Source organism: Pinus tabuliformis, chromosome J, assembly GCF_031772625.1.
Source record: "Pinus tabuliformis cultivar Carrire ecotype Pingquan chromosome J, CPIR1, whole genome shotgun sequence".
In the NCBI taxonomy this organism is placed as follows: domain Eukaryota; kingdom Viridiplantae; phylum Streptophyta; class Pinopsida; order Pinales; family Pinaceae; genus Pinus; species Pinus tabuliformis.
The window spans coordinates 364932519-365076697 of record NC_142295.1 but is presented as its reverse complement, the minus strand read 5'-3'; the positions used below and the strand labels follow the sequence as shown (position 1 = coordinate 365076697).

Here is a 144179-nt window from a genome sequence, read left to right as displayed (position 1 = left end):
ATTGTTTCTTACATATTTTGATGATATAATGTTATGCATGTGCATGAATATTGAATTTTGGAAAACAATTTATAAATTAGTGAAAATTGATTATAGTCCACCACTAGTGATTCACCCCCCTCCCCCCAGTATTGAATATATTTCCAACATTTTTGCCCAACAGACCATTGTTTGATGCTTGCTCCTAGAAGGATTCAGACCCAAATTTTCCAAACTTGGTCCTGTCAGTAAAAATGGTCCTGTGAGCTGATTCCTCCACCTTTTCCACTCTAAAGCCTCGATATGGATGAAAAACAATATAATGATCCAATATGGGTCACACCTCCCCATTTTCGGAGGCCTTTGGTCCCCAAAATATTTTACTAAATCAGGTGAGGAAACTTTTCCTCCATCTTCTCTTGCGTGTACCATTTAGCCTTGTTTGGAAGCTACCTTTTCAACCCAATCTAACAAATGGCATGCTACCCATGTATTGTAGTTTTGGAACTCTTCTACAAAATTGTATCACATGTCAATTGTTCTTGAGCATCTAGTGCCAAATCCTCCACAAAAGGTTATACTTGTTCCTCGTCCTAGTCTAGCATGGAAGGATCATAGAGTTTTAGATTCTCTACATTCACAACTGAGTAAATACACATGTATGGGGGTAGTTTGAGTATATATAAATTATCTCCCACCTTTTCCAATATCTCAAAGCAACCATACCGCAAAGCCTTAATTTTCTTACCAGTTCCTTGTACCCTCTCCTTGTTCAATTGTAACCATACTATGTCTCCCACCTTCGATTAATTTTCTATTTCATGTTGATCATGCCTGGACTTATAATTTTCCTGTAACTTCTACCTATATCTCAATTTTCATGATCTTTTCTACAAATATTTCTACCCTTAAGGAATCCCTTGTAATATCCTCCCTCACTTGTCCTTTCTTCCCATATGCAATATCCAAAGGTGAAGGTGGAAAATATCCAAAACAAAATTTAAATGGGGAATCACCAGTAGAAGTGTGGGATTCTATATTACAAGAGTTTTGTATATATACAATATTCTCATCCCAAGAATTGGAATGCTTCTAATTGTAAGCCCTAAAAAGATACATCAAAGTCTAGTTGACTACTTCTCTCCACCCATCTTTCTATGGATGGAATGTTGTATACCTTTTTCCAATGATGGTACTTTTATAGTGCATTAGAACACACATATAGCTAAACCTTTCAACTACCATGAATAGGTACTCATGTGCCTTCTTGATTGTTGGTAAGCCTCCCACAAAGTCCATGGAAATGCTTTCGTAAGGATGAGTAGGTATAGGTAAGGGATGATATAGACCCTGTTTTATGTTAATAGGCTTGCTGGTACAATAAAGCTTACATCCTCTTATGAACCTAGCTACATGTTCTTACATATCAGGCCAATACACATACCTTTGTAAGTTGGCTATTGTCTTCCCTACATCAAAGTGCCATATAACCTTGGAGGTGTGCACCTCTTTAATCAACTACAATTGCTCACCTTTAGGAATACATAAATCATCCAACCTAAAGAGTAACATATCCTGGAGATGGCACTCAACTATGTTGTCACCATCATGAACATGAATATGTATCTACAACTATTAAACAACTCCTTGAAGTCCTCATCCTATGAATATTCCTCTTTGTATGCATCATGGGTGAATGGATCCATATGGATTAGATTTCCCAAAGTTATGATATTTGATGTCGGTGGCTTTGAAAGTATGGTGGCTAACTTGTTTTTGATGCCTTTATTTTAATTCATCACTAAATGAAATTATTGTAGAAACCCCATCCACTTGTAATGTTGGGTCAGTTGTAGCTTACTTTGGGCATGCAGGTACTGTAATGGCGAGTTATTTGTGTGGAAGACAATCTCCTTTCCCACTAGATAATGTTTCCACTTCTACATATCTTGCACTAGGGAATATAACTTCTTATCATACGTAGGGTAGTTAAGAACTTCCCCATGAACTACTTTAGAATGGTAGTATATAGGCCTTCCTCCTATGAAAATTTCTAACATGAAATTATACTGCAACAACTGATTTATTTATCCTACTTATTTTCCATGATAAGTTGTTTACAAAAACCTCCAGTAAACATCAAAGTAAATTCTACTGCAGTTGTCACATAATAGCATAGAGAAAAGAATAGTGAAATACAAGCACAAGAATCAATCACATCAACACAGTTGTTTTTGGACAATAGTCCCTGAAAAACCCAATGCGGGAAAACCGGTGCAGTAGATGAGGGTTTATTTATTATTCTTCAAAACAAACTCTTTACAAGGAATGATTTTTTAGAACACAGAGAAACCTTTATGAAAACACTTGAGGTAATTTTCCTCCAATCATTGGAGAAATTATGACACTCAAGAGACCCTCCAGCCTCCATTACATCACCTTTGTGTCATCTACGTGAGCAATGCATCATTTTTTGTGTTTCCTCTCTGAGTTATCCCTCTGCACTGTCCCTCAAATGCACTACGTACCCTCCTCCTCAGTCTCCGACTAATGTTGATACCCTCCTCTTCGTTCACCCTACAACTCTCCCTCTGAAATCAAACTCTTACTTCTAGAGAATCAACTTCCCTCAGGTTACTAAGTATTTGCCCGATGTATCTCCAAATGACTCTCAAGTCTTCATTTATACTTTTCCTATTGAGATATCAATGGTCGTGATCTAATCTCTAATCAACAACTAAGATTAAATTAGACTTGATCCTCGTCTCTTAGAATCTTCTCACCCATATTTACATTAATTCACTTTAATTATTTTAATTTCCTAAGTTTCAACTTAGGCACCATTAAAAATAATCAATTATTTGAATAACATGCACTCTAGGTGGAATTTCTTCAAATGATTTCTAGGTCTTGGTGATCTCTTGTGTTCTAGCCCCTCCACAAAAATTCGGATCTAGAGCACATCCGATGTTTCCAAAAAATCAACACTCCCTCTTAGCAAGGAATGTGCTCTAGCAACACTTCCTAGTAGAAGTATCACACTGATCCATGACATCCTTCCTCTGCACTATTGATGCTTGGTCTGCTTCCCTTCATCCACTGCGCTACTGCAATCTGTACTGCTACCCATGACACTACCACTGTCACTGCTGCATTTGTATTGTAGCTCCTTCTTAAGTATTGCACTATCTGTTTCTGCCACTGAAACAGATTCTCAATCATCCTCATCTTCTCCCCGAAATAAACAAACTTTGTTCTTCCTAGAGCCTTGGTGAGAATGTCTTCCACCTATTCTCCTATTGGAGTGTACTGTAACTATATTGCACCCCACTGGACATAGTCTCTGATAAAGTGACCGCTGATGAAAAAATGGATTCTCAGAGAGCTTGATGCAACTCTAATTATCATACAAAATGTTGGTTGCTTCCATCTTTCTCCTAAATAGATTCACAAGCAACTTTCTAAGACATATGGCTTCACACGATGTTGTGCCAACTTCCATATATTCAGCTAAATCTGAGTTCAGAGCTATGGAATTCTATTTCCTACTACACCAGAAGGTCATTCCTGATCCAATCCAATGTTGAAACAGTACCCAGTGGTACTTTTCCGATCTACTGAACTTCCAACCCAATCTGCGTTAGTGAACCCACTCAGTCTGATATCATTGCCTCAGGTGTACATTAATCCATACTTGAATGTTGCTCGTATATATATGAGAACATGCTTGGCTACTGCCGAGTGTGCCCTCTTCGGTTCCACCATGATTTGACTAAGGGTGTTGACCAGATACATCAGGGACCCTATGAGATACCTGTAAAAGGTGGGATCTACTTCTTTATCTTTAGATGCATCAATATTCTTCTAGGGGTAATCATTGGAGTAACCATGGGTCTACAGTCCGGCATTATATACCTCTTTAAGATTTCTGTAGCGTATCTCCCTTGTCCAAGGAAAATTTCACCCTTGTGCATCCAAACTTCCAACCCCAGAAAATAATGCATCTGTCCCAAATCCTTCATGTCAAATTTTGTAGCTAGGTTTTCCTTTCAATATTTGATGAGCCTAGATGAACCTGTCAGAAAACACTCATCCACATATAACACCAGAATTAGAGGCTCATTCTCTACAATCAGATAGTAGAGGTTGGAATCTGTGTCACTCTTGATGAATCCCATCTTCTACAAGTGACCATAAATTTAACGGTACCATGCTCTAGGCACTTGCTTAAGCCCATACAAGGCTTTCTTCAACCTACATACATGAGTTTTCTTATCATGTGTCTCAAAGTCCTCTAGTTGTTCAATGCATACTTCTTCTTCTATCACCCCATTCAAGAACGCAGTCTTGACGTCCATCTAGTGAATCTCCCACCCCATCTGTGCTGCAAGGGATATCACGGATCTAATAGAAGTATATATGGCTATTGGGGTGAAGGTTTCTTCGTATTCTATCCCTTCCTTCTGAGCATACCCTTTAGCCACGAACCTGACTTTTTATTTTTCCACACTACCATATGTAGCATACTTGACCTTGTAGATCCATCTCGAACCAACAATTGATCTATTGTGAGGTCTAGGTACCACTTCCCATACATCATTGGTCATTATGGAGCTATATTCCTCCACCATTGCACCTAGCAATACTTGATGTTTAACAACCTCCTGAAAACTAGAGGGTTCTTCAACCTAAGCCACCAAAACTTGGTATCTATCTGGTTGTCTACGCTCCCTTTTCTCATTCCTAGGAGCTCCAATGAAATCCTTTGTGTCCCATAGTATCTTTCAAAGTTCCTGACTCGTTCTTACACTAGTATTGGTTGGATCTATTTGCTCCTCCTCTTGAGATTCCACCTGTAGTGATGCTTCTGGATTCTTATGCCTTGGAGAAATATTGGTGTTGGTTTCTGCTAGTCAAAGTGGTCGGACTAATGGATCATCCTTTGACTGCTCTTTGGAAAGAATTTCTCAGGATTTCCTAAAATCTCTATCCTCCATGAGCTTTACATATTATCGTACCAAAATCTTTCTAGTTCCCGGAAGGTAGATTCTATATGCCTTATCATTCTCGCTATATCCCACAAGGTGTCCTTCTTCTGTAGTTTGATCCAACTTCTTCTTATTTTCTTCAGGTATATGGTAGTATTCCAAGCTCCCAAATATCCTGAAATGAAACACTTCAAGCTTCTTTCCAGTGAAGACACTCTCCGAAGTAATCTTACCTAATACCTTGTGAGGATTCCTATCGTAAACATATACTATTGTGTTGCATGCTTCTGCGAATAGAAATTTGGGCATATCCTGATCATACAACATTTCCCTCGTTGCTTCAACAATAGTTCTGTTCTTCCTCTCTGCTACTCCATTCTGCTCCGGATTATATGGAGCTATCCATTATCTTTTGATACCTTTACTTCCCCAGAAATCAGTGAAGTCTTTATCAATATATTATCCACCATTGTCTAAGCACAACACTTTTATCCTCTTCCCTATCATATTCTCAACCAGAGCTTTAAACTTTTTGAATCGATCAAAAAGTTCATCCTTGGTTTTTGGAAAGTAGATCCAAGTCTTCCTGGAATGGTCATCAATGAAGGTGACAAAGTATTCGACACCACTAAGAGATTTTATGGACATGGGTCTGTGGATATATAAGTTTATTAATCCCAGAACACTCTCTGCCCTATTGTTACTTCTTGAATAAGCCGCTTTGGCATACTTGCCCAGTACACAACCTCTGCATACATCGTGTCATTTGGTACTTAATTCTAGAACTCTTGTGATGGTTTCTCTGAGAATTCTTAGGGCTCCATGGTGTAAGTGACCCATCCTTCTGTGCCATAGTTCATTCAAATCATTTTCACCACTATTGCCTATCAGTTCCATTGGAGACTCTAGTTGTAACTTATACAATCTATTGTTTCTGACTCCAATTTGGGCCTTCTTCTTCGAACTCAGATGTTTGACATATACTTTCTTCCCAATGAATTATACATAATAGCCCTTGTTCTATAACTAAGATACAGAGAGTAAATTCATTCCCAATCCAGGCACATGCAACACATTGGTAGCTCGAAGCTGATCCCCTGCTTCTATTTGAAAAACTATAGTACCTCTTCCTACGGGGGTACATTTTTCCTTATTTTCCATGGTGATTTGGAAGTTCATCTGTTCTTCTCGATCACTAGAGAAACATTCTCATATTCCCATCATGTGCGCAGAAGTGTAGGAATTTACAGGGTAAGTTCCTTAGATAGAACACCAAGGGATACCACTCACAAATAGATCACAAATCAGGACACCAATATTCTTGACATGGCTAGAACCCTCAAAGTGGGAAATAGTCCATGGCCTGAGCCAATGTGACCACTTTAGGGAATTTACTAATGTAAAAGAAATAAAATTTACATAAGCTTCTCTCATGAACAGTCAATTTACAAATGACCCTCCATGCTCTTTAAATAGATATCATGGACCAATCGGGTGTTAAGCCATAGATCAAGTGTCAGTAACACTGAGAAGAGAATGAACCATCAGATCACTTCATGTATAGAATATATCGTGATCGTCAGATTGTAAGTTACAAAAGTACAAAGTAAAGAAACACACTTTACCTAACTCTACACTAGAGTAAGTTATACTTAACTATTTCCTATGTGTCGAAATATCCTAACATCCCCCCTTAAAGAACAACTTGGGATAGGATTGAAGAATGTACAAATATGACACAATAAAAGAAGGAAGGAGGCATTAGAGCCTATCCCCCCTTAGTGACAACTTCCTGAACTCCAACCATAAATCAAAGTTTAGTAAACTTCACCTCTATGAGAGCCTTTGTAAAGATGTCTGCAACATGATCATTGGTTGAACAATATTGCACTTCAAGAACAAGGTCATGAATGAGATTTATGATGAAGTGCATGTGTAGTTCAATGTGTTTGTTGCGCTGATGTTGGACTGGATATTTGCATAGTTGAATGGCACTTTTATTATCACACCAAAGTGTAGCCAAATGTTGCTGCTAAAAGCCAAACTCTGATAGGATCTGTCAAAGCCACAGGGCTTATTTACTAGTTGTTTGATCAATTTAGTGTGTCCTAAATTGCTACATTAATTATCAATCCGGGATTCGTAAGCTGATGAAGTGTGGCGCACTATATGTGCAAGATAACCTATTTCTTACTTTTGTCGTTTTTATTTTTATTTTGTTTTGGGGGTTTTTATCTTTGTTTGTCTCCTAATGTGAATGGGAATTCTATCTTTGAGTCTTAAGAAAACTCTAGAAGGAAAGTATGGATATAGATTTTAAGGCAATTCTGTCCTCTATAGTGATTTCCAGATCTTAACGCTCCAGAGGGTCTTAGAACATACTAATGATGAAATTAATACCTGAACAAAAATGAAAATGTGTTGCTACTTAAGTCAAACAAGAAATGAACTATTGATCATGAAACCATTATCCCTGCTGCTGTCTAAATAGAAAAATGAATTAAGCTACTGCACTCAAACAAATCAAAAATTGCAATCTAATAAAAGTAAAATCAAATCACATCATTCATAGTCTAATTCCTCACTAGGTAGTCTAAGCTATGGCTTTCAGAGATAATCATCAATAACATGAGCAATGTGATATCTAATTGCAGAAAAAGTAAAACTAAAATCAAATCACATCAATTCATAGTCTGATTCCTCGCCAGGTAGTCTAAGCTATGGCTTTCGGAGATAATCATCAATAACTTGAGCAATCTGATATCTAATTGCAGAAAAGTAAAACTAAAACCAAATCACATCAATCATACTCTGATTCCTCGCCAGGTAGTCTAAGCTATGGCTTTCAGAGATAATCATCAATGACTTGAGCAACCTGATATCTAATTGCAGAAAAGTAAAACTAAAATCAAATCACATCAATCATAGTCTGATTCCTCACCAGGTAGTCTAAGCTATGGCTTTCGAAGATAATCATCAATGACATGAGCAATCTGATATCTAAACTAACTACTAAAGCAAGTAAATAAAACTAAAATCAAAGCATCACTAGAATTTAAAGAAACTAAAGAAAGTAAAGTCAACAGAGAAGCTAATTCCATGTCACTAGCTATTGCAAAAAAAACTGTATGAAAACGCCCGGGCCTACTCTAACCTGAAACACACACACACTGATCAGTGTTATCAACAATATGTAGAACTGAAAAACCATACATAGAAATGAGATGTTAATACCATAACAATTGAAATATACACAGGTGCATAACTATGGAATATGTGCAATGGAAGTAAGAAAATGATGCATAAAACTTTACAGCAAATAGGAAAATGAAACCTCAGTGTGCAAGGGCCCTCTGCACAGCCTCGGTCAACAGGCTATCAGTCAAGAATTATGCTCACGCAATCATGTAGAAATAGAGTCTTCTTTTATAATTCAAAACAACGTTATCACAGTGGGACTAGTGTCACGGCACAGCAAACTTTTAATAGCAAAATTACATTAATCAAAGACTAAAAACTATGTGTATAGAAACACGTTATTTATAACAAAAGCTTTATAACTGTTTTTTTGTGAAACTACGTTGATAGAGGACACGTAAAAGACAATTTCCATGGATTTAGCATCATGGTTGTCGAGATTATGCAATCTATTGAAAACAATTGTTGGATTCACATCGTGGGGCAGCCTACAGGTGTCAACATGCCTCCAGGGATCTAGAAACAGCCACAAATCCTTCACATGGTTGAAAAAAGAGTCCAGCTGCCATCGGACTCCTTTGTTAGACCATTCTTTGACCACCGTTGACCACAGCTTTCTTTGATGAATCTGGCTGGACCAATAGGACCTTATCCATGTCCAGGTCATTTCTAACTTGCCCACATGTCTGGTTTTGCGGGATGACACCTGCAACCTGGAGTTTAACAAAAATGGCTGCGGAAAGTTGAACCAACTGCAAAAAGTGGCTGCATTCCGCAACTCATAAGCAAAATCTAATTCAAACAGCAAACACAAAGACATAGTTAAAAAAACCACTTTAAATGCTCTTTTATGATTAATATGCAATGATGTTGATAGCTTATGAGGTCCAGGTGGGTGGAAAAAGTTTAGGAAAATGTATAGGAGATATGTAGTTTCAAGGCTCAACACTAGCTTCTACGATTCCATGATACACTGCTTCTGCTGAAGAAAGAGAATGAAACTTTGTTTCTTGCAAGCCCATGTAATAGGTCCAGAACCAAGAGTAAAGACATAACCTGCAGTAGACTCCTGATCGTCAGGGTCACCAGCCCAATTTGAATTAGTGAAACAAACCAATAGAGGAGATGCTTCTGCACTGTAATGAATCCCAAACTGAATTGTACCTCAAAAATAACTAAGTATTCTCTCAGATGCTTTCTAATGAATTTCATGTGGGTTTTGCATAAACCAAACAATAAGCCCAAAAAAAAAGGAAAGGTCAAGACGAGTATGGGTCAAATACAAAAAATTTCCTACAAGTTGATGGTATAAGGTAGCATCAACTTTAGAGGAAGTACAAGTGACTAAAATTTTGGCTCCATATTGAAAGGGAGAAGGGGTTGGCTTACAATCTTCCATGTGAAAGTGGCATAGAAGATCATAGGCATACTTGGACTAGGAAAGGGAAATACCTTCTTTGGATTGCAAGACTTGAAGACCGAGGAAATAATGCAAGTGTCCTAAGTCCGTCATTTCAAACTTCTTTTTAAGGTTGGACTTCACATGGTTTATAAGGTTGGGATCACTACCAGTAAGAATAATATCATCAACATAAAGAACAAGAATGATAAGAGACTTACCCACTTTTTTGGTGTAGACAGTATTGTCAAAATGACACCAAGAAAACCCAGTATCAAAAAGAAAGCTATCCATTTTGGCATACCAAACCCTGGGTGCTTGCTTGAGACCATAAAGGGATTTCTTAAGCCGACATACAAGGCTGGAGTCTGTTTGTATAAAGCCAGGAGGTTGTTCCATATATATTTCTTCATGCAAGTCCCCATGCAAGAAGGCGGATTTAACATCCATCTGATGGATTTCCCATTTGAAAGAGGTAGCAAGGGAAAGAACAAGGCGGATAGAGTTCATTTTGGCAACAGTGAAGAAGGTTTCAGTATAGTCAATGCCTTCAACTTGTGAAAAACCCTTAGCAACATGATGAGCTTTATGTTTATCAACTTTTCCATCTGGTCCAAACTTGGTTCTATAAACCTATTTGCATCTAACAATTTTTCGTCCCTTTGGAAGAGGAACAAAGTGCATGTATGATTTTCCAATAGTGAACTATATTCTTCATTCATAGTTGCATCCCAATCTGGATGGCCTGAAGTTTCTATAAAGGTGTCAGGATCATAATTCACTGAATCTTGAGCCAGTAAAGAAGAGGCTTTATCAAACTGAGAATGTGTGCAACATTGATCTGTAGGATCACCTGCAAGAGCGATTGCTACATCCCGAGTAGCGTGTACCCATTTTGGAAGCTGAGGAGATGAAGGAGGATCTCGATAAGGTGGGGGAGGATTGTCATCCTCGTTTTCATCATCTAAAGAAGATATATTTATAAAAGTATAAGGGATAGAGAGAGGTGGCACATCTGTCAAACTAGGCTCATAGGCCGATATATTTTCAAAAAACTTGACATCTCTTCTAATGATAAATTTTTTGGATTTAGGTGGAAGAAGTCTATAGCCTTTGACATCTTCAGAATATCCAACAAAAATACATTTTTCACTCTTAGGTTCTAAGGCTTTATGTTTCTCATCTGGAATATGGGCCCATGCTTCAATTCCAAAAACACGAAAGTGACTTACATCTGGTTTAATTGCACTCCATGCTTCTTCTGGAGTGATATTCTTTAAAAGCTTAGTAGGAGTGCGATTTACTATGTAATTTGCCCAGTTAATTCCTTCTGCCCAAAAACCAAGACTAAGTCCTTTAGATTGAAGCATACAATTATCCATTTTCTTTAAGGCGTGATTATTCCTTTCAGCTACCCCATTCTGCTACAGACTATATGGAACAGTATGTTGCAATTGAATTCCATGCTCAGTGAAAAAGTTGATGACTTTGTTGTTAACATATTCTCCGTCATTATCAGATCTTAGCTTAACAATTTGATGTCCATATTGTTTCTCAACAAAGACATTAAAGGCCAAAAACATGTTAAATAATTTTCTCTTGAGTTTTAAGAAGTATGCCCAAGTGCGTCTGGAGAAATCACCAATGAAAGTTAAGAAATACTTGTATCCAGAGAATGAAACAACTAGAAGTGGAGCACATAAATCACTATGCACAAGCTATAAAGGGGCTAAGGCATGCCAAGAGGGCATGTTTTTCAAAACTATCCTGATGATGTTTTCTGAGTACACATCCGGAACAAACACCATCTCTGCAAGATACCATAGAAAGACCTGTCACTATACTTTCTTTACATAGATTTTGAAGGGAGCGATAGTTTAAGTGACGAAATCGCTCATGCCAAAGTTTGCTCACTTCATCATTATGAGCAAAAAATACCGAGGGAAGAGTTGATGACCTAAATTTGTTAAAATTATACAACCTTGTAGAATCATCAACAATGCCATTAGCTAAAATATGTCTAGGATCTCTTAGGTCCTTAATTACAACATCATGAGGTGAAAATTCAATGATTTTACCTTCTCCTGAATGAGTTATTTGATATACAGATATAAGGTTGCAGGATAAGGTAGAACACATAATACATCATTAAATTGACCATTGTCTAGATAAATAGTTCCAGTCACTATAACACTATGAGATCTATCATCACCAACATATATAATTCTGGTGTTACAATCATTTGAAGAAAAAAACACGGCTTTTTTTTGGCCATGTGATAAGAAGATCTAGAATCAATGAGCCACTCATGAGAATGAGAAGAAGTAGATACAATTAGTGTATAACCAGACTAAGATGCTTGAAAACCACATGCATAAAGTGTTATTCCTGAAGATGAAGTTGAAGTTGAAGAGTGCTCCAAATGTATGTTATGATTCTTCATTGTTGTTTCCAAGGCTTCCATCTTCTTAAAGCATTTGGATTCTAAGTGGCCATCTCTATTACAAAAGTTGTAATGTCTATCAGTCTTCTTCCCTTTGTTTTTATTTGCCTTATCATTTTGTTGAATTGATTTTTCATTTTGAGACTGAAATTGCTTAGTACCCTTGTTTGGTTTAAGACCATTCTTTTTAGGATACTACTTCTTAGAATTCTTTGAATTTAGTTATTGCTGGTATGCTAAGGCTTTCTTAGAAGAGTTTCCAATATTAAGAAGACCAACATGTAAGAGTTTTTTCTATTCTCTTATTAAAGAATCACAAAAGACATCATAAGAGGGGGGCTTGTAGGCTTTTCCTCAAGAAATAAAGGCTTCTCTAGTAGAATGGAAGGTGGAAACAAACATAGAGTAGGTTGGTCCTAACTTCGTAAGAATGGAATAGATAAGGCTACCATCTTCTTTCTTAACCTTAACACCTTCCAAGAGAAGTCTAAGGATCTTGAAATTTGACAGAAAATCTTCAATGGAAGAAAAATTATTGGGGTCCAATGTAAGCAACAAATTTTCGAGTTAATGGGCTCTAATTTCATTTTTAATTCCGAAAACTTTATTGAGTTGTTTCATTGCTTCATCAAGGGTATCAAGTTATGCCATATGGAATCTAAGGTCTAAAGAAATAGACATCCCTATCAACTCACGTGATTGATCTTTCTTATTTTCCCATTTGGCTTGCTTATCTTCATATTTAGGTTTAGACTCTTGGCCTGAGGATATTCTATAAAAACCTTTACTTCTAAGTAAACCAACAATGTAGGACAACCATTGGAAGTAGTTGGTGTTGTCAAGAATAACTTGGAATGAAATTTCCATTTTAACAGAATGGAAGCTATAGATGTTGAAACTAAGTGTTCCAAAGGAAATATCTCAAAAAATTAAGACAATTAAAAAAAATGGTTCTGAAAACGGCTTCCAGATGAAGAAGTTATGACTTTTTGAAGAAAAGTTGTTGGAGATGTCGACGAAGTACGTGAATGTTCGGAAGTGAATGATAATGTTATATTTTAATAAAATCCCCCCATTTTGAAACTTAATCTAATTAGCTCACTTTTTAAAAAAGATTACTCTATGTGACCCACTTTTATAAATAAGTGAAATTCACTTTTACATTGGTATTGTATAAGCTACCCACTAAATTGTAACTTAAATAAAAGATCAAGTGACTTTAGAATTATAAGTGACTCACTTTTTATAATGCGTGAGAACACTTTTACATAAAGTAACTTTAAAGCATAAGTTACATGTGCTTTTTGAAAAAGTAACGCAACAAAAAGAAAGACTTGAACCCAAGACCTCTATTCTCATAAAGTAACTTTGGACCAAGTGAGCTAGTTTAAAAGGTTAGTAACTTTTGGAAAATAGGAGGGGTTTTTTTTTTGTTGGAAAATAGGAGGGTTTTTTTTTTTTTTTTGTTAACTCACTGAATCTTTGGGGTGCATGCTTACTTCAAAAACCCATTTTTTCCTACAAAACCAAAAAAAAAAAAAAAACCACACATCCCAAAAGGAACATGCAAAAAAAAACAAGTCTTACAGCTTAAAGTTAGATTTCGTCGGAAACTAAATATTTTCCTCAAAGTTTCTGATTTTTTGAGACCACACTAAAATGCGGCAGAAAAGAACACACACATGAGAAAAATCCTTCATTTATGTTTCTGATTTTCCCAGATCGCATAGAGTTACGGGGCAAAGAGCATGCGCGGAAATCAAAGGTATAGATCCGATAATAAAAACAGAGAGATAAATAAACCGAAATAAATAGAGAGATAGATAACTAAAACTGCAAATAAAGACTATATACCTCCAAATCTTAAAAATGACGTAGCTAGGGCTACCGGAAACCTTTTCGCGTGAAACGAAAGGGGTTCTCACTGTACCAAATGCTCCTAACACAATAAAGTAGTCCACTCAGCTCGAAAGCGGTCCAAAACAATAGATCTAGGAAACAAAATTCAGATGCAATTGTACTGGCTTCGAAATTGGATCACCAACGGATGCGGCCCTCAAATAGCTCTGATACCATGTAGGAATTTATAGGGTAAGTTCCTTATATATAACACCAAGGGATACCGCTCACAAATAGATCACAGATCAGTACACTAGTATCCTTGACGTGGTTAAAACCCTCAAAGAGGGAAACAGTCCATGACCTAAGCCAACGCGACCACTTCAAGCAATTTATTAATGTAATAGAAAGAAGAACGGTCGCCTTACAAATGAACCTCCATGCTCTTTAAATAGAGATCATGGACCAATTGGGTGTTAAGCCACAGATCAAGTGTCGATAATACCAAGGAGAGAATGAACTGCTAGATCACTTCATGTCTAGAACATATCGTGACCGTCAGATTGTAAGTTACAAAAGTACAAAGTAAAGAAATACACTTTACCTAACTCTACACTAGACCAAGTTATACTTAAATATTTCCTATGTGTCGGAATATCCTAACAAGAAGCCCCGCTATCAATATACCAAACCTCAATGGAAGTAGAAATTGACAAGCAAGCGACTTTTCTTCTAGTCTGGAAGCCAACACAAAATTTTCATGATCCATTATATACTTCATGCTTTCCTTTTTCCCAGGATAATTGTGTGAAACCCTTTGAGTTTCTTCTCCAACAGCATCATGTCCACGACACATTACAGACTCTTTAATCTTGTTGCTTGATCTCAGTTGTGATACCATGTGAAAATTTCTAACATGAAATTCTACTGCAACAACTGATTTATTTCTCCTACTTATTTTCCACAATAATTTATTTACAAATCCCTTCAGTAAACATCAAAGTAAATTCTACTGCAGTTTTCACATAACAGTATAGAGAAAAGAACAGTGAAACACAAGCTCAAGAATCAATCACATCAACACAATTGTTTTTAGACAATATTCCCCAAAAAAACCCAATGCAGGAAAACCAATGCAACAGATGAGGGTTTATTTATTATTCTTCAGCAACAATCTCTTTACAAGGAATGGTTTTTCAGAACATAGAGAAACCTTTGTGAAAAAACCTGAGATCATTTTCCTCCAGTCACTGGAGAAATTATGACACTCAAGAGACCCTCTAGCCTCCACTGCATCAGCTGTGCGTCATCGTCTGCATGAGGATTGCATCCTTTGTTGTGTTGCCTCTTTGAGCTATCCCTATGTGATGACCCTATGATGCACTATGTCCCCTCCTCCTTAGTCTCCGACTGATTTTTATACCCTCCTCTTCCTTCACCCTACAACTCTCCCTTTGAAATTGAACTCTTACTTCCGGAGAATTGACTTTCGTTGGGTTACTGAGTATTTTCCTGAGGTATCTGCAAATGAATCTCAAGTCTTCATTTATACTTTTCCTATTGAGATATCAACGGTCGTGATCTAATCTATAATCAACGACTAAGATTAAATTATACTTGACCTTCATCTCTTAGAAGCTTCTCACCCATATTTACATTAATTCACTTTAATTATTTTAATTTCCTAAGTTTTAACTTAGGCACCATTAAAAATAATTAATTATTTGAATAACATGCACTCTGGGTGGAATTTCTCCAAACAATTTCTGGGTCTTGGAGATCTCATGTGTTCTATGCCCTCCACAAAAATTCGGATCTAGATCACATCCTATGCTACCCAAAAATAAACACCTCCCTACATCAACATTACTCCCATAACATACCTACTCGTATATGTATCCAGTTCAAAGGGTTGTTGCAAGTTTGGTAATGCCAAAACTAATTCTTGATTGATATTCTTCTTTAACTCCTCAAAGGCCCTTTGCTAACCCTTTCCCCACTTGAAACCCTTTCCACTTATTGTTATGGTGTGAATTGTTGTTGCTACCACTAAAAATGATGATATGAATTTTCTTAGGTACTATATTGCCCTAGCGAAACTCCTAACCTTGGAAATATTTGTAGGCATTAGACATTCCATGATGGCCTCCATCTTGGCAAGATCTATTTTACGCTCTCCTCCACCTATCATATACCCTTGGTACACCAAACAATGTTGTGAAAAATCACACTTCTTGAGATTTGCTAGTAGTTGGTGCTTCTTTAATGTCTCCAGTACCTATGTCAAATATGATATGTGCCCCAATAAGGTAGCGTTGTATACCAGTATGTCATCAAAATAAATAATAACAAATAAATCTATAAAAAGGGAATGATGTATCATTCATTAACCACATAAAGTTGGTGCATTTTATAGGCCAAATGACATGACTAACCACTAAACCTTTCCAAGTTTTGAAGGTAGTCTTCCAGGAATATTCTTCTCTAACTCGAACTAGTGATATTCAATTTTTAAGTCCATTATAGTGAAGCATATCACTTATTTCAACTGATCTAGTAGATCATATATTCTAGGCAGAGGGTATATGTTCTTGAGCCTGCTTTTTTTTAGTTTCCCATAATTAATACAAATATGCCAAGTCCCATCCTTCTTTTGCACAATGATGATGGGTGACCCACATGGTGATGTACTCAGTTGATTGACGCCCTCTTTAAATATTTATTTTAGTTATTTCTTCACCTCACTGGATTCTATAATAGACTACCTATGTAACCCAATTTTTGGCAATGAGGAGTCTGACAATAGTTGGATCTCATGCTCCACTTTTGTCTTGGGTGGTCGCCCTTTAGGCTCCCAAAACACATCCATGTATGCTTGTAGCAACTCTTCTATTTCATGTTTCTATTTCTTAATACACCCCTCCAGGGATGCCTTTTCTCTCACTGACTCTTCTATAGAATAATTCTCTTTTAAAAGCAGTAGAAAAAAAATTGCTAGAGCTGATCAGTTTCTTAGATTATTTGGAATTTACTAATGAAATTTTCGATTTTCATTTGTCCAAATTGATGGTGAAAAAATTACTATCCTTGATGAGCCAATACTGGTTGGCTCTCCACATGAATATTTCATCCCTCATGTACATGTAGGGACTTCCAAACACCACTCCATATACATTAAGGGGAACTACAACTAATTTTTCTTCATCACTAAAATAAGTGCTCATAGTAAATCTAATTTTTCACTACTTTTTACTTTTATCCCTACATCCTCTTGATAAATCTAGGGCATCAAGTATTAAGTGATTTCTCTTCAATTAGTAAATGTTTGTTAGTGATTTTTACTACTTTAGATTAGGGTCCTCTTTTACTTAGGTTATTAGTGTTCTTCATCAAACAACTACCAAGGCATGAACATAAATAGAAAAGAGACACAGAATGTAGGCTATCACCCATGGCCAAAACCTCTCACTCTCTGAGAGGAAAACCCACACAAATACTTCTTATAGATATTCCAATTGAAGAATACTAAGACCAAGAACCTTGACCTATTTTCCACTCCAAGACCAAGACACTAGTTCTCTTGACTGTCAACCTTCTTCTCTTTTCCTCTTCTCGACTCTTTTTCCACTTCGATATTCTTAGCATCGAGACAATATTACCACTAAAACCTTGTCACTATAATGACATTGATATTTTCTTACTGAGTCATCACCAAGATCTCATTTCGTTGATGGCACTGAGTCCTTCTCACTGTGATAACATCAGTTCCTTCATACTGTGGTGGCACTGAAACCTGTTTATAGTGGTAGCATCAAAACGAACTGTGGTCACATTGAGATCATCTCCTATCTGAGCACACTGAGATGGTCACCAAAACTATGATAGCAACAAACTATGGTCAAACTAAGATGGCTCCAAGATTGTGGTTTTCTGAACTGTAATGACATCGGGACAAAGAGACTTCTTCTTTGTGATAATAACAAACCTTAATCACTATAATTTCATAGAAATGTTTGTTGGAATTATGATACAGGTGTTGTCCTTGATGGCAACTCACATAAATAATAGTTCACAGTGCAACAGGTTAACAACAAAGGATTATAGATCAGACTCTAGAGATTGAAGAAAGAGAGGTATACACTGGTTCATTTTGTCCAAGTAGTGTATACATGTGGGTTAACAGAACAAAAGGAGTGTATACTTATGCACGCACTTTCACAGAAGGAAAAGCACGTATGGGATGGAAAACCAAGGTTTTGGTCCAAGCTATTGGTCTGAGGTATTTGGTCCGAGGTTTTGGTCCAAGGTATTGGTCCGAGGTATTTGGTACAAGGTTTTGGTCCAAGGTATTGGTCTGAGGTATTGGTCCGAGATATTGGTCCTAAGTGGTTTTGGTCCAAGGTAATTGGTCCAAGGTATTGGTCCTAAGTGGTTTTGGTCTGAGGTATTGAGAAAGGCCTAAAACTATATAAGGAGGAGAAGATCATTAGGCCAAATTGTGCAAGTATTGAATATCTTATGAAGAGTTAGATCAAATATGCAGATTATGGGTTTATGATGCTTTTCTTGATCTTAACTAAGGATGCACCTAAGTGGTTGATGATGGATGATGGATCGTGATCATAAGACCTGAAATGAATTATCATTATGTGGTTTGATCATGGATAGTCTTGTAGAAATTCCCACTGTAGATCAATAGATTATGCAATATATTAAAGCAAAATACAAGATCTAATTCTACAACAAACTTGTGGAAGCTTAATCGAATATGAGCAAGATCAAATACAACACATATAACTGAGAATGAGAAATCAATCACACATGAACACAGAAGAATACTGTGGGGAAAGCCTCAGTTAAAACCCCAATCTCTGTATTATCATACAAGTGGAAATATGTTCAGATTACAAAAAGAATCAGCTCACAAGCTATCCTACTCTCTCTACAATCAAACAATGCTACTCATAGACAGTGAAAGGCTTCTCCAAACCTTCTCCTCTGCTCTCCAAGCCTCCTATTTCCTTGCGCATTTTTCCTTGGGGTCCAGTTCTGCCACCTATGTGAATTGGCCACTTCACACTCTCACTGAGCTCTGATCTAATTGTGCAATCCTGAAGGAGATAATTCCTTCTACATGGATGAGTTTCCTATATAGGAAAAATCCTCCAACTAATAGTACATTGTCCCTTCCTCTGATCTCAACTGGGTCTTTGACTGAACTAACATGCATGAGTTATTTATGAGAGAATATTCAGTTATTTGAAGTGCAGCAGTTACATGCATGCATGCATTAACTAATTAAACTCACAATTAATTCCACAAACTATTGGAACTAATCTAACTGGACTTAACTTAGTTAACTGAGCTAACTAATTACAAATCAATATTACAACTCATCCTTATCTCTTTAACTGATGGATAAATTCCTCAATCAATGGAGAAACTATTGCATGTCCCCACATAAACTTCATGTTTGATTTTCTACAACTAATTAACTCAAGATTAATTAATTAATTATTTTACAAACAGCTGCTAAGATCAAATTCGAATTTTACTTCTCAATTTTAGTTCAGGGACTAACTAAAATTGGAATCTAATCTGAAATACTATTTATAGCAATGCTATTTTTAGCACTTCATTTTTCATTCCTTGTTGGTATGTCCAACACTAGTACCCAAACTGCTATTTATAGCAATGTTATTTTTAGCATTTCTTGTTGCTATTTTCAACACTCCCTCTCAACAAGAAAGGAATTCAACTCGAACCCAATCCTGAACCTTTGGAATGTTCTGCATGCAACACTTCTCCCAAGTGTTGTTGCTCCAGCAACTCTAGAAACAAAAAATCTCCCAACTGACCTCCCTGTTGGGCTAGAAACATCCTCTGATGCTGAAGCTTCCTCTGCCACTGACAAGTGCTCCCTTTGTGACCTCTGAGCTGCTGCAACACTCCATGCATCTCGCACCATTGCAAACCTCTTTGTGCCATCCTGCACTAGTGCAACACTCCTATGCCTCTCACATTGCTGCAGCTGCGAGCTCTGTGCTGTCTTGGGACTCCTGCACTATAGCTCTCTCTGCTGCTCCATTCGCATCTACCTCTACCCACTCAGCCAGTCCTGCTAATCCTCATCGGGGCTCCCGTAGCAAGGTCTAATTAAAGAGGTTGGGTACCTCAATGATCCTGCCCCTATTCCAGCCTTCTTGGGACTGTCACTCCACATTGCTCAACCTCTGAGCTGGAGGTATGGATACATGTGATCCCTCTACCCAATTGGCTTGAAATTTCCCCCTACTTGAGGTCTCTGCATGATTGGATGCCTCCACTTAGTCTCCTCTCTGCTTCTCTAGTTGTAGCTACTCCACAACCTCCTGAAGCTGCTTCACCAATTGTGACTCCTCCACAATTGTCTGAGACTTCTTCTGGCGCTACATGTTGAGAGGTAATGTACTCTCCCTCTCAACCACCAAGTCTCCAAAAGTTTCCTTGCTCCTCAAGGTTGTGCATGCATCTTGAACCTCAAGAGCATATAAGTTCTTGACTCATGAACCGATCTGCTTCACTTGTCTCATGGTGATGTGTCTAAGGAAAACCTTTCCCTTATTGAAGACTACATCATAGCCTTTTTCTTCCAGCATTGTGATCAACACCCAATTTTTCCTCAGTCTTGGTACATACTTGACATCGGTCAAGGTAATGCGAGCTCCATGCTCCCTCTAAAAAACAACTGTGCCTACACCTGAGACACTATACTTTTCATCATTACCCATCGCTATGAGTATCTGGAGATCTTTCTCCTCCAAGGTACTGAACAAACTCTTGTCGCCAGTCATGTGGAATGAAGCTCCACTGTCAAGAAACCAACCACATCCCACCATGGATGAAACCATGCATGTGAAGAGAGTGAAATCCAACTCGAACTGTAAGGCCAATGCCTCACCTTCAGATCCTTCCTTGGATCCCATCTTGGATTTCTTCAGTGGACAATTTGTAGCAAAATGGCCCACCTCATGACAATGAAAGCATCACACTTTCGATTTGTCAAACTTCTTCCCACCATAGGAAGAACTCGATTTGGGATGAGAATCCTTCTCCTTCCCTTTCTTCACCTTACTCGCTAAGGCGCAATTTTCTTCATCCTCCTTGGATGAAAAACCATCTCTGGTACTTCTCCTTATCTCCTCCTGCATCAGATCCAATGTTGTGGGGAAAAATGCCTATTTAGGACGATCCTATCCACCTAAGGTGTGACAGCGCCTTAGCAACAAACGAATACAACTATCATGATTTCTTCCTTTATGAAATATGAAAAAGAGGAGATCGGTAGACTTACCGTTATCTTGCGGTTGTCCCTCGAACTAGATCCTCTTCTCTTTGTGTATCCACAGCTACTTGCCTCTTCGCTTGATCAAGAGAAAAGCTACTTGAATCCCACGAGATCACAAGAGAACAGCTACCTGTGACAAGAGAACAGCTACTTGCAACAAGAGAAGGACACAATACAAAGGCAAATATACATATTCATAAATGATTCAGGATTAGAAGTAAATCAAATATACCAATGCAATCATACAAAATACACCAGCATATAGGAAAGAATCAAGATAGCTTTATTGAAAGTAACAGGGTTCAGGAAGAGATACAACCCATAGGGATCCAACCCAGCATCTCCTTCCCAGCAGAATGGAATTCCTTCTTCAGCTCCTTTCAAAGCATAACACACCCAATATTTCTAGCCACAAACCAACAGCAATTCTTTGCAAATACTAAATTCCAGCCTCCCCTGACCTCATGGAGAGAGATCTATATATAGGGATATTGGAGAGAGGATGAGTCAGCTTGAGACTGGTCTGAGACTGACTAGTGTCCTCTCCCACTTCAGTTCTTGAGTCCACTTGGAGGTTCTTGCTTCCACTTGGAGATTTGGAACCTCTTACTCATCACCAGTCGAATTCCCTGATCCAAGTGTCATTTTGGAAGCTTCCTGTGCATTGACACCTTGAGGAATGACTCTGCCACTTGTCCAAACTCACTCAGCGCAGGTAGCCTTCTTTGCAGTTGACATTCAACGCAGGTAGACAGTGGAGCAGTTGACATTCAGCGCAGATGCTCAGTGGAGCAGTTGACATGATCCAGAATTGCCTTGTTTTGAGTGTTTTCAGGTGGAGAACTTTTGTGAATTGCTGTGGTTACTTGGCCTTGTTCCTCTAGGGATAGGAACAACATGTTTTAGGGACTTTGGATCCCTTGATTATTGACATTTCATGCTCAGTGATGCCAGGCACAAAAATGTCTATAACAGTTGCCCCCTAAAGTATGAGGCCGTTTATCGGGAGAAATGCTTTATCCAGGAGGGTCCGAAGTTCATTCATCTGCTGGGAGGAGACCTGTAATAAAATACAATACAATACATTATGATTCATAATGCTTTCATGATCTAGCTGAGGCGGGCATTCCCATGCTCAGCTTTATAAATTCATTTTTGTACATAAAGCAGACGATCGTCTGATGGTAGACCGATAATTTTGGTTAAAATTATCATCCTTTGAATAGGATGATCATCTGCTGTAATGATGTACATGTCAAATGTCTTTATTTTTCCTGAATATATATCGCAGCACGGATGGATGAAACTAGATCCGGGGTCTTCAAACTCGTTCGATCTTCACTCTAAGTACAAGTCGATCCATGTGAGAATTACGCTGAAGTCGAACATGGAAAGACATCGCTTGATTACCGGTCAATGATGTAAACCGTTAACAAGCGCGAGAGGAATCACCGATAATGATAATGACCCTCAAGGTACTGCAGTACAATTCACGTGGTGTGAATAAAGGACTTGGCGTCGAACACCACGCAAAATCTTCTGGTCGAAGGTCATTGATGTATACCTGTCGCCGGAAGTGAGAAACTTGCCATTGAGGCATGCAAGCTTCAAAGTACTGAAGGGGTTGTTCCTAGATCAACTCCTTGGATAATGAGCTAATGTCGACAAGGAGCGATCCGTCAAAGGAGGGCCTTAATGAATCCCACATCAGTGACACGGAACGGAGCTAATGATTTTAATGGAGGTGAAAACAATCTGTGACATATGATTCAGGGTGGCGGTCATGAATGGATGAAGGATAATGTATGGCAGTGGATGGGACCCGGTTGAATCTTTCTGAATGACTTCTCTTGAACATATGGCGACACTGATGCGATGGATTGGTAGCATTACCCCAAATATTGATGGTATGGCAAGACCATGGTGATGTGACCGGTGAATGAAACAACCCAACCCGAATGTGATACGGAGGAAAAGTGTCATGTTCAAGAGCGACCTGCTACCATCAAAGTTTTCTTGATTTTTCCCAATTTTTCCCCAGTCATTGCTGACCAGTACCTCTTTATTTTTGTCAAGCTTGAGGAGGATAACATATGCTTGTTCTATAACCTGCCCTTCGGGCAAGCCCATCGCTATGTTTTAACGAGCCTAGCGATAGGGAAACTCGTTCTCGTCTAAAGACAAGTTTGTCGCTATTTATCATTTTAACGAGTCTAACGACAAGGATAACTCGGTCCTTTTCATTTTTAGAGATTCTGAAAAGATACATAAAGTTAACTCCAAAATTCCTTTTTCGTCATCTAATCCCTTAAGTCTGAAAAGGTATAAAACAATACAGAAGGGATGAGTTTTCGATAACTTTAACGAGCCGAATAAAACAAGCGCTCGACCTTTTTGTGCAATAATCCCTCAGGTCCAAAAAGATTAAAATCTAGAGGAGGGATAGCTCTTCCTGTCCTTTTGACGAGCTGGAAGGCAAAAACTCGGCAGTCTTTTCATATTTTACGAGTCAGTTGAAAAGAGCTTAAAGAAGAATCGTCTTTTGAGGAACGAGTGATAAACAGGGATAGCAACTGATTCCAGGTACAGGTTGGAATTTTCCAATCACGGCAGTGTCACAAGGATGGCTAGGTGAAATCACTCTTCGCAGCTGTTCCTCAAAATGGGTAAACAATCATATGGAGGTGAACAATCGGCCAAATGAAAGTGGAGGTGGCAGGTGCAAACACGACCAAGGCTTTTATGGCTGATAAATTTACGATCACAGCAGTTATTTACCGGGATAGGTTCATTTTTTAGTTAAAAATGAGTTGAAACTCTGGAGGAAACATTGCTCACTGCTTATATTTATTTTTTAACGAGCATGAAGACCGCGTTAAAACTGCTCGGATCTTGCGTTTATTTTTTAACGAGCATGAACTCGATGCTAAAACTGATCGATTACCCAATCATAAGATAAGAGTATCTCATGAAAGATCCCATTTTTTATCGAGCTTGCGCCTTACCAAAGCTATGCTCCCTCTCCTTTCTTTATGCAAGTTCGGAAACGGCTAATCCTACGAGTTTAAAGGGTTAGACCTACAGGTTTAAAGGGAGGACCTAAAAATTTAAAAAATAAATAGTCGCCCCTTGCTTGCACTCCAAAAGGTTTGCATGCCCCCAGGTATAAAACAGAGTTTCAAGGTTACCTCTACTTACCCTCTGCCAAAACATTTTTTTTAATCGAGAGAGGCTTACCTCTTTCAGGTTACCCAAAGATTGTCCTGTTATTCTTTCAACAAACACTTCCTCAGAAATGTCTACCGAAATAGACAAGGGTGAATGACCTTTGTCAAACACGTAACTTTGACAAAAGAATCTTATTCTAGAACAACCCCTCTTCCATCCACGGACGGGGTACGGACTAGTCATATTCTCCCGCGGAAACCTATCCTATACCCAAAGTTTTCCTGCCGAAGCAGGCCAAGATGCATGCCCCCTGGGTTCCAGTCATATCTTCCCGGATTACTAGCGCTCATCAGGAGGACGGACCGTGGGTTGAGACACTTCTTGCATGAATAGACCATTTAGGGATGGTACATGACTATTTGCGACGTGTGATCCGGGAAACGAAAGTTGGTCCACGAGCTTGACCATTCTTCCTTCATGCGGAAAACACATTACTCTAAAGAGTGAGGAGACTACAGCTCCCATGCAATATATATAGTCTCGTCCAAGGAGTAGGTTATAATCCAAGGGTCCTTGAACGACCATCACGTTCATTTGAACGGTCTTCCCTTTCAATGCTATAGGCACATTAGGGAGGATCCCTAAAGGTCGACTGGTTCCTTTATCAAAACCTGATAGACTTCTCATCTCAGGTAAAAGCGCTGGCGAACCAAGCGCTTTCCAAGCAATAGAGGAAAGGATACTCACAGATGCCCCCTCATCAATGATAGTGCCAGCCATTACCATTCTGTATATTTGATAAATAATTCTGAATGGTATACTGGCTGGCAACCGGGGTCTGCCTAATTGGTTCCAATCAAAGGACACAACCAGGTTGCTTGGTGGTGGGACCGAATATACGCCCGGATAGCACTCTGATGAACTCCCTTCCTGCGACAAAGGAATGGTGGCATTGCCCCCTTGATCATCAGAGTCAGTGCTGATGAAGAGAACCTGGACGGTGTCGTCTTTATTCTCCTCTGTGATGGTGTCATTCGAAGATGGAGCCTCTGAAGGCAAAACCGGGTCAACTTCCGTATCAACCTTTTGACTTTCGTCAGGCATGGATCCAGACGGTTCTTCTTCAATGACAGGTGCTTCGGCTGACCATCTAAGTGGCTCAGCCAAATTCTCAACTAGTGAGGGACTTGGCAGGAGTCTTTGATATCTAGGAGGAAGATTCGCTCGTAAAATCGGGCGATCTTCCAGGACTCTTTTTGCCTCGTCTAAGAAGGGACAACGGTGGATGGCATGATCGCCTTCACACAGTCTGCAAGGAAATTTAGCTCTCCCATTCTGTCCTGGAGCTTCACTCCCACTAGTTGACGGCGAGCAATCGACATGGCTATCAGAGGTCGATGCTCCCGAATTGTGCAAACGGGGGGACCAGTCTCTTAGTATCCATGGGATACAGGGACAATCTCTATGGAAATGGTCTCCCTTGCATATGACGCATGGCGATTTAGGCCTTACGAGTGCGGTGTGTGTATTTTTGTTAGATAAGACTTGTTTGCCCCCAGTCGCCTTAGGCTCCTTCTTCTTCTTTTCTTTCTTCTTCTTCTCCTTCTTCTCCTTAGGAACTCGATTCTTTGATCGACCAGTTCCGTCAAGCGAAGAGGAAGGAGGGGAGGAAGATGAAGTGGAAGGCTGGGAGGCAACTCTTGTCTGATCTAACTGTTGACTCGACTGTTCAGGAGTGGTGGTATTCTGAACGACATTGGTCGAAAAGAGCCAAACTGGTAGGCCAATTGTCAGTCCTAGAAGCGACAATGTGGCCATGTGGGGCGCACCAACATCTCCCCAAGAGGAGAAGGGACTAGGATTTCCACCCAAGGGAACTCCTTGGTTGGTGTGCTCCATCTTTTCAACCTAAAGATCAACGCAGGATTAAAGGGTGATTGTTCCGTTTAAAATAAATTGTTAACGATGCTTTTTAGACACAACTTGCTTTTTCAGTTTTAAAGAGTCGAGAAAAAGCTAAAGATGACTCTAGTCTCCTTCGATGTTTTAACGAGCCCGAAGTGACAAATGCTCGGATGGAATTTTTCTGTTATAGAGTCTGAAAAAGGCCAAAAGAAACTGCTCTGGAGATCTAGGCAGAGGGTGTGCCAAACTTTTCGCAAAACCACAGAATACTTTTTACGGTACGGGTGGTCGATCTTTGTGAATGCTATGTTCACTGCATTGCGATCAGTAGGGTGGCCGACACGGCTTCCTATGGATAAAAGATATATGCCTACAGGGTTCTCCCAATATATACGCGACGGTACGTGGGAGCACAAATCCGTACTAGCGCTACCGTCTCTCAGGAGGAATCACCCACCTTCTTAGAGATCGACAGTCACTAGGCTTAACGACGCCGGAACACGTCTCTAGCCTAGACCTCTATGTTGTGCGTTATGTTACAAAGCGTTGTTAGGTTCATTCAGTTTATTTTAGGTTGATCTTTTTAAAGTTTGCCTTTCAAGGTTCACCACGAGATGTATGATACAAATTCCTAAATGCAGTCTAAGATGATAAGCAAGCTTTACAATCTTTCAACTTTGAAAATCCTAGCTACTAAGGGAAAAGAGAGCGACTATCTTTTCTCAAAGAGCAATCAGCACACTCTAATGCACTTTCCCTAAATCCAACATGCAAACTTATCAAATGCAAAATGCACAATGCAGGTGTTTGTTTTCACTTTCTTAGTATAAATGCCTACAAAGAAAGCTTTTTGCACAACTTTGAATTTGCTTTTACAATGATCAAAATAAACAAGTTCACTTTCTTCGAAATCAAAAAGGGTAGAAGAGATTACAATCACTTTGTGATTTTCGAAATAAAGACTCGTTTTGATACTTTGAAAAGAACAAATTCAAACCAATAAGCAAAAGTAAAACTATAATCAATCTGAACAAACAGCCAATGAGCTCTCTTCTAAGATCACTCTCAATCAGATCTGAATCAAAGGCCACAGAAAGACTACTTTACTCATGCAAAGGAAGACTGTAAATGACGCCACAAACACATAAAAACATTCACAATCTTTTTGTACAAAAATTGGGGCGGAATTCAGGCAAAGAAAAGGGTTATCAGACCAGCACCTATACTTGGTTAAAGGCTGCAAAAACAGAGATCAAAACAGGGCAAAAAAGGACAAAGAACCCCAGCTGCACAAGGCCACACTGGTTCAGCGCAGGTCCAACACTGTCAGTTTGACATTCAGCGCAGGTAGCCCCTTCGGGACCTGCGTTGAAATGCAGACTGCCTTCACAGTGCCTGCGCTGAAGAGAGAAACTCTCGTTTCCCTTGGTTTCTGGGTCACAAAATGCTCAAAAATCAACTATTTCAGGCCAAATCAGAAACACAAGCAAGGTATAAACAGAGGGATGCTTTGATAGGGTACTAAAGACTATCACAAGGATCAATCAAATCATTTTTGGATCTAGTTTAAATCATAGACAAGTCCAACATATTGGATCAAAGCAACAACTTTTACTTTGCATCCGGGAAAGATGCAGTTTAAGAGTTGCTGTCAAGTCTATGAAATAAACAAATGACGGAAACACAAATGAAATGAATAAACAAGTTCTTCCCCAGCGGAGTCGCCAATTTTTTGTGGGGAAAAATGCCTATTTAGGACGATCCTATCCACCTAAGGTGTGACAGCGCCTTAGCAACAAACGAATACAACTATCATGATTTCTTCCTTTATGAAATATGAAAGAGAGGAGATCGGTAGACTTACCGTTATCTTGCGGTTGTCCCTCGAACTAGATCCTCTTCTCTTTGTGTATCCACAGCTACTTGCCTCTTCGCTTGATCAAGAGAACAGCTACTTGAATCCCACGAGATCACAAGAGAACAGCTACCTGTGACAAGAGAACAACTACTTGCAACAAGAGAAGGACACAATACAAAGGCAAATATACATATTCATAAATGATTCAGGATTAGAAGTAAATCAAATATACCAATGCAATCATACAAAATACACCAGCATATAGGAAAGAATCAAGATAGCTTTATTGAAAGTAACAGGGTTCAGGAAGAGATACAACCCATAGGGCTCCAACCCAGCATCTCCTTCCCAGCAGAATTTAATTACTTCTTCAGCTCCTTTCAAAGCATAACACACCCAATATTTCTAGCCACAAACCAACAACAATTCTTTGCAAATACTAAATTCCAGCCTCCCCTGACCTCATGGAGAGAGATCTATATATAGGGATATTGGAGAGAGGATGAGTCAGCTTGAGACTGGTCTGAGACTGACTAGTGTCCTCTCCCACTTCAGTTCTTGAGTCCACTTGGAGGTTCTTGCTTCCACTTGGAGATTTGGAACCTCTTACTCATCACCAGTCGAATTCCCTGACCCAAGTGTCATTTTGGAAGCTTCTTGGGCATTGACACCTTGAGGAATGACTCTGCCACTTGTCCAAACTCGCTCAGCGCAGGTAGCCTTCTTTGCAGTTGACATTCAACGCAGGTAGACAGTGGAGCAGTTGACATTCAGCGCAGATGCTCAGTGGAGCAGTTGACATGATCCAAAATTGCCTTGTTTTGAGTGTTTTCAGGTGGAGAACTTTTGTGAATTGCTGTGGTTACTTGGCCTTGTTCCTCTAGGGGTAGGAAAAACATGTTTTAGGGACTTTGGATCCCTTGATTATTGACTGTTACACTAAAAAATGTCACCTTGACTACTTACAGTTAGTATGGCTCAAATCAACAGTCATGCTACCCCTTTTTGGAAAGTCTCATGCCTCTGTTATCCATCTCAAACTCAAAGAAGAGAGAAAGTCTTGTAAAAACTATGTTTATCTCTGGGGTCGCAGGTTCTCTCTAGCCTTACCTGCGGGGACGCTGACCATGTTCACAAAAGCTGCGTCCATGGACGCTCTGTATGTTAAGGGACAGGTGCGTCCTTCTGTAAAAGGCAAAATGCGCGAGTTTCATCTTAAAAAAGTTACTTGTGGTTACTTCTAGAACATTCTAGAGGTCGGTTTGATGAAATGGATGCGCCTCCAGTTGGTTCATGTATCTCTATTAAGAGGGAACTTATCCCATCAATAAGGGAGCTATCCCACCCATAGAGGGGGATGATCCCATTGATAGTGGACCTGAATAACCTCTTTACAGCACTATAAATAAAGACATTGAGCCAGAGGGAGGAGAGGTTGAAGCTATACATTTTCTTTGGGTAAATGCTGCAGGATTTAGGTCTTCCATTAGAGCCTTTGTGAGGAGAGATTGTCTTTACTTGATTCTACTTGGAAGAGGGTGAGCTTTGTCAAAGTAGAGGAAAACCCTTGATGGACCCTGGGAGGAACTTGCACAACACCAAGGCCAGGTTGTAAGAGTTTCTTTGTTTCGTTATTAATACAAACTGGTTTATTTTTCTCAATAGCTTGTGTTAATGAGTTATTTCATGTGTTCCTTGGTCTGCATGTTGAATATATGTTTTATTATATGAAATGCAAGTGCTTGGTAATTGTTTGATTGTTTGTGGTTGCAGGAATTGACTTGAAGGAGGAGCTCATCCGGATCGTCAAGACGGACTTCAACAACAGCGTTTTGGAATAAGGTAAGCCTAAACACTTGTAGTTTTCATGTTGTAAAAGGTGTATTTAGAGAAAGATCACTCCATTTTGTCTTGTTTGTCATTAGAATGTCTTAGACTTCTAGGAAGGTCAGTCGTGTCCGCACCCTTGACCAATTCCGTGTGACAAATTGGCGACTCCACTGGGGAATCCATTAATGAGAGAGTCTTTTCCTTTATATGAACTTTGCTTTGAGAAAATCATTTTTATTTTCTGGTTTTTGACTGTGAGAATTAGTATTTGGGTGGCTTAGCTTTAGATTTAGTTAGATTTGGTTTTTCTTCATTTTTCCAGAAGGACGCACCCTCTGAGTACTGCACAGTGCGTCTTTGGACGCGCTGTTTCCGTCTGCACAGAGCGGGCCCGCACCTGTTGTAACGGGTTGCCTGCGTCTTCCTGTAAACTTTAAGAAAATTCCATTTTTGCTTTAAATTGCTTTTAGATTTTGTTTTTCCTTAGTGTTTTCTGCCCAGATCCTTTAGTACCCTGTCAAGAATTTTCACCTGAACTTGTTTTGTGAGCTTTGAGTGTTTTAGTGGTTTTCAACGAAGTTTAGACCTAGGGTTTGATTTTTGAATAGGTTTTGTAGTGACTTTGATAGTAGAAAGTTGTCCAGCCTTAGATCTCTCTGGTTAGTCAACCTTCTTAGAAGTCGGGCCTGTCGTAAAGTCTCCTTGTGTGAGCAACTTGCCATTTAAGTTGTTTTGGGTCAAATTTCGAATTGCTTGTTTATAAAGTATTGATTTCCATTTTACAAAAAGAACAAAAAGATTAGAGTTTTGTTTTGGCTAGTTTTTGGTTCTGCAATAAGCTAGTCCTTGATTTGATTGTGATCAAGTAAAACACCTTAGAATAATCATTGTTAGTTTTGGCCTCGTTAAATTGCTTAGAATAAATTTGCCTTTAGTTTGCTTATGAGTGCATTTTCATAGATTTTAATAGTTGTTAAGATTGATTTTTGGTTATATTAGATTTATTTGCTTTATTAAAAGAAAAATACAAAAACATCTTCTTTAAAAAGTCTTGTTTCAAGTAGCTTTTTGTTTTTGAAAGAAGAAAAGAGTTTTTTCGTGCATGTAAAGAGAGGTTATGTTTTTATGCTTGGAAAAGAAAAACGAATTGTTTCTTTGATTGTCTTCAATTAAGAAGTTGCTTTTATAAAGATTGCATTCTCTCAACTTTTTAGTTAAGCAATTCATCGAAAAAGTAAAGTAGTGGGTAAATCATCCTAGGTGCATTTTGTAGTGGTTTCGAGTCGAGTCAACACACCACTGGTTTCACTTCCATCACCTTTTGACTTAAGAAACAACCTTAAAAGTAACGCTTAAATTAAAATCAATCTAGTAATTTTTATTTTTTAGGGCTCTGAAGCACCAACATAGCTTAGGCTAGGGTCTTGGAGTAGGTGAGTACTTAACTCTCCAAGACTACAAAACCAAACAGATAGTCTATCTTGAGTAGAACAAATCCAATTGTTTCAGTTACATTCTGGGAAAGCTCCTCTTAAAGGAGAAGCACGAGCTCGTGTCCGAACCAGTGAGGGGATCATTCCTCCCTCGTTGGGAACGACGCCAGACAGTACGTATTACAAACGGTAAACCTCGGATTAACCATTGTCGAGGAGCCAGGGGTCACTTATCGGTAAACCTTGGATTGTTGTCAAGGAGCCGGTAAGGGGATTGAGCTTGTTACTCTGCCCTTGCGTGCTGTCGGAGTTTAGACTGTTCCCCCAGGTGTAATTGTTGTGATTGGTAACCTTAGTGGCCATAATATCTAGGATTCTACCCAAGGTGACGGTGGAGGGAAGGTCCCACTGTACCTGGAGCAGACGTCGGTTATACTCACTTGGATTTTCTGGGGGGTTCGCTTCACTTCGAGACGGTTAAAGTGGAGGAACTTGGTCCAGTCTATTCATTAAGCAGGTTGCCGGGGTAACTGTTCCACCCGCCATTTCTGTACTGAATCCTGCGAGGTTGGGCCTAATCACCAACTAGCGCTTTTGGTCCGGAAGATACTGTTTGTGTGTGGTTTGACGCTCTAGATTCTTTAGGCGTGTGCTTCAAATTTGTTTGGTTCTTTAGAAGACTTTAGGTGGTTTGATTTGAAATTTTTTACTTTGTTTTCGTGTGTTGTAGTTAAAAATCATTAATTGTGGCGGAATTACCGAGACAGTCCCGTCGAATTGCGGGCCAGTCTCCTGAAGTTGTTTCTGTGGCCGAATTGTTGAGAAGATCCCGTGAACTTAGGGGTTCACCTCCTCGAGACGACCCCAGTAATTTAGAAGGTTTAAAGGTCCTTGTAACTCCTCCTAGTGGCAGTAGAGTAGGATCACCTGAAGAAGGAGAATCTTCCTTGGTAGTCCATCCAGATTACCAAAGTTTAGAAACAGGTTACAATCCCGAAGCTGTTACAGTTTCCGAGCTTGCTGGTAGTTTTTCATCTGCCAGTGAAACAGGCGAAGAACCTGAAATTTCCGAACCTGTTACTCCAACTCCTAGTGTTCCTGATTCACCAAGAATAGAAAGAATTATCACCGAAAATCTTCCTGTTGGATTAATTGCTATAGAAGAACTTGTTCCAGAGGAAGAAATAGGCGTTTCTGATTCTGAAGATCTAATTACCCTTGATCTAAGGGAGCGTGAATCCATCTTTTACAGTCCTCCTAGAAGTGAATCTTGGTACCTTGCATTAACCAATTTTTTAGACAACTCAGTAGGTTTTTCTACACCTCGTACTCCTTTTCCACCTAGAGGAATTCATTCTCCTGTAAATATGTCTGGTCAGTCATCTGTGTTTTCGCAAAGTCCTGAATCATTTTTACATGGCGGTCCTTCTGTTCCTACTGGGTATCAATCACTTTCTGGTACCTTTGCGGGAGCATCTCCTCAACCCATTGATCATGGGTTATTAGTTGGAAACAGTGGTAATGTACCATTGAGTATAGGTGATGTTTATATGATGTCAGGTTCAACTCCCATTAACCAACCTCAAGGTGGCCAATTACCGCCTGGGGGGCAACCTCAAGGTACTTCATTCGTGTCTGGGGGCAACCTCAAGGGTATCAACCCCAAGGGTATCAACCCCAGCCTCAATATGTACCCCAAAGTCAACCTCAGTATCAATATCAACCTCAAGGATGGCAACCTCAAGGATGGCAACCCCAAGGGTATCAACCCCAAGGGTATCAACCTCAAGGATACCAACCTCAAGGTCAAGGTCAACCCCAGTATTCGTATTTACCTCAAGGTTATCAACCTACGGGTCAATACCCTGGTCAAGGTTATCAACCACCTCAAGGGCAATCATATGGGACTGCACCTTACAGTTATCAACCCTATCCTCAATACGGCTATGGATCTCAGTATCCTCAACCTGTTACGAGTCAATACCCTGGAATGTTAACATGGGATCCGTCACAGGGTCAACAGATGTCGCAACCAAGTATACAGTCGGTACCTCAAGCAGGACAACCTGCAGTTCCTGGTCCACCCCAGCAACCGCAACCTGTCCAGTCAAGTGTTCAGACCCCTGTAACTTCTGTAGTTACTCAGCCGCCAATTGCACCTGGTACTCCACCTCACACGGCTGCAGCAACTACCGCTTCATCTACCATGCTTACTTCTGGAGTATCGGCAGCTCCGGTTTCTACTGTCCCTGTAACCACTCCTCAGACATCTGTACCGTTGTCTGGACCTACGGTTCAAACCACAGTCCAGATGCCTGCAGGCCAACCTGGTACAAGTACGGTTGTTACTACTCAACCTCAATTTGTTCAACCTCCGTACCAGGGACAGTATCAACCTGGGCAAGCTGCCCAACAACCGGTTTACCAGTATCAACCGTATCCTGGGTACACTTATCAACAACCTCAGCAACCCCAGTACGGTCCGGTTAATCCTGGTTTTCCAGGAGGATATAATATCCCAAATGCGACTCCTGTTCCTAGTTATCCTGGATATCCTCCTCCTGGGGCTGGTATTGTGACTCAGAGTTTTAGAGATCCTAACCGGCAGTTACCGTTTATTGCGACTTTAGATTTACCCGACTTGACGCGCCTAACGAACGATCCAATTCAATATCTTCAGTTCTGGCCGCCAATGCCAAATAAGTTGCCCAGCGATATACCCAAGTTCGAAGGTAAGTCTGGAGAGGATCCGTCTAATCACGTGATGACTTACCACCTCTGGTGTGCATCAAATTCCATCTCAGATGATTCCATCCGCTTACGTCTTTTCCAGCGTACACTCATTGGTCTCGCAGCCAAGTGGTACATTGAGTTACCACGGGCCTCTTTTTACAACTTTAGCCAGTTAGCTACCTCGTTCTTAACTCATTTTCAGTTACCAGTCAGATACGATAATGGTACAGAATTATTAACTTCGCTAAAACAATCGACATCCACGTACATTTCTGATCACATCCATGAGTGGAGACGTCGAAGAAGATTAGTGAAAGTTTTTATCCCGGACCAAATCTTAGCTGAATGGTTTGTCAAATCATTATTACCAAGAATTACTGAAGATGTAGCTAAGGCCGGAGTAGTTACTGAGGAGCAAGTCATTGCTCAGGCACAATACCTTGACTTAGTTTACACTCAGTCGGGTACGTTACACGAGAAAATTCCGGATCTTCCAAAGTCAAACCAAATCGCTGCTGCTCCTTCGGGATCTCATGCCGCTGATGGTATGATTGGTATCGTGACTACGAAGAGTAAGAAGAAGTCTTCCAAGGCTTCAATACTCCAATTATCACTTTGCCTGATTCTCCGACAGGAGAGTCTTCTCCTGAACTTACCGCCGACATTCACGCTGTAGAGTCATCTACGGCCAAACCAAAAAACGGTGGAAAGAAGAAAGGAAAGAAGAAGGCTAAAGCAGACAAGGCTCCAAAGGAGAAAACGGAAAAGTCGGAAACCAATGACGAAAAGCGCAAACCTCGATATCCTTGTCTCATTTGTGAAGAAGATCATTTTACGAGAGACTGCCCTCATCGGGCCGAGGTAGTGAAAATAGTCAAAGGTTCTCCCACTCCTGCTGTGTTAAAAAATCCATTTCCAGAGCAGGAGAATAAGATGATAGGTTCTTCTTCGAATGCCAGTGAAGAACCCATTTTGATGATGTCTCATGTCAGGATTGCGACTCGATCGCAAGATTATGGTAGTAAGGCTCCTGTTGATGGTAAGGAAGCAGAATCTTCTCACTCTAACCCATCAACCTCAGCTCCTGGTTCCGATCCACTACAGATCGAAAAACCTAACCCAGACTTAGTGATTAAGCCGCCCGCCAAGGGTGTACTTCGAAGGTCTGCTTTCAATCCACATGCGAGAGCAGCCCAGAATTACAACATTGTTGAAGACTTAGCTGTTTCACCTTCAGCAATGTCGGCACTCGAAGTGCTGCAATCATGTCCAGCGCAACGAAAATTGCTTTTGTCGGCTATTGGAGCTGTCGATGTTCAGGACCCGAACCTAATGATCTTTGATCTAGAAAATAGTACACCACGTCTCCCCCATCAAATGGCTTTCCAAATTCCAGTGATAGTCAAAAACAGGCCTATTCATCGGACTGTGATTGATGAGGGAGCTTCTACGTGTATTATGTCGATTCAATGTTGGAGATCGCTTGGTTCTCCTTCGTTGAACCAATCCCCCACCATCCTTAAGGCCTTTGATGGCCGTGGGTTCCGTCCGTTTGGTATTCTACAAGAATTGCCTATAGGGGTCGAAGGTAAAACCGTTAGTCTGGATGTGGAAGTGGTTGATGCCCCTCTAGACTACAACCTTCTTTTGGGTCGAAGTTGGTCATATGCTATGACAGCGGTCGTTTCATCGGTCTTCAGAGTCATTAAGTTTCCACATAACGGTAAGATCGTGACTATTGATCAGCTGACATACTTTTCATCCGACCCAACCTCTTCAGAAACTATCCAGCATGTTGGTAAAACGACAATCCCTTATAGGGACATTGGTGTAGGTTTAGTTAAGGATTCCGGTTTACTGGGAACTTTTCCTCTCCCTCCACTCAATGCAGACCCTTCGTTTGCAACAATTCATATGATCACGTCAGAAAACATTATTTATGATGATCCTTGGTATGTTCCCTCTGACTCTGAGCTAGACTCACTCGGTGATGTTATGCCGTTGAGTCCGTATGAGATTGCTTATGAAGCTCTTATGTCTTTTACCGACTTTCATTCAACCGAAACCGACCAAATGAATGTGGTCAGTGAAGAGTCACTTTTCACCTCACCCTTAGAACGGATAACGTTTCCCGAAGAAGTGTCATCTGACGAACAACTTCGCGAAATCCTAAGTGTAGATGATCTACCATGGGAAGATCTCCATCACAGATCTTCGTTTTTACCTAAGGATGATGCATTTGAAAATGATTTTTCATCTATCTTTACCGCTGAATATGTCAAAGACGCTCAGGATCCAACGAAACATTCTGATTCAGAGCTGAATTTAGGGAATATTTCTCGTACTATTCCCATTGATATTTCAGTGAAGCCCGGAATCGAGGAGAACATTCATATAGGTGCCGCATGTACTGAAGAAGAAATCCAAACTTACAAGGCCCTATTCCAAGAATTCCGCGACGTGTTTGCCTGGTCTTACGAGGAAATGCCAGGAATCGATCCTGCCATTGTTGTTCATGAAATCAAAACCTACCCGGATGCTAAACCCATTCGGCAACGGTTGCGTCAGATTCACCCTCGAAAAGCGGCTGCGATTAAAGCAGAAGTCGAAAAGCTGTTGAAAGCAGGTTTCATTTATCCGATCCCGTTAACGGATTGGGTATCGAATATTGTTCCCGTCAATAAAAAACAAGGAACAATAAGAATCTGTATCGACTATAGGGATATCAATCGAGCTTGTCCAAAAGACAACTATCCTACGCCTTATATCGATCAAATTATTGATGATTGTGCCGGAAGTGAGATGTTTTCCTTCATGGATGGTTTCTCAGGCTATAATCAAATCAATATTCTACCTGCCGACCAACCAAAAACGGCATTCATTTGTCCATGGGGGACATTTGCTTATTGCAAATTACCTTTTGGGCTTAAGAATGCCGGCGCTACTTTTCAACGGGCGATGTCTTATGCATTTCATGACATCAAGCACATTGTGCAACCCTATCTCGATGATTTGCCTGCTCATTCTTTACATCGAGCTGATCACCTTGTCCACCTACGAGCAATCTTTATGAGGTGTAGGCATTATCGAATTCGGTTGAATCCCCACAAGTGTGTTTTCTGTATAGAAACAGGTCGATTGCTGGGATTTGTTGTTTCAAAAGCCGGCATTCGCGTCGATCCCTCGAAAGTCGAGGCTATCATCAAATTGCCTCCTCCTTCGAGTTTGCGCCAACTCCAAAGTTTGCAAGGGAAAGCGAACTTTTTACGCCGATTCATCCCAAACTACGCCGAGGTCACTAAAGGTTTTACACGGTTGTTGAAACAGAACGCACAATTCTTTTGGGACGAGATTGCCCAACAATCTTTTGATGCACTTAAAACACGCGTTGACCCATGCACCGTTATTGCATCCTCCCAACTACAACCAGGACTACTTCTTATACCTCGCAGCTTCGCATTCCACCATTGGAATGGTGTTAGTTCAAGAAGATGAATTCAAAGCAGAGCATGTGATATATTATCTTAGTAGAACCTTAAATCCCACTGAGTTAAAATATTCGCATGTGGAGAAATTGGCCCTGGCAGCCGTTCAAGCTGTCCAGCGTTTTCGTCACTACATTCTTCTCCGCAAAACTACAGTTATTTCGGATTGCAACCCTATGATTTATATTTTGACAAAACAACTGCTAGGGGGCAAGTACTCTAAATGGATTGTTATCCTGCAAGAGTTCGACTTGGAGTTCGAGAAGTCCAAGTCTAAGAAATCTTTAGTTTTTGCGGAATTGATGTGTGATTTCCCGAGTGCTGACACAGAGACTGTGGCAGAGGAGTCCATTGCGGACGAATCTTTGTTTCTTATTAGCACTTTAGATCCGTGGTATGGGGATATAATCATCTATCTCCAAACCCAAACCTTTCGGCCTGAAGCTTCCAAGGAAGACCGTCGAAAAATTCGGTTTCGATCCCAGCAATACAGAATTATTGGAGATACACTTTATCGCCGGGGGGCAGACTTAGTTTTTCGACGTTGTTTAACTCACGAAGAGGCTGAGAGAGTTTTGAATGATTGTCACTCTGGAGCATGTGGCGGTCATATGTCTGGGTATGCCACAGCTCAGAAGGTGTTGCGCGCTGGCTATTTCTGGCCGTCTATGTTTAAAGATTGTATCCTTGCCGTCAGAAAATGCCACAACTGTCAAGTGTTTGATCGAAAGATGCGCGCTCCACCTGCTCCTCTCCACCCTATAATTGCCGCTGGTCCATTCGCCAAATGGGGCATTGACTTTATTACTTGTAACCCTCACTCGGCCGGGGGGCATGCGTATATCATCCTCGCGGTTGATTATTTTACTAAATGGGCCGAGGCGATGCCTACATTCGACGCAAGCGGCAAGACAGCTGCAGTTTTCGTATTCAATCATATCATAACTAGGTTTGGTGTCCCACAAGCAATCATTACTGACCATGGGAGCCATTTTCGAAACGTCATGATGACTGAGCTTACAAGCCAGCTTGGTTTGCGCCACGATAGCTCTACTCCTTATTATCCGCAAGCCAACGGTTTGGTTGAGTCAATCAACAAAGTTCTAGTCATCATGATTCGACGGATCATTGGTATCCATCGAACGAATTGGCATAACATGTTATTTTCGGCGCTATGGGCATATCGAACTTCAGTGAAAAATTCAACAGGTTTCACCCCTTTCCAGCTAGTTTATGGCTTAGAAGCTGTGTTACCTATTGAATGCGAAATCCCATCACTTCAAATGGCTGTCGAATTACTTCCAGCTACTTCCGAAGAGGAGAAACGGTTATTATACTTGGCTAAATTAGATGAGACTCGACGTGACGCTACTTTAGCTATCGAGACTCACGCGAAACGAATGAAAGCTCAGTACGATAAAAATGTAACCCCTCGAAGTTTTTCGGAAGGAGACCTAGTACTATTATATGATCAAGCTAACGATAAGCTAGGTGCCGGAAAATTCGTTCCCATGTGGCATGGGCCCTACATTGTAAAGCGAAAGCTAGCAAAAGGGGCTTATGAGTTAGTTGATTTTGATGGGGACTCTTTGGGTAAACCCAGAAATGGACTTTACCTAAAGAGGTATTATGCTTAAAATGATGGGTATGGAGAAATTTTTAGATAGGTTAGATTTCCTTTCTAGCTAGCAAGTGTGTTAGTTTAGTCAGTGTGCTTAGCTTAGCGAGTGTGGTTTTTCGTCATTATTCTGGCTTATCTTGGTTTTACTCTTGATATTGTAGATGTCGACGCCTCTCCAAACATACATTGGATTTGCTGATGGTGCTTGTCGTAGTACACGGAATATCTCTTCCGCAGCTTGGGTTATCTATTCGCCCTCTGACGAGTTAGTTTCTATGCATGGGGTAAGCCTCGGTCAAACAACGAATAACATTGCAGAATACAGTGCAGTGGTTGAATTATTATCCGAATCTATTTCATTTGGAATTCGACGTTTGATAGTGAGGTTAGATTCTGAACTTGTTGTATTACAGCTTAATAGAGTTTATGCCATTAGAAATCCTGTGTTATTAAGGTTGTTTTTGAGAGTGCGTCTCTTGGAACGTGAATTTGATTACATTGAATATCAACATATTCCAAGGTCTTTGAATACATTAGCAGATGCAATTGCTTCTCGAGTGTTGGACAGACATTTATAATAATCATGCAAGTAAATTTAAAAACATTTCATCATACATGTTAAACAAGATAAGCCGGTAATAGTGATATATATAGATAGAAGTGTGTCAAAAAATATATACATCGTCTTCGATCATAGGTTGAAAACACCTTATGATCGGCAAAATGATAGTACAAAAAGTCAAAAATGTCACATGTGACTACAAAAGTGACTAGTCAATCACTGGTGGTGCTCTCTGTACGACACCACTGCGCGGGCTACCTTACGCAAAAATCTCCTAAACGGTCCAGGGACCGCGACTACGAAGCGCTGAAGCCTGATAGGAATGTCGTCCATAGTAGTCTCAGGTATATCTGCCGTGAGACGCTCTAGATCATGCTCCAACTCAGCTAGTACGTCTGCAGCCGCGTCCTGTGGGGCCGGTACCGGTGCAGCTGGATGTAGTCTATCATAAGGCCGGAGGTTGGCTGGACGCTGTGGACCAACATCTGCATTTTGAAAAAGTTTTACTATTAGTTTTGAGACGATATATATAAAAAATACAAAAAATACATAATTAGAAAACTTGTGAAAATAAAAGTACCTCTGTCGTCCCATTGTTCTCCCTGTGGAAGAACCATGTCCGGATCACCTCTGAAATCCATTCCGGCATACGGAAAGTCCTGTATCACAAAAAGCTGGCCCTCTAACCAGTCAAAGTAACTATCTGAGAATCGAACCACTGTCGCACCCTCGTCAGGATGCCGGGCCATCACCGCAACCCATCGTATCAGCTTTGGCTCCCGAGGACCCAAGATATCAACAGTGAGTTGCTGAGGGATCAGCATTGGAACTCTCTCCAAGGCAAAGCTCACGACTATAGGCCCATATCCAAAAGTCTTTAGTCGTCCGTTCTTTGCCTTGGTCAGTTGGCTCTTCATATGAGCCGACACAGCTTCACACCAGTTGAAAATGGTGCCTTGGTAACAGTCAATTGCCATCCGCATTTGGGATCCGGAAGCAATGTGTAAAGCGGCCGCGCCGCAAATTCTGGTAACCGTGAATGCAATGACTTTGAGTTCAGGCAGAGTGATGTGTTTTATCTCTATGCCTTTTGAATGGTGAGCCCCACGTGTGCACCAATCCTCGCGGAGACTATCAAGGGATTGGCCACCCGGCCTAGTCCCCGCAAGATTGAGTTGCTCACCTCTGTTTGGCAAGCCAGTGAGAAAGTATACATCCGAGGGCTCTATCTCGAGCTGGTGCCCTCCTATGTAAAAGCATTGTTCTTGAACGTTCCATCGCTCAACCAGCCATTCCAAGAATCTTACCTGGCCCCTCATGCCCGGTATGGTCCAATATTTGTATAATCCGCATGCTCTTAGGGCATCCAGAGAAGGTTGGTGATTTATTGCAGCTTCATCTTCCTCTACATGCTCTCTCTCTCTCCAGTCTAACATGATTAATGCCCTGCATATCAAAAAAGCAATTAGAAATTGATTTGAGGATTTTTGGTGGTTTTTTGAGAGAGTTGGGGTTTTGAAATGCGCACTTCTCGGAAGACGCACCCCGGCTTTGTAGCACAGGGCGCCCGGACGCAGCTGGCCTGAAGGCGGGCTGCGTCCCCCGACCGTTTTCCCGTATGAGAAAAAGTCGGGGGACGCAGGTCACCCGAAGGGCACCTGCGTCCGCCGAGAGGCGCATTCCAAAACCAAAACCCCCCCAAAAAATGAAACTAAGACCTAAAAATTAATTCTAAACGGATAGAAATGCAGAGTAGGATGTGTAAAATACCTGGATGAAGCGGCGTTCGATTCCGACGGTCAGATTTTCCGCAGCGACCACGGGAAGTTTCTTGTCAAAAGCTCCTTTTTCAACCTCAAAGTGAAACGGTAAAAATGACATGGTAAAAGGTCTTTTTATAGGTTTTTTGGATGAATTAGTTCATTTTTTACCATGAAAAGATGTTTTTCGATGTATTTTTGCCTATTTTAAACAGGTATGAGTAATGTGTTGCTTTTGTGCAGGACAAAGGGATTTCGAGGGAAATTGTAATTTTTCACAAACAAAAATATCAGAGTCATCTTTTAAGCCCTTTTCTGACTCCTAAAACATGAAAAGATCGCCGAGTGTTTCTTTTTCACTCGTTAAAACGGAATTAAAAGACGGTCCCCTTTTAGCTCTTTTCTGACCGTAAAATCAGGAAAAGATTGCCGGGTTTTTGTCGTTTCAAACTCGATAAGGAAATAAAACGACGTGTCCTTGATCGCTTTTTACTTTTCAGGTCGACGACACTATTATGAAAGTACTCCTTGGTCGCAAGATCAAGCGGTTCCCCCAGGTATTATTTTATACTTTTTCGGGCTTGAGGGACACAAATTTACGAAAAAGTTCAACGTGGAGTTTCCTTAAGTTTTTTCAGACTCTCTAAAATTGAAAAACGCCGAGTTTTCCTATACTGGGCTCGTTAAACTTTTACAGTAAAGGACCTGTTCAATTACAAACAGGAACGAACCACTCCTTCCTAGGGTTCGAATTTAAACTAGGTTGGACTCGTCCGAAGGATGAGCTTATAATCAAGCATATGTTATCCTCCTCAAGCTTGTTAAAAATAAAGAGGTACTTGCCAGAAATGGTGGGGGAAAAGAGAGAAGAATGAACCTATTTGTCACCTTTTTTCAAAAGAAACTTTATTACCACTCTTGAACACGACACTTTTCATTCACCTGGGTTGGGAAATCTTTTACCTCACAGTTGACCAAATCACTTTGAAAGTCTTTAACCGGGTTCCAGGAATTAACTTTGAGTTATTCGTCACCAAGCCATCTGTCGTGTCGTTATGTGTTCAAGAGGTCTGCAAGCAAAACTTTCATCTGCAAAATACTTGTCATCCATTTGACCATCCCTGAGTCAGTCCTTACAGCAACATTTCTTCAACTTGAACAATGATTTCGTGTTGCAGGCTTGCCTGCAACGGGTCGCTTTCTATCGACATCGACACATTATCTAGAAAGATGACTTAGGAATCGACAGTACCTTGAAGTCTGCATGCATCAATGGCAGGTTTCTCGCCTTTGACGTCAGTTTACATCATTGACTTTCGATCAAAGGATTCCGTGAAGTGTTCGACATCAAAACATCTATTCACATTTCACGGGTTGTGCTTGGTACTTTGAGAACCATTGACATTACTGGTGGTCTCTCTCACGCTTGTTAACAGTTCACATCATCGACTGGTAATCAAGTGGTTTCTAACATGTTCGACATCAAATCATTTAATCACATGCTAGAATCGTACCAATTCGGGAAGTAGAAGTGAAGACCCTGGATCTAGTTTCTACCATCCAGGCTGCGAGGAGTTTTGTATTCATTATCTATGTAGACTAATCATAAACAGATGGCTGCGTCCATACTGTGTCTACAAAAGTCTATAAAAATGATGTACTGCAAGATCATTCCTGTATCAGAATAGTTAGTCCATTAGTTAAAGTTTTGAATCTGAGTATGGGAATGCCTACCTCAGTGATGATATAATCTTATCCATGTATTTTGTGTTGAAAATTGCAGGTTCCAACCAGGTCATCCACAAGACAATCCTTGAAATGATAAAGCGCTTCACCCTTCCTAGAATTACAAAACCCTAATCTATTCCAGGCTTCGCACTTTAGGGGGCAATCTGTTACACTAAAAAATGTCACCTTGACTACTTACAGTTAGTATGGCTCAAATCAACAGTCATGCTACCCTTTTAGGCAAGTCTCATGCCTCTGTTATCCATCTCAAACTCAAAGAAGAGAGAAAGTCTTGTAAAAACTATGTTTATCTCTGGGGTCGCAGGTTCTCTCTAGCCTTACCTGCGGGGACGCTGACCATGTTCACAAAAGATGCGTCCATGGACGCTCTGTATGTTAAGGGACAGGTGCGTCCTTCTGTAAAAGGCAAAATGCGCGAGTTTCATCTTAAAAAAGTTACTTGTGGTTACTTCTAGAACATTCTAGAGGTCGGTTTGATGAAATGGATGCGCCTCCAGTTGGTTCATGTATCTCTATTAAGAGGGAACTTATCCCATCAATAAGGGAGCTATCCCACCCATAGAGGGGGATGATCCCATTGATAGTGGACCTGAATAACCTCTTTACAGCACTATAAATAAAGACATTGAGCCAGAGGGAGGAGAGGTTGAAGCTATACATTTTCTTTGGGTAAATGCTGCAGGATTTAGGTCTTCCATTAGAGCCTTTGTGAGGAGAGATTGTCTTTACTTGATTCTACTTGGAAGAGGGTGAGCTTTGTCAAAGTAGAGGAAAACCCTTGATGGACCCTGGGAGGAACTTGCACAACACCAAGGCCAGGTTGTAAGAGTTTCTTTGTTTCGTTATTAATACAAACTGGTTTATTTTTCTCAATAGCTTGTGTTAATGAGTTATTTCATGTGTTCCTTGGTCTGCATGTTGAATATATGTTTTATTATATGAAATGCAAGTGCTTGGTAATTGTTTGATTGTTTGTGGTTGCAGGAATTGACTTGAAGGAGGAGCTCATCCGGATTGGCAAAGACAAACTACAACAACAGCGTTTTGGAATAAGGTAAGCCTAAACACTTGTAGTCTTCATGTTGTAAAAGGTGTATTTAGAGAAAGATCACTCCATTTTGTCTTGTTTGTCATTAGAATGTCTTAGACTTCTAGGAAGGTCAGTCATGTCCGCACCCTTGACCAATTCCGTGTGACATTGACATTTCATGCTCAGTGATGCCAGGCACAAAAATGTCTATAACATCCAACCAAAGTCGTTCCCAATCTGGCAGTTTCTCTCTTCCATTTACCGAGTCTTGGTAGCTATGCCAGCTCTTAAGAAGACCGAGGAGTGCAACACTCACCATGTCATCATCGGTTGTTGTGATCCCTACACTTCCAAGGTCATCCCTACAGGTGGTGAGCTTGTTCAGATATGTAGAGATTGTCTTGCCCTTTTCACACTTGATTTTCTGAAGCTTGTCTTTCAGCGCCAGCTTCCTCTAATCACTATTGTTCTGATATAGGTCTTTCATTATTTTCCACATTGAAAACGGTGTCTCCTTCCCATGGAGGCTTAAGACGATGTGTTCTCGAACTCCCTTCAGGAGGATTCTCCTTACTCTAGCCACACATTTCTTCCATTCCGCCAATTCCATAGCAGCAGATGTTGCCGGCTTGGGGACTCCTTGATCAATGAAGTCCTTTAGATTGTTATCCTCTAATATTGTAGGAATTTACAGGGTAAGTTCCTCAGAAAGAATACCAAAAGGACACCGCTCACAACCAGATCTCAAATCAATACACCAGTATTTTTGACGTGGTTAAAACCCTCAAAGTGCAAGGAGGGAAACAGTCCACGGCCTGTCCCAACGTGGGTACTACAGGCAATTTATTAATCAAAGAATGAAAATTTACATAAGCTTCTCTCATGCACGAATTACCCGAACAATGACCCTCCATGCGCTTTAAATAGAACTCATGGACCAATCGGGTGTCAAGCCACGGATCAAGTGTCGGTAATACCGAGGTGAGAGTGAACCGTCGGATCACTACATATCGTGACCGTCGGATTGTAAGTTACAAAATGTACAACGGTAAAGAAACACACTTTACCTAACTCTAACCTAACTCTATACTAGACCAAGTTGAACTTAACTATATCCTATGTGTCGGAATATCCTAACATCCCCCCTTAAGAACAACTTGGGATAGGATTGAAGGATTTACAAATATGACACAATAGGAGAAGGAAGGAGGCACTAGAGCCTATCCCCCCTTAGTGACAACTTCCTGAACTCCAAGCATATATCGAAGTTTAGTGAACTTCGCCTCTGTGAGAGCCTTTGTGAAGATGTCTGCAACCTGATCATCTGTTGGACAATATTGCACTTCAAGAACATGGTCATGAATGAGCTTTCTGATGAAGTGCATGTGTAGTTCAATGTGTTTGCTGCGCTGATGCTGGACTGGATCTTTGCATAGCTGAATGGCACTTTGATTATCACACCAAAGTGTGGTTGGATGCTGCTGCTCAAAGCCAAACTCTGATAGGATCTGACGAAGCCACAAGGCTTCCTTACTAGCTTCCACGGCACCACGATACTCTGCTTCTGCTGACGAAAGAGAAATGGCAGCCTGTTTCTTACAAGCCCATGTAATAGGTCCTGAACCAAGAGTGAAGACATAACCGGCAGTAGACTTCCGATCATCAGGGTCACCAGCCCAATCAGAATCAGTGAAACCAACTAACAGAGGAGCTGCTTTGGCACTGTAATGAATCCCAAACTGTACTGTACCTCGAACATAACGAAGTATTCTTTTAGCTGCTTTCCAATGACTTTCACGGGGGTTTTGCATAAAACGAGCAACAAGGCCAACAGCAAAGGAAAGATCAGGACGAGTATGGGTTAAATACAAGAGTTTTCCGACAAGTTGACGGTATAAGGTAGCATCAACTTCAGGAGAAGTACAAGAGACTGAAAGTTTGACTCCAGACTGAAAGGGAGAAGGGGCTGGCTTACAGTCTTCCATGTGAAAATGACGAAGAATATCACAAGCATACTTGGACTGGGAAAGGAAAATACCCTCTTGGGATTGCAAGACTTGAAGACCGAGAAAATAGTGTAAGTGTCCTAAGTCTGTCATTTCAAATTTCTTTTTAAGGCTGGACTTCACATGGTTTATAAGGTTGGGATCACTACCAGTAAGAATAAGATCATCAACATAAAGAACAAGGATGATAAGAGAGTTGCCCACTTTCTTGGTGTAGACAGTATTGTCAGAATGACACCTAGAAAAGCCAGATTCTAAAAGAAAGCTATCCATTTTGGCATACCAAGCCCGAGGAGCTTGCTTGAGGCCATAAAGGGATTTCTTAAGTCGACAAACAAGGCTGGAGTCTGTTTGTATGAAGCCAATGGGTTGTTCCATATAGATTTCTTCCTGCAAGTCCCCATGCAAGAAGGCAGATTTAACATCCATCTGATGGACTTCCCATTTTAAAGAGGCAGCAAGGGAAAGAACAAGGCGGATAGAGTTCATTTTGGCAACAGGGGAGAAGGTTTCAGTGTAGTCAATGCCTTCAACCTGTGAAAAGCCCTTAGCAACGAGACGAGCTTTATGTTTATCAACTTTCCCATCTGGTCCATACTTGGTTCTGTAAACCCATTTACATCTAACAAGTTTGCGTCCCTTTGGTAGAGGAACAAGATCCCATGTATCATTTGTCATCAATGAATGATATTCTTCATTCATAGCTGCTTCCCAATGTGGATGGCCTGAAGCTTCTGCAAAAGTGTCAGGATCATGATTTACTGGAGCTTGAGCCAGTAAAGAAGAGGCTCTTTCAAACTGAGAACGTGTACGTCGCTGATCTGTAGGATCACCGGCAAGATCACCTGCTGCATCCCGAGTAGCACGGACCCATCTTGGAAGTTGAGGATCCTGAGAAGGTGGGGGAGGATTATCATCCTCGCTTTCATCATCTGAAGAAGAAATGTTTTCAAAAGTAGAAGAGATAGGAAGAGGTGGCACATCCGCCGGACTAGGCTCGCAGGCCGATTTATTTTCATCAAATTTTACATCTCTTCTAATGATAACATTTTTGGACTTAAATGGAATAAGTCTATAACCTTTTACATCTTCAGAATATCCAACAAAAGTACATTTCTCACTCTTAGGTTCTAAAGCTTTATGCTTTTCATCTGGAATATGGGCCCATGCTTCACTTCCAAACACACGAAAGTGACTTACATCTGGTTTAATGGAACTCCAAGCTTCTTCTGGAGTGATATTCTCTAGAACCTTAGTAGGAGTGCGATTGATTATATAATTTGCACAATTAATTGCTTCGGCCCAAAAACTAAGACTGAGTCCTTTAGATTGCAGCATACAATTAGCCATTTCCTTTAAGGTGCGATTTTTCCTTTCAGCTACACCATTTTGTTGTGGAGTGTATGGAACAGTATGTTGCATTTGAATTCCATTTTCGGTGCAAAAGTTGATGAATGTGTTTTTAACATATTCTCCACCATTATCAGTTCTTAGCTTAAGAATTTGATGTCCAGATTGTTTTTCAACAAAGGCTTTGAAGGCCAAAAAAGTGTTAAATACTTCGCTCTTGAGTTTTAAGAAGTATACCCAAGTGCGTCTGGAGAAATCATCAATGAAAGTTAAGAAGTACTTGCAGCCAGAGAATGAAGCAACAGGAAGAGGACCACATAAATCACTGTGCACAAGCTGTAAAGGGGCTGAGGCGTGCCAAGAGGCACGTTTGTCAAAACTGTCCCGATGATGTTTTCCGAGTACACATCCGGAACAAACACCATCTCTGCAAGATACCATAGGAAGACCTGTCACCATATTTTCTTTACATAGATGCTGAAGGGAGCGATAGTTTAAGTGACCAAATCGCTCATGCCAAAGTTTGCTCACTTCATCATTATGAGCAACAAATACTGAGGGAAGATTTGATGACCCAAAGTTGTGAAACTTATACAACCTTTTGGAATCATCAGCAAGACCAGTAGCTAGAATCTGTTTAGGATCTTTTAGATCCTTGATTACAACATCATGAGGTGAAAATTCAACAATTTTACCTTCACCTGAATGAGTTATCTGATAGACAGATAGAAGGTTGCAGGATAAGGTTGGAACACATAATACATCATTAAACTGACCATTGTCTAGATGAACAGTTCCAGTCCCTACAACATTAAGAGATCTATCATCACCAATATATATATTTTTGGTGTTACAATCATTTAAAGAAGAAAACATGGCTTGGTTTTTGGCCATGTGACAAGAGGCTCCAGAATCAATGAGCCACTCATGAGAATGAGAAGAAGAAGAAGAAGACATTTAATGCATAACCAGACTGAGATGATTGACAATGACATGCAGAAAGTGCCATTCCGGAAGTTGAAGTTGAAGTAGGCTCCACATGGATGTTATGTTTCTTCATTGCGGCTTCCAAGGCTTCCATCTTCTTAAAGCATTTAGATTCTAAGTGGCCATCTCGATTACAAAAGTTACAATGTCTATCAGTCTTCTTCCATTTGTTTTTATTGGTCTTATCATTTTGCTGAAATGATCTTTCATTTTGAGGCTGAGATGGTTTAGGACCATTCTTTTGAGGATATGACTTCTTAGGATTCTTTGAATTTGGTTGCTGCTGGGCGGCTAACGCTTTCGTGGAAGAGTTTCCAAGATTAAGAAGACCAAGGTGTAAGAGTTTTTCTTGTTCTCTTATTAAGGAATCACAAAAGGAGTCAAAGGAAGGGGCCTTGTAGTCTTGTCCTTGACAAATGAAAGCTTCCCTTGTAGAATGGAAAGTGGAAACAAATACAGAGTAGGCTGGTCCCAACTTAGTAAGGATGGAATAAATAAGGTTACCATCTTCTTTCTTAACTTTAACACCTTCCAAGAGATATCTAAGGGTCTTGAATTTGGACAAGAAATCTTCAATGCAAGAAAAATTATTAGGATCCAAAGTAAGCAGCTCATTTTCAAGTTGATGGGCTCTAATTTCATTTTTAATCCCAAAAACTTTAGCAAGTTTTTCTAATGCTTCATGAGGAGTCTCAAGTTCTGCAATGTGGAATCTAAGATCAGGAGAAACAGACATCCCTATCAAACCACGTGCTTGATCTTGTCTATTTTCCCATTTTTCCGCCTTGTCTTCATCTTTTGGTTTCTTCTCTTGGTCTGTGGCTATTCTGAAGAGACCTTTACTTCTAAGTAAATCTCCCATGTAGGCTACCCATTGGAAGTAGTTAGTGCTGTCAAGAATGACTTGGCATGGACTTTCCATTTTTTTTTAAACTGAAGCTGAAGATGCTGAAAGTAAGTGTTCCAATGGATAGATCTCGAAAAAATAGGCGGTTTTAAAAAAAACGGCTCTGAAAAAGGCTTCCGGATGAAGAAGTTATGGCTTTTTGAAAAAAAAATTGTTGACGTTGCCGGCAAAGTGCGCGAATGTGCGGGAATGAAAAAATCCGCCCCCACAAAATGGAGACTTGAACCCAAGACCTCTACTCTCTTAAAATAGCTTTGAACCAATTGATCTATACAAAAAATTGAGAGAGAGAGAGAGGGGGGGGGGGGGGCCTTGGTTTGCGTGCTTGCCTTGAGAAAGCTCTTTTTCCCTACAAAACACAAAACACAAAACCCAACACGAATATGCAAAGAAAAACGAACCTTACGGCTCGAAGTTAGCTTTAGCCAAAAAACTAGAAATTTTTAAAAAAAATCTCAAAGTTAGCTTTAGCCGAAAAACTAAATATTTTTCTCAATGTTTCTGATTTTCCGAGATCACACTAAGGTGCAGGGAAAAGAGCATACGCATGAGAAAAATCCTTCCTTTCTGTTTCTGATTTGCCCAGATCGCACAGAGTCGCAGGGCAAAGAGCATACGCAGAAATGAAAGGTATAGATCCGGTTAAAAAAAAGGCTAAATAAACTGAGACCGAAATAAGCAGAGAGAAAATAACAGTAAACTGCAAAAAAACACTGTATACCTCCCGATCTGAAAAATGACGCAGCTAGGGCTACCGGAAACCTTTTCGCGTGAAACGAAAGGGGTTCCTCACTGGAACAGATGCTCCGAACGCAACAGAGCAGTCCTCTCGGCCCGAAAGCAGTCAGAAACAGCAGATCTAGGAAACGACAGCCGCATGCAGTTCTACCGGCTTCAGATTTGGATCACCAACGGACGCGGCCCTCAAATAGCTCTGATACCATGTAGGAATTTACAGGGTAAGTTCCTCAGAAAGAATACCAAAAGGACACCGCTCACAACCAGATCTCAAATCAATACACCAGTATTTTTGACGTGGTTAAAACCCTCAAAGTGCAAGGAGGGAAACAGTCCACGGCCTGTCCCAACGTGGGTACTACAGGCAATTTATTAATCAAAGAATGAAAATTTACATAAGCTTCTCTCATGCACGGATTACCCGAACAATGACCCTCCATGCGCTTTAAATAGAACTCATGGACCAATCGGGTGTCAAGCCACGGATCAAGTGTCGGTAATACCGAGGTGAGAGTGAACCGTCGGATCACTACATATCGTGACCGTCGGATTGTAAGTTACAAAATGTACAACGGTAAAGAAACACACTTTACCTAACTCTAACCTAACTCTATACTAGACCAAGTTGAACTTAACTATATCCTATGTGTCGGAATATCCTAACAAATATTGCTTCCATGCAATCCTTCTAGGCTATATAATTCGAGCTTCCATCAAGGGCATACTCGAGTCTTAAACTGTTGAATGCCATTGGTGAAATTGAGATGTGATAAGAACTCGATTTTTATATTCAGGAACCTCAAACTTCGAACTTCTCCCTTCTTGTATACTGTTCTTCACTTTGATCACCTTTGCTCTGATACAATGTAGAAATTCCCACTGTATATAAACAGATTATGTAATATACTAAAGCAAAATACAAGATCTACTTCTATAACAAACTTACGAAAGCTTAATCGAATATGAGCAAGATCAAATAGAACACATATAACTAAGAATGAGAAATCAATCACACATGAACACAAAATAATACTCTGGGGAAAGCCTCAGCTAAAACCCCAATCTCTGTATTATCATACAAGTGGAAATATGTTCAGATTACAAAAAGAATTAGCTCACAAGCTATCCTGATCTCTCTACGATCAAACAACGTTGCTCATAGACAGTCAAAGGCTTCTCCAAAACTTCTTCTCTACCCTCCAAGCCTCCTATTTCCCTGTGCAATTTTCCTTGGGGTCCAGTGCTGCCACCCGTGTGAATTGGCCTCTTCACACTCTCACTAACCTCTGATCTAACTGCGCAATCCTGAAGGAGATAATTCCTTCTACATGGATGAGTTTCCTATATAGGAAAAATCCTTCAACCGATCGTACATTGTCCCTTCCTCTAATCTCAACTGGGTCTCTGACTAAACTGACATGCATGAGTTATTTATGAGAGAATATTCAGTTATCTGAAGTGCAGCAGTTATAGCATGCATGCATTGACTAACTGAACTCACAATTAATTCCACAAACTGTGGGAACTAATCTAACTGGACTTAACTCAGTTAACTGAGCTAACTAATTACAATTCATCCTTATCTCTTTAACTGATGGATAAATTCCTCAATCAATGGAGAAATTGTTGCATGTCGCCACATAGACTTCATGTTTGATTTTCTACAACTAATTAACTCAAGATGAATTAATTAATTATTTTACAAAGAGCTGCTAAGATGAAATTCAAATTTTACTTCTCAATTTTAATTCAGGGACTAACTAAAATTAGAATCTAACCTGAAATACTATTTATAGCAATTCTATTTTTATCACTTCCATTTTTTCATTCCTTGTTGCTATGTCCAACACTGGTACCCGAACTTCTATTTATAGCACTTCTATTTTTAGCATTTCTTGTTGCTATTTTCAACAAGTCTAGATCTGAATACTGATGCATGTTTTATTCTGTAAATGTTATGATCTGGGTATGACTGAAGTCTGGAATAGCTATGAAGTTTTTAAGTTAGTATTTGCAGATCTGTACATTGGTTCGCTTTGATAAAAGCACGTATACACATTGGTTCGGCATGTCGAAGTAGTGTATGCATTATGAAATATGATGGTTGAAGTTGCAGTTTGTTCTGGTTGTTAATGCAGATTTATGGGTTCTGCTTTGTGCTCTAGTGACAGTGTTCTAAATGTCCAGATTGATTGATTGTGATTTGCTTTAGTGATGATGGGTTTTCAGTGATTGATTGATTCAGTTGTGGTTGATTCAGAGATTAATGATTGAGTTTCAGTGATTGGTTGATGCAGATATATTTGATGGTTGTATTGCAGTGGTGATTGATTTTGAGCTTCAATGTTACTAATGGGTCTAGTATGAAAATTTGATGAAATGAGGCCTTCAAATTGTGGTTTTGTGTTCCAGGAGTATCCAATCTGAAAATTTATGAAACGTGCTCCCTGGAGGAAGAGAGAAGGTCGTAGCCTTCTGTAGGTCGATGCCTACATACAAATTAACATATCATCCAGTATAAGAGCCAGGGGGTTGGAGATCCCTTCCAGAGCAGTTGGAAAATGAGTGAAGGTTGGAGCCTTCTGTAGGCTGACACCTACGTACTAGTAAATGGATCGGCTAGTACAAGAGTCAGGGGGTTGGAGCTCCCTTCTAATAGCATTTGGAAAACGAGTGAAGGTTGGAGCCTTCTGCAGGTCGGTGCCTATGTACCAGTAAACATATCAACTAGTACAAGAGCTAGGGGGTTGTAGCTCCCTTCTAGTAAAAGCTGGAGAATGAGAGAAGGTTGTAGCCTTCTACTGGTGGATGCTTGTGTACTAGTATGAGTCTGCATCAATACAAGAAAGTAAACATGTTTTTCTTATATTAAAAGAAGTCAGCAGTAGATGGTTTTTGTCCTACATTGGGTTTTCACCTTAAATCTTGGTGTTCATGTGTACTGCTTATTTGTGATGGTTTATTATGTTATTACTGCACATGGTTACTATTTATATGGTTAATGAAGTATTGATGCACTGATTAAAGATCAACATATAAGGAATTAACTGACTCATAAGTTTGTTGGATATACATTGGTTGCTTTAAAGACAGTTGTGTGTACACGCGAGTTACCTTCGTTGAAGTAGCGTATATAAATAAGAGTATGAAAAGAAAAAGTTATTGATTTGAATAATACTGATTCACCCCCCCAGTATTATTTTCAACAATTTGTATCAGAGGAGGTCCTTTGGTAGAAGCTTGATCGCTTGAAGGAGATTCGTAGAAACAACGGGAAAGAAGCTGAAGAAGAAAGCACCTTAGAAGAAGAAGACATCTCAAAGGAACAGGGACAACAGGAGAGAATTGGCCGTTAGGCAGAAGCAAGTATTCAGATTCAGAATCACCTCAAATTGAAGATGAACAAGCAAAAGAAGTATCAGGTAAAAAAATTTGGTCTTTTGGTGATACTTTTCTCTGTTCATGCAATGTTGAAGATATTGAAAGTGATAGTGAAAGAAATATAGAGGCAAAATTTAAAAGACTCACAAATAAAATTAGAGACCAACAAGATCTATTTAACAAAAGGGAGTGTGCCTTCAAAGAAGAAGTTACCAAATTAAAAGCTCAATTGGAGGAAGGAAACAAGGTAAGGAAGCAATATAAGGAAAAGGGAGATCAATGTCAAAAGTTGCAAGACGAAGTGACATCATTAAGAAATGAAGCAAATGAAAAGAGCACAACAATCAAGAGACTTAAAGATGGATCCAGTTACCATGAAAGTCTTGAAGCTAAGATCCTCTCTCTAAAAGAAGATCTTGAAAAATCAAATAAGCAGAATGAAGAACTACCTCAAGCAGATGAAGAACAATAAAATGAGATTCTCAAATTAAGGCAACAAGTGGAAGAAGGAAGAAAGGTTGAAGAAATCATGAAGAAGCAATATCTTGAAAAGGAAGAACAATATCAAGTTGAGGTAAATATCTTAAAAGGTAAATTAGAAGAAAAGGATAAGATGTTACGATTTCAAGATAGTACTAAGATTTTGAATAATATTCTTAGTAGTCAAAGGTCTCATACCATCAAAACTAGTCTTGGTTTTCATGAATCTGTTGAAGGTGAATCTAGCTCTGAAGATGAGGCAAGGAACTCTAATGCAAAATCTGAAATGCTCAACAAGATGAGAAGTCAACCCCATCAACAACTAAGGAAAGAAAGTCTTCAAAGAAAATCTTTTACTCTTAACTATGGAAGTGAGAGTTGGATATTTCCTCTGATGAATAATGTTGAATGTTTTGTATGTCATAATTTTGGACATGTTGCAGCGAGATGCAGAAGTAGAATGGTTCATGACCATCACACAAAAAAATCATCAGCTTCTAGGTACTTTAAGAGATATTGGTTTTATTGCAATATGTTTGGTTACAAACCCATTGACTTCTATAGAAGGAATATGAAACATCTAAGATGCTATGCATGTAAAAAATTTGGACATATAGCAAAGGAATGCAGGAGAAATTTTCGGGCACCATACCAAAAGGAGAAAACATCATCACACTCGAAGATATGGAAGAAGAAGGAAGTACAGTCAGAAAGATGTGGCATAACATAGAGTACAAACATAACAGACTTAGGGGGAGCTGAAAGTGTGAAACTTCAGTGTTCTAAATCTCATACGCAATTTTCATGAAGACAAGTCACGTATATACGCGAGTTTGAAGCTACACTATCATGTATATGTTGGTTTGAGGAAAAAGTAGTGGGACAAACTCAGAAAAGGGGTCTGATATGGTTCATCAATTATCAAATATCTGCTCTATTTTGATTGATGATGATTATAGGCTGCTGATAATATGTAAAAGTTCTCTTGGCCGCCCTCATAAGTTGTTGATGACTTTATGTATATCTTTAATTGATGATGATGCCTTTATGATTCTTACTAACACATGCAATGATCAGATCTGACATTGAATAGTTGGCATAGATTCAGGGGGAGCATAAGCTTTTCATAATGCATTGTTGACATTATGTTAGAAGTGTTGAAAATAGCAACAAGAAATGATAAAAAATAGAACAAGAATATTCCAATTTCAATTTGTCCTTGAATTAAAATCGAATTTAGTCTCACTAGCTACTTGAAAATAATTAATTAAGTTATTTTGGCTTAATTAGTTGGAGAAATTCAAGTTAGAAGTCTTTCTGAAGTCATACAAGAGTTATCCCTTAAATTAAGGAGATAAGTCTTTAATTAAGGAGATAAGGTTGAGTTATATTTGAGTTGTAATTAGTTAACTCAGTTTACTGAGTTAAGTCCAGTTAAATTAGTTCCAAACTGTTTTAGGAACTAATAGAGAGTTAACAGTCAGTTGATGCATGTGTGCACTCAACTAGTGTACTCACTACAACAAAACAGGCCATTTATGCCAGATTTAGCCCCAGATTTTAGTGTAATTTTCTCTCCATTGGGATGAGCAACCTAGCGCTAAATCTGGCTCTATTGTACAATTTTTAAAGCATCCTTTTTTGCGCCAAATTTTACATCTTTTTTTTAAGCCAAATTTTGCATCATATTTTGCACCAAGATTTGCATTTGGCTTTACAATAGGTTTTGCTTCTAGTTTTGTGCCATTTTTTGCATCATTTTCTGCTTCGTGTTTTGTGCCATTCTTTTCTTCTATTTTTGTGTCGATATTTGCATCGAGTTTTACACCATCTTTTGCATCTGATTTAGTGCTTTTCTTTGCATCGAGTTTGTGCCAGTTTTTGCATCTAGTCTTATGCCATTTTTTGCTTCTAATTTTGTACTTATTTTTACATCTATTTTTGTACCAATTTTTCTGCCTTTTTTTACACCATTTTTGCATCTAATTTTGCACCATATGTTGAATCTGATTTAGTGCCAAATTTTTCATCCATTTTTGAACCATTTTTTTCATCCACTTTTTCGTTTCATTTGTCTCCTTTTTTTGCATCCTATTTTGCACCTAATTTTTCATCATTTGTTGCATCCAATTTAGCATCATTTTTAACAACATTTCTTGCATCCAATTTTGCATCCTTATGAGTATCTAAATTTTCACCCTATGTTGGACCATGTGTTGTGTCCACCTTTGAATCCCATTTTTTCGTCTACTTTTGCATTTGTTTTTGCACCAAGTTTTGAATCATTTGTTGCACCTCATTTTGCATCCAATGTTGCATCCAAATTTGAGCCATTTTTATGCCCATTTTCACACCATTTTTTCTACTTTTGTGTCCAAATTTTCACCATTTTTTATGTCCAATTTTGAAACCTTTTCTGTGTCTAATTTTGCATCATTTTTGGCATCCAAATTTGCATCATTTTTTCTGTCACATTTTGTGTCCACATTTGCATCTCATTTTGCACCTAAATTTTGGTTTGAATTTTCATCTAGTTATGCATAATTTTTGGCATCCTTAGTTTCACACTTTTTTATTCCCATTTTGCTTCTTGTTTTGTGTTTTTCTTACATCCTTTTTGCACCCAATTTTTCATCCTAATTTTACACCATTCTTTTCATCCTCATTTTGGTGTCCATTTTTGCATCCTTGTTTGCACCCAATTTGGTGTATTTTTGTATGTCCTATTTAGTTCCCTTCTTTGTGTCTAGTTTTGCACCCCTTTTTAATTCTACTTTAAAACCCTTTTTGTCTCATTGTTTGCATCTTGTTTTGATGGCTAGTTTAACATCCAATTTTACTCCCAATTTTTGCATCGATGGTTACATCCACTTTTGGCTTCTTGTTTAAAGTTTTACTTTTACTTCCATTTTACTAAATTTATTACATAGTGAAATATATTATAGTTTCTAAATATCATTTTGTTGTAGGATTTAATGCACAGTTAAATGAACATAAAACCCTCTCAGTCTATCCCAGAAACCTAAGATAGACTGATTAAGATAATGGTTGTTCTAAGGCTCAGGATTCTTAGTAGATCAAGATGTAGAGTATAAATTAGAAAAAGAATAATGAATTCATATGAGTCCTCACATGCAGGTCTTGTTGGAGTTTTTAGTGTAGCTGGGAAGCGCTCCTAGATAGCTCCAAATCTTGGTCCTACACACAAGAGAGAGAACAAAGAAAACTTCACAACATAATATCTTGATAATTGAAACTATAATAAACATATAAATATTACTGAATAAATAAATATAAACCAAAATCCCATACATTCATTAGTTAAATAGGATAAGTAAAGAATGAATAGTAGCATATGGAAGGAAGAACAAATAATCTATATTAATAAAGGAGTTGGAGGAAAGTTACAGCTATCAGATGCAGTTGCATGGACACCTCCCCCAACTCCTAGCTACAAAACTCTCCCTCTCAAGATAGATCTTAGCAGCATGACAATACACGAATTCCCATCATTTCCTCAATGGCAAAGCCTCCAATATATAGGAAAGTGAAGGCTATGAAGATTTCCCAAATTCCTCATTAGTTCAATTTTGGCAAAAGCTTTTGGGTGAACAATGTTTCCTCATATAAAGATGGCATTTTCCACTTTTTAGATGCTTTTGTGCTTAGGAAAAAGCTTCCCCATGTTTTATGGCTCTTTCCCACTTTTGTATGCTTTTAATTTTTTAGGAAAAATCTAAAGATAAGGATAAAGAGATCACATTCCACCATATGAGTAAAGTGAACAAGAATGTCAAATAATAGTTAACTTGAGTTTTTTATTTTCATTTTAAAATGTTAACATTGAATTTCCATGTCATAATGTGTAAGCCAATCAAATTCTTTTAAAATTTAAAAGACATACATGTATGACTACGGAGTGGATTTTTTTTAATAATATAACTTACCTAATTTAATTGTAAATGGTGCCCAAGTGACCCAAAACTATATTAAATATTAAAAATAAAATTAATATCATAATCTATAAAAGTTAAAATATCGAGAATATTTTTAATGAAGGGTAAATCATGACGTGTTAAATAAATAAATTTAAATATAAAATCCTAAATCCTAAATTTAATTTAAATTTTAAATTTACTTTCTTGATTTTAATTTTAAATTTACTTTCTTAATTTATTTTATTAAATCTTGTATTGACAAATTAATTTAAATATAAAATATAAATATATGGTTATTTTGATAAAAATGCATTTATTTGGGTAACTTAAATTTAAACTTAACTTAAATTTATATTTTAAATTTTCCTTTTAAATTTAATTTTTCTTAAATCTTGTGTTAATAAATTAATTTCAATATAAAATACATGTAGACGGTTATTTTTTTATAAAAGTGACATTTTTTTGGGTAATTTAAATTTAAATTTAAATTTCCTTTAAATTTTGAATTTGTTTTTTTAATTCAAATTTTCCTTTTTAATTTTAATTTACTTTTTTAATTTAAATTTTATTAAATCTTGTGCTAATATATTAGTTTAAATATAAAATACATATACAATTATTTTGATAAATGTGACATTTATTTGGGTAATTTTGGTAAAAGAATAATAAAAATGATATATTAAAAAATTGTCTACATGGCATTATTTTATTAGTTTCTTATTTTTTTCTTACGTGGTTATTTTTTGAGTTGAAAATTCCTCTAATGTGAGAATTTTGGCAACAAAAGTTAGATGAAAGGGACAACTTGTTATAGGCTAGGAAACCATGGTTCTCATGGTACATAACTTGTATTATAGGCTTATATAGTTTAGGAGAAAGGGGTATTTCAACCAACATCATAGTATTCTCCTCCGAGATGATCAGGAGGTATTTTCATGTATAACACATTTAAGAATATATCACAATTAAAATTCATAACTTAGTATTTGTAAACAAATTTAAGAGTAATTGACAAAATTCATAAAAAATATAGCAATATCCTCATATAAAACAATTCTCCATCAAAAAATCATTGACAATTTTCAATATACATATATTACTACTAAACCAACATTTATCGCAGATATCATTATTCCAAGGTAAATTCACAACATTACATCCAAAAATAGCCTTTTCATCATACATAATCATTCCCCATAAAAAAACATTGACAGGTTTCAACACATATATAAAGTAACAAAATAATACTAATAATCTCCTCATCATCTTTAATCAAATCAACTAAGATTCAAATGTGTGATTATCATATCAAAATATTTCATGAACACCATTATTTTAAGGTAAATTCACAACACCCATCAAAAGATAGTAATATCATCATACATAATAATTCTCCATCAAAATAATGTTGATAATTTTCAATATATACATAAAATAACAAGATAAAAATGATAATATCATCATCATATTTAATCCAATCAACTAAAATTCAATGTAAAATTACCTAATGAAAACGTTCCATAGATATCATTATGCTAATATAAATTCACAACATCCATAAAAAAAAATAGAAATCTCATCATACACACCAATTCTTCATAAAACAAATTGTAAACAATTTTCAACATATTCATAAGGTAAAAAGATAGTATCGATAGTATCATCATCATTATTCAAATAAATTAAAATTCAAATGTATGATTACCATATTAAGAAATCCAACTAAATATAAAAAACCACACATGACTAGCTAGCACCACAAAAATCATAGTCAAGCTCATCCTCATGATCATTTCCACGATCATCATCCTGACCATCCTGATAATATCATCCACATAATCATCACCAATGCCATCACCATCCTCATCATCATCATCATCTCTGATATATAATGTAATCTAAACATAGTCTATAGCATCATCTTCATGGTCATTACCTATAACTTTATGGAAAAAAAATCAATATTACATGTTAGTACTAATTCTATAGCAAAATGCATATTTTTATTACAATGCTAATAATAAAATGAGTTAGGACATAACAACATTTAATAGTAATAAAAATAAAATGAAAATATGGCTTAAGATATGTTGGAGATCCAACTAGATTACACTTGTAATTCACATTAAGTAGTAGAAGCATTTTTTAATCCATATGAAGTAGGTACACATTTGTTCTTCATATTATATTGTGAATGTTTCTTATGATTTCCATGTAGAATTGGTAAATTAATATTTACTAGAATCTTTATTTGAAATTACAATTGTAATTTAGATTAGAAATAGAAGAAATTTTAACCAAAAAAGAATGTCACATGAAAAAGTAAATTGTTTTTAATGAAAAATAAGTTGCATACAATATGAATGTCACATGAAATATTGAGTTGTTTTTAATGAATTTACTTTTCTCTATAATAAGATGGATCCTAATGTTTGTTCAAGAACAAATGCTCACAAATAATTACTTCATTTTATCCATTATCTATTGGGTCCCTATAATACTAGTGATTACCCCATTACTATTGTAGTTATACCCCTTATTAATATTGTTGTGCCCCTATTGCCCCCATATTGTTATTACTATGCCCCATAGAATCCCTCTATTGTTATTTTTGTGGCTTTATATTATTATTGTTAGGTCCGCTGGATTAAATTGTGACTTCTTAGACTCCTATATATAGAAAGGAGGCTTTGTCATTTGAATCATCCAAGAATTGTTCATTTATGTAATGTAAAGGAGGTTGCCCCCTCGAAGAGGCTGAATTCTAAGGCGTTGATCTATCTTTTCATTTTTTTCTTGGGCTGGTTTCATAACATTTGGTATCAGAGCTTTGGATTCTAGGGTTTCGCTGCTCCAAACAGGTAATCTTGGAATTTTCGCTATAACGTTTTTCTGTGATGTTTCAAAAGTCGCAAAAAAAATCCATTTGAGAAGAAATCGCGATGAACCTTGGGTCTGAATTTCATAGCTTTTTGCGTGATATTTGCAGAGATATGATCTAAGGAAGTTGGTCTTTTTGCAGACTCCTGAATTACATTCAAAACAGGTGACTTGGGGAAAATCGTCATAACTTTCTCTCTGGGGATCGGATTGAAATTTCGTAAGAAGATACAGAAAGAGGACTATTTCAAATCCATGGGTTGAAATAGTGACTCATGGCACATCATACAAGTTTGCTCTACTGAAATAGTCTATAATCAAGTCACTGTGGGAGATTTCGCATAACTCTTCCTTGGAGAAACCAATTTGGGTCAGACTTGTGGCATTGGAAAGAGGACACAAAATGATTCTATAGGTTGAAATTTCAGAACTGGATGATTTGAAATTACACAGATACATCAGATTCAATATCAGGCTTCTACAAAGTGAAAAAAGGTGTGTACTTTTTTTTTTTTTTTTTGCGTAAGCTTGGTTTGAAGGAATTCAAAGGGCATAGTAAAGCATTATTATCGGTAACTGATGCCCCGAGGAAAGAAAATGCAAACACCTAGTAAGGAACCTGAAAGCTCTAGCATGACTCATGAAGAAGAGGAAGAAATGCTACATGATATATCAAAATTACAAGAACAAGTGCAACAAATGTCACACTCACAAAAGCTAACAAAAGCTAAGATAAATGGCATGGAATCTAAGATAAATGGCGTGGAATCTAAGATAAAGGGCATGGAAGCTAAGATGGATGATTGGAAGACAGATTTGAAGACATACATGGAAGAATTGAAGATAGATTTGAACACAAACTTGAAGACAGGCATGACAGATATGAAGACAGATTTGACAAATTTTCTACAAGAAATACTTACTAATGGTGAAAAGGTAGTAAAGGAAACTCATGATGTGAACAAAAGAAATGTTAATCATGATATCATAGACTCTAATGTTGGATCGAAGACCCACCATATTCCAAAAATCGATATGAGGAAGTTTGATGGCAAGGATCCCGCAACATGGATATTACAGATGGAGCAATTTTTCGATCTCAATAATGTGCAAAACACACAAAAGGTACGTATGGAAACTTTATATTTGGAACCAAATCAGTTTGTATGGTATCAATGGCTTTGCTCTCGTAAACAATTTATCACTTGGGCAATTTTTACGGAAGAATTGATAGCACATTATGAGGATACAAAAAGCAACACTTTTTTTAGCCAATTGATAAGTCTCAAACAAAAGGGTTCAATAATGGAGCACATTGAGGAGTTCCAAAAATTGAACATAAGGGTAAAAGATATTCCAGAGGAGCATAGGATTGATGTGTTCATAGGGTCTTTAAAGGATAATATCCAACATGATGTTCGCCTTTGGGAACCTGATTCATTAGAGAAGGCATTCAGGTTAGCAAGAAAAATGGAAAGCAAAATTATGGCAACCAGGAAGCATACCACTCACAACTATAAAGACGGAAGTGTTGTTGCCCCTAGTCTTCCACAACCTATAAGGTTGACACCACAACAATTGGAAGAAAAAAGAGCAAAAGGGCTTTGTTACAGTTGTGATAGCAAATACACTAAAGGTCATAAGTGTGCTGAGAAGAAATTATTCTACATAGATTGTGAAGAGGAAGAAGAAAAGGAGCAAGAAAGGTCAAAAGAAGAGGATATACTCCAGGAACAAAGCCTAGATGAAGAACAAATAAATCCGACCATATCTTGTAATGCATTGGCGGGAATTACCACTCCTCAAACCATCAAGATAGAAGGACAAATCAAGAAGAAAAAGGTAATAGTGTTGATTGATTCAGGAAGCACCCACAATTTTATTCATTGTAGGGTAGCAAAAGAATTGAATTGCTTCCTATATCCAGCACCAGAGTGTCAAGTGATGATTGCAAATGGAGGAACAATAAATTGCTCTGGAAAGTGCCATAATATCAAGCTATCCATGGGAGAATATGTATTGACTAGCCCAATGCTTTCCATTCCAATGGGAGGTGCTGATGTTGTACTAGGAGTCCAATGGCTACAATCCTTGGGTACAATAGCTTTTAATTTTCAAGAACTTTTCATCAAATTTTCTGTGGAAGGAAAGGAAGTTGAATTAAGGGGTATTGCAGGGAAACCAGGAAAGATAATCAGCTCTAATGGTATGACAAAGCTTCTAAAAAAGGAGCAAAGAGGTGTAATTGCACAATTATGTTCGCTAGATGTTTCCACATTGGAATCATCTATTTCTCCAGATCTCCAAAAAGTCCTGGACAATCATTCCAAGGTATTTGAGACTCCCAAAGGTCTCCCACCTATGCGTGATCATGATCATGCTATTCATCTGATTCCAGGAAGTGTTCCTCCAAACATCAGGCCGTACAGATATCCCTATGTCCAAAAGAGTGAAATTGAACGTATGGTTGCAGAAATGCTAGAGGCTGGTATAATTCAACCGAGTCAAAGTTCTTTCTCTGCTCCAGTAGTATTGGTGCACAAGAAGGATGGATCATGGCGCATGTGTCCGGATTATAGGGAGCTCAACAAGCTCACTATTAAAGATAAGTTCCCCATTCCTGTCATTGATGAATTACTGGATGAATTGCATGGATCAATTTACTTCACCAAGTTGGATCTTCGTTCAGGATTGAAGACATTCCGAAAACAACATTTAGAACTCATGAGGGTCATTATGAATTTTTGGTCATGCCTTTTGGCCTTACCAATGCACCTTCAACATTTCAAGGTTTGATGAATTCAATTTTCAAACCATTCCTTAGAAAATTTGTGTTAGTATTTTTTGATGATATACTAATCTACAGCAAGTCTTGGAAGGATCATGTTGAACATGTTGACAGGGTGCTACAACTATTGGAGGAGAAACAATTATATGCAAAAAGATCCAAATGTTTCTTTGGAGTCCAGGAGGTGGAATATTTGGGTCATATTGTATCTCATGAAGGAGTTAAGGTAGACCCTAGCAAAATTAAAGCCATTAAGGAATGGAAAATCCCCACATCCATAAAGCATCTGCGAGGATTTCTTGGGTTGACAGGGTATTATCGCAAGTTTGTTAAGAATTATGGGAGAATAGCAGCACCTCTAACAACATTATTGAAGAAAGATGCATTTTCATGGACTCCGGAAGCAACAAAGGCCTTTGAACATCTTAAAGAGGCAATGTGCCAAGCACCGGTCTTAGCTACACCGGACTTCACAAAAACCTTTATTGTGGAATGTGATGCTTCAGGAAATGGAATTGGTGTTGTTCTAATGCAAGATGAAAGACCCATTGCTTTTGAAAGTCGTCCAATCAAGGGAAAGTTTTTAAGCAAAGCTATTTATGAGAAGGAAATGTTGGCAATACTCCATGCACTTAAGAAATGGCGACCCTACCTAATGGGAAGACACTTCAAGGTAAAAACGGATCATGATAGCCTTAAATACTTTTTAGAACAAAGATTATCCTCTGAAGAGCAACAAAAGTGGGTCACAAAGATGTTGGGTTATGACTTTGAAATCATCTACAAAAAAGGGAAGCAAAATGTGGTGGCAGATGCACTCTCAAGAAAGGATGAGGATGTGGAAGCATTGTTGTGCGCCATTTCTATTATCCAACCAGATTGGATAAACGAAGCAAGGGAGGAATGGAAGAATGACGAAGAAGTGTGGGCACTTATTCGAAAGCTACAACAAGATTCCAGTACGTCTGATACATTTAGCTGGAAAAATGATTCGTTATGGTACAAAGATCGCTTATACCTCTGTAAGAATTCCCAGCTAAAACAAAAGATTCTTATGGAATTGCACACTTCTCCCTTAGGAGGGCACTCAGGATTTTTAAAAACTTACCACAGGGTTAAGAAGGAATTTTTTTGGGATGGCCTTAAATCAGATATTCAAAAGTTTGTGGCGGAATGTTTGGTTTGCCAACAAAATAAAGTTGAAACAATTAAGACACCGGGTCTATTACAACCTTTATCCATTCCAAGCCAACGTTGGGAGGAGGTTTCAATGGATTTTATCACAGGTTTACCCAAGTCTGAGGGAAAGAGTGTCATCATGGTGGTAGTTGACAGACTTACCAAGTATGCACACTTTTGTGCATTATCACATCCATTTAAAGCCAGTACAGTTTCTACTGCATTTATGGAAACAATTCAAAAGCTACATGGAAACCCAAAGATTATTGTAAGTGACAGAGATCCCATTTTCACTGGAAATTTTTGGACATAATTATTTTCTTGTCTTGGTACTCAGTTAGCTCATAGCTCATCTTATCATCCTCAATCTGATGGGCAAACTGAGATAGTAAACAAATGTTTGGAAGGATATCTTCGTTGCTTTGTATCTGATAAACAGACACAATGGGTCAAATGGTTGCCTCTGGCTGAATGGTGGTATAACACTTCCTTCCATACAGCAACAAAAATGACCCCATTTATGGCACTTTATGGGTATCAACCACCATCCATCACATCATATTTAAGAGAAAATTCTAAGGTTCAGGCAGTGGAACATCACATCGAACATCAACAACAAGTCCTCCAACTCTTAAAGGATAACCTCGTGTTGGCACAGAATAGAATGAAACAACAGGCAGATCAACATCGCAGTGAAAGAAGTTTTGATGTAGGTGATTGGGTATTCCTACGGCTACAACCATATAAGCAAATGTCCCTCAAGCAAGCTAAGAAGGATAATAAATTATCACCAAAGTATTATGGTCCGTACAAGGTGTTGCAAAAGATTGGTACTATGGCATACAAATTGGAGCTTCCTGCAGCTTCTCGATTGCACCCAGTTTTCCATGTTTCATGTTTAAAGAAGGTTATAGGCGACAAGCTCCCAGTTCAAACAATATTGCCAGAACTTGACGAGGAAGGAAAAATTATATTGGAACCGGAAGCAGTCATAGAAACAAGAACTCGACAGCTACGAAATCGATCAATTTCAGAGTATCTTATCAAGTGGAAGAACTTATCTGCTGAAGATTCCACATGGGAGGATGAAAATTTCATGCGGAAGTATCCAAAACTACTCAAGCGTTGAGGACAAGACATTTTGAAGGCGAGGGGCATGTTGGGTCCCTATAATACTAGTGATTACCCCATTACTATTGTAGTTATACCCCTTATTAATATTGTTGTGCCCCTATTACCCCCATATTGTTATTACTGTGCCCCATAGAATCCCTCTATTGTTATTTTTGTGGCTTTATATTATTATTGTTAGGTCGGCTGGATTATATTGTGACTCCTTAGACTCCTATATATAGAAAGGACGTTTTGTCATTTGAATCATCCAAGAATTGTTCATTTATGTAATGTAAAGGAAGTTGCCCCCTCGAAGAGGCTGAATTCTAAGGCGTTGATCTATCTTTTCTATCTTTTCCTGAGCTGGTTTCATAACATTTTCACACTTAATCCATTATACCTAGTGACGACAATGATTCCATTCAAATTGCTTTGAAATCCCTAAATATAATGTAAAAGAGAAAACTCCACGACCACGACCATGACCGCAGCCCCCTCCCTTGCCTCGTCCACCATCAGAGACAATCAACTTGGAGTTATGACCACGATAGCAACCCCTCCCTTTCCTTCTGTCCACCATTAGAGGCATTGAACTTGGAATTAAGAGTACTTATGTTTTCTTTGCTCTAACTAATCTCCAAGGAATCAAAACTTGATCAATATATCAAGGACTCCATCAAAAAATAGATATATCATAAGAGAAGCTCAATAGGCTTTGTGAAAAGAGTGTTAAATAACACTTACCTCTGTTTTATGAAATAACTTGAGTGATTGGAATGAATGGTGGGAAACACTTACCAAGGAAAGGAATATTTTTGCTCCATCCTTATTTCTATTATTATTTTTGCTTCTTAGAATGGAGGGAAGTGTTTAAAAAAATCTAAAAAATATTTTAAATTTGAAATATATATATGTGTGTGTGTGTGTGTATATGTATATATATGCGCTTAATTTTAGCTTTTTTTAAATATATATTCAGTTTAGTATTTTTTTATTTTCTAAAAAAATATATTTAGTTTCTGGTTTTTTTTTTTTAATAACAAAAAATATATTTTCTTTTTATAAAAATGGATTTTAAACATCCATTCATGCAAAATTTGTGATTCTATAATATAAGTTTAAATTATATATAAAAAAGTAACTTAATGCCATGCGTTGTGTCGCTGAGATGGGTATTATACATCTCTTCCTTGCTAAGTTATAGAATGTGCTTGGGTTTTCTTAATGCAATAAAATTAATTCTTCTCTTCATTATATCTTGAGATGTTCAACTTGCACCTAATAAAACAATAAAGTTAAAATAGGTTTGCCTTTGTCCTTTGTAGATTTCTTTCCCCATTAATCCTTGTCTTAATAGATTAATTGTCTTATGGTGGCCTTGAGTGGTCACTCCCATTAGTTGCATGCTTTTTAGTTTTATGTTGGTGACATTTCTTAGGATTGATAACATGTTATTTAATTTATGAGAATGTGTTATTTTCCATATTATTTTTAAATATTAATATTAAATATGTTGGTTTTGAACATGGTTTAGCAAAAAGTTCCCAAAAGGTTTATAGATTGTAATTTATAATGTAATGCTTCATTGCTTGATGAAATTGATTTGGATATTTTTTTTAAAGATTCATTGATTGATGAAATTTTTATGGATATTTTTTTTAGTATATTAACTTGTATGTGATAAAGTCAAAAGTCACCTCTTTTTGAGATTTTCATTGGTTAATTTCCCTTAAGGCTATCAAGTTCACCATTCAGTGCCAAGTTAAGGAAATATAGGAGTCATGAAGTGGCATTGTCCAATAACTTAAATCTTGGAACATGTTTTTTTTAGTCACACTATACTTCCTTTCTATGTAAGTTCTCCATGAAAATAGTCTCATGGAACATGAAGGACCTCAATAGTAAAGGAAAACAAATACTTTTAAAAGAAAAATGGTCCGCAAAGCACCCATCAATAATGTTGATATAAGAAATAAAAATATTAAGTGAGGTTCTACCTCATATAATTAGAAAATGGGGGAGGAATTTTCAAGTAGTAGTGATTGATGATTAAATATACTTGGGTGGAATGGCTATTATTTGGAATGATCAGGACATCAAGGTTACCAATATGTTTACCTCTTTTTGCATTATGACGATATAATTTTAGTTGATTGACATTGAGGACTACTACCATGTATCCAATGTCTGTGACTCCAATATCGCAAATGGAAAACCTCTATTTCTCAATTCTATTTCCAACACAAGTAATTTATGCTCCCCATCTTCGTGGATTATTGGGAGTGACTTCAATATTATCAAGTGTCTCGAGGAATAGAAAAAATGAATCACAATGTTTACCAAGAGATTTTGTAAGATATACCATCAAGGCCCTAAAGTAGTATCCATTAAAGTTCTCAAGCAATGAGTCTCCAACCCACACATGTGGATCAATGACATGTAATACATGTGTGTGTGGTGACTAACTTAATACACTATTCTAATAACTCCACAAACTTAAGTATTTCACTCCATCACATGATTTACCGTAGTGTGAAATAAGTAAACCAAGAGTAGACATGAAACCCTTAGGCAAGAAAAGTTCCCTAGATCCTCAATTAAGTTCTTAAATGATGAAGTGAAAATGAAAGGGGAAAAGAGGACTTCATGATTTAACCATCACAAACATGTGATCAAGTGTGACTAAGAGTGTATATATTCATATGTTTTCCAAAGAGGGTGTGAACACATGAGTTACCATTCATTGGGCCTTATTTTTCTTTCTTTTGATTTTTCTTATATATAAGACTTAGGGAATAAGGTTTTCATAAGTTTTGAACAACTCATAGATATAATATTTACATAAATTTTCACTTTAACCTTAGAGTTTAGACTTAGATAAATCATTATATTGTATCTTTAATGATTTTGGCTTCACTTTTTGATTTTCTTTTATCACAAATTACAAAAGGGGAAATATTTTGCCACAAATCTATGAATGCTTAATCATAAAGGCGTAATGCGATGAAAACAAATTAATGATGTTATTCCCTATGAAAATGATGGGTATTCTTGAGAAACGCTTATGCTTGTGGATGTCTCCTCCCTAGTTGAGAGGGATTGAGCATTGACACCATATTATCCATTTGTCATGTACTACAACCTAGACTAATAGTCGTAAGCCTACTAAAGACACCAACATGGAGAATGGTGGATTAGATAAACATATGGGACCAATATTCTTTGAGAATTTGTGCTTTGACTAGGACTAACCGCCATAAGTCAAGTACATTAATCCAAGATAAGAATATTCATGAGGATCGACATTTCCTGGTGTCAAATATTATGACAGTGGATTAGGAAATGATCATGCGAGGACATGCTTGATGAACATCCTAGTGCGGTAAGTGCCTAAAGAGGCAGTGGTGTCCAAATTTATGCCTCCCAACATTGTGCTATGATCTAATGGAGAGATATAACTTGTTAGTCAAGGCCTTTCTATTTTGACAATGGTTGTGATGATGTAAATCATCGTTGATTCTTATCAATCCAGATCCCTTCTTATATGAATATTTCAACTTGAGAGTACTTTTTTGTCTCATTATGAGTATCTCCCTAGTTTAGAGGGAGTGTCATCATCTTCATTATCATCATCATCATCACCACCATCAATCTCATCATTGCATTATCGTCATAATCACCATTCATGTCGTCATCATTATCATGGTTATGGACATTGTCGTCAATTGTTCATAATTATAGGTGTCGTAATAAATATCATCAACCCAAAAAATATTACGAGTGCTCAAAAAGGGTTGTTAGGACACATGATATATGCAAGATAAATGACAAATTTATTTTTTAGAGATGATCGATGATCATCATCATCACTGCCATTATCATCGTCATTATAATTTTCATCATCCCCATTATCATAATTAATGTAATTTCTATCATCATTGTTGTCAACTTCATCATGAACATCATAATCATCATTCATGCCATTATTGTTGTTGTTGATGACCAAGATGAAAATAATGATAATGATGATCAAATGATGATGACTTGGAAGATGACTCTAAAGATAATGATTATGATTATGACCATGACAACATTTAAAAATTGGGAAGATTGTCCAAGGTCATTAGCATCGCCATCATCATTGTCATTATAACCCCCATCATCTTTATTATCATTTTGATTATCATAATATTAATCAAAATTCATGTCATCACCATCATCTTCATTATCATCATCGTCATAATTATTGACATTGTCATCAGTTGTTCATAATTGTTAATGTCATAAGAAATATCATCAATGCAAAAAATATATGACTTTTGGAAAATGGATGCAAAAGTCAAAAAATAAATGGGGGCAACAATAAACATAAAATTGGATGAAGAGTGGACACAACATAAGTAGATGCAAAACAAGATAGAAAAATTGACACAAAAGTGGATGGGAAAGTAGATGCAATAGTTGATGCAAAATTGGACAGAAAATAGGATGCAAACATGGATGAAAAAGTGGAAGAAAAAATGGGTGTAATAGTAGGCATAAAACTTAGCATGAACTGTTGTGAAATAAATGTGGATACAAGAATGAACAAAAAAAAAAGACACAAACTTGGATGAAAAAAGGAGGGAAAATTGGATTAAAAAATGGAAGTAAACATGGAACAAACATGGGTGCAATAGTGGATACAAAATTAAATTCAAAATTGGATGCATCAGAAGTGGATGTAAAAGTAGATGCAAAATGAAATGCCAAAAACATAAAAATTATTTGGTGCAAACTTGGACATAAAAGAGGACGCAAATGTGGATGCAAAATTGGAAGAAAATGTTGGTTTCAATGATAGGCACAAGATATGGCACAACAAAAGTGGATGAGAAAGTGGATGTAATGAAAAACACAAAAAAAGATGCAAACTTGGATGCAAGACAAGATGCAATAAGGGATGCAAAAGTGGATGCAAACATGGGTGCAACAGTAGAAATGAAATTGGATGAAAAATATGGATGCAATGGAAGTGATACAAAATGAGATGCAAAACCCAACACAAAAGTGGATGCAAAAATAGATGCAATATTTTAATGCAAAAGTTGATGCGAAGATGGGTGCAAAATTGGAAGCAAATGTGGGTACAACAGTAAGTAAAAAACATGGTACAAGTAGTGTTACAGTAAAAGTGGATGTAATGATAGATGCAAAAAAAGAAGCAAATGAAAATGAAAAATAAGATGAAAAAGTGGACGTAAACATGGGTGCAACAATGGATGAAAAATATGATGTAAAAGTTGATGCAATAAAATTCGATACAAAAGTAGATGCAATATGAGACACAAGACCTTATGAAAATCTTGACGCAAAGGGGATGAAAAAAATGATGTAAAAATGGATGCAAAAAATGACCTAAAAAATGATGCAAAAGAGGATGCAAGAGATGATGAAAAAGTTGATGCAAGTGTAAGCGCAAAAAGTGGATGCAATAAATGATACAAAAGTTGGTGAAACAAAATTAGGTGCCAAGCTTTATGCAAAACATGGTGCAAAGGATGGCATAAAACTTGGCATAAAACATGGCGTAAAACCTAGTGTAAAACCTGATGCAAAACCTATTACAATACTTGGTGCTAAACTTGGTGTAAGACTTGGTGAAAAACTCGGTGCAAAATTTGCATCAGTTTTTGCACCATATTTTATAAATGGACACAAATAGCACCAAAAATGGGCTCTATACGCAAAAAAAGAAAGAAAAAAGGGATGCTAATCACAGGGTTTTGTTGTAGTGACTCTAGTTAACTGAATATTCCTTCATCTGTAACTCATGCATGCCTATTCTGAGAAAGACCCAGTTGAGATTAAAGACAAGGATAGTGTACTATCAGTTTCATGTGTTTTCCTATAAAGAAAACTCATGCATGCAGAAGGAATCAATACCTTAGAGGATTGCACAGTTCTGATAATGTGTCAGAGCAGTGTTCCACTTGGTGAGGTGAGAATCATCCACTAGGAACAATGCAAGGAAATAGGAGCTTGGAGGCCAGAGAGGAAGGCTTGTGAGAAGCCAAGATTGCCTGTGAGCATCTGTGAGGATTGTACTAAGATCTGGCTAACTATGAGAGCTAAGGTTTTGTATAATTCCTATGTATTTCCAACTTGTATGATAATACAAATAGTGGGGTCTTTAGCTGTGGCTTTCCCCAAAGTATTTTCATGTGCATTGATTCTTCTTCTTCTGGAAATATGTGTTCAGCTTGATCTTTAAGCTTCCGCAAATTGATAGTAGAAGTAGGTTATAGTATTTTTCTTTGGTTATATTACATTATCGAGTTAATCTACAGTCAGATTTTCTACATGGTCATATAGCGAGATTTGTAGAGAACTTGCAAAATTTCTACATGGTATCAAAGCCAAGTTTATCAGCGCTGTGAATAGTATACGGAGAAGAAAACTCGAAGTTTGAAGTTCGCGGTTGCAGGTGTAAATCGAATTCATATCATACTTCAAGGTTGGCCAATGGCATTCTATGGCTTGAGACTTGAGTATGCCTTGGAAGGCAACTCGAATTACATAGCATGGAAAGATAGAATGGAGGTCTTATTAGAAGAAAATGGCTTAAAGGATTTCATTAATCGAGAAATCCCAAAGCCAGCTTCAACTAATGCACAAGAGCTGGCTGAGTGGAAGAAGTGTGTGGCGAAGGCGAGATGAATCATCCTTGAGGGAGTTCGAGACCATATTGTCTCGACTCTCCATGGGAAGGATACTCCATTTTCAATGTGGAAGACATTGAAGGACCTCTACCAAAACAGTAGCGACCAAAGGAAGTTAGCACTCAAGGATAAGCTTCGAAGAATCAAGATGGAGAATGGCGATACTATTTCCACATATCTGAACAAGCTCACCACCTGCAGAGATTAGCTTAGCAGTGTGGGAATAACAACTGCCGATGATGATATGGTGAGTCTCGCTCTCCTTGGCCTTACAAAGAGATAGAATAGCTACCAAGACTCTGTGAATGAGAGGGAGAAACTGCCGGATTGGGAACGACTGTGGTCGGATCTGATGCAGGAGGAGATCAGGAGGAGCACATGAGATGGTTCTTCATCCAAGGATGATGATGAAGAAAATCTGGCCTTAGCAAGTAAGGCAAGGAAATTAAAGTGGAAGGTTTCCCATTCCAAATCGAATTCTTCTCATGGAGGGAAGAAGGGTGACAAGTCTAAAGTGAGATGCTTTAATTGTCATGAGATGGGACATTATGCGGCTAATTTCCCATCAAATAAGTCCAAGAAGGGATCCTTGGAAGGATTGGAAGGTGAGGCATTAGCCTCTCAGTTTGAAATGGACTTTACCCTCATTTCATGCATGGTGTCATCGATGATGGGTTGTGTTTGGTATCTTGACAGTGGAGCCTCATTCCACATGACCGGTGATAAAAGTTTATTCAGTGCCTTGGAGGAGAAAGACCTCAAGATGCGCATAGAGATGGGTGACGATGGAAGGTATAGTGTTTCAGGAGTGGGCATGGTTGCTTTTGAGAGGGAGCACGAAGCTCCTATCACCTTGACAGAAGTGAAGTATGTGCCTGGACTGAAGAAGAACTTTGTATCGATCATGATGTTTGAGGACAAAAGCTACGATGTTGTCTTTAGTAAGGGAAAGGTTTTCCTTAGATACATCACCACGAGACAAGTGAAACAGATCGGTTCACGAGTTAATAACTTGTATTCTCTTGAGGTTCAAGATGCATGCAAAGCCTTGAGGAGCAAGGAAAATGTTAGAGACTTGGTGGTTGAGAGGGAGAGTAAATTACCCCTCAACATGCCGTCCCACAAGAAGTCTCAGACAATTGCGGAGGAGCCACAATTGGAGAAGCAGAGAGGAGACCAAGTGAAGAGATCCACTCATGCAGATACCTCCATTAGGGGGGAATTTCGATCCAAGTGGGTAGAGGGATCACCTACAGCCATACCTCCAAGTGTGAGGTGGGGAGATGTGAAGTGATAGTCCCATGAAGGCTAAAATTGGGTAGGGTTCATTGAGAGGTTTTATCTCATGGATCGTACCTTGCTATGGGAGCCCAAAGTACATAGTAGCAGGAGGAATCAGCGGGATTGATGCAGTCAGAGATCAAAGTGACAGAGGCTAGAGCAGTCAGATACTAAAGAGCACAAAGAAGGATTGACAACAGTGTAGAAAGGCGGAGTCAGCAGAAGCGCAAAGTGTTCAGTTGACAGAGGCAATAGCAGTCAGAGACTTTGATGACAAATGCATCATACCGATTCAGGTTGGATGTTTTTTTTGTTTCTGTAGTTGTTGGAGCAACAACACTAGAGAGAAGTGTTTCATGCATAACATTCCAAAGGTTCACGATTAGGATCGATTTTATTCCTTTCTTGTTGAGAGGGAGTGTTGAAAATAGAAACAAGAAATGATAAAAATAGAACAAGAATATTCCAATTTTAATTTGTCCTTGAATTAAAATTGTGAATTAAAATTGAATTTAGTCTCACCAGCTACTTGAAAATAATTAATTAAGTTATTTTGACTTAAGTAGTTGGAGAAATTCAAGTTAGAAGTCTTTCTGAAGTCATGCAAGAGTTATCCCTTAAATTAAGGAGATAAGCCTTTAATTAAGGAGATAAGGTTGAGTTATGTTTGAGTTGTAATTATTTAACTCAGTTTACTGAGTTAAGTCCAGATAAATTAGTTCCAAACTGTTTGAGGAACTAATAGAGAGTTAACAGTCAGTTGATGCATGCATGCACTCAACTAGTGTACTCCAGTTAACTGAAGATTCCTTCATTTGTAACTCATGCATGCTTATTCTGAGAAAGACCCAATTGAGATTAAAGACAAGGAAAATGTACTATTAGTTGCATGTGTTTTCCTATAAAGAAAACTCATGCATGTAGAAGGAATATCTTGGAGGATTGTGCAGTTATGACAGTGTGTTAGAGCAATGTTCCACTTGGTGAGGTGAGAATCATCCACTAGGAACAACGCGAGGAAATAGGAGTTTGGAGGCCAGAGAGGAAGGCTTGTGAGAAGCCAAGATTTCCTATGAGCATTTGTGAGGATTGTACTGAGAGCTGGCTAGCTGTGAGAGCTAAGGCTTTGTATAATTCCTATGTATTTCCACCTTGTATGATAATACATATAGTGGGGTTTTTAGCTAAGGCTTTCCCCAAAGTATTTTCATGTGCATTGATTCTTCTTCTTCTGGTTATATGTGTTCAGCTTGATCTTTAAGCTTCCGCAAATTGATAGTAGAAGTAGGTAATAGTATTTTTCTTTGGTTATATTACATTATCAGGTTAATCTACAGTCAGATTTTCTACATGGTCTTATAGCGAGATTTGTAGAGAACTTGCAGAATTTCTACAAGAAGATCTTGGTACATGAATATACTTATATTTATTAATCCACATAGTTGTTTTGATTTAGGTGAATCTTTTGATGATGGACATATACATGCTGTTGACGTTGATGCTGCTAGAAGATGCTGATGGTGCAGTTCATATATGGTGTATGATAGTTGCTGATGACTATCATGGTCTTGTTTAGATTGTTGGTCCTTGTTATAAATGTCATGTATATCATTTGATGTAAATGTCATGAAAATACCTAATTTTTAACCCCACTATGCATGGGAAGGATGATGTAATAATTTCTATTTCAGTCATGTATAAACCAATTGGTGTATCCCCACTTGGTTGGGAGATTGATGTATGTATGAGTCATTGGTGATAGGAAGGTAATACTCACATAGTTGATTTATAGAGTCATGATATTCTTTTGAAAAATATTTTTGCAAACTCTACATGTGCTCAGGGGGAGCATGGACGATTTAGTACATCTCAGCATGTACTCAGGGGAGCATAGACAACATAATGTATATCAAACGAGGATAATATCTTGATCTGCCCTTTTCCCTTGATGTCAAAGGGGGAGAAACACATATTTCATTAAATTTGGAATTAAATAGTGGATCTAGAATTTCAAAATAATCAAAATACTCAATCCAAGTGATGTCTCTGTAATAAAAAATTTCCAATTTCAATGAAATATGTGTTGAGAGTGTCTTGGTGTTGTTGTTGCCATCAAGTCCAAAGGGAGAGATTGTTGGCATTATGATACATGTGCTGTTCCTGATGGCAACTCACACAGATAATAGTTCACAGTGCAACAGGTTAACAACAAAGGATTACAGATAAGACTCCAGAGATTGAAGAAAGAGAGGTATATGCTGGTTCATTTTGTCCAAGTAGCAGATACACGCGAGTTAACAGAACAAAAGGAGTGTATACGTATGCATGCACTTTCATAGAAGGGAAAGCGTGTATGGGATGGAAAACCAAAGAAAGAGAGGTATACGCTGGTTCATTTTTTCCAAGTAGCGTATACACGCGGGTTAACAGAACAAAAGGAGCGTATATGTATGTACGCAATTTCACAGAAGGAAAAGCGCATATGGGATGGAAAACCAAGGTTTTGGTCCAAGGTATTGGTCTAAGGTATTTGGTCTGAGGTATTAGTTCGAGGTATTTGGTCCAAGGTATTGGTCCTAAGTGGTTTTGGTCTGAGGTATTTGGTCTAAGGTATTGGTCCTAAGTGGTTTTTATCTAAGGTATTGAGAAAGGTCTAAAACTATATAAGGAGGAGAAGATCATTAGGCCAAAGTGTGCAAGTATTGAATATCTTATGAAGAGTTAAATCAAATATGTAGGTTATGGGTTTATGATGCTTTGCTTGATCTTAACTAAGGATGCACCTAAGTGGTTGATGATGGATGATGGATCAGGATCATAAGACCTAAAATGAATTATCATTATGTGGATTGATCATGGATAGTCTAGATCTGAATACTGACGCATGTGTTTATTCTGAAAATGTTGTGATCTAGGTATGATCGAAGTCTGGAATAGCTATGAAGTTTTTAAGTTAGTATTTGTAATTATGTACGCTGGTTCCCTTTGATAAAAGCGCGTATACACGTTGGTTTGGCACATTGAAGTAGCGTATACATTATGAAATATGATGGTTGAAGTTGCAATTTGTTCTGGTTGTTAATGCAGAGTTTTGGGTTCTACTTTTTGTTATGGTGACTATGTTCTGGTGACAATGTTTTGAATGTTCAAATTGATTGATTGTGATTTTCTTCAATGATGTTCGGTTTTCAGTGATTGATTGATTCAGTTATGGTTGATTCAAAGAGTGATGATTGAGTTTCAGTGATTGGTTGATGCAGATGTATTTGATGGTTGTATTGTAGTGGTGATTGATTTTGAGATTTAAGGTTACTGATGGGTCCATTATGAAAATTTGATGAAACAAGGCCTTAAGATTGTGGTTTTGTGTTCCAGGAGTATCCAGTCTGAAAATTTATGAAACATGGTCCCTGGAGGAAGAGAGAAGTTCGTAGCCTTCTGTAGGTTGGTGCCTATGTACAGATAAACATATAGGCCAACACAAGAGCCAGGGGGTTTGAGCTCCCTTCCAGTAGTAGCTGGAAAACAAGTGAAGTTTGGAGCCTTCTTTAGGTTGGCACCTACACACAAGTAAATGGGTCAGATATTACAAGAGCCAGGGAGTTAGAACTCCCTTCTAGTAGCAGCTGGAAAATGAGTGAAGGTTGGAGCCTTCTGTAGGCTGGCGCCTACATACTAGTAAATGAATCAGCTAGTACAAGAGCTAGGGGGTTGTAGCTCCCTTCCAGGAGAAGCTGGAGAATGAGAGAAGGTTGTAGCCTTTGGTAGGTGGGTACCTGCGTACTGGTATGAGTCTGCACTAGTACAAGATTGTAAACAGGTTTTTCTTATGTTAAAAGAAGTTAGCAGCGGGTGGATTTTGTCTTGCATTGGGTTTCCACCTTAAATCTTGGTGTTCATGTGTGTTTCTTATGTGTGATTGTTTATTCTATTATTACTGCACATGGTTACTATTTATATGGTTAATGAAAAACTGATTCACTGATTAAAGATCAACATATGATGATTTAATTGACTCATAAGTTTGTTGGATATAAGCTGGTTGCTTTAAAGACAGTTGCGTGTACATGCGAGTTACCTTCATTGAAGTTATAGCATATATAAATAAGAGTTTGAAAAGAAAAAGTTATTGATTTAACTAATATTGATTCACCCCCCGCCCCCCCAGGATTATTTCCAACAATTGGTATCAGAGGAGGTCCTTTGGTAGAATCTTGATCACTTGAAGGAGATCTGTAGAAACAATGGGAAAGAAGCTGAAGAAGAAAGCACCTTAGAAGAAGAAGACTCTCAAAGGAACAGGGACAATAGGAGAGGAAATTGGCCGTTAGGTGGAATCAAGTATTCAGATTCAAAATCACCACAAATTGAAGATGAACAAGCAAAAGAAGTATCAGGTACAAATTTTTGGTCTTCTGGTGATACTTTTCTCTGTTCATGCAACATTGAAGATATTGAAAGTGATAGTGAAAGAAATAGAGAGGTAGAAGTTAAAAGACTCACATATAAAATTAGAGATCAACAAGATCTATTTAACAAAAGATAGTGTGCCTTCAAAGAAGAAGTTACCAGATTAAAAGCTCAGTTGGAGGAAGGAAACAAGGTAAGGAAGCAATACAAGGAAAAAGGAGATCAATGTCAAAAGTTGCAGGATGAAGTGACATCATTAAGAAATGACGTAAATGAAAAAAGCACAACAATCAAGAGACTTAAAGATAGATCCACTTACTATGAAAGTCTTGAAGCTAAGATCCTCTTTCTAAAAGAAGATCTTGGAAAATCAAATAAGCAGAATGAAGAACTACCTCAAGCAAATGAAGAACAAGAAAATGAGATTCTCAAATTAAGGAAACAAGTGGAAGAAGGAAGAAAGGCTAAAGAAATCATGAAGAAGCAATATCTTGAAAAGGAAGGACAATATCAGGTTGAGGTAAATATCTTAAAAGGTAAATTAGAAGAAAAGGATAATCTGTTACGATTTCAAGAAAGTACTAAGATTTTGGATAATATTCTTAGTAGTCAAAGGTCTCCTACCATCAAAACTGGTCTTGGTTTTCATGAATCTGTCGAAGGTGAATCTAGCTCTCAAGATGAGGCAAGGAACTCTAATGCAAAATCTCAAATGCTCAACAAGATGAGAATTCAACCCCATCAACAACCAAGGAAAGAAAGCCTTCAAAGAAAATATTTTACTCCTAACTATGGAAGTGATAGTTAGATATTTCCTCTGATGAATAATGTTGACTGTTTTATATGTCATAATTTTGGACATGTTGCAGCGAGATGTAGAAGTAGAATAGTTCAAGACCGTCACATTGAAAGATCATAAGCTTCCAGGTACTTTAAGGGATATTATTTTATTGCAATATGTTTGGTCACAAAGCCATTGACCACTACAGAAGGAATACGAAACATGTAAGATGTTATGCATGTAACAAATTTGGACATATAGCAAAGGAATGCAGGAGCAATTTTTGGGCACCATACCAAAAGGAGAAAACATCATCACACTCGAATATATGGAAGAAGAAGGAAGTACAGTCAGAAAGATGTGGCATAGCACAGAGTACAGACATAACAGACTCAAGGGGAGCTAAAAGTGTGAAACTTCAGTGTTCTAAATCTCATATGCAATTTTCATGAATATAAGTCATGTATATACACGAGTTTGAAGCTCCATAGTCGCGTATATGTTGGTTTGAGGAAAAATAAGTGGGATGGACTCAGAAAAATGGGTCTGATATGGTTCAGTCAATTATCAAATATCTTCTTTGTTCTGATTGATGATGATTACAGGCTGTTGATAATATTTAGAAGTGCTCTTGGCCCTCATAACTTTTTGATGAATTGATGTATATCTGATTGATGATGATGCCTTGATGATTCTTACTAACAAATGCAATGATCAAATCTAACATTGAACAATTGGCATAGATTCAGGGGGAGCATATGCTTCTCATAATGCATTGTTGGCATTATGTTAGAAGATCTTGGTACATGAAGATACTTGTTATAGAAATTTTTGGGCCCTACAACCCCAAGCATGAAAGGTCCATAAACCAAGGGCTCCTAAGTCCCTAAAAGTGTTGTTCTAACCCCTAAAGGAACAAGGTCAATAGATTACAGCTTCTCCCAGAAGTTCTCCATGAGAAACTGCTCAGAATTGGTCAAAACAGGATCATTGCAGCTGCTCCACTGGCTAAGTGCGTTGCATCTCACCCAAATACACTGTGAGGGTGCGTTTCATTTCAAAATTCCCTTCTGTGGGGTGCGATGGGCGAGAAATGACAAATGGCAGTGTCATTCCGCGAGGTGGAGAGGCAATGGAAGCTTCCAGAATCTTCTCCTGTGACACTTGCCTCACTGAATTCGACCAAGGATGAGTAAGAGGCCATCAGTCTCCAAGTGGAAGCAAGAACTATCAGAGAGAAGACACTAATCAAATCACAAGCTGACTCATCCCCCTTACAGATATCTATATATGGATCCCTCATCCCAGAGATCCAGAGGCTGGAATTTTGCATATTGTAAGGAATTGATGTTGGTTTCCTGAGACAAAAATCAGATTGTTGGGTGATCTAAGCTTTGTTTGAGGTGAAGAGGGACTTCTTTGGTGGGAGGTTGATGCTGGGTCAGAACAACCGGTTGTAACTCCTCTTGGCTCTTTTCTTGTTTATCAATAAAAGCTATTTGAGTTTTCCTCCATGCTTTTGTGTCATTGATGCTCGTTACATTTGTATAGTCAATTTACATCTGACCCTAGATTGTTTATGATTATAGATCCATGTCTTTGTATAGTGCTATGCTTCTGTGATCTTACAGGTACTTTGTGAAGCTGGGCGTGCAAGGGAGCAGGTAGCTGAGGACTATCAAAGAAGAGAGGGATCAAATCAGGAGATTGGCGCAAGACAGAGGTTGGTCTTTCTGTTCCTCTCTATCTATAATTCATAAAGGAAAAACAAAAGTAGCTTTTCTCTGTTTGTTTCTAAGGCAGCTGTCACACCTTAGTGGGATAGAGCAGTTCTAAATAGACACTTTTCCCTGTAACAAAATGGCGACTCCGCTGGGGAACTAATTAGTTTGTTTGTTTATCATTCTTTGTTGTCTATTTCATAAACTTACAAGTAGCATTCGAACTGCATTTGCCATAACAAATGCAAAGTAGACAACTGCTACTTCAATCCATCTACTGGATTTGTTTATGATTTAAACAACTGATTCACAAACTATCTGATTGCCCTTGTCATAGCTCTTAGATCCTCCTTAGATCTACTCCTGATTGTTGCATTACTGATTGCTTTTTGCTCGGCCAAAACCCAAGAACTGAACTGCAAACTGTGACCTGGAATCCGAACAGAGTCTCGTTTCTGGCCCAGCGTAGGTACTGTTCAGAGATTCTGAATTTCAGTGCACTTCCCAAGTGGACAACCTGCGCTGCATTTCAGATTCTCTGTGTTACAGGTGCGCTGATCAGACTAGCTCTGTGCAGTTGTGGCTTCTGTGGTTCATTCTTTCCAGTTCTATTCTTGAATTTTGCTGCCTGTGATCAGTATATGTCTATTTGAAACCCCTTTTCCTTACTGTTATTCCGCCTCCTTTGTACAAAAGAACTGTAGATGTTTTTGTGTGTTTTTGGAGTCATTTACAGTTCTCCTTTGCAAAAGTAGCGTAATCGTATTGTCGCCCTTTGATTTGAAACTGTCGCAAGTGTCGATTTCAATCGTAGGAAAAAGTTTAATTGCTGTTGATGGTCGATTATCCTGTTACTATTGCTTTTGGTCTGAATTTGTAATTTTCTAGTGTCAAGAACAAGTATTCATTTCAAAATCGTAAGGTGTTGTAATCGTCTCCATTTTTTGATTTCGAAAAGAAACTTGTTGATATTTGTCGCTTGAAAAGAAATTTAGATTTGTGCATCAACTTTCTTTTTAGCATTCATATACTAAGAAAGTCGAAAACAAATACATGCATGTGCGTTTGCATATAGACAGTCTGATTGGCTTGATTTAGGAAAGTGAATTTAGAGTGTGCTCTTTGCTCTTTGTGAAAAGATTATGTCTTTCTTTTCCCTAGTAGCTAGGATTTTCATTGCATAAAGGAGATAAAAAGTTTGTTTATCATCTTAGATTGCATTTTAGGAATTACATCTACATCTCGTGGTGAACCCGAAAGGCAAACTTCATAAACAAGATCAACTTAAAATAAATTCAATGAATCTAACAACGCTTTGGAACTTAACGCACAACATTTAGAAGTCTAGGCTAGAGACGTATTCTGGCGTCGTAAAGCCTGGTAACTGTTGTTCTCACTGATGGTTGGGTGATTCCTCCACTTTGAGACGATAAGTGCCAGTACGGACTTGTGCTCCCACGTACCGTCGAGTATATTTTGGGAGATCCTAATAGGCTTAATCCTTTATCCATAGGAAGCCATGTCTGCCGCCCTATCGATCGCAATGCACTGAACATAGCATTCGGGAAGATTGACTGCCGTACCGTAAAAAGTATTTTGCAGTTTTGCGATTGGTTTGGTAATCCATCTACCTAGATTTCCAGAGCAGTCCCTTTCGTTCCTTTTCAGACTCCTTAACAAAAAAGGTCCATCTGAGCACTTGTCACTTCAGGCTCATTAAAAATCGAAGGAGACTAGAGTCATCTTTTGTTTTTTATCGACTCTTAAAAATTGAAAAAACAAGTTGTGTCAAAGCGTCTAAAATTCATTTAATTCGGAAACATACTTCCCCTTTATTTTAGTTGATCAAGTAATCCGCAATCATGGAAGAAAGTCAATTGAAACCTCGTCGTTCGCGGAGGCTTACGAGTCAACCGTCTTTGTCTCCGGAATCGAAGCCAGTACGGACAAAGCGAACTCGTTTAACCGGTTCCAAATCTCCTGTTAAAGTTAGAACAAGTGTTCCAACAACATCAGAGATTCCAGTTACTCCAAGCATTTCTGGAATCCCTGCCTCTACAGAAGAAGTTCAGCAGCCAAAGAAGGACAGTGGTACTGATCCTAGTCTGAGAGTAAACACTTGTGTTACCGAACCAGTTCCATTTTCAACCAGTTCTGAGAGTCTTGCTCTTCAAACATCTGTCGCTGCCGATTCCATACCTTCTTCGGCACCAGAAATATTCTACGGACCTGACGGTCTTCCCCTTCCACCTGGTCTGATTTCCATAGAAGAAATTGTGGAAGATCCTCCAACGAGTACTCCATCGCAATTTGGAGTCGGGATCACTCTATATCCTTCTTCATCAGAAGTTAGTCTACCACTAGCAGAAGCTTCTGTAGAATCGCTATGTAATCTTTTGGATAGACTACAAATGTCTGAACAACCATCAACATCTAGGACTGTGTCGTCTGACACAGCGATGGCAGAACTCCCTACTATCACTCCGACAATGTTCGCCAGTATACCATCTGTCCCGACTAGCTCTCAACCGCTAGAAGGAGCCCACTCAGGGGCCATTTCGACAGTATGGTCTGTTCCTGTTTGTTCATCCGGAATAATATCCGGAAACTCTTATGTTGAGTCTCAACAAATTGATCCATTTGGAGGTCAATTTGGGCAGTCCGGCCCCCAAGGGCAAACAATTCCCTTGAGTTCTGGATTACCACTGTATGGGGGGCAGTATACCCTTTCATTATCCCCTCCAGGAGGATATCCATACGGGAGTTCACAACAACATTCAGGTTATACTGGAATTACCTCAAGCGGTTGGGTACCTATACTACCTCAACAACCAAGAGTTGTATACTCGATGCAACAATGCTTACCTACGTCAAATATCCCAACTACGCCAGCTATTGTGACGGTGTCGCAAGTTCAAGCGCTGCCTGTTGTATGCCAACCTCAGGTTTCTCAGGTTGTAATGCAACAACCCCTTGACCCTGCGACTCAACCACAATCACCGACTAGTGGAATGACACAGGTTCAGACGGGTACAATTACCCCTCATCTTGGTCAAACTGTTAGTATCGGGCAACAGCACATGGCTTCACAACCATGGCTAGTGCAATACCAACAACCTCAATTCCAACAAGTATACCAAGGTTCAGAGCAACAAATATTTGCTAATAGTGGACAGCCGTACATTCAAAATGGTCAAAATCAACCATTTTACAATGGTCATGCCCACCAACCTTACCAAAGTTACCAGCATCAAATGCATTATGTCGGTATGCAAAGACCAACTGCTCAGGCAATCCCATCTTATCTTGGGTATGCTTCACCTAACCTGAATCAGCAGTTACCCTTTGTGGCAACTTTAGAGTTACCTGATTTAAATAGGTTAACAAATGATCCAATCGCTTACGCCCCTTGGTGGCCAGTGATTCCGCATAAAATTCCATCAAATATTCCTAAATTTAATGGAAATCCAGGTGAAGATCCATCGAATCACGTGATGACCTTTCATCTATGGTGTTCATCAAACACCCTAAATGATGATTTGATAAGACTTCGCCTCTTTCAGAGGACGTTAACAGGTCTGGCGGCAAAATGGTACATCGAATGGCCTAGAGCTTCGTTCGACAACTTCAGTACCTTAGCCACAACCTTTTTAACCCATTTTCAGTTACCAATAAGGTACGAAACGGGAACAGAACTTCTTACCAATTTCAAACAGACAACGGCCACTCACATATCTGATCATATACATGAGTGGCGAAGTCGTCGTAGAATGGTAAAAACTTATGTCCTCGATCAGCTCTTAGCTTAATGGTTTATCAAGTCATTACTACCTTCCATCACGAAAGATGTGGCAAAAGGGGGAGTCGTAACAGAAGAGCAAGTTATCGCTCATGTGCAATATCTGGACTTGATTTACACTCAGTCTGGCACGCTCTACGATAAAATACCTGACGCCCCTAGACCGGAATTCTCAATTCCTCCTCCTCCTAAACCGAACAATGACTCTCATGCCGGCGATGGCGTGATTGGCACAACAGACACGAAATCGACAAAGGCTACATCCAAAAAGGCCCGTAAGATTTCAAGTCAAAATGCAAAAGATGAACTTCTTGCTTCGGAAGTAAATGCCGTATCAACAAATAAAGGCAAAGAAACCAAACAACAAGGGAGCAAGAAGAAAGGCAAAGGGAAGAAGAAGAAACAGGAGGAATCATCACCTAAAAAATCTTCTTCAAACCCTCCTGGAGATAGGAAACCAAAAAATCCATGCTTTACATGCGATGAGGATCATTGGACTGCAAATTGTCCACACAGGGCTGAGCTTAAGAAATTCTTCAAGAATTCGAAAACCTCCGCAGTGTTAACTGATCTGTTTCCAAATCCAGGAACAAATCTGGTTGAAAGTGGAAATGCTTCCCCATCTCAAGTGCTAATGTTGTCGGTTTCAAAATAGCAAAATGATGCTTTGATATCGACAAGGAACAAAGATTATGGGAATCCACAGCTGTCGAACAACAAGGATAAAGATCAACCTAGTAGTTCGACAACAACTTCGACAGAAGTTGCGCCACCCACCATTCCTGAATTGACAATAAAACCGCCAAAAGGAGTAGTACACAAGTCGACATTTAATCCCCGCGCTAGAGTGGCACAACATTATAATATAGTGGAAGATTTGGCCAATCGCCATCCTCTATGTCGACTCTTGAAGTACTACAGAATTACCCATCCCAAAGGCAGGCTTTATTATCAGCCATTGGTGGGGTAGACCCAAAGGATTCCAATCTTGTATCCTTCGACCATAAAGGATACGATCCTCAATTACCAACTCAACTAGCTTTCCTTGTTCAAGTGAAAGACCTCAACAAAACTGTTCATCGAACAATTATGATGAGGGAGCATCTACATGCATTATGTCGATGAGTTGCTGGAAAACTTTAGGATCTCCAACCTTGTCGCGATCTTCGATGACATTAAAATCATTCGACGGAAGGACATATACCCCATATGGTATCCTAAGTAACTTGAAAGTTGAACTAGGAGGGAAAATGGTAGAAATAGATGTTGAAGTCATCGATGGAAATCTTGATTACAACATCCTACTAGGAAGACCATGGATATATGCTATGGCGGCTGTTGTGTCGACCTATTTTAGGAAGATTTCATTTCCCTTTCAAGGAGGGATTATAATCGTCGATCAACAAAACTTCCTCCCCAATGGTTCTCAAGTTACAGGGAGCATTCCCATGATCCATGGAAGCCCCCATTCGCTTCAAAATATCAGAGTAGGCCTACTAAAAGATCCTATACTAATGGGAACTTTCACCCTTCCACCTCCAATCAACCTGGCGGAAGTAGCGTCGGTAGGAACCTGCAATATGATATCTTCTAAAAAGATCTCAGAAAACAATATCGACATGGATCATGCAATGGTTTTACCCCCAAGCCCAACGGAAATATTGTAGCAATCAATGTTCCTAGCATGGGAAGCAAACCCAAATCAATGCTCATCAAGCGTTTGGATAGATAGGTCTAAAGAATATGGTACCCCTTCAGATCCTTGGTCGCGAGTGCATGTCACCGACGAAGGAATTGTACAATCAATGGTAATTAAAGGGGCACCATGGAATGATTCCCACCATCGTTCCCTTCTTCCGGATTGTGGAGAAGATGCTCAAGATGACCTTTATCATCCTTCAGTCTTTGATTTCCTATCAAATATTGTAAACACGGTGGATTTTGAGCGAAACTTGTCCAACATTGAAGAGACTATCGCCATAAATATATCAACCGAAACAAATGTTGTAGAGAATATTTATGTTGGCAAATGTTGTTCTCCTTCAGAACTGGAGATATATAACGCTCTTTTTCGTGAATTCAGAGATGTCTTTGCTTGGTTATACAGTGAAATGCCAGGCATCGACTCGAGTATCGTTGAACATGAAATTAAGATGTATCCAGATGTCAAACCAGTACGACAACGGCTAAGGCAGGTGCACCCCAAGAAAGCCGCTGCCATTAAGGCAGAAGTTGAAAAACTTCTCCATGCTGGTTTCATCTACCCGGTTCCTCTAACCGATTGGGTATCGAATATTGTCCCTGTTATGAAAAAACAAGGAACAATTAGAGTGTGCGTCGATTATAGGGATGTAAATCAAGCTTGTCCAAAAGAAAACTACCCTACACCCTTCATTGACCAGATAATTGATGAATGCGCCGGATGCGAAATCTTTTCATTCATGGATGGATTCTCCGGGTATAATCAAATAAATATCCGCCCACAGGACCAGTCAAAGACTGCATTTATTTGTCCGTGGGGCACGTTCACATATCGAAAATTACCCTTTGGTTTGAAGAATGCAGGGGCAACGTTTCAGAGGGCAATGAATTATGCCTTCCATGACATCAAAAACATCGTTCAACCATACCTCGACGACCTTCCAGCTCATTCGCGAAAGTGGACTGATCACCCGCAGCATTTAAGAGCGATATTTCTACGTTGCCGACACTACAAGATACGACTCAATCCACACAAATGTGTATTTTGCGTCAGCTCTGGTCGTTTACTTGGCTTTGTAGTCTCAAAGGATGGGATTCGTCTTGACCCATGTAAGGTCCAGGCAATCATAAATTTGCATCCACCTTCGAATTTGCTTCAGATTCAGAAACTCCAAGGGAAAGCGAACTTTCTGAGGAGGTTCATTCCAAATTACGCCGAACTTGCTAAAGGTTATACACGTCTTTTGAAAAAGGAAGTGCCCTTTGTCTGGGATCAGGTTGCGCAAGCTTCCTTTGATGCTTTAAAAGAATCACTAATGAAAGCATAATTAATGTACGCTCCTGATTATCAAAAAGATTTTAATCTGTATCTTGCTGCAGCAGATACGACCATCGCAATGGTTTTAGTTCAAGAAGTTGATGGAATTGAACATCCTATATATTATTTAAGTAAAAACTTAAATGATACAAAAAGCAAATATTCTTACATTGAGAAGCTAGCACTTGCAGCTGTTCAAGCGATACAGAGATTTCGACACTATGTCCTCTTTCGAAAAACTACCATTCTGTCAGATTGCAACCCCATGAATTATATATTGTCGCGGTTGACTATTTTACCAAATGGGCCGAGGCGATGCCCACATTAGATAATACTGGTGAAACAGCTGCCCTCTTCTTTTTCAATCATGTAGTCGCCAGATTCGGCGTACCATAGGCTATAGTCACAGATCATGTATCGCATTTTCGCAATCACATGATGGTCGAATTAGCTGCCAAACTAGGGTTGTCTCATGACAGCTCTACTCCATATTATCCGCAAGCCAACGGACAAGTTGAAGCAATCAACAAGGTCCTAAAGTGCATGCTGCAAAGGATGATTGGAGTTCACAAAAGAAGATGGCACCTAATCATGTACTCAGCTTTGTGGGCTTATCGAACATCGGTAAGGAATGCAACCAGGTTTACACCTTTCCAACTGGTATATGGCCGGGAAGCAGTTTTACCAATCCAGTGCGAAATCTCGTCTCTCAAACTCGCAATTGATCTCCTCCCCGGAACTTCAGAAGAAGAAGCTCGTTTCTTGGAATTAATCCAATTGGATGAAACCCGTCGTGATGCCACTTTGGCTAACGAAGCCCATAAGAAACGAGTCAAGGCGCAGTTCGACAAAAATGTCAAACCCCGTGTCTTCTCGGAAGGTGACTTGGTCTTACTTTACGACCAAGAATCCGATAAATTGGGAGCAGGTAAATTTAAGTCTTTATGGATGGGCCCCTATATTGTTAAACGAGTGTTAGCAAAAGGAGCCTACGAGTTAATGGATTATGACGGAATTCCACTGGCGCAACCTCGTAATGGGTTGTTCCTCAAGCGTTACTATGCGTAATGGTAACCTGTATGCTTTTTTTATGTTTTTGTTTTCGGTAAAGTGTTTATTTTGGTCAAGTAATCCACTTTTTACATTTGTTGCAGATGTCAAACCTATTGGAGTCATGTGTTGGATATGCCGACAGAGCGAGTCGTAGTTCGCGGAACCTATCTTCCGCAGCCTGGGCTATTTTTGATCCAAGCGACGAGTTAGTAAGTTTCAGAGGGGTATGTATTGGTCGATCAACAAATAACATCGCTGAATATAGTGCGTTGATAGAACTTCTCTCTAATGCCATCACACACGGTATACACCGACTAATTGTCAGGCTAGACTCACAACTCGTAATACTACAACTCACGGGTATATATTCCGTTCGAAACCCAACTATTTATCGCATGTTCCTAAGGATTAAGATTTTGGAAAGACAATTTGATTTTATTCAATATCAACATATTTCTAGAAACTTAAACACATTAACTGACTCATTAGCAAATTATGTGTTAGATAGACATTTGCAACATTTATAAAAAGAAACATACCATCAATGTTTGCATTTGGATCATGTAACTTAACCAAAGTAAAACTCCAAAAATCAAATATATATATATAATTGTTTATGGTTTACACATAATGTTTTGTAACCAAGACAAAATCGGTCAAGTGACCAAAAAACTCAAAATGCTAGGGGGCGCCCTAGTCTAATGATGCTCGTGATAGCAAGTCACAGCCTGTGCGATCATGCGTAAGAGACGAGTCCATCGTCTTGGCACACCAGTAGTATGTCGTTGTAACCTCAAAGGTAGCTCGTCAGTCCTCACATCTGGAATACCAAGAGTGAGGCCCTCAACCTGCTCTTGTAATGTTGTGAGAGTCTCGGCCACATCAAGGTCACGAAGGATAGCCCTTCCGACGGCCTCTCCTGCTGGGGCAGCAGCTGGTACTCTCAGGTGAACTGTTGGACGAACAGGACCAACATCTGCATGTACACATGAGTTTGATTAAAGTCTTGATAGAATAAAGCACAAGGACATTATAAATGAAAAACGATAAACAAAAATATGGCTAAAGATTTTACCAATGGTGCCCCACTGTTCGCCATCCGGCAGTACTAAATCTGGATCACCCCGGAAGTCCATGCCCGCATATGGATACTCGGAATAAACCATCTCCTGACGATCAAACCACCTGAAGAAGGTATCAGAAAATGAAATCTGAGACTGACCGGCATGCCTAGACATATGGTCAACCCATCTCTACATACGTGGTTCAGTAGGTGAAGGTAAATCGAGTACAATATACTGCGGCTGCATCAGTGTTATCTTCTCCAAGGCAAAGGCGGTCAAAATAGAACCATACCCAAAGTTCTTCAACCTCCCGCTCTTTATCTTGGTCAACTGTTCTTTCATCACAAGAAGTACTGTGTCGCACCAGTTGAACACCTTCGGTTGGAGGCATTCCAAGGCATATTGCATATATCTTGTTGAAGCATTTGAAAATATAGTGCAATATTTGAAAGAACAAAGCTATTTATGGTAAAATCAAAGAAGAGGCCATTCGATCAAGCAGTTTTAGCACATAGTTCAAGCTCGTTAAAAAATAAACATAAGACATGAGCAAATGTTTCCCCCTGCGTTTAAGCTCGTTAAAAAATGAACTATTCCCCGGTAAATAACCATCGTGAATGTAATACTTCAGCCATTAAAGCCTTGGTCGTGTTTGCACCGTCACCTCCAATTTTTCATTGGCCGATCATTCACCTCCATTTGATTGTTTACCCATTTTGAGGAACAGCTGCGAAGAGTGATTTCACTAGCCATCCTTGTGACACTGCCGTGATTGGAAAATTCCAAACCTTACCTGGAATCAGCTGCTACCCGTTTTATCACTCGTTCCTCAAAAGACGAGTCTCCTTTAAGCTCTTTTCAACTGACTCGTAAAATATGAAAAGATTGCCGAGCCATTGGCCTCTCCAACTCGTTAAAGGGACAGGAAGTGCTATCCATCCTCTAGATTTTAATCTTTTTGGACCTGAGGGATTATTACACAAAAAGATCGAGCGCTTGTTTTGTTCGGCTCATTAAAAGTATCGAAAATCCATCCCTTCTGTATTGTTTTATACTTTTTCGGACTTAAGGGATTAGATGATGAAAAAGGAATTTTGGAGTTACCTTTACGTTCCTTTTCAGACTCTCTAAAATTGAAAAGGACCGAGTTATCTTTGTCGTTAAACTCGTTAAAAAGATTAATAGCGACAAACTTGTCTATAGACGAGAACGAGTTTCACTATTGCTAGGCTCGTTAAAACATAGCGATGGGTTTGCCCGAAGGGAAAATTATAGAACAAGCATATGTTATCCTCCTCAAGCTTGACAAAAATAAAGAGGTACTGGTCAGCAATGACTGGGGAAAATTGGGAAGAAAACTTGAAGAAACTTTGTTGGTAGCAAGTCGCTCTTGAACATGACACTTCCACTCCGTGTCCGAGTCGGGTTGGGTTGTTTCATTCACCGGTCACATCACCATGGTCACGCCATACCATCCACATTTGGGGTTAATGCTACCAATCCATCACATCAGTGTCGCCGATATGTTCAAGAGAAGTCATTCAGAGAATTCACCTGTGTCTCACCCACTACCATACATTATACTCCATTCTTTCATGACCGCCACCCTGAACCTTATATCACCAGATCGTTTTCACCTACATTAAAATCATTTGCTCCGTTCCGTGTCATTGATGTGGGATTCATTAAGGCCCTCCTATGATAGATCACTGATTTTCGACATCAGCTCATTATCCAAGAAGTTAATCTAGGAACACCCCATTCAGTACTTTGAAGCTTGCATGCCTCAATAGCAAGTTTCTCACTTCCGGCGACAGCTTTACATCAATGGCCTTCGACCAAAAGATTTTGCGTGGTGTTCGACGCCAAGTCCTTTATTCACACCATGTGAATTGTACTGCAGTACCTTGAGGGTCATTATCATTATCGATGATTCCTCTCGCGCTTGTTAACAGTTTACATCATTGACTGGTAATCAAGCGATGTCTTTCCATGTTCGACTTCAGAACATTTATCACATGGATTGACTTGTACTTCGAGTGAAGATCAGACGAGATTGAAGACCCCGAATCTAGTTTCATCCATCCGGGCTGCGATATATATTCAGGGAAATAAAGACATTAAATGTACATCATTGCTACACAGATAATCATCCACTCAAAAGGATGATGGCTCTATCAGAATCATCAGTCTACACTCAGACGATTGTCTGCCCTATGTACATGAAAATGAATTTATAAAGCTGAGCATGGGAATGCCCGCCTCAGCTAGATCATGAAAATAGTATGAAGATAATGTATTGTATTGTATCTTATTACAGGTCTCCTCCCAGCATTGAAAGAACTTCGGATCCTCATAATAAAGCATTTCACCCGACACCAAAAGATTAACGGCCTCATACTTTAGGGGGCAACTGTTATAGACATTTTTGGGCCCTACAACCCCAAGCATGAAATGTCCATAAACCAAGGGCTCCTAATTCCCTAAAAGTGTTATTCTAACCCCTAAAGGAACAAGTTCAACAGATTACAGCTTCTCCCAGAAGTTCTCCATGAGAAACTACTCAGAATTGGTCAAAACAGGATCATTGCAGCTGCTCCACTGGCTAAGTGCGTTGCATCTCACCCAAATACACTATGAGGGTGCGTTGCATTTCAAAAGTCCCTTCTGTGGGGTTCGATGGGTGAGGAATGACAAATGGCAGTGTCATTCCGCGAGGTGGAGAGGCAATGGAAGCTTCCATAATCTTCTCCTGTGACACTTGCCTCACTGAATTCGACCAAGGATGAGTAAGAGGCCATCAGTCTCCAAGTGGAAGCAAGAACTATCAGAGAGAAGACACTAATCAAATCACAAGGTGACTCATCCCCCTTACAAATATCTATATATGGATCCCTCATCCCAGAGATCCAGAGGCTGGAATTTTGCATATTGTAAGGAATTGTTGTTGGTTTCCTGAGACAAACATCAGATTGTTGGGTGATCTAAGCTTTGTTTGAGGTGAAGAGGGGCTTCTTTGCTGGGAGGTTGATGCTGGGTCAGAACAACCGGTTGTAACTCCTCTTGGCTCTTTTCTTGTTTATCAGTAAAAGCTATTTGAGTTTTCCTCCATGCTTTTGTGTCATTGATGCTCGTTACATTTGTATGGTCAATTTACATCTGACCCTAGATTTTTTATGATTATAGATCCATGTCTTTGTATAGTGCTATGCTTCTGTGATCTTACACGTACTTTGTGAAGCTGGGTGTGCAAGGGAGAAGGTAGCTGAGGACTATCAAAGAAGAGAGGGATCAGATCAGGAGGTTGGCGCAAGACAGAGGTTGGTCTTTCTGTTCCTCTCTATCTATAATTCATAAATGAAAAACAAAAGTAGCTTTTCTCTGTTTGTTTCTAAGGCAGCTGTCACACCTTAGTGGGATAGAGCAGTTCTAAATAGACACTTTTCCCTGTAACAATACTGATATTTCTTGATCCACATAGTTGTTTTGATTCAAGAGACTCTTTTGATGATGGACATATACAGGCTATTGATCTTGATGCTGCTAGAAGATGTTGATGGTGCAATTCATATATGGTGTATGATAGTTTCTGATAACTAGCATGGTCTTGTTTAGATTGTTGTTCCTTGTTATAAATGTCATGTATATCATTTGATGTAATGTTCATGAAAATACCTAATTTGTAACCCCACTATGCATGGGAAGGATGATGTAGTAATTGTTATTTCAGTCATGTATAAACAATTGGTGTATCCCCACTTGGTTGGGAGATTGATGTATGTATGAGTCATTGGTGATAGGAAGGTAATACTCACATAGTTGATTTATAGAGTCATGATTTTCTTTTGGAAAATATTTTTGCAAACTCTACATGTGCTCAAGTGGAGCATGGATGATTTAGTACATCTCAGCATGTACAAAGGGGGGGCTTAATCAGAGAATTCAACATGTACTTAGGGGGAGCATGGACAACATAATGTATATCAAAGGGAGAGAATATCTTGGTCCGCCCTTTGCCCTTGATGTCAAAGGGGGAGAGTGTCTTGGTGTTGTTGCCATCAAGTCCAAAGGGGGAGATTGTTGGCATTATGATACAGGTATTGTCCTTGATGGAAACTCGCACAGATAGCAATTGACAGTGCAACAGGTTAACAACAAAGGATTATAGATCAGACTCCAGATATTGAAGAAAGAGAGGTATATGTTGGTTCATTTTTCCAAGTAGCGTATACATGCGGGTTAACAGAACAAAAGGAGCATATACGTATGCACGCACTTTCACAGAAGGAAAAGCGTGTATGGTATGGAAAACCAAGATTTTGGTCCAAGGTATTGGTCCGAGGTATTTGGTCCGACCTTTTGGTCCAAGGTATTGGTCTGAGGTATTTGGTCCGAGGTATTGGTCCGAGGTATTGGTCCTAAGTGGTTTTGGTCTAAGGTATTGGTCCTAAGTGGTTTTGGTCTGAGGTATTGGGAAAGGCCTAAAATTATATAAGGAGGAGAAAATCATTAGGCAAAAGTGTGCAAGTATTGAATATCTTATGAAGAGTTAGATCAAATATGCAAGTTATGGGTTTATGATGCTTTACTTGATCTTAACTAAGAATGCACCTAAGTGGTTGATGATGGATGATGGATCAGCATCATAAGACCTGTAATGAATTATCATTATGTGGTTTGATAGTGGATAGTCTAGATCTGAATATTGACGCATGTTTTATTCTGCAAAGGTTATGATCTAGGTATTACTGAAGTCTGGAATAGTTGTGAATTTTTTAAGTTAGTATTTGCAGATCTGAAAAATTGATGAAACGAGGCCTTCAGATTGTGGTGTTGTGTTCCAGGAGTATCCAGTCTGAAAATTTATGAAATGTGGTCCCTGGAGGAAGAGAGACGGTCGTAGCCTTCTATAGGTTGACGCCTACGTACAAGTAAACTTATCTATCAGTACAAGAGCCACTGGGTTGGAGCTCCCTTCCAGTAGCAGCTGGAAAACAAGTGAAGGTTGGAGCCTTCTGTAGGCTAGTGCCTACATACTAGTAAATGGATCGACTAGTACAAGAGCCAAGGGGTTGGAGCTCCTTTCTTGTAGCAACTGGAAAATGAGTGAAGGTTGGAGCCTTCTGTAGGCCAACAGCTACGTACTAAATGGATCAGCCAGTACAAGAGCTAGTGGGTTGTAGCTCCCTTCCAGTAAAAGCTGGAGAACGAGAGAAGGTTGTAGTCTTCTACAGGTGGGTGCCTACGTATTGGAATGAGTTTGCACCAGTACAAGATTGTAAACATGTTTTTCTTATATTAAAAGAAGTAAGCAACAAGTGGTTTTTGTCCCACATTGGGTTTCCGCCTTAAATCTTGGTGTTCATGTGTGTTTCTTATGTGTGATGGTTTATTTTGTTATTACTTCACATGGTTACTATTTATATGGGAAATAAAGTATTGATGCACTGATTAAAGACCAACGAATGATGAATTAACTGGCTCATAAGTTTGTTGGATATACGTTGGTTTCTTTAAAGAAAGTTGCATGTACACGCAAGTTACCTTCATTCATGTAGCATATATAACTAAGAGTTTGAAAGGAAAAAGTTATTGATTTGACTAATACTGATTCACCCCCCCCCCCCTCTCAGTATTATTTCCAACAATGTCTCCACTGTAATGTCCAAACTTGTTTTAGAAAAAGACTTGAATTTCTGCCTATCTGTGTTAGCTCGAGTTCTATATTCTTATGATGCAAAGACCCTAGCCCTGTATATATAGTTTTGGTCTAAAGTAAATAAGCTGACATGAACATATGAACAGTTGTGTCTCCAGTAGGTGAAGCGAACATCTGTTATTTATTTTATCTTGAGGCCGACTTGAAGAAGAATAATATGTGCATGTCTTGTAGGGCTACTAGACTATCCTATATACTAATATACATTTGTAACATGCCCAAGAAGGGTTCTTCATACATGACATCGACTCTCTTTGAATTTTATGACTAGATGACAAATCCTAAAGGGTCACAATGGGAGCCATTTAAAGATAAAATTCCTAGCTAATGAAACCCATGAGGCAATCATTACAATAATAATTTTATTTTTCTTCTTTACATCGTTTACATAAAATCACAATTACACGTCATTATGAAGATCGAACCTACTTACTTTCAAACACATCCTGATTTACCTGTCCCAATGGATATGGGATTGGATGATCATGAGATTCCAATCCAAATTTTTTTATAATCTCTATTGCAATGAGATTCACCTACAATACTGAGTCAAATAGAGTGTCAAACTTTGTCTTCCTAACATGTATCTTTATATGCAATAGCCTTGTATTTTCATTATCTTCTTATTGTTGAAAGCTACTCAAATTTACCTCCTTCTCCACTGATGTACAGGTGATCTTCTCATCCACATTAATTTACTTTAATCTAGTTTCTCAAATTAGTGACCATGAGATTCTTCTTATTATCTTTCTTTTTATTCCTTGGGTTAAACTTTGGATGCAACTTCAGCACTTCTCCTCTTTAATATGGTCAGCATAACATTGGTTGTATTGGTTGTTGGGATCTTTTCACTGGTGTGTTATGGTTGTCATCCTTTTGTATTTTCCTCCTTTCCACTTCTTCTTCCCCTCCTTATAAGTGCCTTGGTTCTCCTTCTGCTTCGATCTACTTGATTTCTCTTTCTTCTAGCCTATGTTTTCTAGGTGCTATTCTCATACACAACCCTCATCCACCAATATGGAATTGAATTGCATAACTTTCTTCTACAAATGGATGCGTAGAGCCCCTATATACTTGAGGAGTACATTTGGATTCTTTGAGGACATATCCAACATTATTTCCATCTTTTTTAATTTTTTGGTTTACTCATGTACACTCTGCCCTTGCTTCTACCTTAAGTAGTGTTATTGGATCCATTATCATCTACATACCCGATGGGGTAAAATTGTGACTTTGTTAGGGTTTTAAAGTCCTCCCACTTGGTCACTAGAGGATCTCCCTCCAAACTCAAGGTCTCAATGTGATTTTCCCAACAGGTCTGTTATCACAAAATCACTACTGAGGGCTGCAACCAAGCAAGATTTCATGTAACTCTTTCAACCTATCTTTAGATCAAAGCTTAGCCTCTTTGATCAGAGAGGGCTCTCTCACACACTCTTGATAAAAATCATTCACTACAAAAGATGGCTAACTCTTTATTCGTTCATGAAAGCAAAGCTGGTTGGAAACATATCAAACTGGTTCTCATTGGGCTATGGAGTCTCATATATTAAGTAAACAAGGAAAACATAGTGATCTCATGGAAGTCAAGGCTCTTTGCATTATATGTCAAACATACTTCACCAAAACATAGCTTGCCAAACACACAGGAAGTCAGAGCATAGGATTATGAATTCTGAGTGATTGTGTTACAACAAGACTATAAAAGAACATAAAGTATAAAACACCATCATTATATTTGAACATAACAATCCATCGAGAATCTTGAGTAGAGAACAACACTGTTTTACTATTACTGTCAAAAAGGTCTTACAATGGCCCAAAACAACTCTGTTTTTCTATAAAATGTCCAACCTTTTTTACATAAGAGTTATTTCTATATATAGCCAATCAAAACACTACTACCTGAGACTCCTCAACAAGCATGAAGGGAGCTCGGAATTCTGTCATTAATGACCTTAACTATATCATAAACAAACTAATTAATTACAAGAGATATTGTGCTACGAAAACAGAGGACTCCATTACATTGACACTTCAAGTCTATCTCCTCGTATACTTTGATGCGTTCTTGAAGCTTGCCACCTGTAGCACTTCAATAATAACCAAACCAAACTAAAAACACATTCAATGGATGAGCAGCTTCGGATGCCTGATGTGTAGATGATTCATCAACCAATAAGAATATGAGCCCTATATTCACGGTTTCTGCCTCCCATTAGTGTTCATGCATTAATGATCATGTATCAAGTCATTTAATCCCCTGATAGTCCCGTATGACTGAAGAAAACCAATGATCTGGCCATCCCATAACTGAATAGGTGTACCATTTAACACCTCAGCAGCTCTATCATAACCCTAAAAATTCGGACATAAAGTGAAACTTTCAACAAAAGACAAAATTTCACCTTTTCTTCGAATACTTACACCTGGCATCCTTTTTAAACATCTGACTGACTTTCTATAGTCTCTATGCTGGCATTAAGTCATCCCTTTAAATATTTGCTGACCTCAGCATTCAAACTCAAGTTTTCAACATAAACAGTCATCTACAGCAGTTTCGTAGCGCGCTACGAAACTGCTGTAGGTAATCAAAACTAAGCATATGAACCTTAAAGCAACAATAACTTAACTCTGTGATTTCTTCAGTCATTCTACACAGGTGTAAGGACATCAAAAAGTCTCAAAAAGCTTTAAAATGTTGACAGCCAAAATATACCAAAATTTGGAAAGCACATTTGTCCTTGGATCATTTAGCTAGTTTGCCTAGCTTTCCTTTCAAGCTGCTGACTTCTTCCTTTAACATCTTGTTTTCTGCTCTTAAACTTGTATTCATTTGTTTCATGATTTTTGCCTGCTTCAGAGCTGGCACTGTCCACACATATGCATCAGATACCGAGCCAGCTTGACTGATCAAACTTGTTTTTCCCTTCATTACAGCTTTCTTATAACTTGTATATCTTACTGCCTTTTCCTTAAAAATATTTTGAACCTGAGGTATTTCTTCCTTTGTTGCTCCAGCTTGTTTCTTAATAGCAATCACATTTCCACTTTGACTGATAACAACCTTATTATCCTTGTTCTTTCTTTTGACTGCTTGAACTATTTCAGAGAAGATTTCAAGTGCCTCTGTCCTAGGCATTTCCAAAGGTGCTTTCTCTTTCTGAGCTTTCTCTACTTCTTTAATTTGCCTTCTAGTCACTGGTCTGCGTGGTTTAAAGGCATATTCTTCACTTGGTTCTTCAAACTTTAACCTTTTAGAAGCCCTTGACTTTTTAGAACTTTCAGGTGAGGACTGAGTTAGATCAATATGCATTGGTGGTACCAATTGATCTTGCTCAAGTTCAAGTGGTTCAATTTGTATTGGATGATCTTGCTCTAGTTCAATGGCTTCAAGTAAGTCATTTAAACTACCCTTTGAAATAGGACTTTCTTCCACAGGGACTGACTTTCCTTTCTCTTTGCTTAGTTGGCCTCTAGTTCTCACCCTTGAAACCCTTTCAACTTCACTGGATTTAGTTTCATCTTTTCTTTTGTGAGTCTTCTGTTTTGATGACTGAGGTGTTTCCTTAGGTGATGACTTAGGGGTTTCCTTTTCAGATACTCTAGATGATTTAGGAGTTTTATCTACTGATGCTTCAGGTGTTTCTTTAACTGCTGGCTTAGGAGTTCTCTTCATTGATGCTTCAGGTGTTTCTTTAACTGCTACAGACCTCTCTGATTTCTTTGTTTTAGCTTTAGGCTTCTTATGGTCTGTCACTTCTAACCTAAGTTCAGCCAAAGTAGGTTCCTCACTCCTTTCTTCTCTTTCTCTTACAGGTAATGGAGTGAGGCCTGTTTTGCTTGGGAAACCGGCCATAAACACAAATGAATCCCAGTCTTTACCAATTTTTTGTAAACTATCCAACACCAACAATTTTACTAGACCATGATGAAAAAGGGATGTTTCATAAGCATCTTTCTTTAACTGAATCTTATCACACATTTTGCTAATACTCCTGAACAAGTAAAAAGGTATGTCTATTGAACTCTTACCAGTGAAGTGTAACAGAAGTTTGAAGTGGTAGGAGTAAACTTTATTGTACCTACCCTCACATGTCAGGTACTTCTGGATACATGTCAATAGCATAGCATAATTCTCCTTTAGATAACTCCTTGGGACTGCTTTGGTGAGATCTTCATCTACATAAGGTGCCTTCAAAAACTCTTTGCATGGACCCATGTCAAACTTGAAGTTCTTGAACCATTCTTGGCCACCCCTCGGGATTTCTGTGACAGTGGAAATAACTTCAGGGGACACCGGAAACTCCAACATGGCCACCTTCGAATTCAGTCCAGTGAAGTTTAATGCGAAAGCCTTGGTCACTTCTGCATGTCCTCCCTTCAATTTTTCGCAAAATCGCCAGCAGCCAGCACTTCGAAATGCCTTTGCTACCTCCTCATCCCTGAGAGTAACATCTAACCCCTCCGGCTCTGTCCTCACACATTTACCAGAACGGTGTTCCTTTCTTTCCATGCTTCTTTGAGTATTTTTACACAAGGGACTGATGGTGGCTTGTAGCACGAAAACAATCTTCAGCTTTGGAGAGCAGGCTCGCTTGCAGTAGTCCGTTTAAATAAAAGCTTGAGCTTTTCATATAGCAAACACGTTCATATGATATGAAGAACCCATTATGAAATGACCACCTCTTATAACATCCTCTAAACTGACACACAACTACATGACCTCGGACCTTATGGCGAAATAATGGCTTATCATGACATGGAGAAGGTGTGAAATGACAATCATGAACGGACTTGTGACTCACTACTCTCGGATTTGACATTCAGAGAAAAACGCTGCAAAAAAACCTGAAACCCCGATTTCGTAGCGCGAGCAGTTCAAACTTAACAGGATGCGCTACGAAATCGCTGACAAACAGAGCGCTGCGAAAACACGAAAACATTATTTCGCAGCTAAACTGACCAATCACACCCGCGCTGCGAAACTGCGCAAAGTACCAATGACATGACATGCTTTAACTAACAATGATGGAGGGTGTCTAATGATTTTTCCTTTACACGAATTCACATCAATAGCTCTTGAATTTCAAATTTGAAATTGACATATACTAATAAACCTATTTACAAGACTTCAAGACTTTATAAAAACTTATGGACAACCTTATATACATGAACTATAGTTCCAAGTGATAACAGTGGCTCCACTAGGGATAGTGTGCCCCTGTGGTACACTAAGAACACGTAGTACCAGTGCCTTATCCATTTATTACACTCACATCTGGCTGACAAGCATTCCTTTCAAACCTTGTGGGCCTTCTCCTCGGGCTAAAGTCTTCTAGTTCAGCTTGTCACTTATTACTAACACAAAACACTTCAAAAACAATGATTATTTACAATGATCATGGATTACTTGGCATATTTTTCACTGATAATAATGCTTTAAGAACCTGCCATTGACAGGCCCACCAGCATACTGTGATCCATCAACTTCTTGTAAAATATAAGTATTGTTTCCATGGAAAGCAGAGATCAAATATGGCCCCTTCCATAAATTCTCAAATTTTCCATGTTTGCCCTTTTCTTCAATCTTGGCTTCCCACTTCAAAACCTTGTCATCAATCTGAAAGGTCACATCTTTAATCTTCTTGTCAAAAGCCCTCTTGACTCTATTCTGATTTTGTTGATAATCTTCAACCACTTCATTCCTTTTCTCTTGTAATGCTATCAATTGATTAATCCTCCGCTGTATGGCATTTGGCTCTTCTTCAAGTCCTTGAATTAATTTCATAACTGGGACACCAAGAGACGTTGGAAAAATAGCTTCTGCTCCATACACAAGTTCATAAGGTGAGGTTCCAATAGATCTTTTAGTGCATATGCGATCAGCCCACAATGCATACTTCAGTTTCAAGTGCCAAGTTTTCTTGTTTTCTTGCAGCAATTTTTTGATAATCCTCACAAGACTCTTATTTGAACTTTCAGCTAGACCGTTGCCTTGTGGATAATAGGTTGTTGAGTGACCAAGAGAAATATGGTATTGGTGGCAAAAGTTTATCATTCTCTTAGACTTAAAAGCCTGAGCATTATCTGTGATAAGCTTGAGTGGACATCCAAACCTTGATAAAATATTGTTCTCTAAGAAGGAAATAATGACTGCATCATTAGCTTGTCTAGTTGGTACTGCCTCTATCCACTTTGTGAAATAATCAGTGGCTGTAAGTATCCACCGATGTTGGCCTGATGAAGAGGGATGTATCTCACCTATAAAATCTAGCCCCCACTGCTGAAAGGGCGCTTCTACATAAATAGGAACTAGAGGCATAGGCATGAGCTTCCTTTTACCTTCAAATAACTGACATTCATGACAGGCTGCAACCTTTTTATAAATATCTTTGAACATGGTGGGCCAAAAATACCCGGCTCTCAATATTTTATTAGCAGTAGCCTTCCAATAATGGTGGCCTCCACAATCTCCCTTATGAAATTCCTCAATCACCCTATCAGCCTCCTCTTCAATCAAACAACTTAATAGAATTCCTCCAGCATCCTTCCAAAATAAATTCTGCTCATAAACAAAATATCTAAGGGATTTCAGCTTGATGAAACGAGCTCTAGACTTGGAAAGATTGTCAGGGGCTCTGTTGTGCTGTAGAACAAATGAGACATCCTTATACCATTCAGATATCAGAAATTTTTCATTAATTTGAACCAACTCTTCCTCTTCTTCAAAAATTTCTGATATTTCTGCATTAAAATTAATGTCACTGCAGTCTAGATTTGAGTGAGTTAGCAGCTCTGCCAACCCTTGACCCTTCACCAATTTAGTTGGCCTAATTTCAATATCATATTCCAGCAATTTGGCTATCCATTTCCCTCTTTTACCATCCGGGTCTGCTTGTGTGAGAATTTCTTTAATAACAGCACTTGGCACAAATGCAATAATATGAGAATGTAGCACATAGATTCTAAAATCTTTGATTGCCTTTACCAAAGCATATGCTTGCTTTTCTAAAATGTTATACTTTAATTCAGCATTTGCCAATGTTTTACTAAAGAATGAGATAGGCTGCTCAGTACCTTGATTTCCTTTCTGTAAAAGAACTCCAGCAATTGTATCCTCAGAGGCATAGGTGAATATTAAAAATTCCTTGGAGAAATCAGGGCTAATAAGAACTGGCGCTTGAGTGAGTGCTTTTTTAATTTCTTCAAATGACTTTCTTGCCTCAGCTGTCCACTTGAAGTCTGCTCCTTTCTTTAGCATTTTTGTGATGTGCTTAACCACCTCTGCAAAGTTGGGAATGAACCTCCTAACAAAATTAACTTTACCAAGAAAAGACTGAACCTCTTTCTTGCTTCTTGGCAAATCCAGCCTTGAAATAGCACTGACTCTATTTGGATCTATCTTAATGCCTTCTTGAGAAATGATATGCCCAAGCAACTTACCAGAAGTCAAAGCAAAGATACTTTTAGTTGGGTTCAAAGAAATGCCAAACCTTCTACACTTCAATAGTATCTTTTCAAGATGCTTTAAATGATCTTCCTCTCTCTTTGAAAAGACTGTGATATCATCAAGGTATACCACTACTGATTTATCTTTCTCCTCTGCAAAAGCAATGTCCATAGCCCTTTGGAAAGTCGCCCCTGCATTCATGAGGCCAAAAGGCATCTTAGCATACATAAAGGTGCCCCATGGTGTAGTAAAAGTTGTCTTCTCCTGATCCTCTGGATGAACAAGGATTTGATTGTATCCTGAAAAGCCATCTAACATTGACATTCTTTGAGAGCCTACAATATTCTGCAACATAAGATCCATTTTAGGAAGAGGATAATTGTCTTTCAGTGAAGCCTTGTTCAAATTCCTAAAGTCTATGCAAATCCTTATTTCTCCGTTCTTTTTCCTAACTGGTACCAAGTTGGCTAACCAATTTGAAAATCTGATAGGAACAATAATCTTTGCATCAAATAGCTTCTTGACTTCTTTCTCAATTAAAGGCATTAGCAGAGGATTTATTCTTCTCAATTTTTGCTTAAAAGGTTTCTCATTTGGCTTGATTGGGATTGTATGTTGTATAACTGAGGAATCATATTGTTTGAGATCAGTATAATTCCATGCAAACACATCAATGAACCTCTTCATTAGATCAATGTACTTAACCTTTAGATCAGCTGATAAAAATTTTGAAATTTTGATCAATTTAGGCGCTACTAAATCACCTAGATTGCAGTTCTCTATCTCTTCTTCATTTGCTTGCAACCTTGGCGCCTTAAAGACATCATTTTGATCAAAAAGCTTCTCAAGTGGAATCAGACCTTTAGGAATAAGATTATTTTGCAGCTGTAACACCTCAGACTTTTCTTTTGTTTCTACTAACATCTTTTGCTGATCAATTTGACAATGCTCAAATTCTCCTTTCAATTCTAGGAAACTTTTCACCTGCTGGTCATCTTCAAAGACTTGCCAATTTAATATATTATCAGGGATTACTGGCCTATGGCGGACTTTCACTTCATAACTATCAGAAGCATGTTTGGGAATGACAAAAAGACTAGCTGCTACAGCAAGAGAATCTGCCATGGAATTCTGCTCTCTGGTTTTGATATTGAAAGTATATGATTGAAATTTCTCCAACAATTCTAACACCAAGTTCCTATAAGCTCTCATTCTTGCATCTTTTGTTTGATAAGCACCTTGAACTTGCTTTATAACTAGCTCAGAATCTCCATACACAGCAATGTTCTTTGCCTTAAACTCAATCAAATTTTCTAAGCCTAAAACCAAGGACTCATACTCGGCCATGTTATTTGTGCAATCAAAATTGAGTTTATAAGACAGAAACTTACTTTCATCAGCTGGACTCATGATCCAAATTCCAGCGCCAGCACCTTCCTTCCCTGCTGCTCCATCAAAATACAAAGACCAGCAACCAGAAATATCTTCTTCATTACTTTGCTGCAACTCTTCACACTGATTTTCTGCTCTTTCTTTCTGTGATTCTTCTCCCACTTATTCATTAAATAGAATAGCTGATCCCAAGCCTGTGTCACAAGAATAAATGGGAAAATTTTGTGGTTTATCCTTGCTACTCACCATATATGCCATCCTTGTTTCACAGTATAATCTTCTCTGCTCTCCAAATACTGGAATAGTAGCATAAGTCAAATCCATTTGCATGGTACCTTTAATTTTGGCTGCCCATGACCTCGAGAGTAATATTCCAAATTTAGGTGGAACATCAGCCACAACAATATCCATGACAGTGGTTTTAGCTGGGATTTGTGTGAGTGCCACAACCACATCCTTAATTAACCCAATACAATGAACCCTCTTTGAATCAAAAGAAAATAAGTCTTTATAAGGTCTGGTCACTTCCAATCCTAACCTTTCCATAATGACTTTGGGCATAAGGTTATGAGATGCTCCTGAGTCCAACATGGCATTATGAAGAGTCATCTCATGTATATTGATGCTTATATAAAAAGGAGGAAATTCATCATTCTGCTCATCTTCAAGCCTTGGGCCTAAACAAATGATAGGATTATCTTCTTGCAAATTTAAAATATCAGCTCCTCCTGGGGGAGAATTAAGCATTTCCACAATCTTACTTCTATACTTGTTTACTTTCAAAATTTCATTAAATGGGACTGATATTTTGATTTTAGCAATCTCATTTTCTATATTGAACACAAGAGTAGACCTCTCGATTTCCTTAGGAAGAGCAAGAGTTTGATTATCCTTCTTCTCAATAGGAGTATCACCTTTTTCATCAGTTTGTTTTGACTTTTCTTTTTTGTCTTCCACTGCTTTTGAAACATTCTTCTTAGGCTGACCCTTATTTGCTGTAATGGGGACATCTCTATTTCTGAGGTTGTATTGCTTTTGAATTTCAAATATGGCATGCTGATAACCCTTTAAGAAATCTGAAGGTTCTTCCTCGGCTTTTTGTTGGCTAGACTCATCATGTTCCTCCTTTGTTAAAAAGATCTCTGAATCTTCTTCACCAAGACAATGAATAGATTCTTCAGGTTCCTCAGGCTCTTCCTCTCCTTCTACCATATTTTGCTGAAATGGAGGTCTTACAGGAGGATCAGCTTGTTGATTTCTATTCTCCCTTGGCCTTTGCTGATTTTGAGGCCTTCTAAACTGAGGATTTCTAAACCGAGGTTCTTGTTGTGCTTGAGGAGCAGCAGTATTCCCAAGTGCTAATTGGTCCATCAATTTCTCCATAGTCTTCATCATGGTTTCAAATTTATCCTCTTGAGCAGAAGTAGAAGGCCTTTCCTCTTCCTTTATCTTAGTTTTAGCCATCTTAGACTTTTTAGCAGCAAGTATATTCACCTCCACTTTAATAGCATCATTTTGCATGTCAGCCAATGTAGCAGACTCTCTTTCTCTGAGTAAGAGAGAAAAGTCAGAATCAAAGGACTCAGCATATCTTAATTGTGCCAAGGCTCCAGGAGGTTTCAAGTGAGCTGGAATAGAATTATAAATCTTATTAAACCTCTTAGAAAAATTTTGAATAGTCTCATCTGGAGCTCTTCTTAAATTATTGTATTCAGTGAGGGCCTGAACTGGATTAGTTCTATTTCCCCATTTCCTCAGAAAGCTATCTTCAAACTCAGCCCAACTGTGAATGCTACCAGCTCCCAAGGCTTTGAACCATTTCCTGACCTCTCCAATGAAAGACTGAGCAAACAATCTCAATTTGACATCTTCATCATCCACTTCATACCTATCAATAAAGTCATTGAATCTATCCACATGCTCTTCAGCTGTAATGTCTTCATCTCCTCCCCATGTTGGAATCCTAGCAGCATATTTATTTGGTAAATCATGCAGAACAGCAGGAAGAGCCAAAGGAGCATACCTAGCAGGTACGGCCATAATGAAAGGAGGAAGAGTGACAATAGGTATGCTATGACCAGAACCAGTATGAAATGTGGCCTGAGGGCTATTTGGACTTGCAGAGGCAGAGGACAAAATATGGGTACGAAAAGGGCTATTAGGACTTTGTAAACCACTAACAAAAGAACTCCAATTTGGGAGAGGTAAACCAATCTTTGAGTTAAGCAGAATTTCGAAAGGGTCAAGCTCCTTGAGCTGTTTTAAATCCTCTTTCTCTAATAATAGCTCAGAAGAAACAATTTCCCAAAACTCCTCTTTATCTTTTTGTGAAATTAAAGAAGAAGTATCAATACCTCTCTTTTGTAGATCCAAAATAATACCAATTAATTCTTCTTCATTTTCAGACCTTAATATGACCTCTTGAACTTTATCATCAACAAGTTTATTCTCAGGACTTCTAGAAAACTCAGGAAATAATGACTTTGAAATACTTGAAGTACCTGGTATATCAGAGAATCTTTGTTTACTCCTTGAGATGATATTAGGATTTTCCACAGGACTAGGTGGATTTGGATCAGGGTTACTCCTTGTGTACCTTCCTTTCGAAGCCACCTTTAAACTTTTAAAGAACAAATGGAGTCACCAAGGTAGAATGCAGCCTCGAAAATCATTTGAACTCCTGCTACCTTCAGAAATTCAATCTTAAGCTCCCGGCAGACGCACCAAAATGTTATCACAAAATCACTACTGAGGGCTGCAACCAAGCAAGATTTCATGTAACTCTTTCAACCTATCTTTAGATCAAAGCTTAGCCTCTTTGATCAGAGAGGGCTCTCTCACACACTCTTGATAAAAATCATTCACTACAAAAGATGGCTAACTCTTTATTCATTCATGAAAGCAAAGCTGGTTGGAAACATATCAAACTGGTTCTCATTGGGCTATGGAGTCTCATATATTAAGTAAACAAGGAAAACATAGTGATCTCATGGAAGTTAAGGCTCTTTGCATTATATGTCAAACATACTTCACCAAAACATAGCTTGCCAAACACACAGGAAGTCAGAGCATAGGATTATGAATTCTGAGTGATTGTGTTACAACAAGACTATAAAAGAACATAAAGTATAAAACACCATCATTATATTTGAACATAACAATCCATCGAGAATCTTGAGTAGAGAACAACACTGTTTTACTATTACTGTCAAAAAGGTCTTACAATGGCCCAAAACAACTCTGTTTTTCTATAAAATGTCCAACCTTTTTTACATAAGAGTTATTTCTATATATAGCCAATCAAAACACTACTACCTGAGACTCCTCAACAAGCATGAAGGGAGCTCGGAATTCTGTCATTAATGACCTTAACTATATCATAAACAAACTAATTAATTACAAGAGATATTGTGCTACGAAAACAGAGGACTCCATTACATTGACACTTCAAGTCTATCTCCTCGTATACTTTGCTGCGTTCTTGAAGCTTGCCACCTGTAGCACTTCAATAATAACCAAACCAAACTGAAAACACATTCAATGGATGAGCCGCTTCGGATGCCTGATGTGTAGATGATTCATCAACCAATAAGAATATGAGCCCTATATTCACGGTTTCTGCCTCCCATTAGTGTTCATGCATTAATGATCATGTATCAAGTCATTTAATCCCCTGATAGTCCCGTATGACTGAAGAAAACCAATGATCTGGCCATCCCATAACTGAACAGGTGTACCATTTAACACCTCGGCAGCTCTATCATAACCCTAAAAATTCGGACATAAAGTGAAACTTTCAACAAAAGACAAAATTTCACCTTTTCTTCGAATACTTACACCTGGCATCCTTTTTAAACATATGACTGACTTTCTATAGTCTCTATGCTGGCATTAAGTCATCCCTTTAAATATTTGCTGACCTCAGCATTCAAACTCAAGTTTTCAACATAAACAGTCATCTACAGCAGTTTCGTAGCGCGCTACGAAACTGCTGTAGGTAATCAAAACTAAGCATATGAACCTTAAAGCAACAATAACTTAACTCTGTGATTTCTTCAGTCATTCTACACAGGTGTAAGGACATCAAAAAGTCTCAAAAAGCTTTAAAATGTTGACAGCCAAAATATACCAAAATTTGGAAAGCACATTTGTCCTTGGATCATTTAGCTAGTTTGCCTAGCTTTCCTTTCAAGCTGCTGACTTCTTCCTTTAACATCTTGTTTTCTGCTCTTAAACTTGTATTCATTTGTTTCATGATTTTTGCCTGCTTCAGAGCTGGCACTGTCCACACATATGCATCAGATACCGAGCCAGCTTGACTGATCAAACTTGTTTTGCCCTTCATTACAGCTTTCTTATAACTTGTATATCTTACTGCCTTTTCCTTAAAAATATTTTGAACCTGAGGTATTTCTTCCTTTGTTGCTCCAGCTTGTTTCTTAATAGCAATCACATTTCCACTTTGACTGATAACAACCTTATTATCCTTGTTCTTGCTTTTGGCTGCTTGAACTATTTCAGAGAAGATTTCAAGTGCCTCTGTCCTAGGCATTTCCAAAGGTGCTTTCTCTTTCTGAGCTTTCTCTACTTCTTTAATTTGCCTTCTAGTCACTGGTCTGCGTGGTTTAAAGGCATATTCTTCACTTGGTTCTTCAAACTTTAACCTTTTAGAAGCCCTTGACTTTTTAGAACTTTCAGGTGAGGACTGAGTTAGATCAATATGCATTGGTGGTACCAATTGATCTTGCTCAAGTTCAAGTGGTTCAATTTGTATTGGATGATCTTGCTCTAGTTCAATGGCTTCAAGTAAGTCATTTAAACTACCCTTTGAAATAGGACTTTCTTCCACAGGGACTGACTTTCCTTTCTCTTTGCTTAGTTGGCCTCTAGTTCTCACCCTTGAAACCCTTTCAACTTCACTGGATTTAGTTTCATCTTTTCTTTTGTGAGTCTTCTGTTTTGATGACTGAGGTGTTTCCTTAGGTGATGACTTAGGGGTTTCCTTTTCAGATACTCTAGATGATTTAGGAGTTTTATCTACTGATGCTTCAGGTGTTTCTTTAACTGCTGGCTTAGGAGTTCTCTTCATTGATGCTTCAGGTGTTTCTTTAACTGCTACAGACCTCTCTGATTTCTTTGTTTTAGCTTTAGGCTTCTTATGGTCTGTCACTTCTAACCTAAGTTCAGCCAAAGTAGGTTCCTCACTCCTTTCTTCTCTTTCTCTTACAGGTAATGGAGTGAGGCCTGTTTTGCTTGGGAAACCGGCCATAAACACAAATGAATCCCAGTCTTTACCAATTTTTTGTAAACTATCCAACACCAACAATTTTACTAGACCATGATGAAAAAGGGATGTTTCATAAGCATCTTTCTTTAACTGAATCTTATCACACATTTTGCTAATACTCCTGAACAAGTAAAAAGGTATGTCTATTGAACTCTTACCAGTGAAGTGTAACAGAAGTTTGAAGTGGTAGGAGTAAACTTTATTGTACCTACCCTCACATGTCAGGTACTTCTGGATACATGTCAATAGCATAGCATAATTCTCCTTTAGATAACTCCTTGGGACTGCTTTGGTGAGATCTTCATCTACATAAGGTGCCTTCAAAAACTCTTTGCATGGACCCATGTCAAACTTGAAGTTCTTGAACCATTCTTGGCCACCCCTCGGGATTTCTGTGACAGTGGAAATAACTTCAGGGGACACCGGAAACTCCAACATGGCCACCTTCGAATTCAGTCCAGTGAAGTTTAATGCGAAAGCCTTGGTCACTTCTGCATGTCCTCCCTTCAATTTTTCGCAAAATCGCCAGCAGCCAGCACTTCGAAATGCCTTTGCTACCTCCTCATCCCTGAGAGTAACATCTAACCCCTCCGGCTCTGTCCTCACACATTTACCAGAACGGTGTTCCTTTCTTTCCATGCTTCTTTGAGTATTTTTACACAAGGGACTGATGGTGGCTTGTAGCACGAAAACAATCTTCAGCTTTGGAGAGCAGGCTCGCTTGCAGTAGTCCGTTTAAATAAAAGCTTGAGCTTTTCATATAGCAAACATGTTCATATGATATGAAGAACCCATTATGAAATGACCACCTCTTATAACATCCTCTAAACTGACACACAACTACATGACTTCGGACCTTATGGCGAAATAATGGCTTATCATGACATGGAGAAGGTGTGAAATGACAATCATGAACGGACTTGTGACTCACTACTCTCAGATTTGACATTCAGAGAAAAACGCTGCAAAAAACCCTGAAACCCCGATTTCGTAGCGCGGGCAGTTCAAATTTAACAGGATGCGCTACGAAATCGCTGACAAACAGAGTGCTGCGAAAACACGAAAACATTATTTCGCAGCTAAACTGACCAATCACACCCGCGCTGCGAAACTGCGCAAGTACCAAAGACATCATACCCGCGCTGCGAAACTGCGCAAAGTACCAATGACATGACATGCTTTAACTAACAATGATGGAGGGTGTCTAATGATTTTTCCTTTACACGAATTCACATCAATAGCTCTTGAATTTCAAATTTGAAATTGACATATACTAATAAACCTATTTACAAGACTTCAAGACTTTATAAAAACTTATGGACAACCTTATATACATGAACTATAGTTCCAAGTGATAACAAGGTCAAGGCATGACCCTCTAATTTCATCCATGCAAATGAAATTATAATTTCCACAACCAGTGATTTAACTCCTGGGTGTCGATCTCACCTTGGTACTACTTGATATCTACCTTTGGTTCCATTTTGAACAAGGACTGTGAAAGGTTCACAACACTCAAACGGGGGTGATATCTTTCGGGTTCATTCTTTGACTCCTTTATTTCTTCCTAATCTCTTGATCTCCCCTCTAATTAGGCCTTTGCATTAGAAACCACATATTCTCTAAATAACCTGAGCTTGTTGGTCAAGGCTACCATGAGGAGATTCATGTTATGGTTTATATCTAAAACTTGTGCTTGTAACTAAGAAGTCCTCTCCTATGTAGGATTAAGAGGGATATTCACAAATTTGTCAACTACGACTTGGGTTTCACGACTTTTGGCTTAGACAATCTAGATCCCTTAAAAATGTTTGTAATATGCCAAAATAAACCTGCTCTCATAAAAATATTATTTTTAAACTTCCATTGATATTCCACTGTACAATTCATCACAATAGATCTTATAAGTTACACTTCAAAATCCTAAATTTACACTATAAGGTTTGTTTCTATTTAGATTTATGGATCTATAAATTATTTTTTATTACTTGTGCATGCAAATTATAATTATGCGTAAAATTAGAGGATAAAAAAATAAAATATAAAAAATCATTATTGACACAATATATCCAGGGAAATGCTTTCGAGAGAAAATCTAGCTAGAAGGTATGGTCGCTCTAATCCCTTTCACTGAGTAGAAGAAGGTTGCAAGTATAAATAAGGTCTATAGCCTGTGGGATACTCGAGTGCACAAATCCTCTCTATGTACTCTCTCCCTGTCCCTCTTGGCAACTCTGCGTGTCTATGGAACAAAATGCCTTGAAAAATAATGGAACTGGTTTTCCTCCTAGTGCCTCGATTATAACACAACCCAATAGCTTACTAGTGGTTAGGTTTGACTCCAAATCCTAACTATATTTACAATATGGACTCTTCTAGAATATTTTTCATCATGATTACATAGCTATCCCCTTTCCCATGAATAATGGGCATCCTATTGAAATATTGTAGCCAAAATAGGAAGGTCAACTTCTGGGTGGCATAACTTTCGCATACCGACTCTAATTGAGGTCATATGTGCACTGTTAGAAAGGTCTCTACATGTAGAATAGGTAGAAAATATGGTATGCTAAAGAAGTAAAAATTTACCCCCAAAAATTTCATTTGATGCCTCAAAGTGCTCCTAGAAGGTTTCAGACCTCAATTTACCAAATTGGGCCCCGCTAGTAAAAATGGTCCTACGAACTAATTCCTCCACCTTTCCAATTATAAAATCCTCAAAATGGATGAAAATTAATATAATGATCCAATACAAATCAATAAACATGGATATAAGGTTTACCAAATGCATTATGTCAGACCTTGTTGTTGTGAGATACATTAGGTTGTGTATTAGTTGCTTGTACAAAGTGGAATTCACTGCTAGACTATTTTCATCTTTCCTTAGCTTGGTTCGTGGGACAATTGGTGTGTTTGTTGGATTGCATTCACTCCTCTTGTACCTTTTCAAAAGATCTCTTGCATACTTTATTTAACAAATGAAAATTCCTTTTCCATATTGTCCAACTTCTGTTCCAATATAATATTTCACGTATTGGTCATCTCAAATACCTTTTCCATATCATTTTAAAAATATTCAAGCTGCAAATTTCCTGTGTAAATCACATCATCAACATAAATGCAAACAATCAAAATATTACCTTCTAGACATGTTATTATATAGAGTGTGTGTTCCTTAATGTTGTGTTTGAATCCTTTGTTGAGCAGAAAAGAATCAATTATGTTGTACCATGCTCTGGGGGCTTGTTTTAAACCACACAAAGCCCTTTTTAACTTGTAAACTTTCAACTCTTGACTCTTGACTTCATATCTTGGAGTTTCATCTACATTAACTTCTTCCTTCAAGATTCCATTTAAAAATGTTGATTTGATATCCATTTTGTAAATTGGCAAATAATTTTTTGTTGCTATTACTAATACTATTCTAACAGTATCCAACCTTACTACTGGTATTAAAGTTTATTCACAATCCACTATAGGACTCTATGCAAAGCCTTTTGCTACCAATATAGCTTTATGATTTTCAATTTTCCTTTTTTTCATTAAACTTGGTCTTATAGACCAATAAAACTCCAATTCTTTTTTGTCCAGTTGATAGATATACAAGACTCCATGTCTCATCCTTCTCTATTGTTGTGATTTCTTCATTCATAGCTTCAATCCATTCTATATTTTTTATTGCTTCTTCAAAATGTGTTGGTTGACAGGATAACAAGGTAAAATGTGTTTGTTCATTATCTAGTTGTTCATAAATTTCTCTCAAACTTCTTGTTTTCTCTGAAATGGTGGGATTAGATTCACTACTTGAGGATGGACTATGGCCTCCTTGATTTTCCCCTCCTAAAGGAACTTGTAGTCATGGGAGTCCTTGTCTTGGTTGTTCCACTTTTGTTATTTCACTTGGTTCAAATGCATGTGGAGGAACTTGATTTCTATTTGTTTTATTATCTTCATCATTCCATGTTTGATCTTCAAATAACTTAACATCTCTTGAAATAATTGCTTTTTTGGTGACAAGATTGTACAATTTATAAGTCTCTGATTCTTCACTATAACCAACAAATATGCATTTTTTTATTGTGTCATTCAATTTCCTCCTCATTTATCATGGAATATGTGCATAGGCTACATAACCAAATATTCTCAAGTGTGATGCACTTGTCTTCATACCACTCCAAGATTCTAAGGGAACTCTACCTTTGATGCTTTTGGTTGGAAATCTATTCAAAATATAAACTGAACATGTTACAACTTCCATGCAATAATCATTTCACAAATTATTTGCGTTCAATATGCTTCCTTCCATATTCATGACTGTTTGATTTTTCCTTTCAACTAATCCATTTTGTTCTGGAGTGTACCTTGTTGTAAATTTCTTTTTGGTACATTGATCCCTGGAATATGCCGCAAATTCTTTAGAATCATATTCTCCTCCTCCATATGATCTTAATACTTTAACTTTCTTACCACTTTGCTTCTTTGAAATTGATTTGAATTACTTGAATTTTACAAAAGTATCGGACTTTTTGTTATGAAGAAGGCCCATGTTATTCTGTTGAAATCATCAATAAATATTATAACATAAAAACTCCCTCCTTTTGATTGGGTTTAAATTGGACCATAAAGATCTATGTGAACTAGCTCAAGTAGACTCTAGGCTCTAGTGCTCGGAAAATTGCTTCTTTGATGTTTGGAAAGAATACAACTTTCACATGGATTATGATGGACATCTATTGCAAGTAAACCTAGGACCATAGACTTATTTTTCAAGATATCAAGAATATTAGAAGCTAAATGGCCATATTTAAGATGCCATAGCCAAGATTCATTAGAAATTTCTACAAAATGAGCATATAATAATTATTGCTTGATAGTTCTCATGAAAAGAGGAAATATTGTACTTTTGGTCATTTGAATCCTTGCTATGACTCTTTGATTGGGTGGCTTGTCAAGAATTGTGTAGGTACGACCTTTAAACTTGACTTCAAAACCATTTTCATTCATTTGTACTACACTTAATAGATTTTTTTTCAAACTTTGTACACAATAGACAATATGAATGTCCTTTTCATTCTACTTGTTTACAACTGTAGCAATACCTTTTCTTAAGGAATTAACAAGATGATCATCGCGCAATTTAATGTAAGATTTAAGTGTTTCATTAAAAATTGAAAAAACATATATGTTACATGTCACTGTAGCCATTGTGAAATAACCAAATATCTTCATTGTTTTTTTCTTATGCTGCTAAACAAGTAAGAAACATGAAAGATGTTGTATCTTCATTAGTGCTTGAAACATCTACACTTCCTTTGTTCAAATATGAATATTTCTTCTTGCATTCACTTTCAAAATGGTCATACTTCTTGCAGTAATAACATTGTATATTTGACTTGTCCATCCTTCCTCTTCCCTTTTTTTTTATTCCTCTTCTTCTTTGATTCTGAGGTTGATCCTATGGCTACTCATGTTGACTTGTTGTGTTGTTTCAATTGCTAGAATATCCTCTTCATTTTCTACCTTTGCTTCTATTACCTCTATCTCTTCCTCTATTAATCGTGGCTTGAGTTTGAAAGGAATTTTCTAATGAGTCATTTCTACCTTTAATGCTTGGCTCATGATTTAACATTGATCCTAACAATTCTTCAATTGAAATTTGGACCACATCTTTACTTTCTTGTATGGTTGTTACAAGCATGTCAAATAAAGGTGGGAGACTTCCGAAAATCTTCTCAACCACCTTTTGATCAGTGAAATCCTCTCCATGAGCTTCAAACTTTCAAGCTTGTTCTTAAGGATATGGAGCTTTGCATTCTTGACCTGTTTGTGCTTTTGTATGCTTTTTCCAAATTTTTGCAAGTTTAATGAGCACTAGTTGCTATTGCAATCTTGGGGAATATGGAGTCTTCAACTCCATTGTGCAGATTCCATAGTGCTACTGAATCCTTTCTTTTTCTCTATGTTGAAGCATTTCTTTGGGCATTTGTCATTGCTACTAAGTCTACAACTTTAGGTTCTTCATATTTTGTGGTTGTTTCTCCCTAACAGTCCAAATTCTTCAAAAATCTCTTCATCTTAATCGCCCCTATTGCATAATTTATACCATTCAATATAAGACCTTGTGTGTTGTGATTGTTGGTGGAAGCTGTGACTAAATTCTGTAGCAACTACCCCTTACTATGAATTGGGGAGCTTCTCCCCTATTTTGAACTTACTAGAACCCCAATGGGGGTCTTAAAACCTTGAGGTGAGCAAATTTGGCTTACAATAGTGGCTCTAAATAGAGGAATCATATTGTTAAACATGGCATTACAACATCTCTACCATATTGGGTTGGAGAGTGCCTCCAGGGCAATAATTTAATTATTAATTTAATTTTTTTAGTGTTTTACTTTTTATTTACAATATTATTTTAAAAATAATATATTAATATAAAATTTATAAAAATGATTAAATTAACATATAATTTTTGTTTGTTAGTTTATGTGAGTCTTGAGATGACTACATGACTAACCTATGGCTTGAGTGGGTGTGACCTAGGGACATCTAAGCTGTCAAAATCACCCATTGATCACATCTTACGTGAGTCACACCAACCCTTACCAATGATTGGATTTTTTCCCACAGAGTCTCAAACTAACCAACCCTTACAAATGATTGGATTTTCCCCATAGAGTCTCAAACTGGTGACCTTCACATCACAGAGTGTCTTAATAGAACACCCTCTCACAGTCTGCTCTTCACCTAATGGGAAATTTTTACAATTTAATATATATAAAAAAATAAATTATAATTTCTTTCCAATAAAATTAATATATAATATATATATTTTTAAATATAAATTAAAAAAATATATTTCAACTAAATATAAATTATAAAATATTTCACTACTTATATTAAATAAAATAAAACATTTTAATATCAAATTTTATTTATATGAAAGGTAATTCAAAGTTTGTCAATTGAATTTGTTTGAAAGGTTTTGTCTAACTTTCTTATGTTTTGATTTTTTTGATTGGAATCTAGTATTACAGTTTTAGATGAAATTGTGATCTTAATATATTTCTAAATACGTAAATAGATTCAGTAATCTCAAAAAAAAAAAAAAATTAGACGTTTAGATTATGCACACCTTAAAAGTCAAAATTGTAATTTTAACCAATCTTACTAAAATTTTAAAAAAACAAAACAAAACAAAAACATTAAAAAATCAAATTAAAAACTTAATACTCTAAAGAATCAAAAACATTAAAAAATCAAATTAAAAACTCAATACTCTAAAGAAATCACTACTATTGACATTTGATTTTGTAAAAGGATGTTCATTAATCTTTCATCCCATAATGTTTTATCTTCAATTTTTAATAACATGTTTATGGAGACACATTAGCTTTGCATAAATGTAATATGCATTATGTTGGAAAATTAAAAGCTCATAATTTGATCGAAAATTAGCAAATAATTTTTTTATCTAATGCTGAAGAAAATATATTGAAGGCAATGAATTTAGTGGAGAGGGTAGACATCAAGCTTGTTGAAGCAGAAAATATATTTAGAACATTGATCTACTGTAATTAGCAACATATACGCACTTGGCTATATTAATTGACGTAACATTTCTCTTTCCCTTTGATTCGCCGGTAGTTTCGTCCTTCATCATCCTGTAGAATAAACAAAATAAATTTGAATAGTTAAATTAATATAAAAATAAAAATAAATTTATGATGGAAAATAAGTTTTCTTTAGTTTTTATTATTTATAGTAGCTTTAGAATAATATGTATAAAGTAATTGAGTTCAATTATATCTATAAATCAAATTTAAAAATAATTTTAACAAAATAGAAATAGTAATATATATATATGAAATAATTCTTCTGAAGTACAATGAAAGATATCTAGAGATGTACTTTTCCTGAAAAATGGATAAATTAAAATAAATAAATGATATTAACATATAGATTTACGTTAATTAATTTGTACCACTCCCTGTGCTTTAGCTGATAAAAAGGCCACATTCAATATTTCTTCTTCCATGCCCTCAATGTGTTATGTAACAATGTTGTTGCACTCATAACATACAACATTGTAATCAAATAAGGTGGCAAAAAAGATTATAGCTTCTATTTTGAAAACCCATTATAAGTTATAAGTTATAAAAGCGATATGCATTATGTTGGAATATTAAAACGCTGATAATTTGATCAAAATTGTGGAAATACATTTTTTATCTATCACTTAAAATAAATAAATACACTGTAATATATGCTAATTTTTTAAATGATTTTAATAGAGAGGGCAGACATCAAGACTAATGCTGAAGAAAATATATTGAAGGAAATGAATTTAGTGGAGAGCGTAGACATGAAGCTTGATGAAGCAGAAAATATATTTAGAACATTGATCTACTCTAATTAGCAACATATAGAAGCTGATCAGTGACAGTTACTCTATCTTACTTACCACTGCAATTCCAGTTTGGTCAGTGAGCGAATCATCAGGACGGCGTAAGCAGTATTAAAAGTGAATGGGCGAATTAGAATTGCGTAAGCGAACCAAATTGTCGCCTTTGCCAGCCTGCCGAATAAACAAAATAAAAGGGTTATATATTCTAATCTTTCTCATCAGTTAAATCATTTTATTGGTATTGTTTAAGTTAGGAAATAAATCCAATAAGGTGGCAAAAAAAATTATAACTTCTATTTGAAAACCCATTATAAGTTATAAAAGTTATATGCATTATGTTGGAATATTAAAACGCTGATAATTTGATCAAAATTGTGGAAATACATTTTTTATCTATCACTTAAAATAAATAAATACACTGTAATATATGCTAATTTTTTAAATGATTTTAATAGAGAGGGCAGACATCAAGGCTAATGCTGAAGAAAATATATTGAAGGCAATGAATTTAGTGGAGAGGGTAGACATATTTAGAACATTGATGAAGCAGAAAATATATTTAGAACATTGATCTACTGTAATTAGCAACATATAGAAGCTGATCAGTGACAGTTACTCTATCTTACTTACCACTGCAATTTCAGTTTTGTCAGTGAGCGAATCATTAGGACGGCGTAAGCGAATACTGTTTCTGTCGTTATTGCCAACAGTAGCGTTATGGCCAACAGTAGCGTTATGGCCAACCTGTCGAATAAACAAAATAAAAGGGTTATATATTCTAATCTTTCTCATCAGTTAAATCATTTTATTGGTATTGTTTAAGTTAGGAAATAAATCCACGTAAATGTAATATAAATTTGAATAGGTTAAATTAATATAAAATTTTATAAAATTAAAAATAAATTCATAATGGAAAAGAAGTTTACTCTATCTTACTTACCCCTGCAGAGGAGTTATTATAACGGCCTCCGCTAATCGGCGGGAGTCCAGCTTGGCCGTTGCCTTTGCCAACCTGTCGAATAAACAAAATAAAAAGGTTATATATTCTAATCTTTCTCATCAGTTAAATCATTTTATTGGTATTGTTTAAGTTAGGAAATAAATCCACGTAAATGTAATATAAATTTGAATAGGTTAAATTAATATAAAATTTTATAAAATTAAAAATAAATTCATAATGGAAAAGAAGTTTTCTTTAATATGTAAAACACATAAATGCGGCTCCTCTAGAAAGAGCAAGGGGCATGTTAAGTAAAGCCAATTTGTAACCAGATTTGTGGGGAGAAAAAGTTTCTATCGCTTTTTATCTTGTAAATAAATCACCAGTAGGTGCACTCTATTGTAAAATTCCTAAATAAGTATGACCAAGTTATCTTAGCATTTTTTCAAATTTAAAAAAAAAAAATGGTTGTAAAGCTTATGTGTTGAGCACACACTTATATTTTACTGAGTGTGTTCGCTACTTTTTTCTTCACATGGTTTACTTTTTGCTTCTACCTTCACCAAGCTTTATTGTTCCTTCCATCTTCACTAAGTTTTCTCATTACTTCGACTTTCATAAAGTCCAACTAAAATTTGAATCTCTGAATGAAATTTATGACAAGTCTCCCAAAGTTTCTTTCTTTTAGTATCATCCCAAGAATGAACTTTTACAACATGCCACATATTTGATTTTTCAAAAATGATTCTGAAACTTTTACCTAAGGCACTTATGTATGCCTCCTTAGACCTCTAAAAGTTTTACAATATGGAGAGTCCCAAAAAATAAGTTATTAAAAAAATTCCAAGTCGACATATTTGAAACCGATTTAAGGAGCAATAAAGAACCCAAACTTCCATAGGTAATATCTCATAAAGTGTAATGAAACAATGCCTAAAATTTTGATCACATGTACTTAAAGATATTTCCCTTGTCTCCTCAAAATTTCTTGGTTTGAAACATCCAAAAAAAAATGTTATAGCGAAAATTCCAACCTGACCTATTTAAAACTAATATTAGGAACATTCATGAACCCTAACTTCCAAAGGGAATATCTCATAAAATAATACAAACCAATTCCCAAAACATTTACCACATGTATTGAGATATGTCACCTCTATCTCCTAAAAATTTGATGGTCTGAAACATTGTAGAAAACAAGTTACAGCAAAAATCCTGAGATGGCTCATTTGAGGCAGATTTTTAGACCAATCACAAAGGCTGACTTCCACAACATATATTTCGAAAATCATAGCAAACCAAAATATAAAATTTTAACCATACGTTCCCCTTAACTCTCTTAAATATGCCCAACATTTTACTATTTGAAGCAGTCCAAGAAATATTTATAGAGAAAATGACAAGATGACTTGTTGACTCCACAAACTGCATTTTCATTCACATACATTTTCATTCCAAAGCTTAATCAATTTACATGATATCATGACCCTTCATTAAAAGACATGTTCATTCAAAAAGTGACATCAATTCAATAATTAAATAATTAATTCCCTTTTTTATTTCATTTTTCCAAATGCCATGAGCTTCATATACCATGGGTTTAAAACCACTATTTCACTTTTTGACTCCTCCTTTTTCAAAAGAACACATTTTTTAATATACTTGGATACTTATATATACTATCAATAATATAATCCCTTTTACATCAATGACAAAAGTTGTTTCAATCATCTCCCCCTTCGTCATTGATGGCAATCCCACAATGAAACACATAATCCACCGAGGCTTTCCCTGAACTTGTGCTTCTCCTTAATCACTTAGTAATGAGATAAATATTACTCCCATTGTTGTCTCAAATTTTCAAATGTCTCTTTGGGAAGGGGTCTTGTGAAACTATCTTCAATCTGGTCTATGGTGGAAATATATTTCAACTTGACATTTTGTTCTGCTACTTGTTCTCTTAAGAAGTGATACTTGATTAGAATGTACTCTCTTTTCAAGTGCATAACGTGATTTTTTGAAATATTTATTATGCTTTTGTTGTCACAAAGTGTTGAAATTGGATGATCATATTCGACATTAATATCTCTTAGTGTTTTCTTCATCAAAAGAACTTGTGTGCAACATGATTCTAATGATATATACTTGGCCTCTGTTTTGGATAAAGAAACTGAAGATTGTTTCTTGACCAATCGAGACACTAAATTGTCGCCCAAAAAGAATGCTCCTCCACTTGTGCGTTTCCTATCATCTAGCACTCCCTACCCAATCTGCATCCACATATGCTACTAGAGTAAAATATTCACCTCTTGAGTACCACAAGCCAAATTCAAGGGTTCCCTTTAGATAGGAATCTTCTTTTCACTACTTGCAGTAGAGTTTATTTTGATGCAGCTTGAGACTATGTAACCAATCCTACTAGTTGCATAATTTATGGCCTTGATGTTGTCACATAGTAGGCTTCCAATCATTAACTTGTACAATGTTTTATTTTCTTCTCAAGATTCATCATATTTACTCAATTTACAACCTATGACCATGGGTGTGCTGACCAATGCACAATATTCCTTGATGTACTTGGTTTGTTAAATGAATAGCCCTTTGTTGGATTGAGAAATCTCTAAACCAAGAAAAAATAATTGTTCACCCAGAATAGAGATCTCAAATTCCATTTGCATTTCCATTACTAACTCTTTGCACGTTTTTTTCATACCCTCTCCAAAAATAATATCATCTACATATACCATGATAATCAATTGATTTTCTCCTTCTTTCTTGATGTAGAGATTATTTTTAGTAATTCCTCTTTTGAATCCTTGTTGTTGTAGATATTTGTTAAGTCTTAAACACTAGGCTCTGGCAGCTTTCTTTAGCCCATAAAGTGCCTTCTTCAATTTGCATGCATGATCCTTATTTTTTTATAATAAGAACCATTCTCATTGTTCAATGTATACTTATTCCTCTAGATTTCCATTGAGAAAGGACGATTTGACATCTATTTGATAGAATCACCAATAATTAGATTTTCCTTAATGATTCTTATGGATGAATATTGATGTTGTCTTTGTATCCTGATGTTTTGTTTCTTCTTCTTCTTCTTCTTCTTCTTCCTTGCAACTCGTCTTTTCTGAATGTTTATTTTCTTGTGATTTCTCATTTTAAGGAATTGCTTCATCCATTTAAACGTTTGTACTTTCTACAATTTTTGCAATGATTTGTTGTAACATCTATAAGCCTTCAATCTTGATGAATAACCAAGAAATATACCTTCACCAACTCTACAGTTAAAATTTCCTAAATCCTCGTCATCTCTCTTTATGTAGCACTTTCTCCCGAAAGCTTTGAAGTATTTGACTGCTACTAGTCTATCCTTCTATAGTTCATAAGGTGTTTTGTTGTTTTTGAATTTGATTTACCCTCTATTCAAAATGTAGACTATGGTCCTAACCGCTTCTCTCCAAAACATGTTTGATATCTTTGATCCATCCAGCTTTTATGTTTATGTTTCTCCTTTCTGCCACTCTATTCTATTGTGTAGTTCTTGTAACTAAAAGAATGTCTTTTTATTCCACGAGACTCACAAGACTCTTCAAATTCATTTGAGATAAATTCACCTCCTTGATTTCATCTCAAGTACTTGATTTTTAAATCAGTTTTATTTTCAAATAATAATTTGAAAGCTTTAAACTTCTCAAATGCGTCTAATTTACGTTGAGGAAGGAAACCCATGTCATCCTTGAGTAATCATCAATGAGCAACATGAAGTAATTTTCACCTTGTAGACTTTGTGTTCTTGAAGGCCCACAAAGATTTATATGAACATCTTCCAGTGGATTCATTATTGAGTACTCATTTCTCTTAAAGCTTGTCCTTATCTACTTCCCATGCTAACACTACCCACAAATAGTGTTTGAAGGTTTTGTAATCTTTAGCATGTCTCTCACTTCTTCTTTGGTGTTGATTTTCACTTGAGTATCAAAATTCATATGACCCATTCTTATATTTCATAACTAGCTTTAATATAGTAGTACCATATAACATTTTTCTCCATTTATCTCATTAAGGATATATACACTATTTTATTTTTTATTTGCATATGCAACTAAAAAATGTGAGAATGTGTCATTGATCACACATTTTACTTACATGAAAATAATTATGATTCAAACCTTCAACATATATGACATTGTTGTTTTTGTCTTTCCATTATTGAGACTACGAGTAGCTTTTCAAGTTATCCTTGCGGTATAATTATTTACAAATATCACACTACCTTCATGAAATTTTTCCAAAGTGAAAAAATTTCTCTGGCGACCTATCACGCAGCTTGAAAATCCACTATCAATGTACCATTGGATTCCTTTTTTTGGGTATGAAGTGCAGTTTGTACAAGAATAAATTTCTCCTTCTTTAGCTCTTCTTACCCCTTTCTCTCCAAAATTTTGTGTATTCTTTGGTAAGGGTGTCTTCTTCCTTGTTTTGTCTAGTAGATTCTATAATACCACTTCTACAAAAATGTGTTACGTGACAATGTTGTTGCACTCATAACATACAACATTGTAATCAAATAAGGTGGCAAAAAATTATAGCTTCTATTTGAAAACCCATTAGTACTTCTATTTCTGTTCCATGCGTTAGTATTTCTTGCATGTGCTCTACAATATATTGCTTTATGACCAAATTGATTGCAAGAAAATCAATAACCAATAAAGGAGTTTCAGTACCGAGTTGTGCAAACCATCTTGATGGAAAATATCTTATGAATTCTTCAATGTTGTCATTGTGAGAAAGGTCAAGTTTATGTAGAAATTCGTTTTATTTATTCATGTTTCCTTCATTTTAGATGGATATTTTGAGAACATAAACATAGCTTTATATTTTCATTCATTTAGTTTCTTTGGTGGCTTTCTATCCAAATAATTTGAATTTTCTTTAGGATTCCTCTTATTCATACCATAGACAAGATCAATCTTAAGGAATGGTGACTTTTGACAACTGACGATTTCATGTAATGTGTTAGTATTCTTTTCAAACTTTAAGCCTCTATTCAACTAAGCAGTTGGCTTATCTATTTCCTTTCTTAAGAAAACAATTTTATCTTCTAGCTTCTTGCAATTATTTTCTTTTTCCTTCAACTAGACTCTCATAAAATTCTTCTATATTTTTTCCTCTTGTAGTTGAACCTTTAGGCTAATAATACCCTATTATCTTTCTTCAAGGATTTATGACATCTTTGATCTTGCATCATGACACTCCTCTTTATATTTCTATAGATACTCCTTTTGTTTCAAATTTGTTTTCTTAATATTCTTTATTTCAAATAGGGCACAATGAGTTCTTCTTCAAGATCCACTTGTTCATCTGTTTCAATGCTTTCCAAGACAAAAACATGCCACATCATCACCCATCTTCCTTGGTGCCACATCATAATGACATGTCACCTCACAACATCCCCGACCACATAGCTAACACATGGAAACCCCTTGGGTGTACTTTGACTCACCACATCAACATCTACCACACCAGGCTCTTATTAGGCTTCGAAATTGTCGGGAGGAAAGCCCGATATCAGAGTTTTGAACTACTAATGCTCAACCTCCTCACACTTGATACTAAATGGAACAACATTCTAATATCTAAAAAAAATTCACCCATGTCACCTCTAGCCATTTCCTATCACTTAGCCTCCTGTTGTGCAATGTGATCCATGCCATACCATGTATTCTCACTAAGTCAGTTGCCACATTACTTGCCACATGGCATGCCTCATGGAAATTCCATATCACCATATTTTTCACATAGAATTTGTATTAGGATTATTATATATAGAGAGTAAACCCTAACTACCAGAGTTTTGCTCTCTTGATACATGACAACCATATGCCTAATGCTTGATTGTTGATATCTATTAATTTTCATCCCCCAAACATTTGGTCTATTTTAATTGACATATATGTCATATTCTGTTAGCGTTAGTGGTTTCATGTCAATTGTTTCTTGGGGTTTAACTAACACCAAATACCCAATGTCTTGATCCATCACTTGACCAGTCCCAAAATCTTCCAATCTCTGTTAATTTTTCAACAATGTGGGTTCTATTAGTATCAGGGATTCGAGGTAGTGAAATACCTAACCGATAGGGCACAATATCCAAATGTCTTGATAATAATAACTTGATAACTTGAAACTCCCTCCAACTAGCTCCAAGTCATGGCCCCCATGTCATCCATTTGACCAAGGGATGAAGCCAATGAATTTGTTCCCCAAATTTACAAACTTGTTCCATAAAGATCTAGAAATGCAATTGGTCAATCCTTGAATTTCCAAACATATGCTACATAACTCTATAAATTTAATGAGTTAATCCTTAAATTTTCAAGGCAATCCCCAAATTTCTATGCTTTTAATAAATCTTCCAAGCATATTCCAAGGTTTGAAACCTTTGATGATTAGTCCCGGAATTTTTTCCAAGGAAAGTAGGTTAGAAAGGTAGGGTCAAAGTCTTAGCTTATGTTTATAGACTAGAATGGAATTTGACAAGAATATAAGCTACCCAAGATACTGTTAAAAATTAACTCAAGATAAAACCAAATTTACTGAGAAAAACATTAACATAGCAACAAAACTCAAACATGCAAACATAACACCATGTTTACCCTAGGAAAACCTGAACACTGGGAAAATCCCAGCTAAGGGAATTCCATTAGATTCGTTGGCAAAACCATTGGCCAAGTCAGCCAAGTGATCCTTCACCACTCACATCCCTTGGTCCATTACAATAGAGTCTTCACCTAGAATTCTAAAGGCTTCACTCATGAATCCATGGGCACAAAACCATGGGCTCAAAACCACTATTGTTGACCTAATCAACATTGACTCTTTCCTTGAGTCAATTTTACCTAACAATTCCCCCCTTAAACCTTAACATGGGATTTCCCTTGACCAAATCCAACCAAATCATCCAAGTGAGTTAGACTCGTTCACTCTATCCCTTGTCCCCCTCAAAGTCTATACCCAAGTTATCGTGCTCCTTATCACCTAGTTCTAACACTAGATTTTACTAGAAATTTCCCAGGGTTATGCATGCCTTACGAGGTCTTACAATAGTATGCTATTTACATGCAATTTGAAAATTTGACTCCATTATGACATTTTTTTTATTGATCCAACATTTATGTTACAATCCTCTCACCTTAACATGCTTCCAGCCTCATACTCTTCTATTTAGAGATAATTTTCATGGCTACATCTCACCAATAAAACTATCATCTCATTGAAACATTTTTCCAAACCCTTTGCGAGCATCCTTGACATATATTTCCATGGCTCTTGACCATGATTTCCTATGGCATAAAACATGCAAGCCCTCGATCTCTATCACATGTGGTATTTTGTAATCGATACAACATTGTTCCATAATCTCTTCATTCCACTTCTCACGATGTCCTATGCTAGGAATTCTCAAGCTTCTATAACATCGTTGTGATCTTCGCCAATTGTTGTTGGGCATTGGAGCACATGCTCATAATAAGTGTGAAAAATTGTAACTGCAACATATAATTCCCGACGATATCACTCTCTCCTTGGAGTATAAACTCCACTCCTTAAGGTATAAAATCCTGATGGTGTGATTGGTACGATCCTTTGCAACAATCGTTCCAATGAGACTCCCATAGTAGTTTACCATAGAATATCTAAGAGGGTTCCATGCTTCCTTTTCACTATGACTCTCCTCATGTGACCCTATCCCTAGTTGTACCTTCACCTGATCCCCTACAGTACTATTGACTAATGCATTTCTCACATTAATTTCTCCTACAACCATATTGATGGGCCCATTTATCTCATTGCTAATAATTTCATTCACTCATGGCCACCATAGTTGACTCGAATACTGTAAGTCAAATGGCCCATTCTAGTTGTGTTTATAAATGTCTCAACCACATCGAGCTTTGTCCTCTACAAGAACCTATCTTGTCTACAAGAACCTATCTTGCCTTCATTAGATTGCACTTGCTTCCAATGAGAATTTTGATAATTCCCACATCAAGTACATGTGAAGTTCTTCTTGCCAGCAATAGATGTTTTGGAAAGTCTTGTACCTGCCGTATGGATATGAAAATTTTACATCTTTGAATTATTTCTACCTAGTCATGCACTTTACACAGCCTCCACATGGATCCTCTCCTCTATGTTCCATAGTGAGGTAGGTTCCTTCGAATTTCTTCAACTATAACTTTCCACTCTATACTCTACACAAATCTCTTCAAAAAATGGTTTTCCAAGTATCCTTTATGCATCGGTCACACACAGGCACAATTCTTCACATTTTTCACCAGGAAAAAATAACCCTTGGCAATAGAGGTGTCCCCCTAAAGCCGCACTCAGGTTTGATACCATGTTAAAAATTAACCAAAGAGAAAACCAAATTTACTAAGATAAACATTAACGCAACCAGAAAACTCAAATGCGCAATCATAACACCATGTTTACGCTAGGAAAACCCCAACTCTAGGGATAAACCCAACTAGCATAATTCCATTTTATACCTTGGATAGAACCCTAGCCAAACCAGCCAAGTGAGCCTTCACTATTGGCATCCCCTATCCCATTACAATAGAGTCTTCACCTAGCCTTTTAAAGGCTTCATCACATAAATCATTGGGAACAAAACCATGGGAAACAAAAAACCCATGGACCCAAAAGCACTATTGTTGACCTAGTCAACATTGACTCTTTCCCCAAGTCAAGTTTACCTAATAGATACTTCTTGAAACTATAGAGACCTTCACCAGCCATGGGGGTACCCATATACTTCATATCTCAAGCATAAACCAATCAATTCTCAAATGAATTCAAAGAAGTCATTGTATATAATTTTCCTCTTCTAAAGCCTCCATGCCTTCTCTCTCAATCTAGTGTATCCTTACAACTAATCAACAATCCAATTAGGTGTACATCATGGATTTTTAAACCTCTAGTTGGCCTCGTAAATGGACAAACACTTTCACTTACTGGAAACTTCAAACCCTTTAAGAGGCTTCCACCATTCAAGAGTGACTTCGTGAATTCAAGAGTTCCTTAGTGAACTCTATAGTACTTTATTTTAGCCATTTTGATAGAAATACTTATTTTGAGTCTCCTCTTTGAAATGAAGGCTTCTACTCTTACACCTAATTCCACACCAACAATGACCTTCTAATTACCACAAACATTTAACTCAAAGATTTTTTGATCTAACCAGTCCTAACCAAACTCACTTGTTAAGACTCACAAAGGGCCTTTCATACCAAAACAAACCATCCTAGTTTTCCACAGGATTGAGGAGTCATCCTCCCCTATCTTCTTAGTCTTAACTTCATATAAGATAAGGCCTATAGAAATGATGAAATATTAACCAATACCAAGACTAAAATCTAACAATCCCATTCTCTTAAAAATAGATGATAGGAGAAGATAAGGATCCAAAAGCAAGAATATGAAGGCTATATAGCCATTAAAACCAAATTTATCATTTCATTTCTTAGACAACCTCGCATAGCCCATAATACTCATTCAGAAGACAAAAACATAACTAGTGCAAATCATTAACATCATTTCCTTTTCATTAATAGGATTTAGATTGCAGAGATGCATCCCACAAGTCTACTTATCTAATCTTAATTATTCGTTTAAGACCTCCAGTCCCTACAAGCGTGCATATATTATCTCACAAACCATTTTTGATTTGAACCCTTCCACATTTTATTATGGAAATATTTGTATAATATCATAGTAGCTTTGGTGAAGTTGACAAAATAGTACCCTAGGTTGCACCAATTTTTGAAATCAATTGTTAAGTACACAAAATCGAAGGAAGACTCAACTTCATCTAAGCCCACACTAGTGAAGACACTTTTCATTGTCATTGTGGTGGCAATATGTTTCAACTTGACATTTTGTTCTACTACTTGTTCTTTTAAGAAGTGATAATTGATTACAATGTATTCTCTTATCAAGTGCATAACGTGATTCTTTGAAATATTTATTGTGCTTTTGTTGTCACAAAGTGTTGAAATTGGATGATCATACTCTACCTTAATATCTCTCAGTGTTTGCTTCATCAAAAGAACTTATGTGCAACATGATGCTAATGATATATACTTGGCCTCTCTTTTGGATCAAGAAACTGAAGATTATTTCTTGACCAATCGAGACACTAGATTGTCGCCCAGAAAGAATGCTCCTCCACTTGTATGTTTCCTATCATCTAGCACTCCCTACCCAATCTGCATCCATATATTCTACTAGAGTAAAATATTCACCTCTTTAGTACCACAAGCCAAATTCAAGGGTTCCCTTCAGATAGGAATCTTCTTTTCACTACTTGCAATAGAGCTTATTTTGATGCAGCTTGAGACTATGCAACCAATCCTACTAGTTGCATAGTGTATGGCCTTGATGTTGTCACATAGTAGGCATCCAATCATTAACTTGTACAATGTTTTATTTTCTTCTCAAGATTCATCATATTTACTCAATTTACAACCTATGACCATGGGTGTGCTGACCAATGCACAATATTCCTTGATGTACTTGGTTTTTTAAGTGAATACGCCTTTGCTAGATTGATAAATCTCTAAACTAAGAAAAAATAATTGTTCACTAAGCATAGAGATCTCAAATTCCTTTTGCATTTTGCATTACTAACTCTTTGCACGTTTTCTTCATACCCTCTCCAAAAATAATATCATCTACATATACCACGATAATCAATTGAGTTTCTCTTTCTTTCTTGATGTACAGATTATTTTTAGTAATTCCTCTTTTGAATCCTTGTTGTTGTAGATATTTTTTAAGTCTTAAGCACTAGGCTCTCGAAGCTTGCTTTAGCCTATAAAGTGCTTTCTTCAATTTGCATACATGATCCTTATTTTTTGATAATAAGAACCCTTCTCATTGTTCAGTGTATACTTCTTCCTCTAGATTTCCATTGAGAAAGGCCAACTTGACATCTATTTGATAGAATCTGAAGTTCTTGAAACTTGTAAGTGGCAAAAAAATTTTAATAGGTTATAGTATTTCAATGGGGGAAAATATTTCTTCAAAATCAATAGCTTCAACTTGAGCATAGTTTTTTCAAACAAAACTTGCTTTATTTCTTATTACTTGACCATCTTCATTCAACTTGTTTCTAAAAACAAACCATGTGATGCCAATCACATTTTTATTTTTTGGTCTTGAAACAATTTCCCATGTCTCACTCTTCTCAATTTAATTTAGCTCTTCTTTCATATCATCAAACCATTTCTTGTCTTCACTAGCTTCTACGAAATTCTTAGTCTCAATTTTAGATAGAAAGGAGAAATGTGCATGTTATGATCTACTTTCTAATCTTTGTCTAGGCCACACTCATGTATCTTAATCACCAATAATTAGATTATCCTTTTTGAATTTTTGACCGGAGAATCCACAGTTGTAGAATTTATACACCAACGATTCTTATTGACTTTGTATCTTGATGTTTTGTTTCTTCTTCTTCTTTTTCTTCTTCCTTGCAACTCATCTTTTCTGAATGTTTATTTGTTTGTGATTTATCATTTTAATGAATTGCTTCATCCATTTTAACATTTGTACTTTCTACAATTTTTGCAATGCTTTGTCGTAACATCTAAAATTAATATAAAATTTTATAAAATTAAAAATAAATTCATAATGGAAAAGAAGTTTACTCTATCTTACTTACCGATTCCTTGGCGTTCATAGTGTTTCCCGATGCATTGGCGTTCCTACTGTTATTGCCAGCCTTGGCGTTCATAGTGTTTCCCGATGCATTGGCGTTCCTACTGTTATTGCCAGCCTGTCGAATAAACAAAATAAAAGGGTTATATATTCTAATCTTTCTCATCAGTTAAATCATTTTATTGGTATTGTTTAAGTTAGGAAATAAATCCACGTAAATGTAATATAAATTTGAATAGGTTAAATTAATATAAAATTTTATAAAATTAAAAATAAAGTCATAATGGAAAAGAAGTTTTCTTTAGTATGTAAAACACATAAATGAGTGTCCTCTAGAAAGAGCAAGGAGCATGTTAAGTAAACCCAATTTGTAACAAGATTTGTGGGGGAGAAAATGTTTCTATCGCTTTTTATCTTGTAAATAAATCACCATTAGGTGCATTCTATTGTAAAATTCCTAAATAAGTATGACCAAGTTATCCTGGCTGTATTAATTGACGTAACAGATAGAAGCTGATCAGTGACAGTTACTCTATCCTACTTACCAGTTCAATTTCAGTTGGAATAGGTGAGCTAGTCGATCCCTGATCAGTGTTGTGTGGGAGTTCTACTGGGTCCTTTGGGTCGTTTCCTTTGCCAACCTGTAGAATAAACAAAATAAATCCACGTAATTGTAATATAAATTTGAATAGGTTAAATTAATATAAAATTAAAAATAAATTCATAATGGAAAATAAGTTTTCTTTATTTTTTATTATTTACAGTAGCTTTAGAATAATATGTATAAAGTAATTGAGTTCAATTATATCTATAAATTAAATTTAAAGTAATCATAACAAAATAGAAATAGTAATATATATATATAATAATTCTTCTGAAATACAATGAAAGATATCCAGAGATGTACATTTCCTGAAAAATGGATAAATAAAATAAATAAATGATATTAACCTATAGATTTACATTAATTAATTTGTACCTTATCCAGTACTCCCTGTGCTTTAGCTGCTAAAAAGGCCACATCCAATATTTCTTCTTCCATGCCCTCTTCTGCCAATTTCCGGCACTTTTCATGAACTGCTTCCTTGAGGCCGCCTTTCATGTAAACAAAATAAACATTTGCCAATTCGCGTTGTAACAGATTAATTTGGGGAGCTGATAAATTAGGATCCATGACTGTCCATGTTTCTAACAAGCAATACTTTGCAACTTCCGTCGAGTCCCTAGAATTCCGCAGATTAAGTCGTTCCTCGTTGGAACGTCTTTCCAATTGGCCTCTGAGTTGTGTTAGTGGCTGTTTGATCTCCCTGTCCAGCATCTCAGGCTGCGCACGTTTATTCCAACTGTGCTGGAGACTATCGAACTTTTTATCGGCTTGCCGACCGAGTGATTTGACTTCCTCATTTAAACCGTCAACAAAGTTCATGTATTCCCATCCTTGAATGTAACATTGCATAGCTTTTTCAATAACAGAAGCATCTTCAATAGCAGAAGCATCACTGTCGTTATAAGAGTAGATCATAAAATGGATCAATGAGACTGCTGTCCTCTTCCACGAGTTTTTGTTAGCTTGCTGCAAATGCTCCGCCTTTTCTCTGTCAGCTTCACCTTCCGCGGTCCCTGTTTCGAGCCCTAGTAAGTCAGTCAATTCACTGGGACTGCACTCACCGTCTTTTTGGCCTTGCTTCATATACCTTTCTACTTTCCTGAAGCCCCATCGATTGGCTTTCCACAGCTTCCAGGCACTCTCTACTGGCATTAGTAACATCTTCAAAGTCTCTTCGTACTTGGAAAATTGATCGTCGCGAACCTCTGCTTTTGAAACAGATGCGCTAACACCTGTTTTGTTATTCGATAACTTCTGTTTTATAATGCTGAGCCAATGCGGTGGATACTGCATTGAAAAAATTTGAAAGAGTTTCTTTACCCAGTGCCGTGGATTCCATAATAATGATTGAATATCACGATTTTTCTTCTTCATATCACGAATTCTCTTCTCCCGAATTCTTTTGTCCCTAACAAATAAGCCTATAAAGCATGCCTTGAGTTCACTCTTCAAATCTTGAAGACTCATACCGTAAATATTACCCTGCCTATCAGAAGTCACCCATCTGACAAGAAGAACGATCCATCCTATTACGACGATTACAATCTGACCAGTAATCACTAACTGAACCAGCGTTCCTTTAGTCACACTATTGAGTGACTCATTATATATATATATCCAGTTAATGATGTAGAACCCAAAGCAAGTTGTCACAGTTGGCCAGAGCGTTGAACATAAACTTGATCTGGACAAGACATAATCAGGTTGGCAGAGACGCACCACAATCCAACATTTGAGAACGTGATCCTTAATATCCTTACACTTCGGCCCACCACATGAAATAGTACAACGCGAGATTGCTGAAGGAATCTTTTGCGATATGAACCTACGAATGGTTCTACCGATCATGACCGCATGGATTAACAGCAGAAGCAAATATATAATCGCTAAGTTTAGGATAATCGCAAATGATGATGCAGCAAGAGCACTCAACGATTCATTTCGCTTCTCCACTTTCCAATGGGACCGAAACTCAGAGACAACATGGAATGTTATACTCAATGCCAATGCTGCAAGATTGCTCCCGCCCGTAATAGAGCCGGAACGGGCCATTCCTGGAAGCAAATAAGCAATGAGCACACACATCATAAGTCTTCCGGTATCAATCACCAGCTGATTTTTAACCAAAATAGCCTCCACCTCTTCTGTCTGGTACCTGCTACCTGAATCTACGCTGATATGCGAACAATCGATGAAAAAGAGCAATTCAGTAATAAAGGCGCTGAGCACAAGTGCTTGTCCTGGAACCCAGGGAGCCCTTCTCTTCCACGCCTTCCACACATCCCATAACAGCAAAAATATAACTGGAACCAACCAAGCAAGCCAGGCTAACAGATCTTCCTTCCTGGGAAGATTTATAGTGTCCACTTCGTTTTCCATATCAATTACAGCGAAGACGGAGGAGGGTGTATCCCAAATAACGACTAGTCTCGCTGAAACTTGTCTGCATTTACAATTCGACGATAGATTCAAAGAAGCATAAATACACTCAAAACAATCATACAGATGGAAGAAAGAAAAACAAGGTGGAAATCAAAATGCCAGAAAATCTGATTCAAAATGACCATAACTGAAACGAACAGAAAACACTAATTAATAAAAAGTTATTAAAATATTAAACAATTAAATTGATAAACCATTCAAAATGAATAAAACATTGAATATTAAACCTTAATCAACCATTGAAGATTAATAAAACATTATTAAAACATTGAATATTAAACATTATTAAAATATTAAATATTAATAAAATATTAAACATTAAAAGTTAATAAATCGTTAAGCATTGAATATGATAAAATATTAGACATTAATAAAAAAATGAAACATTGAAAGTGAATTAAAGATTAAAAATTAATAAAACATGAAACATTATTAAAACATTAAAAAAGCATTAAACATGGATAAAACATTAAATATTCGTAAAATATTGTAGCTAAAAGCATTATAACTATAGAACTATAGAATATTGTGAACATTTAGAAAAAAGAGAGAGATTATAAATATTGAATGGAAAAATACAAATATAAAAAACAAAATACAGAGGTTTAAATATATTTGAAGATATAATTATAAACATTGACATATAAAATATCAATATATTTGAAGATATAATTATAAACATTGACATATAAAATAATGATATAGATCAAAATATGAGATTTTTAAATAAATTATTAAAGAAAATAAAATATATATATATAATTGAAAATTTTTAATTTGAAAAAAATAAGAAAATAGAATAATAAAATTTATGAATATTGTAAATATAAAAAATATTAGAAATATTCTATAAAATATAAATATGGGAAGAAATAATATTTGAAGTTTATATATATATAGATATTAAAAAGATTTGAAATTTATAATATTGAAAAATATAGATTCCAAATATTGGAAAATTTAGAATAAATGTATAAAAAAATATTTTATAAGGAGAAGCACAAAAAAAATATGGAAAATTTTATTTTAAAAGAAAAAAAATAATATTTGATATTAGAAAAACTGAAATGAAAATAGAGATATTTATATATGGAATATGTAATTTTCAAAATAGAGATATTTATATATGGAATATGTAATTTTCAAAATAGAGATATTTATATATCGAATATGTAATTTTTAAATAAATTATTAAAGAAAATATATAAGTGGACCTAATGGTTAAGAGCATGTGTTTCCTCTTAAAAGGTCACAGGTTCAAAACGAGACAGGGTAGAGTATCTATAGCTATTGAGGAGGTGAGTCCCTTGTCCCACAAACAAGGGGGTTCTCATACACCAATCTGGTGTAAAATAACAAAATTTAAGAATATTATAAATGTTGGAAATATTACAAAATTTACAAAAAAAAAAATTGGGTTTATATATATATATATATATATATATATATATATATATATATATATAAGTTTTAAAGTTGATAATATTGAAAAATATTCATTTCAAATATTCAAAATTGGAAAAAATCAAATGAAAATATGGATATTTATATGTCGAATATGAGATGTTGGAAATTAAATTTGAATATTGAAATTATATTTGAAATTGAAACATTTGAACAATAAGGGGTAATGAGAATGTTAATTTCTTTTGGAAAATGAAGAAAAGGAAGTGATGTTCGTAAGAAGGCGTTACTACTGGTGTTTTGGAAGATGTCTCGATTTCATTCGTGGAGGTGGAGGAAGGAAACTAGAAAGGAAAACAATCGAGGCGGTTCAAAATTATATTGGCAAGACGATGTTTTTGAACTACATCTTTGTGCATGTTCCTTTCCTCTAGCTTTTGTTACTCGGGTTCGTAGAATTTTTGCGTGGTTGGCGAATGTTGGTGGGATCCTGGGCTCGATTTGGGACGGTGTCAATTGTTGCTAGGGTTGAGTTGCGTAGATTTTCTTTTGGTCTTCCATGGCCTTTAAAAGGTCTGCCTCCCTTCCTGTGGTTTTTTTTTGGATAATGAATTGCGAAGAAAGAAAGGATTTTTTTCTGTAATGACAAATGATGTGCGAGTGTGGACATAAGGTCCATGAATCACGTGAACAGTTCATTAGCCTTCGTAGAGACGAGAGTTAGTTACTAGGCCCAACTCGCTAGGTAGCAGCCTGGAAAAGCAGTCACGGGTTCTCTTAGAGGTCTCGGGTTGTCGTTATGGGATTTTTGAAATTGGTAAACTACACAGTACCGTAATGATAATGTAACAACCCTCGGTAAAATTCCATGTAAAAAATATAAGACCACGGTCGATGGGACACGTATTCCAAGCTGATTTTCATGTGTGATTTCCTTGCTAGATTTGGCATGCAAGGTATTGCATGTGGTTCTTTTATTGTTATGGCATGGGTCGTGCCAGGTGTGACAGTGTCTTTCAGCCTAGCATTGCCATTTCCTAATAGCCTTGATGAGATGGGTTCTCATACTTCAGTTGAGCTGGATCGCTGGATGGATTCGAAGCTGAGTGGGGTGGAACTCCTAAATGACAAACACATGGCTTAGTGGTCCCTGAACCAGACTGTGGATCACAGTAAAGCCACTAGCCTAGTAACCCCTGAGCCAAACTGTGGGTTGTGGTAAAGCTAGGATTGTGTGCCTCAATGGACCTAGGAATCCTTGCTGATGAATGGTTCTATATACGGTAAAGCCAAGAGGTGGATTTCTCTCCGTTGGACCTAGTAGTCTCGGGATGGGATGTACGGTAAAGCTTGGAGAGTGGGTCTCGGTGTAGGGCCTAGTGATACCTAGATCGTATTGTGGATTACGGTAAAGCCTAAGAGATTAGGAGGCACTAAAAATCCTCACGGTGTTGGTGGAGAACTCCGGTAGCATCCATTCTTGTTTGGTTAATTTTGGTTATTGCTGGGTTGTGTTATATTCTTTCCATGACTACCCCATGTGCAGGGGGTCCACAGGCATTGCCGGGGGGTCATAGGGGGGGTGGCTACCACCCTTGTCGTGGTGTAAGAAGGGGAGCAGTAGCCCCCTGCACGGGATCCAAGGAAATGCCTTGGGAATTTTTTTTGGACCTTATATTAGGTGGGCGGACCTACCTATGGTTTTCTACATGGATTTCGCACATGGTTTTAGAGATGATGGTTTTTAGTCCATGGCATTTTGTAAATCCGGTCAAGGGAACTACAATTAAGTTCTAATCCAGGGTTAATAGATTGGGATTTATGGACGCTTCGACATGTATATATATGTATTGTAACATTGAAAGGAATAATAATAATGAAAAATAAATCTTGTAGTCCCCATTTTGGGATCCAGGGGAAAATATCTATGTATATTTGTTTTATGTTTTATGCTCTCACCATTATTTATTTTTTGTCTTTAGAATTCATATGTAGGTAATTGTTTTACAGGGCTAAAACATACATTTGGTATCAGAGTTGTTTTGGCTTCAAGGAGACACCTTTGTTGCTAAGGGGTTTTTTGCTCGGGCCTATGGTAGACCATGTTCAGTGGGAGATCTACGGGATCGATTTTTGTGGTGAAAGAAGATGGCGAGCAGTGGAAAGATAGAGATAGAGAAATTTAATGGTCGGAGTTTTGATTTGTGGAAACTCAAGATGGAGGATCTGCTAGTGGATAAAGATCAGTGGATTGCGATAGATCTAGGTACCAAACCAACAACAATGTCAGTTAAAGACTGGGCAATGTTGGATCAGAAGGCAAAGAGCACAATAGTATTGCTGAATGTATCAGGGGAAGCTTCAGTGAAGGCTTTGTGGGACAAGTTAGGGACTTTGTACCAATATAAGTCTCTAGTGAATAAAATGTTCCTACGAAAAAAGTTGTATAACCTGAGGATGAAAGATGGAGACTTAGTGACAAAGCATATGAATTCATTTAATACTATGGTAAGGCAGTTATTATCTGTTCATATTAAAATTTCAGATGAAGATAAGCACATCAGTTTTTGTGTTCTCTACTAGATTCGTGGGATAGTCTAGTTGTTGCAATAGGTAGCAATGCAACTACCTTGCAGTTTGATGAAATAGTCTCATCCTTGTTGTCGGAGGAGATGAGACAGAAAAATATGGAGGGTCATAATGGTGATGCGTTCTCTGTACGAGGGTGATCCTAGGACAAAAAAAATAAGTCCTCGAGTGGGAGATCTAAATCCAGAGGCAGATCTAAATCTCCAAGAAAAATTGTAAAGGTGTGCTCAAAATGCAGAATGGAAGGGCACTTCAAAAGGGATTATAAATATAAATCTCTTGAGAAAGGAAAGGGTTCTGATGATGCTCCTTCTACAGAGGCGAAAACCACCTTAAATGAAGTTGGGGATGTGTACTTGGATTCTTCTTCAAGTACACATGTAGATCATGAGGCATGGTTGATTGAATCAGGTGCATCCTTTCACTTCACTCCCCATAGAGAGTGGTTCTGCAAGTATGAGAAATATGATGGCGGCGATGTCTTCTTAGGGGATGAAAGGAAGGCTAAAATTGTTGGTCGTGGAAAATTCAAGTTGAAGTTTCAAGGTGGGAGGATTTGAACACTTTTGGGTGTTCTACATATTCCTGCATTGGCCAGAAATATGATTTCTGTAAGCACGCTGGATGATGCAGGTGTAAAAATAGAGTTCGAGAAAGATATCTGCAAGATGGTTCAGGGAGAATTGGTATTGATGTGGGAGTTCGGGTTGGAACTCTCTACAAGCTTCAAGGTAACACTGTTATTGATGGGTGCAATAGTTCTATGGTTCCTGGAAGTGGAGCAGAAAATCTAGTGATCTCTGGAGAAAAGACCATGCTATGGGATCAAAGGCTTAAACATATTGGATAGAAGGTCCTTCAAATACTACATGGTAAAAGCATGATAGAAGGTATGTCTAATAGCTCTCTAGATTTTGATTTATGTGAAAATTATGTATATGGGAAGCATAATCGGGTGAGTTTCCGTTTTGGTGATAAGAGGGTGAAACATACATTATAGCTTGTGCAAAGTGATGTGTTTGGACCTGTCTCGGTTCCATCATTGGGAAAGTTTGTGCACTATGTATCATTTATAGATGACTTCTCAAGGAATACATGGATATATTTCCTGAGGAAGAAATTTGAAGTCTTTGACAGGTTTAAATAATTTAAGGCTCTGGTGGAAAACCAGATAGAGAAAAATATAAAGGTGTTGAGGACAAATAACGAGGAATATTTTTGCAAGAGGGAATTTGAAAAGATTTATAAGAAGTGTGGTGTAGCACAGTAGAAGACTACTCCATACACACCTAAGCAAAATGGAGTTTCAGAAAGAATGAACAAGACGTTGATGGAAAGGGCAAGAAGCATGCTCAGTGGTTCCGTATTAGGATAGAATTCTGGGAAGAGGTGGTGGAGACTGCATGTTATGTGGTCAACAGATCACCTTCATCAATGCACCATCAGCATTGGGCGATAAGACTCCACAAGAGGTATGGTCTGGTAAGAAACCTTCTCTTTCACATCTAAGGGTATTTGGATATGATGCATATGTACATGTTTCAAAGGAGAAACGAACAAACTTAAATAGTAAACCTTAAAAATGCATCTTTAATGCGTATAAGGATGGTTTAAAAGGTTATAAGCTTTGGAACTAAGAAACAAGGAAGGTGGTGTACATCCGAGATGTAGTGTTTAGAGAGGTGAAATATGTTATTAAACATGAAGTCCTACCAAACAAGCCTGAGAAGATATAGTTTGAGCTAAAGGAGGAAGAATCAGACTCAGAAGAGGAATTAGAAGATGAAGAGCCACAAACTCCGACTGCAAGGAGATCAATTCAAGAAAGAAGGCAGCCAAAAAGGTATAGTCCATCTGTTTTCTGTTCAAATTTTTCTTTATCTATTATTGATGATGATCCCAGAACTATGAGGGAAGAAGTAGATTCAGAGGATGGAAAACTCTGGAAAGAGGCCATGGTTGATGAAATGGCATCTTTGCACAAAAATGAGGCTTGGGATCTCGTGGAGTTGCCGGATAGAAGAAAATCCATTGGCAACAAATGGATGTTCAAGAAGAAGAAGAATGAAGAAGGAAAAGTGGAGAAATACAAAGCTCAGTTGGTAGCAAAAGGTTATTTCCAGGTGTCGGGAATTGATTTTGGTGATATTTTTTCTCCTGTTTCCAAGGTAGCTTCTTTTATATTACTTTTATCTATTGTTGCTACTTTTGATTTGAGGTAGAGAAGATGGATGTGAAGACAACATTTCTTCATGGGGATCTAGAAGAAGAGATCTGCATGAAGCAACCTTAAGGCTTTGTGGTGAAAGGTAAGAAAGAACTAGTATGCAAGTTAAAAAAGTCTCTGTATGGGTTAAAACAATCACCAAGGATGTGGCATCAAAAATTTGATACATTCATACGGAGACTTTGCTTCACCAGAATCAAAGCAGATCATTGTGTGTATTTTAAATTAATTGGTGACCATTTTATTTATCTCGTCTTGTATGTGGATGATATGTTGCTGGTTGGAAATGAAAAAGAAATTATCCAGGATTTAAAGACCCAATTGTCCTCCAAGTTCGACATTAAAGATCTTGGTGCTGCAAACTATATTTTTGGCATGGAAATTAAATGAGATTGGGAAAAGAGGAAGCTCTGGTTAAACCAGAGATGTATGTTGAGACAATATTGTAGAGGTTTAATTTGCAGCATAGTAAATCAGTGAAGGTTCCTATTCCTGTAGGTGTAAAGTTATCTGTTGAACAGTGTCCCAAGACACAAGAAGAGGAAGAGGACATGACTCATGTTCCATATGCAAGTGCAGTCAGTAGCCTGATGTATGAAATGGTATGTACTAAACCAGACATTGCACATACAATGAGAGTATTGAGTAGGTTTATGTCAAAAACATGGAAAGAGCATTGGATAGTAGTGAAGTGGGTTTTCAGATATTTGTGTGGCACTAGTGATTATGGTTTGTGTTATCAAGGAAGACTAGGATTGGACAGAGTTGTGGACATCTGTGGATTTTTTGATGCGGACTCGGCTGGAGATTTGGATCAGAGAAGATCTACAAGTGGGTATGTGTTTAACCTATTTGGAAGTACAATCAGTTGGATGAGTAAGAGACATTTTGTAGTGGCACTTTCAACTACAGAGGCAGAATACATGGTACCCACTCATGCAAGCAAGGAAGCAGTTTGGTTGCAGAGATTGTGTTAAAGTATGGGGTTAGTACAATAAGCTATAAGGATATATTGTGATAGCCAAAGTGCAATTTTATTGGCAAATAACTTTGGTTATCATTCAAAGACAAAGCACATTGTCGTTCAGTATCACTTTGTGAGGAATATGATTGAGGATAAAAAGGCGTTGTTGGTAAAGGTGGACACTATGAAGAATACTACAGATGCATTGACAATGTCTGTGAGAATTGAGAAGTTCTCTTAGTGTAGAGAAACAATGGGCATTGCATAGCTAGATCAATGATTACGCTCTCATGTGGCCCCCTATGGAAAGAAAACAACAAGTGGGAGAATGTTGGGTTGTGTTATATTGTTTGCACGACTACCCCACGTGTGAGGGAGCGGAGGGGGCTGGAAGGCCCCCCCTATAAGTTATGCGGGGCACTGCTACCCCCTTTGTCGGGGGGTAAGAAAAGGGGTGGTAGCCCCCTTGCAGGGGGTTCAGGGCACCGCCCCGAGAAATTTTTTTTGGACCCTATATTAGGTGGGTGGTGCTACCTATGGTTTTGTGCATGGATTTCGCACATGGTTTTGGGCATGATGGTTTTCATTCCATGGTATTTTGTAGATCCAACCAAGTGAACTACGATTATGTTCTAATCCAGGATTAATGGATTGGGGTTTATGAATGCTTCGACATGTATATATATGTATTGTAACATTGAAAGAAATATAATGAAAAATTAATCTGGTAGTCCAGATTTTGGGATCTTGGGGAAAATCTTTGTTTATATCTATTTTATGTTTTATGCTTTTATTTTTATTTATTTTATGTTTTTAGAATTCATATGCAAGTAATTTCTATATAGGGTTAAAACCTACAGTTATGAGTCCCACATTCATGCTTAGATTATGACATGGGGGTGATTGGCTAAAGAGAGACTTGGCTCAGCCAATCTATGGTCAGGTGGAATGTGGTAGTCCCATCTCTGATTGGTTTTGCATTCATTAATGAGAAATCCATTCCCTTGGTCCTTATGTGTAAATGTATTGGTTTGTATGTGGATTTCATGCCTGATATTTTTATGGTATTTCTATTGTCACTATGTTGGTTATATGTATGTTTTATGACAACATCTATGTATGGATCTTAGTGTGTTTTTAATTGTAAATGAATGGACAATGTATCTATGACCTAATAGATGATAATGCAGCAAATGACATGAGGGAACAATGGTTTTTATCAATTATCACATAGAAATCCCTATTCTTAATTCTGTTGTTTACACCTGTAGATTACATGTTTGTGATATGTTTAACAAAATGTTTGTCATGGTTAGTAGGGGTCTGGTTAAGGGTTTGTTTAACTAGTTGCTTCTACTCCATTGTTTTCCCATTATTTTACTACTCTCGAGATATCATTCCATTCTAGGCAGTGACCTGGGCTCTGGGCCGAAAAAAATGGCTCAAATCCCAAGGACGTTGGCACATAACTAGAAAAATTGGTCCTTGGACATTGGCATTCAGGGCTGTGAGAGTGTCCAGAGATCCCTAAATATTGGAATGCCCCTAGCAGGAGAGTGTCTAGAGGGAAAGTGATCATAAGCTTCAATGGGACCCAGGGGCAAGTTGCCTGAAGTGTTGGCATGGTTCTTATGGGTCCTGTGGCTGATGTGGAAGGTCTTTATGTTGTGTTTCTGTCAATTCCATTTCCTTAAGGTCACATAGGAGTTTGAATCCAATAATAGTAGCCTCTGATCGCATGTACCCCGGTTGGCCAATTACTTGGGTAGATGTGGGAGGAGGGTGTTACAGATAAGGAATAGCTGCGTTGTTTTTTAATTTTTTCTGTAATGGAAAATGATGTGTGAGTGTCAACATAAGGTCCATGAGCCATGTGAGAATTTCATTAGCCTCTATAGAGACCTGGGTTAGTTACCAGACTCAGCTAGCTAGGCAACAACCTGGAAAAGCTATCCCCGGTTCTCTTAGATGTCCAAGGTTTTTGTTATGGGATTTTTGAAAATGCTAAACTAGATAGTACCACAATGATAAAAAATAGTTGTGTTGTCGAAATCTTTAACCAAGATATCTAACAAAAAAAATGACCAAAATATGAGATAGTCGAAAGAATACAGGAAGTCTATTTGAGTTATTTGGGTTTTGAAAATAATGTACCGTAAATATATCAAATATAAATTTTGTAAATATTCAGCTGGAAAACATTCAGGTCCAAAACAAGTTAAAACTCGGAGCTAAAGACTTTGATAAACCCCATATATATAGTGAGGATGTGGTTATGGGATTTTCTGAAATTTCTAAAGTGCAAAATTACGCAAAGAGATAAATGAAGAAGAAACCCTTAGGGTTTTAACAATATTGTAATGTAGATATTTGAAGATTTTTTTTTTTAAACAATCAGCTTCAAAACATTGAGCTCGAAAACATTCAGGTCGAAAACAGGTTAAACATCAGACCTTAGGACTTTCATAGACACGATATATATAATGATGTTGTGGTTATGGGATTTTTCAAATTCCTAAACTATAGAGAACCGCAACAATACAAATTTACTGCGCTGTCGACATCTTTAAGAAAAATTGTGAAAAAAAAAAATGACGAAATTCTCAGATAGTCGAAAGAATACATGCAACTCTATTTCAATTAACTGATAAATGAAGTAGAAACCCTTAGAGTTTTGAAAGTATTGTTCTGTAACATTTAATAGACACATATTCAAAATATTTCGAACATAACATTTCTAGCATGACATTTAATAAAAACATATGGAAAGTATGAAAATAATCATATTGCTTCAGTAAACAATTGTCTAGTAAACCCTAACTACCCTTGGATAAGGCATTCTTTTACAATGGGAGAATAGATAGTGGTGTCTACGATCCACCAAGAAAAAAAAATTGAAGAAAATAAGCAACAAGCTCATATTATTAAGAACTTGGCTGATCTGAGAAGGAGAGGTACAACTAGGAACGAGCCGACAACCATACCTGCATAGCAAAGACAAGGAATTTGCTAATTAATAATATGAGGGTTTAAGATATCAAAAGAAAAATGTGAGGCAAGAAATTGGGCGCTTCTCTGAGAAAACAGAGTCACAAATGTAAGCGGCTAGAGGGATTCGTTCCCTGGAGTCGAAACTTGTTTTGTTCG

At 37.6% G+C, this 144179-nt stretch overlaps 1 protein-coding gene across 1 annotated transcript; it reads right to left on the bottom strand.

The window, feature by feature from the left end:
• Positions 1-59843: 59843 nt before the first annotated feature.
• On the bottom strand, positions 59844-133843 carry LOC149227254 (uncharacterized). The gene is made up of 8 exons (XM_089375467.1): positions 131779-133843; positions 131345-131440; positions 130804-130917; positions 119079-119150; positions 118769-118882; positions 118196-118309; positions 117327-117395; positions 59844-60036 (listed from the first exon to the last, which is right to left on the bottom strand). Exons 1-6 carry the CDS (start codon positions 133783-133785, stop codon positions 118250-118252), a joined length of 2463 nt encoding a protein of 820 aa, XP_089231593.1. The 5' UTR covers positions 133786-133843; the 3' UTR covers positions 59844-60036; positions 117327-117395; positions 118196-118249.
• Between the last annotated feature and the right edge of the window lie 10336 nt (positions 133844-144179).

Bases quoted from the DNA above. Each gene is read 5' to 3' on its own strand.
- LOC149227254 (XM_089375467.1), bottom strand. From the start codon at position 133,785: ATGGAAAACGAAGTGGACACTATAAATCTTCCCAGGAAGGAAGATCTG. The intron at 119,151-130,803 runs GTAAGTAAGATA...TTTATTCGACAG, and splicing joins CTATGAACGCCAAGGAATCG to GTTGGCAAAGGCAACGGCCA. The intron at 118,310-118,768 runs GTAAGTAAGATA...TTTATTCGGCAG, and splicing joins ACAAAACTGAAATTGCAGTG to GCTGGCAAAGGCGACAATTT.